Below are 140,329 nucleotides of genomic sequence, written 5' to 3' on the forward strand. Positions count from 1 at the left end.
TTGCAGGATGTGTGGAGAAATACTGGGTGAGGCTAAACTGTCTCATTGTCACATCAAAACAAACAAAAAAAAAGAATAAAAAAATCCCCCAAAATAAACATGCCTTTGCAAAAACAACATTCAAATCAATGAGGCAATAGACAAATTTATCAAACAATAAAGATTTAACCAAATACATTCTTGGCATCTTCCCTGCTCAGCTAACTTAGCAAACCTGCTGTTAATGAGAGGATCCTGACATGCCAGGTCAGATGATGCATTCAAGTGATTCAAAAGTGATTTACATTTTAATTTCTATTTATTATTGTCCCAAAGTAATTCTTACATTTTCTAATCAGAAAATGTGTTTTGTACAGAGCCCCTTAAGTGATAAGTGGGAGAAGAAATAAAAGATGGTGGAAAATAAATTGATAGTAAAAACATAGACAAGAAACATTTTTGTTGTCCCAAGAAAGTTTCTCAGGGGAACAATAAAGTTTGTCGTTCTCCTGTTTAAGTTTTTTGGAGGAAAGACAAAGATTCTCTGAAGAAAATCTATTTTTCCCACCATCTAATTTTTTTCTTCCTTCTTTTTTTCTCTCCCCAATGGCCCTTTAGGGGCTCCACAGTCTTGCCAACAAGCTGAATAAAAAGATAAAAAGTATTTTTATTTCATTAGCTAAAATGTGCATCATTTGTCTTCAGCCTGGTGCCTTTTCCTTAAAATCTGGCCAGACTTCAATAGTGATGGCTAGTCTTCAATCCCCTGAAGAAAAAGTTTCAGAGGAAAAAAAGAGAATTTTTATAGTGCATAGACAGTTTTGCTTGCTTTCACTGCCAACACTGCAAGGTCAAAGTATTAAATAATCATAAGAAGCCCACAGAACATATTTATGAATGCACATTTACACCTATTAGTAATGTTGATAGGCTAATTTAGACTTAATAGACTGTTTTACTGAAAATGCCTCTTTTGATAGTAAAAGTTTATGATCCCTGGTACAATCTGTAAGGGATATTTTTGAGCATTATAAGCATACTGTTACAGCACGTACGTCACGCTGGTTTCTGAAATTCCTCCTCATCATTAATTTTGCTTCAGCAAAATGTGACTGCTCAAACTCACGCATAGCTGTCTGACAGCATATTTTGCAGCTGTGAAACAAAAGATGCTAATCTTCTTATTCTAGCCTTCCAAAATAACACATTTTGCAGGCGTTGAGAGAGTACGATGTTCAGGTATCCCCTGGGTATCTGTACTACACACTCACACTCAGAGGTTTCTTTCTGTTGAGTGTGTCTCTCTTACAAGCTGCTTTAACACCACCATGATGAGTGAGTTTGATTAAATGTTTAAAACAGTTTCTCCATCCTTTCCTTGCCTGGTCATGGCAGCATGACTGGCAGAGTTTCAGCCCCAAAATTGAAGTGTGCAAAGAATTACAGAGAGCGGCGATGTCATCCTGGCTGACTTCACAGATTTAAGCAGTTACCCGGGGAATGGTGCCAAACAAAGCAGCTCTAAGTCATGCTGTGGTGACAAGCGTAATCAAATCACATTTCTGAGTCTTCAAAATAAAAGAAACAGTAACAGCACTCAGTAATCTTTCCCACTTTATCTTTGGTGAATATTCCAACTTTAGTGTCTCGACAAATAAATCATACAAATTTGTGGCATTTTTTTTCTTTGCCCTTTTTATTTTAAAAAGCCATTAATTGATAGCCACATCCAGTTTATAATTGTGATTTTGCTTTATTGCCACATTGTGCCAGAAACTGTGATTACAGCCAAAGTTTGATATTATTTATTTAGCGTACATAATTAGTGTATATTCGTAGCGTAATTCTTGAGTTATGGCCAAACATGTTTTGTGAGTCAACAATGACCTTGACCTTGTCCACCAAATTAGAAATAGTTCATTGTTTAGTCGAAAGGGACATTTGTGCCAAATTTAAAGAAATTCCCTCAAGCTGTTCTTGTGATATTGCTTGCACAAGAATGAGACAAATGCAAAGTAACTGTGACCTTGACCCATGACAAAATTTTAACAGTTAATCCTTGAGTCCAAGTGAATGTTTGTGCTAAATTTGAAGAAATTCACTCAAGCTGCTCTTGAGATATCACGACTACAAGAATGGGTAGACGGAAGGACAGACAACCCGAAAACATAATGCTTCCTTCCTCGGCTATCCCTGGCATTAAGGCTTAAAAAATGGACTGGTGATGCTTACCGGCTCCCCATCTTGCAGTCCATTATGGCAGGTGTGTTGAAATGGGTCAGCAAGTTATCCATCATGTTGTAATCTTGCTCGTTCCGCTGCACCACGCCGTGGTAGGCTGGAACAAAGGGCCTCAGAGAGTCCTCCATCAGCCTGAGGTAGCATTGTTGCTCTCTCACAAAACTCTGTGCCGTAATCCCCGACATGAAAGCTCCCTGAGGACATGCGGGGAAAAGAAGAAAAACCATGTTTGTTGCATTAGCTTACTTACATTGTGGATTCATGAGAATGAGATGTATGTAAGGTCATGGTGACCTTGACCTTTAACCACCCAAATATAATCAGTTTTTTGCTGAGTCAAAGGAAACATTTGTGCCTACTTTATAAAAAGCGGGTTTTTTTTAAGATTTTTGAGAGCGTTTGCGAGAATATGACAGACCAGGTCACAGTTACCTTGACCTTTGACCTATGACCACCAAATCTATTCCGTTAACTCTTGAGTCAAAGTGAGCATTTGTGCCGAATTTGAAGAAATTCCCTCCAGGCTCTCTTGAATTTTTGCACTCCAGAGAATGGGATGGATGGACGGACAGATGGACAGACGGATGGATGGACAGACAACTGGAAAACATGACAATTCAGCCCATGGCTATTTAATCTATTATATAACCAGGTTGGTCCCATTGAGATTAAGAATCTCTTTTTCCAGGGAGACCTGGCCAAGACAGTCAGCAATGAAAACACAAAGTTGCAGACAAAGACACAAAAGGAGACAAAATACAATTCACAAGCACTAAAATAATAATTAAAAGAGAACTAACTATCAGTCAAAAGGGAATTCTCCTGGGGTCATTTGTACAACCAGGCAGGCTAAAGACAACGACATTCTATACTAATATCATTTTCAAAAATCAATGGTAAAATACTGCACAGAATGTCCAGACACTATAAGCATTGCAGACAATTCAGATAGAAAACAGTCCAACATGACTCATAATTAAAGAATTAATGCAGCTCTGATTGCTGTTTTTAACTGGTGGATGATCAGTCATGATTCCCTGCAGAGGCACAGTACATACTGTCACCCTTAATATGTAACAGTGAATAATTAAAGGGATCATCTGTGTGCATATTGAAAATAAACCCTTTTCCCCCCGTGTCTTTGCTCTCCACCGTCAGTTACCACACTGTGAGCTAAATGGCTGACAGTCCTGTAATCCACAGCAGAGGCAGCCTATAATCCCACCGATCAAAGGTTGAGATTACCAAACATGTGGGAGGGGCAGAGCTGCAGATAGGAGGACGGTGAGAGAGGGTGAGCACAAACATGACAGTGGAGATGCAAGCTGAGCAGGGATTGGTGCACACAAATAGCCAGCCAATCACAGCGGAGACTGGGAAAATAACAAGGGGAGAGCTGGTGAAAGAGGGAAGAGCTATGAAAAAGCGAGAAAGAGGCTGAAATCACAGCAGCACAGACGAGAGACCAAAACAAGAAGGAGAGGAAGGATGAGCGGAGGAGAGAGCGCTGATCAGTGAGGTCTCCAGAGAGGAGAGGAAGGAGATGAGCAGAGAGAGGGGGGTGAGCAGCAGCCAGCACTGAGAACATCCATCAACTCGGGCAGCCATGCTCTGAGCCCTGGAGTAGCAGGGCTACGCAGACACTGCACAGGCCCAGCATCAGGCCCAGCTCAGCCCTCCGTCCCAGCCACAAACACAGAGGCAGGGATAAAAGAAGAATCCCCTCACATCAACTGTGCAGCAGAGCCATGAGGACCGCCAGGAAGGGCAGCGTGGAGATGCCTGCGTTTATGCGGCAGCTGGTGAAAGAGACAGAGAAGAGGGTCAGCTCTTTCTTCAAAGGGGGTCGTGGAGGAGCAGCAGAGGGAGAGCAGCCAGGGGATGGGGAGAAAGAGGAGGTAATCCCCAGCCCCTACCTGGACCGGCCGGTTCTGGACAAGCTGACAGAGGAGGGCTGTGCTCGCTGGGGCCTCACTTACGCCCTGGGAAGCATGCAGGGCTGGAGGGCCAACATGGAGGACTTCCACAACTGCGTGCCACAGCTGGGGGGAGAGCTGGCTGACTGGAGCTTCTTCGCTGTGTTTGATGGTCATGCAGGGAGCATGGTGGCACAGTACTGCTCACAGCATCTTCTGGGTCAGATGCTTGCCACAGGTGAAGGACACGCAACTGAAAATGCATGAATGAAAATAAAAGATTCAGTCAGCGGTGTGGAGTGTTGTTATCGTTCACTGTAATGATGCTCAGCTAAGATATTCTGATCTTTTCCTTGAGAAAAGGCTAAATTCTTTCTCTCCATTATTATGTCTCATTGAATTTTGCAAAAAATTGACCTATTCTATGCAAGTATGATTTTTTATAGGATGCTGGATTTAGAAAATAAAGTATTTCAGCATTGTGTCTGTTTGTGCACGCAGGTGGGATGGGACCAGAGGACGATCCTGAAAGAGTAAAGGGAGCCATCATCGAGGGCTTCCTGCAAACAGACAAGCACCTGCATACCGTGGCACGTCGAGAAGGCTGGGAAAGAGGTGGCACCACTGTGGTAGCCACTCTCATCTCACCGTATTACATCTACTTTGCCAACTGCGGTGACTCGAGGGCCATGCTGTGTCGGTCCGGCCAGGTTTGCTTCTCCACTGAGGATCACAAACCTTACAACCCTCTGGAGAAAGAGCGTATTGAGAGCGCAGGCGGCTCGGTGTCCATCCAACGGATCAACGGCTCCCTGGCAGTGTCCCGTGCTCTGGGGGACTTCAGCTACAAGGGGGCAGAGAACCGGACGCCCAGCCAGCAGATGGTGTCACCCGAGCCGGAGGTTTGTGTGGTGGAGCGCTCACCAAGTGATGAGTTCCTGGTGCTCGCCTGCGACGGTGTGTGGGACACCATCAGCAACGAGGAGCTGTGTGCGTTCATCCACAACCGGCTGCGTGTCTGCACTGACCTAAGAGATGTCTGCACCCAAGTCATTGACCTCTGTCTCTATAAGGTCAGAACCTGCTGCTCATATATGTCCTCTTTGTCCCTTTTATGCATTTCTACATTCCAGTAGTTTAACTGGCAAGTCCTTTTAGCTGATTATTACACAAAACACAATTTCAGTGTAAAACTGTGTTACATAATTTTTAATGGGCAGAGGATTTTATATAATAACATAATCCCCTAAACTGTGACTAAGTTGAATTGGTTTGGCTGGATGAAAGGTACCAGAGAAAGAAAAGAGGGAAGAAAAGAGCTCAGCTTTGTGAGGTTAACTAGGGGACACTTTCTATTCAATTAACAGTACACACATCAAACCAATCAGATTTAAATGTTAATAGGACTTTCACTCAGGCTTTTGAAAAGCACATTCCAGTCACAACATTTCTTATATCTAACTTTTCTATCCAACAGGTTTGATTAGACGAGTGGGACATATGGAACATTTTGAGGGTAATTAGTGTAAACTAAGACTGTGGAGTTCAACAGGGTAATGTGCTGGATCCTCTTACTTTTCTTGTGTATACAGTTTGTTTTCCAGTCAGCCAAAGAAAGTCAGTGCTACAATATTCATTTTCCTATTACAGGGTTCCCACTGTCATGAAAAACCTGGAAAAGTCATGGAATTTCCCAATTACACTTTCCAGCCCTGGAAAAGTAATGGAATGAGCAAAAATCATTGAAAGTTTTGGAAAAGTCATGCAGTTTTGTAGTGTGCAATGATACTGTTGGAGTCATCTTCTATGTAGTAACCATCCACGTAATGTAACATGATATGAATGTATTTTCTGGAGCTGACAATGCCTGACAACGTAGCTCTAATATGCCAACGTTTGGTAAACCATCATATACGTTTCTTCATTTTTTCCCCGCAATCTGTCTCTCCTTTCATGTATGTCCACCAGCTGAAATTATATTTGATTAGAGTTTGAATCTGATTGAAAAACACCGGGCAAGTGGGGCAAGACAAAGAAAAATATTTACTATGAGTCCTTGAAAGTCATGGAAAGGTATTGAAATGCTGTCCATGAAAATGTGTGGGAACCCTGCTTTTAGCTCTGTTTGGCTTACAATTCCTGAGAAAAACATCTGGCTCTTTAGCAGCGTAATTACTTCTTTCCAGTAGCCAGGTGCTAACTTCTAGCTATTTGTCAGCCATTTGGTGCTGGGCAGGTAACATCTAAAAATTACACTAATGAGAGTGGTGACAATGAACCAAACGGTAAAGCTGTGTGCTCAATGTAACTAAAATGCTCTATATACTCCCCCCAGCAAACCTGTTTTAAAATTGTTATTGTATATCACATTACAAGTAAACAGACAGTTTTCTAAATTCTGTAGATCCTAATTCTAGATGCTGAAATTATGCTGAAAATCGCACAAAAAAAAAAAAAGATCTGCAAATTCCGTTTGGGTCTGACACACAGAAAAGGATAACTGTTATGTTAAAGTTAAAGCAAAAAAAAAAAGACATAATCAGATTCCAGATGCATTTTGTAAAATGGGGATATTTGGTAGAATTGCATTTTTAAATAAAATACATTTTAAAATAAAGAACTATATAGCCTATTAGCATGCACATGCACACACATTACAACACCCCGCGAGTCTCACATAACACCACTCTGTTCTGGAGTTAACAGTGGCCAATTCATTATCATGGCCTCTAGTAACAAAATCCTTCTGCTGGGTGGAAATTTCAGCATTATTTTGTATAGAGAGCGGAAGAGGGAAACATCACAGTGCAGTGCAAATTATGCCCTCTGGCTGTGAAAATGCTGCCATCATCCAAGGACTCAGCATCTAATTCAAAGAAACTATTATCTCAATACATTTCAAAGTAACTCTCCCAGTCCTCTGTATACTGTAGATGAGGTAAACTGAAGGTCTAAAAGTGAACCAAAGAACAGCGCCCTTGGCTGTGATAGCACACATTCAGACTAAAAAAGCAGGCCTGACTCCTGCTAGCTCTTTGGTTCCGTCTCATTTACACTGAGGCTGCTGTTCGTGGTTCTGTATAATAGTGTGACAGACCACCTTAAAATAGACTGTAGGGGTGTTAGAGCAGGTTAGCTGGGGATTATTCTGGTTTCCTGCGAGGGCTCATTTCAGCCACTCTGGAGATGATTCAAGGTTGATGTTAAAGAACATAGGATTGCTCATCATACCCTCCTCATGCATAAAGAATCATTTTAGGCCAATGAAGGAGAATAATAATTCCACTGCAAGTCAGCTCCATTCATATCATAGATACTAGATCTAAGGGTGTTTAATGAAGGAAGGTTTTCACTATACAGTAATCTGTAGAATAAGAGAATTAGCTTCACCAGAATACTGAAAGTTTTCTGCAGAACAGCTTTTCTAGCAATAAATTGTACCCATAATTTAATTAATGCATGGATGCCCTTGCTAAACAAATCCCCCTATATAAAACCTAGGTTCACAGAACCTAAAGGCATCCATGCCACACTCTGTTTGGCTGTCATGTCCATCATGTCAGCGTGTTATGTAACGAGGCTTCATGCACAATGACCTCAAAATGTCACAGCTTCTTCCACACTCCATTTACATTTTCCCGCTCCACCGCATCTGTGAGGTGACTTTGAGGTGAAAATGATCTATCTCTAAAATTGTTCACACAGGATGTAATAACATTTCATATGTTGACATTTGTAAGGTCGACCATCACTACTCACCTCTGCTCCGCTCCACAGGGCAGCCTGGACAACATCAGCATCATCCTGCTGTGCTTCCCTGGAGCCCCCCAGCTGTCTGCTGAGGCACTGCACCAGGAGGCCGAGCTGGAGGACCTGCTGGAGTCCAAAGTAGCAGGTGTGTGGGTAATAATGACACACAGGGCACTCTAAATGCCTTGTATTTATCATGGTTTAATGTCCTAATACTTTTCTGATTTCTTTTAGGTTTTTTTTTAGTTGCATGATGCTAAGATGAAACTCTTCTGTACTTATACTGGTTTATGAGGACAAACAGCCTTGGGGGGATTGCACACCTCTAACAGCTGTAATATTAGCACTTTAAGACCTCGTTTTTATTATGGCTTTAATGTCCTGACACTTCTGATTTTCTGAAGTTTACGGTTTTCAGTAACAGCAAATTAAGATTTAACTCTTTGTACTTGTCCTGGTTTATGATGACAGACAGCTTTATGGGGACAGCATGCCTCTACCATTTCCTCTGCTGCAAATGAATGCCTTTCTTTTGTCAGTTCTTAAATTTGAATGTCAAGTATAAGGCTTTAATAAGCTATGTTTTTTTTTTTGCTGTCAGCCAATTCCTTTAAAAGATCCAAATCAAAAAGTGAATTGAACCCACTTACATTAACAAGTTTTGTCTGTGTAGCCAAAGCTGGATATAGATTATTCCAGACATACTCTGCCATATAGGCTCTGCTGCACTGGGTGACATTTGCCTTCACTGCCATGAGCACGGGCACTGTTACTCAATCTCACATACAGTATATCATCATGATGTGGCAAATACTCAGTAGGACATCAAATGAGTATTAATTAACAATTTTACTATTTAAATCTGTTTCAGTAACACTTGCTAAAAACTAAAGTGCCTTCTCCTTTGGCAGATAACCTACACTGTGAAACCTGACAAGTTGATTTTACTTGATTTTTTTAAAATTAGAAAACCAATTAACTTAAAAAAAAAAACTAAATATATAACTATTAATCTTAATTGATATTTACTTTATATCCAAGTGTTGAGTTCACTTACAAATTTGTTAAATTTACTTAATATTGTGTTGTTGCAACTCAAAAATGACAAGTTACCATCTTCAGTAAGTCACTATATCTGTATTCTGCTGGTTGCAAACTAGTCAGTCATATCTGTATTTTCTTAAACATGTTCACAAAACAGAACTAGCAGTTCTAGCACTCCTGACTTAATCACTGACAAAATCCTCTTTGTCTAGATCAAGGCAAGTCAGACTAACTTGGTTTAGTAAATACAGCTCTTTTTTAAAAAATTAAGGTATCAATTAGATATACAATAAACACATTAAGCTTTGTAGTTGTATTCACCTTCCCTTTACAAGGCAATCGGTTTCAAATATTATTTTGAGTAAGATCAACTTCTACGACTTGACACTGTAGCTTTTTTTATAATGCATTGCTGGTTTTGGCTTTTAATGTTTGACAGTCTGACATTTTAATTAAAAGTATAGTTTATGCTTTAATCTGCATGTAAGAATTACCAGTACCTTTCCAAATGTGCTAATACATGCATTTTTCTGTTTTTGTTTTAATATCTGACAGAGATTTACGAAGAGCTATGTGCCAGAGGGGAGGAACCTGACCTGCTGTCTGTCCTCACGGTCCTCGCATCCACGGTCATCCCAGGATTACCACCAGGTGGAGGCATACAGAGCAAGTAAGACACTCAAAATGAGTTACATATGTGTGTTTGTGCAAGTAACCCAAATTGGAAAATGACACCATGTTACTTCTGTGTATTGCAGAAGGAACTGCATTATTTCTGCTTACTATCAACAAAGAGAGACACACAAGCCCACTCTACCAAACGTGAGTACAAACTACACATTTGTCTAATTCGAATCATTAGAAGACGTGTTATATCCTCCACCAAGCAAAGTGTATTCATCATTATTGTCTGTATTACCTGTGTGTCCAGGGCATGGGAGGGTCCTGAGAAGCCTGGCTGGATTTTGTCTGCAAGGATCCGTGGAGGGACTGTAATAAATGTCAATATTAAAATTGTTTTCTTCATGTGTGCACTTTGACAAAAAGGGAGATGAACAGACAGTGTTGTTTGTTTACATCATACTAGCAAGCAGCATCTCGTCTAAACAAATACAATGCAAAAATAGGTCTACTAAAGCCTGATACATTTTATATTTATACAAGAAGGACATTTTGTAAAACTTACTCAGAGACACTGATCCAGCAACAAACCTCTGCCTCATATTCAGTGAACAGAAAATACAGATGATCATTTCAAATGTCAGTCTGTTAAACTGAATAACAACCAGCTGTGAAATTGTACATTTTCACTGGATAAAATAAGAAACATAAGTATGTAGAGTTGTATTTTAAAGATGTTTTAAGAGCAGATATAATAATTTTTAAGTTTGCCTTTCCTCACGAGAAAGGAAAAATGTGTTTGTGTTAGCCAAAAGCTAGCATGCTGCTAGCATATACCTGTTTGTTTCTACAAGGAGTGCTAACAGTGCTAGCGGATGGGCAGCTGTTGGGAATGCACAAATTTAGCTTTTTTCCCTAGTGGTCGAACAAGACAGGCAAATAAATGAACACTAATTAAAAGTTTAATTCTATTAATTAAACAGACACAAAGAAAAAATACATTTCACACATTACCAAAACTCTTTTTGAAGAGGTGTTTACATCTACAAGTTTTTGTTTACTTTAAACATGTAGAATAAGATTCACTTGGCTGGAGTGATATTATGTGTTATTAGGCAAAATTATTATTTTTGGCCAAATGCCCTAAAATTGTTTTTTACTGACCAATTAAAAATAGATAAATACATGAATAAATTCTACAGTAATAATACATAATAATAATAATAAAAACATTTTTCTTAACACTTTCTTCAATATAGTGTATGTGAAATGTGTTTTTTCCATACGTTTGATGATATGTACAGTGCTGCCTTATTTACCTTTTATATAGTTGATAAAACAAACAGCATCAGAACGGGTCAGCTTCAGGATGGGTCATTTTACCTGCATCATATACTGCATTGTTATATTATTACAGTAAGCAAATTCCTGTGTGTAGACATTACATGTTATGAGTCCTAATTATTTTAAACCTAAATAAAAAATTGTTTAATTGATGACTTGCATTTTTTCTTTTTTTACCAGGGGTGTAGAAATAAATCCTGGGCCCTATGCAGAGTTAGCCTCTGTGGGCCCCCTGCCCTTCCTCTCTTGTTCCATGTCTCTGTAACACATCTTTCACATTTTTTTGAAACTCAGTTTGTTTTTTTCCTTTCTTTTTATTGCCTTTTCTTTCTTTTGAAACCCTGGTTTCCCTAAAGATAGAATTGTATTTGTTGGTGCTCCAGCTGCATTAGCAGTCACTCATTCGGGTCTAGCTGTATTTAGAGACAAACTGTAGTGCAGGAGCAGACTAAATCATAAATCATTACCCTTAAAGGGTTCTAGGGACCTAAAATAGCTTCCACTATTTTGTATTCAAAGGTCACTCTTTTCACTGATTTATTCAGCCACTTTTAATTAGGTATGGCACTAATTGCCTAGGCATATAAAAAAAAGAAATGGAACACAAAACCAAATTTGTGATTCCATTATTTTCAATGCCCCCGACTTCCCATTGGGCCCTTGGTAATCACTCCAAACCCCCTCCACACCACACCGCACTATGAAACCCCTGTTTTTTTACCCACAAGATTTTACTAAGACACTATTTTTTTCAAGCTTGGCCAATAGTGGAAAACTGACGATTTTGTCTCTTAGAAGGAAGCTTTTTTCCTCGCCTGTGCATGATACACATCGACACATAAGGGAATAACATGGGTTTTCTTGCATAGTAAAGGATCTCCTCCAGCTAGCCGAGGAGCCTGAATCTTGCTCTCCGCTCTGTTGATGTGATCCTGCGACTATCTGTGCAGCTCTTACTGACATAAGGACGTCCTCTACAGGCCACGTTTGATTAGATGTGCTCCACTGAAAACCCTAAATCTCAGCGCTCTGTCGTGATTACTGTGAATATCAATGACATGCATTGATGAAACAAGATGGGCGACTTGTGAGCAATCAACAAATTAAAACGTCTCGTTCTCTGTGCTTGTGAGCTCCTGAAGTGCGTTTGAGAAGCTCTGTTTAAATACAAATCACAATTGCTCGTTTTCTAAGAGGAGATATTGTGTTTGCATGTTCACTAACACTAACTACCACCTCACATACAACCGCATTTATTGAGGAGCTCAGGGGACATGTGCGGCACTCTTAAATCAGCAGTCCCCTTTAAGTGGTCCTTCACTGCTTCTTTCATCTGATTGCTTTTGAATGAGCCAATCACTTCAGGACATCAGACCCCTCTTCACAGTGATGCTGGATTCTTTAAATTTTACTCATCTTTTGGCTCTCTTCCTCAACACAGAACAAAATGTAATCAATTATTTGATGTGCAGAATCCATGCTGGAGGTCTGCTATTATCTGCATAGACTCACTGAAAAAGCTCAGAGAGGCGCTGAACAGATGCTAATTAGAGGGAAATGATCCTCAAAATTTGTCATGCTGAGAGGATAAATTATTGACTTTTTCTAAATCACTGTAAGGATTTGGGCTCAAATAGAGAGAATGCACACAAAAATGACATCACAGTGGTGCTACCTATCCACACTGGTTTCCTGTAGGCGATTATTCATGATGGCCAAGGCCCCAACACCACCAGAGAATCCATTCTGATGGTAGCTCTGCCGCGGGCCCTGATGAGCTGTTTCGCTCAGCTGCTTCTGCAGCAATGCCAGAGATACTTTATTGGACACCATGAACTCATTGACAGAGATCATCTCTCCTGACAGACGGCGGCCCACACGCACCCCATCAGCCACTGCACCTGCATCCGTCTCACTGTCACACACTGTCTCCATGGAGCCGTCCCTGTAGCGGTGTTTTCCTGCAGGGCAGTGGGATGAAATGGGCTGCACGGTGTTGCGTTTTAAGCGTTTTTGTCTGAGGTGTGCAGGCGGACGCAGGCGGTTGCGATTTTTTTTCTGGAGGCAGGGGCAGCACAGCCACCGGCAGCCAGGTCTAGAGCAGGAGCAGGGCTGACGGTGCCCCGAACAGACGAGTTTACCCACGATCCATGTCAGAGTTTGCTTGATGATAATCGAAATGACATTGAAGAGTGAGTAAATACAACACACCCCCATTAAGATGAAAAGGCAGTTCCCAAGCCGGTACGCCTCCTGAGACTCGTAGTGCTGTCTCTGACTGCTCACCAGGTCCCCGAAGCCGATGGTGCTGAAGGCCACAAAACAGAAGTAGAGGGAGTCCACGTAGCTCCAGTTCTCCATGGAGCTGTACAGGGTGGAGGCGCTGCAGGCGATCACAACCGACGCCACACCCAGGATCAGCATCACGTAATAGACTGATGGTTTCCAGCCTTCAAGGCTGTCCTCCTCACCGGACGACTCCTCCCTGCTCGACACCACCCCGACTCCAGCACACCTCAGCCGACGCTCATGACACCAGCGCATGATGTAAGCTAACATGGTGATGATCCTCTCCAGGAAGAGGTTAAAGAAGAGGATGGTGGCCGCACAGCCGATGAGTCCGTAGAAAATAAGGAATATTTTTCCAGCTATGGTCGCTGGTGTGGTCATGCCAAAACCTGGAGACACAGAAAATGAAAGGTTAAAAGGTCAAAGTTGATGAACAATTTTGGAATTGGTATTGCATAAAGATACTTTAAAAACTTTTGCATTAGCATTTTCAGAAAGCAAAAAAGCTTCATGGCTTACCAATAGTGGACACGACTGTGCCGACAAAGTAGAACGCTCCAGAAAAGTCCCAGCGGGGCCTCAGCGCGTCTACTCTGATCCCTGCTCCATTTGCCTCCTCGTACTGACGCAGCAGAGTGTGCAGGGCACCCAGGTTGACCCTGTACCTTTGGGTGAAGTTGTCAAGCTGCTGTTTCCAGAGGCGACGGGCACGCAGCTCAAAGGGGTATTCCAGGGCTGAGAAGATGGCGGCCCCGCACAACAGGTAGAGCAGGATGAGCCCGGCCAGCAGGCAGAAACGGGCGTTGTCTTCATTCATGGGCGCCCTGGGGCAGCAGCAGCAGCTGCCGGCAGCTCTCCTCTGAGCCATGAGAGCAGCAGCAGCAGCACCACAGACACACCAACATGCACCGCCTCGGCCAGTGCTGCCAGTCACACACTCACAGCATCACCCGCCACACAACATGCATGCACTGGCTATATAGAGCCAAACACAGCAGAACATTAGGCTGTAAAACTGCACTCTTTGGGGAGGTTACTCTGCTGCTTTAATCATTTAGGAGCAAATGTATGCATTTGAAGAGAATATAGCCTGTAAGAAAACAAAAAAAGACATATATATTAGTAGTAACTGCCATGTAAATATTTAATTGTTTCACAGCAGTATGTTTTTTGCCCCCTTTATTAACACAAAATTATTTTAACTTCAAATATCTGACTGAAAACATGCCACATTATGGTTAAATATGTATTTAAGAAAAACTTAAATTCATGAAGAAATTTTAGTCAGTGCTAGTTTATGATTTGTAATCCTCTAATTAACTTAGTCGTTAAAGTTTAAAGTAGAAAAAATACACGCAGTACCTGGTCTTGTTGACAGTAGCGTCCGTTCCCCGAGCGCTGCCGCTCTGCTGTGCTCGTTCCATGGATCTGCTGAACAATGACCACCGAGAGGGAGCCTCGTTTTTTTTTTTTGTTTTTTTTTTTTGCAAACTGAGAGGCTGTCTGATGTTTCATCTGTCACACACTGACATCATCATCCCCTGCCCACCCCCTCCATCTTTGAGCACACCCTGATGGGTGAAGCAGTCATCTCTAAACACTATTCCTCTTTTTCAAGCCTTCAGTACACCTCAATATAAATCAAAGAGCAACAAGTGACCAAAGATTTGCTCGATATAATTGGTCATTTATCACTCAGTTGCATTTATCCACAGAGGACCTGGGCTCTGATTGAAGCAGCATTAATCTTAATTTTACTCTGCTACTGAAACTAATGTTTAACAGTGGCCTAAACATTAAAGATGTGCCATGTATTAATCTAATTGAGTAAAATCTAAGAGCATGGCTTTCCCCCTTTACCACTACAGAGGCACCCTTTTGCAAGGCACTTAACTCTACGCCGCTCCGGTGGGATTTGCTCAGTAGCCGGCACATCAGACTGAGGTTGTACTGTGCAGCTTCCAGCTCCTGTCAGAGGGCTTTTTGTTGTTGCTGCAGACTGTGTGGGAGGATTTGTCGAGGATGACTTTCAGTTTCTCTGTCTGTTCATCCCTTTAATCTCGTCTGGTGCTGCAGGTAAGGGCAGGGGTTCCCTCCGCCTGCCGTCTGATGGCTGAATGACAGAAGCAGGCAGGTGTGGAAGACAGAGAGCACATCTGCCTTCATCTCACCAGTCAGTCAGCCCTGCATCAGGTGTTGAACTTTAGAGTTTGAATAATATTACGATCTTTGTAGGATGATACTGCGTATCTATCACTTTTACATGATATTTTTGTAACTGAAGGAGTACATCAGTAAGTGCTAATATCTGTTAAATCTCTTGTGGAATAATTCAGTTACAGTGATAAATTTGATTAGATTTAATAACTAAACACAAAGAAAACATATAAAGCAGGATTTAAGCATAACATTGGCACAAAAATAATAATGTAATATACATTTCCCTTCTGCCTTTCAAGTACTCCTAACAAATCTTAATGTGCAGTTAATTAAAATATATACAGGCCTTCAGTATTACTTTACTCATTGGTTTATGTGTGTTACAGTGCAGTTAATACCTCAACTGTCTCAATCTGCAATTTGTTAAACTGATTGTTTTGTCTGATCGGTTGTATAAAGGCGGAAATTATAATCAAATATCTTAAAGTTTTCAATTATGCAAAACTGTAAAAACATCAAATGTCATCAATCTTCAGCCTCGGGAGGACAAAAACAGCTGTCACTACAACAAATAACCAGTACTGAGAGAAAAAGATGCAAATTTCAACCAGAGAGTTCCTGTCAAGCTGTTAGTTGCAGAAAGGATAAATAAAGAGCATTCATTCAAATTTGGAAATATAAAATTTAAAAAATCTGAAAATTTGGCTAACAGTCTAAAATGGTATACAACTCTCACTGGTCTTTAAATGGATACAAGTACAAATGATAAATGTTGTTTTGCAATATTACTTATTATTCTGATAAACAATACATCAAAATGGATTGACATAGGTAATATTAAATAATACATTAAGATAATAATACAACATAACTACTGCCTGAAAACTGCATTTCAGACAAAAAAATATGCCTTTATGTTGATCATTGTTCTAACTAACAATAAATACCAGACCAGAATGTTTTTTCAGGCAGAAGTTATTATGTTGTATTATTTTTTTATGTAGTATCTATTATTACTGATTTTGTTATATTCAGTCATTTATCTTTTTTGTTTCTTGTGGTATTATTTTGCACATGTGTATTTATTTATTTTATCTATTTATTTATTGAGTCATTCCTATATTTATTTGTAATAGAGCTGCTCGATTGTGGCAAAAATAATAATCACAATTGTTTTGATTGATAAATCACAATTATTTAACAGGATTATTCACTGGCCTTTAGAACATCATGCAGTTATTGAACATTAACTGAAAAACAATGAAAGCTTCGTGGTGCAGTCACGACTGGGTAACACATTGCACATTACTGTAGTTTGTTCATATTTACATTATAATAAAACCTAACCCAACTAACATAATTCAACAATATAACAGTTACTGTATCAATAACAGCAAAATAAGTGTGAATTGGGATCAATGATTGTTTCACTAACTCAGGAGAGACTCACCAGACAGACATTTCCTCATTATCTGTTTAGAAGCAGCTGGGAGCGTCACTACAATAGGAAAAGCGTGTCCACCTTAACAGTCCACCTTAAGGAAGCCTGATTAGTTTCCAGTGGGAAGCTAACTTAGTTGATCTTTCAGAGTTGTTCTTTCAGAGCATTTATTCTCTCACCAACAGCCTCAACTGTTCACACATCACACAGCCGCGTTTCACGCCACACGTCTGCTGCTCTCGCCGCAACGGCAGTGTGCTGTGGCTGTTTTTAGCCCGTGCTGAAACTTCTAGTTGGACTTAGGAGCACGAGGAAAGGGTGCGCTTCGTTTAAAAAATAAAATACGGGAAAAATCGAAAAATCTGAAAATCGAGGAAAGCCAAAATCGTAATCGAAATGAAAATCAAAATGAAATTAATCGTCCAGCCATAATTTGTAATTGTATTTATTTAATATGTTATATATCACAGACTGTCTGACTTGATGAATGAATGCGATTCACTGGAACAGAGCTTTTATTTTGAAGTCAGCTTTTGCACGCTCTTGCAGCAATGCAGGTAATAAATGTACAAGCGACTGAACAAGGTGGTGTCTGATTGACCGTCTTTTTCGGAGTGGAGGCTGGCTTGACTGCAGTTAAAGGACAAACACTTATATTTCAGCTCATTCAGTCACAAACTGCAGCCAAAACAAGCGCGTCCGGATGTGCGCATCACTGTTAAGTGTCCTCTCCATCTCCTCTATAATGTTGTTCTCCAAATGCCGCGCATTTGTCTTCAAATTGATGAAGATGTTTTATTAATTTGCTTCTGTTTTGTCAAATTGCATGAGTTTTCTTAAGCTGCAGCATATTAGCCCCTGTTGGCCACCATTTATCATGAATTTTGGGTCAAACCTGTCCAACAGTTTAGAGATATTTTAGCAGTGCAGCCAGCATGGCTAAACATTTCCCAGTCTTTTTAGTTCCTTATAATTAAAAGTACACAGACAAGACAGAGAGTAATATAAAATTTAATGTAAAAATTAAACCATTAACCCCATAAATCACCATCACCACTAATCTTGCTGGATCACAAGGAACACCCTGCCTATTATCCTACCTTTTTTTGGTCTCAATTATTAACGTTTTGTGTAATTTAACTTTACAAAATTGAAACATAACTTGACATCGATTATAACTGAATTCCCAAAGTAAAGTCTTGTCTTAAAGGTGGAATATAATCTTTACTCCTACATGAAAATGGTTAAATTATTTCACAATCTAATGTAAAAAAAAATAATAATGACAATAATGACAACACATTAATTTAAGAAACACAGGAAATAAGTCCACTTTTATATTTTAGCACCTTTTTAATGACACAGTGTGACATTTAAACTGCTGATCATCTCCAGCCAGAAGGGGCGGCCTCATCTTTGGCTTATAATTGCTTGTGCTGTGTTTCCTGAAATAATGAGCGGGTCATCGGTAGGATCGGACCTCTCATGCGGAGGCTGGAAACTTTACTCTGTCTCTTACAGAGGATGCTCATTGTTAGTGGCAGTGCGGTGCGGGTGAGTTGAGGCCAAGCTTTTTACGCGGCTCAGATTGCGATAACCTTTTGATCAAAGTTGTAGGCCTAATTTACAGGAAAAAAAGTAGTCTGGAAGTAAGTACTCGATAACACATTTTGCGTAATGTGTTTTGACTGTAATCATTCCCATCCCCATTTGCTTTACCCTCATACTGTATTTTCAATTCTGAAAACTCAACCATTTCAGTCCATTGGCAGTCACTCACCTATGAGGGGTGACGAAAGGATTGAGAGTAAATTTCCACACCTGTAGAGTGGCGTTCAGGTCAGCGGCAGCATGCTGGCAAGTATATCAATGAGGTTGTCCAAACCCCACAGGTAGCCATCTTCTCGATTGCCCTCTACCCAGGGAGTGCGGTGGTCCAAGGTGAGGTGAGCCGGCAACGCAGCTGTCTTTGCGAAGTCAATCATCCAGACTCCTGTTCTGCCTGTCCAGTCATGTAGAAACAGTAAGGAGCTGCCCACCACCTGCAGGGATACAGCTGTTAGGAAAAAGTCCCACCACTGGACACATTTGTAACATATCAGCCTAACCCCGTGTACCCACCAAACGCGATGAAAAATGATCGCGCCTCAAGATTACATACAAAGTCAATGCAAAGACGCGATTTGAAGCGTCATTTTGCCGGGCGACGCGATTGCGCGGCACATTGGACGCGAAATTCGCGTCGCGTCCAACGCCTCGCGTCCAACGCTCGAGTTGAAATAATTGAACTTTTGCGGCAAGACGCGCCGCGACAGCCTATCAGCGTTGAGATCGTCATCGACGTGCTGATGTATGGACGTCCTGGTGTTCCCTCGCAAAATCTAATCATACCGCCAGAAACAATGGAGGAGCAGCTTATCATCGCTGTCACCGCTCACCCAGAGCTGTACGACAGTTCCTGTCCCTTGTACAGGGACAGGAACAAGAAAGACCAGGCCGCCTCCGTAGGGTAGCATGCACCCAGAACCGACGTCGGCGCCTAGCCCGCAGACGACGCTGGGAACTTCTCCAGAGCAGGTACAGTGCAGCGATCGTGGTTATCTCAGGCATGGTCAACGAGAGAATGAAATGGCGGAAGAAATGTTGTTGTTTGGGCGGGCTCGACGGGCGGCGCGATTTCGTCGCGTGTCGAGTCCCATTTTGGGGGTTTTGTACGAGCGTCAAAACTGGAGCGTCCGGCGCGACGCGATTTCATTTGAGGCGTTTGGTGGGTACACGGGGTAAGGCGGCCTACACAAGCCAGCACACAACTGGCACTATGGACTCCCAGCATAGCTCTTTTTTAGGACAAGCTTAGCGATTCTTGGCTGTGCTAAACAATACCACATCTTACCTCATGTGTTCTGAAGAAGTCTGACTCCTCCAAAACCTGCCGCAGTTGTTTCAGCCGTCTCAGATAGCCCCACTGAAGGGAAAAATACAAGACTTATGACAAGACAGAAAAGGGGGAGCAGACAAATGCAAAAGCAAATGAAAATCACAGAGGGTCAAACTCACCACGATGTGTGTATTGGACTCGACAAAGTTGTCCAGTGCTTCCATTACTTGCTCCCTGCTTTTGGTCCTTTTGAAGTTTGTGTGACATTCTTCATTTGACTTCTGCACAGGAAACGTACAGGTTACAGCATCATAATGCAAAATGCAGAGATTGTCAGTCTAACAGCATTTATTCTCCACATATCAAGGTTGGGGCTGCAACTAACAATTATTTTTATTATACAGGGTTCCCGCACATTTTTATGGACAAAATTTCTAAACTTGTCCATGACATTTCAAGGACCCTTAAAAACATATCTTTTTGTTTTGTTCCACTTGCCCAGCGTTTTTCTATTTGATTCAAACTCTATTCAAGCATAATTTCAGGTAGCTGGCAGGGCGCCCTGCAGCTCAGTGAGCGGAGCAAGCGCTCCATGTCATAAGGCAATGTCCTTGCCGCACAGCAGCAGTTTTGCTTCCTGCTTGCGGCCCTTTGCTGCATGTCATCCCTCTCTTTCCCTTTCATGCTTACATTCTGTCCTGTCAAATAAAGGCAAAAAAGCCAAATAAAAAAATCTTTCAATTTTTTTAAATAGCTGGCATACATGAAGAGAGAGATGGAACGGATAAAAAGAGAAACAATTGTGATGTTAAACAAAACATCCCAAGTCACATTTGAGTTATGTTAAGTCGACAGCTACAGAAAAAACAATTGCATGTTATATTACATGGAGGTTTATCCATGAAAGATCACTGCGACAATTTCCTTAAACACAACAAACTTTCCATTACTCTTCCAAAATTTTCAGTGGTCACTAATTCAATGACTTTTCCTTTTTACATGACTGTGGGAACTGACTGTAATTTAACATGCCAGTCATTTTCATGATTGTTTAGTCTATAAATATAAAAAAAACTGTAAAATGTTCATCGCAATGTCCAACAGCCCAAAGTGTCATCTTCAAATTGCTTCTTTTTTCTAACCAGCAGCCCAGAACCCTTCATTTACTGTTAGAATTTTGCATGCTTTTGCTTGAAACATGAGTGGAATGATGAACTGATTATCAAATTAGTTGAATGAATTTCTAAATGGTTAATCACCTAATCAATGCAACTGTAATCATCATGAATCCATGACCTGACACGACCATCTCTGACGAAAACTTGGAGCTTACCTGGAATCCTTCGATACGGAAGCCCAGAGTTGTCGTGGAGCTCAGCGTCTCCCTCCACTGCATGTACCTGGTTTTCAGCACCGCCCGCTGGGCTCGTTCCTGGACTGTTGGGGCCTCTGGGTCCACAGCCACCATCTTCTCATACATGTCGTTACGAGGCTGGGGCCGCTCTCTGGCCACCTGCAGCTCCTCCTCGAGGTATGTGCTGTGAAGGACAGTGCTTCACCGTTAGTGTGACTGGAGTATGTTAATTCATTCATTGTATCAAAGGCTACAGACGTAGCAAAATGTACAAACCGTCCCACCGACCAAAAAAAAGTATTAACTAACGGTGAAAGGGTCTGACCAACTGTTCCCCCTTCCGTTGCTGACTTATGACATTGAGTTATGGCCAAAATTATGTTTTATGAGGTCACCATGACCTTGATCTTTGAACTTCAACCACCAGCTTCTAATCAGTTTATTATTTTGTCCAGGTGGATGTTTGTGCCAAATTTGAAGACAGTCCCTTCAGGGTATTCTTGAGATAATGCTTGCACAAGAATGAGACAAATGCAAGGTCACCATGACCTTGACATTTGATCCCCAAAATCTAAGCCTTTTTCTTTTTCTAATTCCCTTTAGGTTTTCTTGAGATATTTGATTCACAAGAATGAGACAGACAAGATCACAGTGACCTTGACCTTTGATCTATGACCACCAAAATCCAAACAGTTCATCCCTAAGTCTAAGTTGTTGTTTGTGCTAAATTTGAAAACATTCATTCAAGGCACTCTTGAAATATCACGTTCACAAGAATGGGTGGACGGAAGGACAAAAAACCGAAAGATGCTTACCGGCTCCCCATCTTGCAGTCCATTATGGCAGGTGTGTTGAAATGGGTCAGCAAGTTATCCATCATGTTGTAATCTTGCTCGTCCCGCTGCACCACGCCGTGGTAGGCTGGAACAAAGGGCCTCAGAGAGTCCTCCATCAGCCTGAGGTAGCATTGTTGCTCTCTCTCACAAAATCTCTTCAACAGTGTGCCGTAATCCCCGACATGAAAGCTCCCTGCGGACACACAAGGACAAGAAGAAAAATCATGTTGATTCTATTAGCCTACTCACATTGTGAATTTCTTTCCCCAAAAATTAGACCCCAAAGGAGCAAATGAAAGACTTTTTAAACCAGACAGACAAACCTGCATGTCCGACCACTTGCAGCCACTGTTGAGGTTTCTTGGGAGTCATGGGGAGAAGAGATGAAGCTCCACAGTTTTTGTGTTTCTTCCATGCGGAGTTCTGCATGGGAAAACCCAAAAGGTCTCAGTCAGTCATTCTTTAGCACACACACACCCTAGGTCACACTCCTCTGCTGCCTATGTTTTCTGCGTTTTAAGAGACAAGCAGCAGACTTCAGACTCAGTCACTCAACTTTTTGCCTCATGGGTGAACAACGTCTCCGTGGAAACAGCCCTTCGCCAAGACTGAGTGACGAGAGGACAGGGTCGGCTCTGATCTTGTGCAACAGTTTCATTAAACATTTACAGGAAGCACTTGTTTTCTACTGAAAACTGCTATTACACCTCAAACTGTGGAAGGCTGAACACACAGATGTTCAAAACGCCAACTTGGAAAGTTGGTTTCAAGTTTTGAAATCAGGTTAAAAATGTGTTGCAGACACAGCCATGATCAGTAATTTGAGGAAAATGTTACCACAATTTTGATATAATTCTGTTATGAACTGGCTGCAGCTTCTGTATTGTTCTTATTGATGATAATATCAATAGTACAAAGAGTATAAAGGTTATGGTTGTATTGACAGTGATGATATTGACATGTGAATGAACAATGAGTATTTAAACTATGAATTACATAATTAACTGGTGCATGGGTTTTAGAGGGGTTAATGCACATGAATTGTTCCTGACAGTGTGTCACCTGTTCATGAGAGTTTAGGGACTGCATTTTACTTGCGCTAGTCAAGATTAGACCTAAGTATAGTGGTTTTCAAGAGAGAGACCTAATACAATGTGGTCTAGATGTGAAAAAAATCTGTAAAATTTTCCTTTTTTGTATTTCACAAAAAGAAAAAAGGTTTGAGCATAGTGCTTTTTGATCTGGGTCTGATTGTATGAGGTCGACGTGAGAAAAGCTGTGAAATTTTCCTTTTTGTGTATTTTCACAAACAGAATAAAGGTTTTACAGATGATAAAGTGGGTTTCATACAGTCTGGGTTTTACATTAAATTGCTGACATGCTCTCACCACAGTAAGAGGTGCAAAGAGGTGCCTCTGGATCTGATACTTGCTCCCCGACAATTAATTTTCAGCATCATCTTGCAGATGTGTGAAGGTAGTGGCTGTCCGCTGCCTGCAGAGGGCAGCGGCGCGCCTGCCAGCCTGCAGACAGATACTATTGCCGCACGGTCGGAGCAGAGGAAGAAGCAGCAGAGCCACAGCAAAGTGAAGAAGAAGAATTTAACGGTTCCCGGTTGTTGAACCGCTCCCGTCTCCACGGTGGCGGTGGACTCCGGACTGTTTTGGACTGCATTGTCACATTACCACACATCAGGCGGCTAGCTGTTTCATGTGCCTCACCTAGCTAACGCACCGAGCGAGCTATGTGCTGACAACTTACCTCATAACGGATCGTTACTGCGAAAAAAGGTAACGTATTTTTGTATGGTGTTTAATCGTAAACTGAATAACATAAGTTCACATGAAGATAGCTCGGTTAGTTAGCTGCGAGTCAAGTTAACTAACTCTGACCCAACGCTAACGAACGATTATGTCCATGCTAGCTAACCTTAGCTAACGTTTGTCGGTAAATGTTACCAGAGCGAAGATTGACAGAGAAGTAAAACATAACATAGCGTTGGTTAACTGCATTTCAGAAGCGTAAAATAATCAGCATAGTAGAGCCGATCCTTAAACTTAACTCTTGCGAGCTAGCGTTTCTAATGTTTTCTGTGCATGTACAGTGAGAGAGGTTTACACAGATTTCATGTCACAGTCGCCTTCACTCTGCACGGGAGAAAGTGAAGTCGAGCGCGAAATCAACAGCATTGCACCACAATAAAAGATACCCGAAATAATAACTTACCTCGTAAAACATGACTTAAGACATTTCCTGAGTCCACGACATATGATCTGATACTACCAACCAGCCAGAACTTTTTCCAATAAAAATGATGACACCTTTTGAAATGGACTCGGTTGGCTCGCTACTGCCCCTCGTGGCGTGTGTGGATGAAGGCAGACTGTGTGATGTGAGCCAGGTGAAATAATAGGATGGAAATTCAGAATAATTAAAGAATATGTTTCATATAACTATGCTAATGTAAGCCGCGGTTCAGTAGTTCACCCCTGAGAAATTATATATCAAGCATAATTCAAGACAACAGACATCTGTCCTTCTCTACAGTCGCTAAACCTTATGTTTTTACAACTAGGTTGTTATGATTCTGAAATATTATCTATAGTGTCAAAATGAATGGAAATCTGCACAAATCTAAATGAAGTACAAGTATGACACACAAACAACTTTGTGAGTAGACAACAGGACATGCACATGATCCCCGATTTACTCATAATTTTGCTTTTGGGTTGTTTCTCTCAGGCTATGAACCCAATGGACATGTGAAATATTTGGAAATTTGGCATGTTATCATTTGATGACTGATTTTTACAGGTTACAGTTGTTAATTCAGATCTCCATTGTTAACCTCTTTAAACAACAAGGAATAAGGGCAGCAAAATGAATCGAAGCATTGAAAATGCAGTAAGGCCAAGTGCAATTGCCAAATCACAGGAGCTGCAATTTTTGATCAAGGTAATGTGACATAACATACCGTCATTAATGAAGCATTTCGGTGCTACAACGATGTTGCAGCCCTACAAATCATATACCAGAGAAAGAAAGAAAGAAAAGAAAAAAAGAAAAAAAAATCACATCTTTTTTTTTTTTAAGTGAAAATGAAATGCAAACATTACCTTTCTCACAACTCATCTGTCAAAATCATACGATTTTTGCTGCACATCGTGAGGCCCAATGACAAATCAGGGTTTAAGTTGTCTAAATGTGTATAGATGTTTGATATGATCCTAATAGCTTCATCTGGATCTGCTGGGAGAGAGATCTGAACATAAAATCCCCACAAACAGGACAAGTGTTGACTGTTAACATTAAGTCCTCCTGTTTTTTCCATACTTTGTAAAATGTTGAAAATTTGTTTTCCTGGTCAATTTACGGTTATGATCAGGCTTTAACATTTTTTTCCAGCTGTGTTTTGAAACAGTAGAGGAGTTAGATTATTCCAGTTGCTCCTAATTCATAAGACATATTTCTACCACACAGACCCAGAGCGATGGAGGAGGGCTCTGAGGTGATTGAGGATATTGTATTTCGAGGAGTGGAGTTTTCTGTGAAGATAGAGGTCGACAAGGGTTTGCTGATAGTGGAAATCTCAGACTCAATGACAGCGGATCAGTGGAGAGGGGACTTTAATCCTGCATGTAAGTAGCATGCATTCATTATGGATTAAATGTCATCACAGGCACCAATAGTCTAATAGTCTTTTTTTTTTTCCCAGACATTGAGGACCTCACCCGCAAAACCGGCAACTTCAAGCAGTTCCCTATTTTCTGCAGCATGTTGGAATCAGCAGTTAGAAAGGTGTGTCTGAAGGTGCATTGAGACAAAATGGGAAAAAAATGCAGAGGAGGCACAAACGCATACAAAGTCAATAGAAAGATGTGAGCAGACACGGATTTGCTCGAGGCTGTGTGAGCTGAGGCGAGACTCATTCATTCGAGTTCAATGTTTCCACTTGAGAGAAAAATGTACAGTTACACCGAGCTGTCTTATTGCCTCTCTGCTTTTCATTAATGTTAAGAGCAGGGCCAAATGGAGACGCCCTGGAGGAAAATATGAGAAACAATTGGAAATTTGGGTCCATTTAGAAATCGGCCTCAACTGGACACACACAGAGACTTGAGTGTGTCATTTCAACAAACATTAGCACTGTCTGTCAGGCCATTTGTAGCTAAAACAAAAGTAATACACAGACCCAAAAAAAGTCAAAACTGTGCAAAGAAAGTGAAACAGTTGTGTCTAAATACACAGTAATATCACATAAGATTCACAAAGAGGAAAAATACAAAATTATTTCTGTGTATTTAATTGTAAATAAGATGGTGAATCTCTCATTACAAATTACGAGTGGGGTTTTTTTTCTTGAAATACTACACTTTATTCTCATCGAATTACAACTTAATTCTTGTAATATTATGACTTTTTTCCTCAAAATTATTACTTTATTCTAGTTTTATTATGACTTTATTTTCAAAATACACATTGTTGTGTTCTTATTATTTTTTCAGTGTGGCCATAATCCTCTTTTGTAATTTCTAATGTTGTATAGTTAACTTGAGCTTTTTCTGCAGATGAGTGATTCGGTTACACTGGACCTCTTGACCTACTCTGACCTGGAGCTGCTACGTAACAGAAAAGCTGGCGTGGTTAGTCGTCCTCGCGGCCATCAACAGTCATCTGCTCTCACTGCTAAAAGATATTTAATCCTCATCTACACTGTGGAGTTTGACAGGTTTGTGACTGTGGCAACATAAATAGTCACGTAATAAACATTCATTTGTTCGGGGATGCCCTCTTTGATTTAGTTTCTCAGTATTTCTGTGATAGTAATTCATGATTTGCTGGCTATGTTGTATTTGTAGGATACACTACCCCTTACCCCTGCCCTATGTGGGTAAGCCTGACCCGGCTGCCCTGCAGAAGGAAGTCAGAGCTCTGAGAGCTGAGCTCAGCACCGTCTCCGCTCATGGAATTAACAAATCTGCAGAACTAGAAATACAGCGGCTACGAGCAGAGTAGGTCTTATTTTATTCCCAGCACCACTGTGACCAGCACAAGAGGGGAGGGGGCGGGCGTTTTTCTGACGTCCTTTTACTGATTTCAAGGCTTGCTCGGGTGAAAGAAGAGAAGGAGGCCATGGCGAACGTTCTGGAGCGATTGCAGATCAGTGGAAGTGGTTCTGCGCCTGCAGGAGAGGACTGGAGGGTCAGAGATGTGGTGAGGACGCTGGAGGAACAGCTCGTCAAGGAGAGGGCCAAAAGTCAACGCTCAGCAAGCAAGAGATGCCAAGAGCAGCGACTCCTAACGGAGCAGGTGGACCTCTTTTGCTTCTTAAAGTAATCAGCTGAAAAAGGTTGACGGTGTCTCATTTGTAACTGAGCTGTTTTTTCTCGTCCTGGCTAGTTTGAGGAGCTGAGAGCATCAGAGTGTGCTCTCCGTCTTCGTGTCAAGAGTCTCACTAGTGAACTGGCACTACTACGGAGAGGGTTAGACAATCTAAGCATGTACTATATCTTTACTTTCTCTCTCTTTTATTCATTCACTTACAATATGGAATTTAAAAAAATGAAATAGGAATATTATTCACTTATTTAGCTTGCACACTGTGCGTCTGCAGCAGAGTGACTCCTGTGTCAGGTCGCATCAGCTCTCGAGTTGATGGGGAAATCTATCGCTCGCTCTCCCGGGAGAGGAGGTCGGGTTACGGGACAGTCAGGGCTCGCTCGGGATCCAGAGAACGAATGGAGAACAGAGGGCAAAGGTCGGAGGAGAGGGGAAGAAGAGCGGACTCCTCGGGTCCACGTGCTCACATACCCAGGCCATCACCTTCTCCCACTGGTACTGGCTCTGCTCGTGATGTTGCTGCACTTTGGCCTGTTATTGTCATGAGGATATGATGATCTAAATATTCCTACACACTATCTTACAGGGTCCCGGGTACAACGCTTTGACCCAACTGCTTACATCCAGGACCGACAGCGCAGACAGAAAGAGGCAGAGCTCAAAAAGTTGGTTATTTCTGCTTTTACAGCATCAATGTTTGATTTGCTCGGAACAATAATTTTAGCCCTGTTTTCTGTGTCAGACAGCGGAAGGTACGGAGGGACATGCTTACATCACCTATTGTCCCTGAGAGGGGGCGGTCACGTTCCAGAGAGGCCTATCCTCAGATAGCCAGGTCCAGCAGCAGAGGCAGGAGTTTATCAGTGGAGCGGAGAGGGAGCAGGAACTCCTCTGACAGCTCGTTAGTGGATATGGATGAAATGGCCAAAACTCTGTTCAGGTGACGAAATTACCTCCAGATAGGTTTTTGTAAAGTCTCTATTGTTTTAGCTCATTATTTTAATACGTTTTTTTGTTTGTTTGTTTGTTTACAGAGGAAGAAAACAGAATTACAATGGACCCAGTGTGTTAAGTGACAAGGTAATTAATTGGTTTTGTTTTGTTTTTGTTTGGCCACTCTTCAGGGTTATTCTGTGTTTTTCTTATTGTCCACAGATCCCATGAAAAGATTAAAACCTACAATGTGTCTGGCTGACTTTTAATACAGTTTGACTTCCCAACTCTGTCTGTGGCTCACAGCCTCAACCCCAATTCTTCCTTCAGAAGACATCTTCAAAACAAGTTGCAAATATGTCGTTTCTTTTTTTTTTAAAGGCTGCGTTATTCTCTAAAACAGGACCATTTTTAGCTTAACTTGTTCAAAAAGACACCTCCTAGAGCTTTTCTTGAAAAGAAAAATGTGTTCACTTTAATTCTGACAGGATTTGGCAAAAGTTAAATATACCAACTCATAAAATACATGCTTATTTTTGCACACTGTAATCTCTTACTATTTTTCCTTTGCACTGGCATTATTTTTTACCCTCGGGTTTTGCAAGGAGTCCCACCCTGATGTGCTGTGATTGGTCGTCTACACCAAGTGACCTGGTGACTCAGGGCTACAGCACATGCTGATAATCCGCTGATAGCATTTCTTAGAAATCGGTAACCCCAGATTTGCAACAACTCTTTAGATTTCATGTTTCAATTGATCATTTCAGAACAAATCACAATCTTTCCCAACCCCATGAGTGCTTTGTGTGTCTAAACATAACCAGACCTTAACCACAGTGTGTCACACCTTAAAACATCGAGACAAGAACATTTAAAAGCGGCTCACAAGAATTCCCAAATCTAGGGTTAACCCCCAAAAAAATTAACCAAGGGTTTCCAGACAAATTGATCTGGACAGAAATCAGCATATTATCGATTCCAATATTTCATTTAAAAGCCAGTATCTGCAAATAGCGATGATTTGCCAATATTATCGTGTATACCTTGTTTTTTTAAGCTTTTCATCAGAGTTGTGGACAGTTAAAAAAAACAATATTACTAGCCTTATCCTTAATGTGTGATCTGTTATCTGTTGTTAGTCTAGAGGAGGCCTTTTGACCAGGAAGCCATTATGCAGCACTCCAACACACAGAATGAAAGACAAAGGTAATTATTTTAACTCTTTCACATTTTTCCCGCAATATAATTATTTAAATTGTTAAAATGGTAACCAACACACACATCTCATTATCATTTTTATGTCATTATACCCAGAGAGCTCCATAGATACGGGGGCTGAGCTGTCGGAGATCGATGCCAGGCTGCTGGCACTTCAGGAGTACATGAGGGACCTGGATACAGGACACTAACAGTCGCTGCACAACCGGCTGCTCAGCCCACTCCATGTTACCTGAGGACTTTTCCCTCTGCACAGGCAGAGAAACACATCTAGCCTCAGACATGAGCGACGGGTTATCACTGTGTACGTGTTCATGTTAAAGCCTGCTACTAAGACTTGAGGAAACAACAGCCATCACTGTGAAGGACTACTTTTTGTGGACTGAAATTATTTTTCTAATGGACCGAGTTTTTATTTATGAACTTAAAAGATGACTGTGTCTGAGTGTACTGTTGTCTTTTCTTTTGTACATCTCACCACACCAACTAAATTAGTAACATGGACCTGAAATTTGGCACTACCTCAGTCCATAAATAACTTATTTTCATCCTTTACTCACCTGTTGATGTTTTCTTTCCATTTTTGTTTGGTTATCTGAGAGCACGGCATTGTGTTTGTTAGTTACGGAGTCGTCTCCCTGTCAGTGTGCACTATTTTAAACAAAAATGTCAATGCCTAAGTCTGCTTTTTCACTACCTACGTTGGGATGTGTGTTCTCTTTCCTGCTCGATTTTGAACTCAACGATACCCCGTGCATTTTAAGCATTATAGCCAAAACCACTATACAACCTTTTATAAGTTGATCTACATGGTGCAATAAAATGTAATTAAATTTTCAGTTTGAACCAAAATTAACCTAATTTTCCTTTAATGTGATATCCCAAATTCAAGCATAAAATATTAATCTTGTAAGACATTTGCACAAGGGAGTAATACTTCTCATCAAAGGTAAATTTGACAGACGAGGAATATTTGTATTTATGTGTACACAAACCCACACCACTAACATGGTGACTGTGCATGCAAGAATATTAATAACATATTTTTATAATGTAGTGAAACTGCCAAATTTTGTATTATCTGCTGTATGTTTATGTGCACAGACTGTTACTCTCATTTGTCCCCAGTCCAAAATCTTTTATACCATCTAAAATTTCATTTATAAGAAATGCATCCTGTGTGGTTTGTTGTTGTTTTTTTTTTTACATGCATTTTTGTGTACAGTTGTGTATGTGCTGCTTCCCTTTGCACTATTGTCAGGTGAAGTAGAGCCTGGAGGAGACCTTGAAGGGGTTACACCACTACAGCTGGCTTGCTTTCATTAATTAACAAAAAAAAACTTGTGGGCATGAAGCCTTCCTCTCAGGGGAACAACTCAGTGGCTGAACAGCTGCTCTCTTTCTACCAGGATAATCAGGAGGGAGACTATGTTGGTTGAACGCAGCACAAAAGTAGCTATGGTTACACGCACACCAATAATCCCCTATTATTTAGAATATGACAATATTCTGAATTTGCAGGTCATATAAAAGGCCTATTCAGTTTAAATATTTCGAATTAAGCCATTTTCCAAATTTAGCATTTTCCGAGTAAGACATGGAATATGCCGATATTATTCAAGATATAGGATTATTATTTGGGCATGTATACAGCCAATTCGGAATATGCATCTCAAATAAGGTTCTTAACACAGTTTGCGACACAAAGCCTGTTGTCTGTTTACAATTGCCTCTGAGTGTTGTCATGGATACACTGTACACAAACTAACTCGCCAACAGTTTGCAAAGCTGAGGGGTAAAGATGACTGCAAAAGAAAAAAGCACATTTCTGGTTGGAAGGAGAAACACACCTGCTTTTAAACTTCATGAAAGGCTTAGATATCAACAGGATTTTGGATATGCGAAAATAGTGCAGCGCCGACCAAAGAAGGTATTAGAAGGAATTAAAGAGGAGGCTGGGCTCACATGGTCCAACATATCTGAAAACTGAAAAAAATCTGTTTTGTTGCATAGAAACAAAATGACAAGCGGCTACAGCCGTTCTACTTCTCCATTTTTTGACATGGTAACTGACATTTTGGGGCAAGTTAATCGGAGTATGCACGGATGTGTGTAAACAGGAGTATTAGTGAAATACTCATTTTCATCAGCCATGTAAATAGCTTCGTAGGAATGTTGTCTTTTTTGGAATAAGAAAAAACAGACTATTTTATGCATGTAAATGTAGTCGCTGACACTGTAGGAAGCTACACATATTCACAATTAAGCTACATATTAAATAGACATAGGACACTGGACAATATTCTTTAGAAGAAAAGAAAATTATTTTCTCTCCCTAATGTTACAAATTCATTGTCCAGTGTAACCAGTATGTGTTACCACTAAATAAAGAGAGGGCATGTTACAGGTACATGTAAAGATTGGACCTGACAAATAAAACAGAAATAATGGGAGCCAAGAGGTTGAAGACCACACAGTACAGAACCACAGGACAAAAATATAGATATTATTTGCACTATAATGAATGCTTAGATGTCTATTGGACATTTGTGCAAAATAGGAATTGTTGCAAGGTCACAGTGACCTTGACCTTTGAACACCAATCAGCTCATTGTTGAGTCCAAGTGAATATTTGTGTCAAATTTGAAGAAATTCCCTAAAGTAGAGATATCTAAAGTAGAGATATCGCTTTCACAACAGTGAGACAAATGTAAGGTCAGGGTAACATTGACCTTTGACCACCAAAATGTAGTAGTTCATCCTTGAGTCTGCTCAAATGTTTGTGCCAAATCTGGTACAAAGGTTGGTAGGTATGTTCGGTGCCAAATGTGTGTGTGGAATTCAATCCTACCGCGCTTGATGTAGGTGGTCAGTTCACAGCCTCCTCATTTCGGTAGCAGGTTCTGGCTCTCGTGGGCTAACGGTTCTCTCTGACATCGACTCCACATCTCTGGATGTCCTCCAAACCCTTGGCTCGTCTTAGAGGGACTCAAAAAACACCATGATCAATAAATGAGGTCACATCATTACCTTTATGGTAATTTTATGAGCTACAGCTATAATACAGCTATCGAAATTAACTCAATGATCCAATTCACAGCTTCAGTTGTGCAACATTCGTTGTTCAAGTCCATTTAAAAAGCAAAATTTCACTCGTATCCAAACAAAATTACTAGCTTAGAGAGCTACCATTTGTAGTAGATACTCAATTGCAGTTAAGGTGCATAATATAAAACAAACAGCATTTTGTAAAGATTTTGTAAATTCCCTATAGGCAGCACACAAAAATGCTAATGGTAAAAATCAATAGGAAAGAACATCTGGACCAGCAGGTCTACTGCAGCAATTAACTCAAGAGCACATAAAAATGTACATGAAAACAAAAAACGACTGAATTCTCACCACACTAACATAACAAAGTATAATTCTTACTGGCAATATTTTTAAGATATTAATTCTCATGCTTTCCTTTCCTCAACAACACTAGCATAATCAACTGGGATTTTACTTGGCTCTAAATTAGCATTGAAGCTAACTGACATGAAACGCTAACATTTTTAGCATTTCTATATGGAGTATAACACAGCCAAAATTAGCATCATGGCTAGCAGCTGATTTAACTCACCTGTGGGCAGATTAGCAGCGAAAAAGGCGTCAGGCGTCGGTGCACACAGGCGGCCTACCTTCTTTTTTATCCACAGTGGCTTGTATTGTCAACATAAAACGCGAATAAACACATGGAAACACGACATTAACTTTAACGGAGTTTGCTATTGTTTTCAGCCGCGTCTTGTCACTTTATAAAGGTGTTTTTCGCCCAGGTTCAACCAAGCCTGATTCTCCGCCCTTTCACCTCAGTAATGTAACCTAACTGCTACATGGTGGGCGGGATGAACAGTCTCATTGGCCAACGAGGACGATACCAGATACCAATTGGTTGCTCCTCAAACTCAAGAATGCACAATCATTTTATATGAAATATTTAAACACTTAAATTAACTCTGTTGTTAATTACCTTATATATTTCAAGTATTTAATTAAGCACAGTTTTTTTTATCCAGGTCCAAGTTTTGGCTAAAATCTGTGCAAAACTGCACACACCAATGATTACTTTGTATACAGTCTGTTTTATTTATTTTATACTGATGGATTTTTACATATTGTGTTCTGAGTATTTCAATTTGTATTTATTTTATTTCATCGTTGCTTTGTTTACCTGCCAAGGGACAACAGATGCAAATCCGCTGCTGGCTATCTCTGGTGCAGTAAACATTTATTTGTGCGTTGTCTCTGTAAAAATTAAACAATTAAATAAATACTCGCATTACAATTGTTAAACTATTAAGGCTTTAATTATTAATCTATGAACTTTTTAATCCCCTTCTCTACTGTGGGCTACACCAGCACAATTCTTACAGGACTCCTTCACAATTTAGGAGACTTTTTATGCCTCTGCGCAGGTGATAGCAGTGGCTAAAGGCATTATGTTTTTGGGTTGTCGTGCATACACCACACTCTCATGAATGTGGTTTCTCAAGAACACCTTGAGGGAATTTTTTAAAATTTGGCACAAACGTCCACTTTGATTCAAATATAAACTGATTCGATTTTGGTGGTCAAAAGTAAAAGTCATATGACCTCACAAAAAATGTTTCGTCATAACTCAAGAATTCACTAATCTTGAAACTGTGCTGACTGTATAGCTCTTCTGTGCTGGCGGGGGGAAGATGTGTGTGAAGCATCTACGTTATCACAGACATGGATGTAAACTGTAAGAGCAACTTGACTGGCTGGCTGAGGCATACAACCGCTAGGTGGTAATTCTAGTTTTTGCTTGTAAAACAGTCAGATATTCTCACCTCTGTCATACTCTGTCATAATGTGAATTCTGTTGCTGTTTCACAAACACGGACAAGAAGTTAAAAATAAGGAACAATTTCTGTTATTTTGTCAATTTATTACAAAGTTATGACAACTGGTAACAAACGTAAAAAAAAAGTTAAACATATTTCATAATAAAATACATGAGGTTGAATAGTAAGGCATGTTCTCTAAGCCTGTGTGTAAACCAAAAAAGTAGTTTTGAAACGAAGTGGCTAAACAATCCTCCAGGTCTCGCAAACTATAAAAAAACATTTGTACAACTTAACTATCGTGTGTAAATTAAAGTGCTCAGAGTGTTCCAAACTGTCAGTGCGTTTGAACATTACTACGGTGATTTGAAATCGTAAGGTTAACATCTGACTATACTCCGCTGTCAAGTTGCTTTGATAATATGGGAGCTTAATACTTTTTTTTTTTTTTGTTGGTAAAACATACATTCATAGCACTGGTAGCACAGTGATGAAGAGGAAAGGCATCACCGTCTTTACCTGCTAAAATACGATTTTCTTGTTCAAGTCTGTCCAGTCCGGGTTACAGTGCTCACAGTCATCTGCATTGCTTGATTCCTTCTATTGTTCAGTATGGCCTGAATGCTGAGTGTGAGCTAAAGAGGGATGTGATTGAAATATGAGAATGCCTATTTATACATACAGTATATGTACATATATACAAGTAAAATTACTTACTTTTTGTTGCTGTGAAAGAATGTCTTGATAGAAAGCTTGTCTACGTTCTTGCTCCTTCTGGTCACACACTTTCCAGACCTCAGCTTTGCTCTTAAGCATGGCCTCAGTCAGGAGAGGATACTGTTGCCGCTGTAACATAAAAACATCAGTTACACAAAGAAGGTGCAAGGAACAAATGATCGCAGGGCTGATATGTGCGCCATTAGCATCCTATTTCATCTGCCAAGTAATGTGCTGTGTTGCATTTTATCAACAGGGATGAGCACTGAAATTCTCTAAGTATGATTAGGAATATAATTCATATTTAGAAAAACATAAGTTGTTGTCATTACTTCAAAAACGTACTATACCTTTTAATTCTTCATTTGCTGCACTATGAGACCTTAGTGTCACTCACCAATTGTAACATGTAGTCCTCGACAGTATAAGACACAATCCCCTGTGTTGACATGAAAGCAGCCGCTACACTTGCTCTGCTCTTGTTCAGCATTGCCTGCAAAGACATGTTTTATGTTAGAGTTGTATAAAACACAAATATCATAAGCAGACAAATTATATTTTTGAGTACCACTAGCTGTCCATTGGTCTTGCTCTCCAAGGTGTCCTGGCTCGTGCTGGCTGGAAGTCTGGAAGACTGGAAGACACATTTGCATACAGTAAGCACACAGTTACAATATCAAACACTATGTGTAAAGTTTAGGACATGACATCTGACCAGACAGAGCCCTGCTCAGGATCATTTATGCTTTGCGGTGAGCAGCTCTTTACCTCGGCCTCGTATTCAGCCCAGGCATCTTTGCGTTCTGCCTCAGTGAGCTCCTCCTCTTGTTTATGGTCCAGCAGAGATTCATGCTCATGGAAAGACACTATGTGGTCTTTACAGGTTTGTAGTAGCTGTGCAAGGATACGATCCTGACAATCAAAGAGACAGAAAGTATTTAAATACTGCAAATTCATTGTGTAAGCCTTTATCAGACAGCTGTGTATATTTACATGGCATCAAATAAAATCACCTTTGGCACAACATTGGTGGTTCTTTTGCTTTTCTTAGAGTTTGGGTTGTCCAGCAGGTCTGGCTCAAATATGTAAAGTTCAGTCAGTTCAGAGAGGGTGAAGTGCCTTTCAATCTGCTGCTGATCCACCACTCGATAGGACAAAGACTGCTTGGTCACCTGGCGATCATAGATCTTTTCCTCCATGGTGCCCTGGAGATGAAAATTACAGTGATAATAAACAGAAGTGAAAGATTTATAGTTTCAATAAAAATACAGCAGCTCAAGGAGATCCATATCCATTAGGCTATTTTCTACTGCCTACAAAAAAACAAAACTATCCAGTATTCCTCAAGACAAAAGACAAAGACTGGGGGACAATCAGAAGCAAATTAACATAAACTGACTTAGCAAAATAAAACGTAATTGCTCCTCTGCCTCTAATCAATTCATCATTTTATGAAAGCTCAAATTTATCTAATTTAAGTTACATATGGTGCAGCTGAAGAAGCCTGGGATTTAGTCCCCAAAAAACACTAATGCTTCAATGATATTCTCTTCTACTCAGTGAATTTGGACACCAGATGACAGCTGTATTCATGACAAATTCCTACTTAATAAATAAGCAATTATTCCTGGCAGACAAACCACAATGCAAATCAGCTTACGTGACTTTGATTTGGAGTATGCATTATATACATCTAGTGTGCTCTTTTGTAGAGGGTTTGCACTTTTTTTGCATCGGTTATTTTTGTCAGAAACATCACTTTATTATTAGACTAAACACATTTCATCTTACATTAATTAAAACACTCAGGTTTTGGACATTAATAAAGACCAGTGAACGTACCTGAGCCAGGAGGCGGTACACAAACACTTGTTTGAGCTGACCGAAGCGGTACACCCTGTATATGCTCTGTATGTCATACGAGGGATTCCATGAGGCATCAAAGAGGACGACCCTGTTGGCAGCAACCAGGTTGATGCCAAGTGAGCCAGCTCTTGTTGAGATGAGAAACAATCTGCCGCTAAAATATAGATCGATAAAACACAATCAGAAGATACGCTTTGCACAACAACGTGATACATTCTGTCTTGATCTTATTCTAGTACAATCAAAATAGAAAGACTGAATAGCAGTGATATAATCTGTACCGAACATTGCAGGGATTATTGAACTCCTCTGCCCATTTTTTCCTTAACTGAGCACTGGTGGAACCATCGAGACGATAGTAATCTACGTTTTTAATCCAGCTGCCCGCTGTAACAACAATGATGTGACAAAATCAAAAGTTAAGAACATCAAGCAGGAAATTTCTTGAATGAAGTAGTAGTATTCTTTGCCAAAAACAGAATACCTTTGAATGATGATGGGTCTCTGGCCCGGTGTGAAGCCTTGAGGAAATCCTCAATCAGGTTTAATGAGATCAAAGACTGACTGAACACAAGCCTAAAAATACAAAAATAGATTTGGAGCAGTCATCATTTTACGGTTTTTGTTTTCGAATTTGCTGGATTAGAAAAGAAACATACACTTTGTCGTCTAGGTCTTCAGCCATTCTGAGAATCTCAAACAAGAGCACAATCTTCCCCGAGTGCTCCATGATTTCGGCATCTTCTTCAGATAGCAGATGCTTGAACCAGTTCTCATCCAGATTCTGAGGCTTGGAGTTGGTAGGTGCATTCTCTCCTATATGTAATATAACACAGGACAAACTGAATTACTGTGCAACAGCAGGATCGCAAAATAAGTGACAAACTTCAATACCTTCCACTGCTGGAGCCCCGCCGGAAACATCAATTCCCTCTGCACTGCTGTTGATGCACTTCCCACCTTCTCCCTTGTTCTGTCTCAGTCCACTACATTATAAAATGTATTTTAAACAATGTGTATTACATGTATATAAATGGAATATACGTCATAAAATGTGTGACCAAGAGGGGCTTCAGAAAGTACTTCTTTTTTCTTTCACATTTTGTTGTTCCAGTCTGAAATGTATCTATCTAGAATAGCAGGAATACATAATTTAACAAAATGAACATGGCTTTGAAAGGCAAATAGAAGTTAACAAAAGTTAACTTTGTGCACCAAAGATTTAATGAGAAACAAATGAGGTGATAATTTGTTAAAGCATAGAGTGATTATCAATCTATTAGGTCTTACCTCTCAGCCATAACGGCTTCTTTCTCTCTCAGCGGAGCTGCTGCTTTATTTTTATTCTTTTTTTCAAAATACAAAATAAAAAATCAGTCAAGAGTTCATTAATAAATTCATTAAATACTTAACATTAAATTAGAACGATAAGAACTAATCATGCATTCAAGGGGATTTTTTTAGACCTTGTTTTTATTGCTGATGTAGCTGAGCTGAAGGCACCAGGGATGAGTCCAAATTCGGCTGAGCACCTGAAAGTCCTTGAACACGTTTGCTCCAATCTTTGCTCTGTTGCTCACGGAGCCAATAACTGGAAGAACAAACATATATTTACTTCAAATGGTCGAACATCTATGAAACTCCAACTTTGAATGAAATCTGTAAATGCTTGTATGACTTTTACTTCCTTTTCTTATTGGTTGAAGATTCAGTGAGTTTAATGTAATTTAGATAATTTACAGAATGACTAAGTGACGCACGTCTGCCAGGTTCACTTAACTAAAATTCATCAGTGAGGCAATTACTGACAGTGTCCATAACATCTCACAACATATTTTTCTATGAGCAAACTTCAGAATTATAATTTTACACTGGAACACATCAACTAAAGGATAAACCAGAGAAATAAATAAATACTTTATCATGACAACATTCTGACCAATAAATGTGCAGATGTCATAGAACAAAAAAAAAACACAACCCTTAAACTTGAAGGGTAAATCACAGTAAACAGAAATCGGTGTGATTTCAATAATCCGTGTATGGTTCATTCTCCTTTTCATTCCGAACATTAAGATTCTTTAGTCGTGATTACTGAACATCCGAATTCTAAACAGCAGAAGTCCGAAGACAGTTTCTTACCAGTGATGTGGTCCAGGTAGTAGCGATACAAGCTATACTGATGTGGGGAAACTCTCACTGCCAGCACGTACTCGTGCTTGGGAGGCAGAAACTGAGTCAACTCTGAGTAATCTCTTCTCTGGGAAAAAGATGAACATAGTGTTGTGAGAGCGGGAAATATAATACTAAACTGTATGAGTACATACAGTATTATTTTGATTGGTTTTACCTGCACACATCCAGCCAACATGGCATGAAGTACATGCGCTCGCCTCTTCATGAGTCGAACATCTTTTGCTGTGGAGTCGGCACACTGGCCGTTCTGAATGGGGTTGATAAAGCGGTTTCGGAATTCACTTATTGAGCCCAGTAGATTCTTCTTGATGAAACTGACCATGCAGTGATCTGTGGGAAGAAAAATACACTGTATCAATATGTTAATGTGAGTTTCATCTGTCAAAACATCACGACTACACTTAGTTTCTTCACTTAAATCTAACAGTGAAGCACATTGTTTTTACAGTACTGCTGTTTGGGTCATCAGTAATTTTGCATTTCTGAAATATTTACAAATACTTGTGATATTTCAAGTACTCTTGTTGGTACTACAATATGCTTACAGTTATGTGTTTTCATTAGTTTTTATTTTGATTTTTGCGTTCAATTCAGTATAGTTTCAGGAAGTTCTGACATTCATTGCTCTAGTTTCGTTTTTATTGTTTAAAAATGTCTGTTAGTTTATTTCTTACTAATTTCAGTATTAGTTTCAGTTTTTTATAATAATATGAGGGGTACTTAACAGGGGCAAGATTTAAGAAGTTCAGAAAAGGTAATACACACAAACACGGCACTCTGTGAAAGCAGCTGACTCACAGTCACGTAGACACTGTATTCTCAAATAACATACACCACTGCCTCCTCATGCTTGTTGACAAAATTGACCTTATTTTGATTAGCTTTGTAAGTACCCTATATTGCCTAGTCTAGTTTTGTTTTTATTTCAGTTAACTAAAATATTTTTTCACACCTGGTTTTAGTGTAGTTTGAGTTAAATATAATAAAACTGTACAATAATAACAATAATAACAAAGTATACATACATGATTTTCCGCAATTAAACATTTACTGTATGTAAAATATCAGCAAAGGTAGAGATACGTTAACACATAATCAGGATCAGTGTGTTGTGAAAGATGACGGTGTCATTGCACATCATAGTACACGCTGTTTGAAATGAGGTGCCTTGAACAGTTCACACTTTTGTCATACATTCATCCAGTGATAGCAAAGCGAGAGCAGAACATTGCAATTCGCACAACTCAGTGCTAGGTCTGCAGGGCAGTATGATCTCATGGTGATACTTAATATGACAAAGTGATGCAGACTTACACTCAATCAGGTTGTTTTGTAGAGGCGTGCCGGTGAGCACCACTCTTCGTTGGGTCTTGATGGCATTCATACATTTGGAGATATTGGATGCTTCGTTGCGCAGGATGTGTCCCTCATCGCACACCACAAAGTCTGGACCTGGGAAAAAAAAACACAGGAGAGAAAACAGGAGGGAAACTTTTACGATTAGCAAAGTAATGACACATTAAACATTTTAATAATATCATGCCATTACAAAGTTACTTCACCTGGATCCACCAGTATGCTCTTCAGGGCTTTCTTGCTCTCCTCATCCTTGATTTTCTGGGCGAGTGACAGGATGCGGTACATCTCATACCCCATGATCATAACCCCTCCGTCTCTCTGCCACCTCTGCAGAGCCCTGAGTCGTTCTGAAGGATACTTTACTGTAGCCAGTTCTGTGACCTGTAACATATTTGTGTGTCTGAACAATTACTGCATATGTGTGATTGTACACAATCAGCAAAGCCTGAGACATAAAGCGTCTGAAGCTTAGTGTTGCCAGTTTATGATTTTACGTACTTTGACTTTATCCTTTCCCATGCTTTCTTGCCATATCTTGAACTCGTTGACCCAGTTGAGGATAGTGTTTAATGGACACACGACCAGGGCCGTCCTGAATTTTAGGTTCTCTGCCAGCAGCACCGTGTGGAGAAAAGTGACCACCTATAAAATAATCCAACAGACAATAGAGCATAGAGTAAGATGGGTGACCTCAAAAACAAACAAAACAAAGAACAAACAAAAACAAAAAAATAATCCTCATCAAGTTCAGGGGACACTGATATTTTGTTCAACAGGCAATATCTAAAAAGACTTTAATTTTTTTTGTGTATTAGTTTCAAAACAGACAAGAATACTGGAAGTGGATGTGTGTCACCTGCAGAGTCTTTCCCAGGCCCATGCAGTGTGCCAGTATGCAGCCTGATCCAGGAGAGGAGTTGGCCTTCTTCACAGACTCACAGCAACTGTCCCAAATGAACTGAACACCTTTGGATGATAAAGAGAACACAGTCAGCAGGTTTCACAAATATGGAAATCCACTGTGAAAAATATGCAGCTAAGATGTGTAAATTTGTACTGTGTTTGCTTTGAAGTTTTATTACAGGCATAAAAAACTCACTCGCATACCCAGAACAGATCAACAAGCGTGTCACAATTTTGTCACAGAATTCAGGCAGACGAGGTCACATGTTTGGATTGATTGTTAATAAATTCATCATTTCCAACTGTTATGGATATATTTGCACATTCTGACTCATTTGAAGTATTCAAACAGAGTATCTGAAGAAGTAAAACCCAAATGTGTTATAGCTGTTATTGCCGTCAACATGCCTGTACAGTGCATAACAGATGCTTCTTGGATCACACATTGGCTTTAACAATCATGTCAACAATGTTAGCAATACAAAATATGTTTTGTTTTGGGGTTTTTTTAAACCATGCTAAAAACGCCTATCCTTGATATAAAAGGTCAAAAGTACTGCTTGGCAAATTTTAGAAATTCTCGGTGGACGCAACCAAGATAGTTATGCATGCTATGATCCTATCCCATATGTCTTATTGCAGAGGTCAGCAACGAATCTCAGGTCAAGGACCCTGTAGCTGAAAGGAAGACAGAGCAGGGCCCCCGCTCCGTAAATTGTATGAAATTGCACTGCATTTTAACCCTACACAATAAAACAATCATTTTTGGTGTCTTTTGTTTCAGTGCTATTCTAATGTTTTAAAGGTTACTTTGACTCCTGACCCACCAACAGCTCTGTTTGGACACTGCACAACTTTGGAATAGCTGGATCATAATGCCCGCACAGTCTTGGTGTACGGCATGCTTAATTGCCAAGAGATGTATATTGAGACTCTGGAAATCTGACTCATCTCCGCAGATTGAAACCTGGTTGCAGGAGCTGATGGCTGTTCTACATGTACAGCTGCTGAGATACGAGTTATCTGGTAATTTCCAGAATTTCTCCAGCACCTGGAAGGCAGTGCTACAGTGCATAAAAGACCAATAGACCTATCCTCCAGGTGTCACTCACCCGTGTTCCTCACTCAAGACACCAGTGATGATGAGTAAAAAGTGTTGATACTGCTGCCCTAATGTCATGGGGATTTTTTTTGTTTGTTTTTTTTTAGGGATAGGAGAGATGGGTTCATAGTATTAATACAATGGCTGTTATTTATTTATTTGCCGTCTCTTACATTTTAATACTGTCCTTTTCTTCTAGATTTAAACCTGATTTATCCTGACATTTTCATTTTTTCATTGTTTCATTGTATACAAATGCTATAAATAAAGTGTTTAAAAAATAAAAATCAATAATTTGGTGATTCCCCTGCAGTACTCTGAGGAGCCCCTAGGGGTCCCAGACCCTCTGTTGAAGACCCAGGTCTTTTTTGTATTACATGTTGGGGGCAGGCTGGTGAAACTGCCCTGAAACCTCTTTTTTTGGGCTTCTATTGCCTTTGATTGACAGGACAGTGTAAGGGTGAAAGGGGGAGAGAGAGGCAGAAGCATGCAGCATAGGGCTGAGGCTGGCTTTGAACCTGCGGCCGCTGCGGCGAGGACGCATCCTCTGCACATGGAGCGCCACTCTATCCACTGAGCCACCAGGCTAGCCACGTTTAGTGAATACTATAAGATCTTCAAGAATATCCTCTATCCAAGACTGTTCAGCTCTGCACTCTCCCACCATGGTCGTCATCACTTTTTATCATTCATTTTTGAAAAGCATGCATTTGTGATGTGCTATTTTGTAAAGCCTAGTGTTGCACATCTGATGTGTTTTCTTGTGAAGCTTTGCATTGTGTCTGTACTCTGTCCTGTTTGCTATCATGCTCCTTCTGTTTTAAACTGCCTGGAGACTGCAGATGAAAATTAGCTTGAAGCTACAATCTGATGAGGTGCATTAAATGGTGAAATGTATATATTAAACTGTACATGGTTCCCCTTAAATACATTAAATAAATAAATTATAGCAAAGCAATGTCCCCCTCAGTGTGAGTGAAAAAAGAGCACAAACTTACCGTCCACCTGGTGAGGCTTCAGTCTCATCACCAAGTCCCTCTGCACCTGAACAAGAGGCTCCTTGGTCTCCTCATCCTGATCCAGGACCAGCTTGGTGGTGACAGGACACCTCACTTGAGATAACTCATCTCCGATAACAATTATCTGGAAAACAATGATGCATAGTCAGCATTTTGTCTGTGTGCTTCTCCCTTTTGAAAACCTCCAAATAATAATACATCCTAAAAAAAAAAGTGCTACCGTCAGCAACAAAACTTTTGTACTGGGATTACTGTCCCTTTCCAACAGGGATCTAGCCTCTAATGAGCAAGTGCTGCTGCAGAAATGAGCTAAACTACTGTAAATGTTTATTGGTCCTGGACACACTGAGGTTTAATGATCTGTTTTTATGCAGTACCTCTCTCCTGTCCTCCATCTGTTGTTCTCGATCTGCCAAACGTTTGCATCTCTCCTCCTCCTCTCTGAGGGCTTCCTGGGTCTCAGCACGGAGATTCTCATCTTCAATGATTTTGCGGATCTTTTTGCGTCCTTTGGGGGTGCCCATAATGTCGCCATCTGTGTCCTCTTTATCACTCTGCTCAAATACAGAGACGTCCAACAAGCGATATGACCGTGAGACACCAGAGTCAACTGATACGGATAAGAATAACAAAGCACTCAGTTATAGCTTCAGCTGCCACCTTTTCACTGTTGGAGTCAGACAACCAAATGCAGGGGACTTGTTTCTTCAGTTCATAACTACGGCGTTTCTCCTTAACTTTACGGGACCTGAAAATAGAAGACAATCAGAAATAAAATTAAATAAGTACACAGTAGACAAAATTAAACATTCAGTGTAAAACTGTGTTCCAAAGCAAGCCTGGTTTTGTAAATTATTCTTGATCTGTGCTTGATTAATTCTGCTTTTTCTTAATCACTCCTTGACTGTTAACACTTAACCCCTAGGGGATCTACATAGTTACTGCAGGGGGTTGCCAAATGATTGATCATTTTAAAAAGTTTTTTTTTTCTTTTCAAAAATTAAAATATGTCTTAAAACACAAATTAAGATGATCCCAATATACTTTGCCTTTTGCAAAAACGTATCTTTGTGACAACTGAGCTTCCAGTTTGAAAGTCAGTGCTCAACCATAATTCAAATCTGAATGAGATTTTTTATTTTTCCTAAAAAATGTACATCAAATAAAATGAATTCAATTAATTTATAATTGCTTTAATGGTCCTCCTCGTTGTGTGCCAAGCTCTAAATAGGCTACTACCAAGCTACTTCATTAACTTCCTATTTGCCTTCAAGAGCACTGCGATCATCTGCTGCTGGTTTACTGGAGGTTTCTGCTAACAGACGTGAGAAAATCTGAGGTGCAGCCTTTGTCAATTACGCCTCACAGCTTTGCAACACATTTCCAACAGATATCAGGGAAACCAGTTCACTTAACATTTTTAAGGTAAAGCTAAAACCTTATCTTTTCACTTCGGTCATTAACTACCTGAAACTTTCCTGATACAGGCCCGAAATTATTTTTTTTCCACACTTCACTCTGCTGCAGTTCTTCTAAAATGGTGTATTTTATTTGATTTTATCATTGACTTTTGCTGATATTAAGTTGTGAAGCCTTTGATGTGTTCTATTTATATTTTTAATTGTATTTAAATGTCTTTTTGTTGGACAGTTTCATGCCAATTCTTTTCTTACGTGAAGTACTTAGTGCATATGTCCTCACTGACCATATAAAAAGGTACTATATAAATCACATTAATATAAGGTTCTATGATATACAAATGTTGTTGTGTTGAAAGGTATTTGATTGTATTGATGTAAATTTTCCACGGGTTTCAAAGTGTTGGGTGCACGACCTATAATGAGTACAAGTTTGTCTTGTTATTGTTGCTATTAGTGCGACCTGGATTTAATGTACCTTTTGAGTCCATCTTCACCAGCATCATCCTCTGACTCACTCAGCTCCTCGCTCATCCCAACATCCTCTGGTCCTGTCTCGTTTCCATCATCAGCATCACTTTCACCCTCCGCTTTAAAGAAATCAAAATGAGAGGTTAGGGCAGTCAGGACTTCCTGTTTCACAGCTAAGTTATCAATGTTCAAAGTGTCCTTACAACTCAGCTGTCTGCTGCTGGTTCTTCGCTTTCTCGCCTGCTGTCCTACTTCACTCTCTGCTGCTGCCTTGTCACTCGATGCTCCCTCATCTACAGATAGCTTGTGGCGGAGAAGATGGTGCCCAGAGTTGGGCCCATCAGCCATGGTGTCGGAGGATTCTGAGTCCAAGTCTTCCCCTGCAGCAGCAGAGACATGTTCCATCATCTTTTCCCTCTTTTATAACCCACAGAGGACACCTTGTCAAGTACAGATTTTGCCAAATCATTGGGACTAAAACTGGAAAAGAATCCTTGTGCTTATAAAATAAGATGCACAAGCAGAAAGCCAAAAGTACTTACCATTTTCATCCGTTTCATTATCATCATTGCCTTGTTTGACCATGTCATCTTCCTCCAACTCAGAATCATCCTCCTGCGTCTCCTCATCCGAAGAGATATCATCGCCCGAGGAGTAGTTGGCTTTGATTTGGGCCAATAGCATTTTCTTAGCGATTCTTTCAAAAGTAGACAAAGAGGGAAAAGGTACCTGAAGTTCATTTCATGATCAGTAACATTGTCTTTAGCTGGATAATTTTATACTTTAGGACAAATTAACAATTAAGTGTACTGACAGTTGGACTCACATATTTAACAAAAAATAAGAGAAAATTATAATAGATCTCATCAGATATCTTTAGTGGGTCACCTTTGTTCAACCCACATTATTGGTCAATGACAAAGTCTTTTCCTAATATGCAAATATAATAAAATATCTGCTAGTAAAGTCAAAGACCAAATAAAGTGTACAACCACAAAACTGGAAGATACACATGTAAAATAATAGCAGAAAAAAAGAAAAATGATACAGAGACATTTTCAAGAGTAAGAATTTATTACAAGTATTTTTCACAGAGAAAACAGAAAGACATATCCGTTTATTCTCCTTTAGGGAAAGAGTGGATACTAATTTATTTCCTATGTCGTTTGCTCTAGGCAAACATTTGTCTTTTTTTCTTTCTTTTTTTTTTTAAATGTGAAAATAAAAATTACATTAATCTCTAATTCATCCAATCATGACAGCTGGGCAGTTACACTGCTACAGGCGTTCTGAACACAAACTGAGAGCTGACTGGAAGGAGTCATGCTCCTCTGGTACTAGCAGCCAATTACTCGTGTCAAAGATGGAGAAAAACATGTGGGACACAAAAACACCAATTTACTAACAAGGTTTGTAGATAAATTAAAAATTACAACTGTTTTTTAGCCCCTTTATACTCCAGTGGAACATAAAGTCCTAAAAAATAAGGAAATAATGCACAGAATCGGATACAGTTCATAATTAACACGTTTTTAAAAATGTAAAAAGTTTATGGTTTTAATACCATATTGTGTTTACACTCTTTAACCCCCTCTACATAAAGCTGTGTTCAACATGCATTTCCCAACATGGGACTGACATGTTATTACACATGATAACCAAGGGTCAAACAGCTGACATGGATTGGGCTCAAGTTCATCTATTTTCTGGTTAATTGTCAACCAAGCAACTCGCCATTGCACAGGTCCGATCCTGATCTCAATGTGTTGTTGTCGTCAATGCAGGTCATTTGATAACTGCCACTTTCTCTAACATTAAAGCCAACGTCCAATGAGATTTTGTCGTAAAAGAGGTATTACAGCATGGCAATGCCAGACGACAGCAGCAGGAAAAGGACACTAAGCCTTGGAAATCATTTGACATATTTCAACTTGGAAAAAGGGACGAACAGAAAAACACTGGAGACAACTGACATACTACCACACATGTTAATGGCATGCTGTGTGGATTTCAATTAAATAACACAGTACTTTTCAAGTTTCAACCCACTAACTACAAACACTGTAGATTTTACATTTCTGCTGACCATTTTCTCTAAAGATAAAGTTGTGCTATCACTACAGCTGAAAACAGACTTTTAAAAAAAAAACGGTTGATGCCGGAGGCTACAATATCCCAGATTTAAGTGATTGTTGCCTAACAGCACTGCTTTCACTGCTGTGCTGTCAGGAAATCCAACCTGGAAAAAAACATGAGAAACAAACATGGATGTCATTAAAGGCACAATGTGAATTTGGTCGCTTCTTGCATTTATACTGGTTGTTGTTTCACAGCCCACTCTCAATTCCCAGATATACAGCGTTCCCATTAACATCTGAAAGCACTGACCTGGAAGGCTTTTAACTCAAATTATTTATCTGTATTACTTCAGAAAAACGCGACAGTTGCTTCACCTGTAAAACAGGGTTTACGTCTTAGCGAGATTAAATAAAATGCGAACAAGTAAGTAAAAATTAATCGGTTTTAACAGCTACACTATGCTTTAGAAAATGGTCAGCAGTAATGTATACTCTGTGTATAGAAAGTGGGGTAAAACACACAAAAATACTGGGTACTATTTCCATGAACACTTTTGACAGTAATGTCTGTAAATTATTTTTCATAACCAGGGCATTGTCTCTGGAAAAAGTTTTTCTAAACGTCATTCCTCAGTGCTTGGAGCGTGGATGCACTCAAAGAACCGGACACAGTGTGCTATGACGATGCCCATTCTTCGCAATTAGAGCTGCTTACTGGGCACATTTCTCTCTCTCTCTCTCTCTCTCTCTCTCTCTCTCTCTCTCTCTCTCTCTCTCTCTCTCTCTCTCTCTCTCTCTCTCACACACACACACACACACACGCACACACACACACACACACACACACACACACACACACACACACACACACACACACACACACACACACACACACACACAACTGAGCCTTTCCCTGGCTGAGCTGGCCAACTGCCCACACAATGGCAGAAAAAAGATTGTTTTTTAAATGACATTTATGGCACAAATGGCCAAAGTGTAATAGGAAAAGTAATTTCTGAATGCATGTGACAGTAGATTTTCATCACCGTTTCACAATTGTATCATTCGTAACATCATGCATAGGGAAGTCTTTCTAGGTCAGAGGGGGTCACATGACCTCCAATTTTGAAGCCAAAATCTCTGCACAAACCCCACACTGTTCAGAGCTTTGCCTCGAGCAGCAACAACAAAATTTCATTCATCTCCATCGCACTGGGATGTCAGAATCTCAGACGGATACCTCAAGAATCTGTGTAAAAGCAGCATTGTTAGAGTGATAGTAACAAAATGAGTCTCTGAAGTCTAAATCTAAGTAGAAAAGTTTGGGGTTTTTTTGGGGTAGGGGACATAGATAGAAATCTCAGCCCTCTAAATCAATACTATAGCATATTCAATATATGCAAAACTACAAGTTCCCTTGGTCAAACGGCACATTGACCGGGTGCATCTGTATTTCAAATGTTATAACACAAAACGATACATAACCTTTGTGTAAAGGGAACATTAGCAGCAATATGATGATACCAACAAATAACACTGACTGACAGGAAGGCTGAGAGGCTACAACCACCACAGCCAAGGTATTTACAACAGAACTAATACGATCTGGACTTAATGCGTCAGATGCATGCATGTTTACATGCTTTGACGCAATTCAATGGTACAAAAGAGCACTCAAGGCATCCTCTGAGTCTCAATCTGCTAATTAAGTTTGCTCTGAACTAAAATGATTAGGTGTGAGTGTCTGTGGCCCAGCAGGATGTTATTTGTAGTTTATGGAACCACAGGATAAACGTTTTGGAAAAGGAGATACTATGGACTCCAGAGCAAGCAGCCTGCATGTGAACTAGGTTGAAAAGAATAAGAGACTACATATAAGAAGAGTATTTTGTCATAATAAGGTGAATTATTCTTTATGGTAACGAAGTGTGAATACCAGAGCCTTGATAACGACACTTTAAATATACCACTACAACGCACCATTTGATAATCAGATAAGGAATATCACTTGAAATGAAACAGCAATTGTATCTACTGCAGTTGGCTGTTAATGTTGTCATGTGCCATGATTTGCATATTATAAAACTCAACATCAGTGAAACTTTTTGAAAAAAAATGTTTATGTTGTTTTGGGTGAGGCTTTGAGTATTTATTAGCAGAAACAATTTCTAGGCTTCCAAATGTATGTAAGTTGGGCAGTGAGAGCAGCCCTATGACAACTCCTGAGATTTACACATGTTCATCATACCATCACGGAAGTATCTTTCAAAACAATTTAATTTAAAGTCTGAAATAATGCATCAATACTGGCATCAAACACAAGCCAAACACGCATTCAGCAGTGAAACTCAAGTCATGTGCGGTAGAATTGCTAAATACTGTATATTTTGTAGGGCTGAATTGACAAGGGAGCAGGAAGTCAATTTTACTTGTGTCTTTAAAAAGCACTTAAAAGCTGAATAAAAGAAAGCTTAATTACATTTACAGAGCCAGTACATCATATTGGACATCTTAACAAACAACACTTTTCCCATCGTATCATAAATAGAACGAAATGAAATCGCCACACCATAAATGGGGCCCATGAAGGGTTAATCTTAGAACAGAATGTCAAAACGATGGTTTTCAAGGTGAAGCATAAATGTTTTATACATGCTTACATCTTTTGGCTAATTGAAAAAAATATATTTTTGAACTTTAAATATGCACAGATAAACTCTGGCAGAATTTTTTAAAACTTTACACTTCACCTGTAAATAGCAATATTGCGTTTGCTTAAGTTAACAGTTCTGCTCGATGGAGGACAACAGCTCTTTGTGTATTCATAATAATGGAAGAGTAGACCGAAGTTCAAAACTTGCTATGTTCAAATACTGTCAGTGAAAACAAGTTGAGCTGTGAGGCAAATAAGTTTCATTCATTGTTCAATTGTATACTCCGATCTCATCAAGTGTAAAGTGGGTCAACTATAACGTTTTCCCTTTTGTATCGGCATAGAACACCAAGGAAATAAAACAAGTTTGGATTAATATTATATATTAATAATAACTAATAATAAAAATGTAGGTAAAATGTATCTCTAACATTTACATGTATACTGGGTTGCACACTAAATAAAACAGACAAGCAAAGTATGTTGCTTATCACTCACAAGTTTGTTCTCGGCAGGTTCAGTCTCAGTGTATCATAATGTGGTCCATGTGCTTCACAGTGTCGTTCTAAAATGTGTATTTGATTGCTGGAGTTCTGCTGCAGCTACGTTTAGGTCTTGTTTGTAAAGACTGCAACCTCGTCTTAATGACATGGGTGTTCCTAGATTTTGCAATTTTGAGTTTGCGGTTTGAAGGCGCAGGCTTTCTTCCACGCCTAGAGTGTTTTAGAAACTCTACTTCCGGGCTTTTTGAACCATACCTATTTTCTGGATCATCGTCGTCGTCTGCTGCCCACGAGGGCCCAGATTGCTCCTCATCTCCTACAAAAACAAAAAACAATAGAAACATTAAATCACTGTGTTGTTTTAACAGATAAAAAGCATCCATCATCCAAGAACGGGGGAACCGTAAGATGCATTATATTGATATGCCAAGAGACATTTTGACTTGCCATAGCAAAAAAAGCACAGGTCAAACTACTGACACAACAACGACCCCATGACAGAAATTATTCTATACAATGATGAACCCATCCAAACAATTGTGCACCTTTTTACATCATGTGTAAAGGGCTTTGCACAAAATCCCAAATAGCCAGGACCTAAAGAACCATGAGGAACTGTGTGCATGTTGTATGTATTATTAAGATTCAGATACAATCGCATGTCTGCTTATAAGTTGATTTTCATTTTGATTAGACAACATGCAACTAGCTCTCATAAGCGCAGGCTATTGGTTAATAATAGCATGAAAAAATACAAAAATACAATTCTGCTCCTCTGCTAATTGCTAATCACTAATAGAGAATCTTCTACATCTGTCTGTCTGAGTGTCATTTCCTGTGTGTATGTGTGTTGGATCGTCTAACAGTGATATTAGGCTATTACCAAAATAATACAGAATATAAAATAAACCAGACAGCTAACTGTCGCAGCAGATGGGTGCTGCAGCTATCATTTTGGGTGGCAGAGAAACCAATTAAGCAGCCGCTAAGCTCTGTGGCAGGGTGCTTCTGCCTACTGTCTAAAAGTTGAACTCTGCAACTCCATGAACCTTTGTTGCCAGCCTTCAAGCTGCAGGGCTAGCCTTCAGGCTTCAGGGTGCTTTGGCGTACTTTCACCTCTTGTCTGAACTTGGCGCTCTCAAACAAATGTGCTCTGAGGTACCAAAATTTGGCATTTTGGCCAGTACCCTTGAAAGTACCGAGTTTAGTACCTAACCGTAGCTACCATTAACCATTTAGCTTTCCACGGGCAATCTGGCAAACTATCAATCTACTTCTAAAAATCACTTACAAGAATTACTGTGCATGTAGATATAATAATATTATTAATAATAATCAATGTTTCCCACGGAATTTCAATCTCTGACAATGGGGGTGGTAATAACTGAACGGGTCAGAGCTCATCAAATTGAAGGACGATAGGAGCAACTGTTGCAAAGTGAGTGAAAGTAAACTTTCAGGCTCATCACAATGAATGGTTAAATTTGACTTTCACTGCACCCAGTGTTCTGCTGCTCTGTCTATGACAACAGTCTACTCTGCACTCTGACAGCATGATGCAGTGCATAACCGAACAGAATATATATTATTCCAATAGCACTCCTAATGTGCAGTCCAGCTACGAAAACAGAAAATAGATTCTTGGTGGCAAATGTTTGAATTATGGCGGCTTGTCACAAATGAACGCGAGGGAAACCCTGATAAATGTAAGACTCACCCGACGATTGGTGGAATGCTGCTGCCCCCAGTAAGGCCACATCTTCAGTGATTGGCTTCATCTTCTGATCACTTCCTTCACTCCCGGAGTCGACATCATCATCGTCATCTTCACTTGATGAGGATGATGATTCCATTTCTTTCTGACGAGTTTTAGCCTTGGACTTTCCGGCCTGCATCCGACTTTGCTGTCCAGCCACACCTTCATCCTCTCTTTTGACGAGGTGTGACTTCCCTATCCCTATGAGAGCACTCAAGTGTTGTATTTTCTTCTGTGAGTCATCTTGGTCATCACTAGAGGAATCTGTCCCACTTTGCCTTCGAGATTTTACTCTTCTGCTACTTGAGTCAGACTCGGGGGAACTTTCCATAATTTTGCGTTTGCGGCGCATCTTCTCCGGTGAGATCGGGGTGTTTTTAGTGAGCCAAAAGAGACATTTCTTGGCCACCTTGGTTGATGCTTTTCCACTATTCTCATCACTCTGGTGTTCGTCAGAGCTATGTGTCATAGCAGCTCGCTCAAGCAGAGCTACAGGGACTTCATCTGAGTCTGAGTCGTCTCTTGCTCTGCTCTGCTCTTCAGTGTTTTTGGCTAGCACTGTGCTGGAGGTTTCTTCAGGGTCAGAGTCACTCTCACTGTCCGCCGCTGAGAGAGACGTTTTGCCCTTGACGTCACTTTGTCGACGCAACGGTGTTGTCTTCACGCGAGGAGATCGTCTATTGCCTTGTTCCTCGTCTAGGTGTAGAGATGCACCAGAGCTGTCATTGCTCGTCTTGCTGTCAGCTGCAGCACCTACAACACTTGTCTCTTCATCATCTGACACATCCTTCTCCTTTGACATCTTATTGTCCATCTGTCTGTCCTCCTCCATCTTCGAGACATCAGGGGATTGCTCCTGCTCCATTGGTACATGTGTAAGTTTTACTACTAGTTTTTTAGTCATGTTGACCGAGCTTTCAGAGGGCTTCAGGCCAATCTTTTGTGCCCTTTGTCTGGCTTCATGTGAAACTGAACCCATGTCTTCCCCAGGACAAGCATGTGCAATTCTCCCATCTATGACACCCTTGGAGTCAGAATCATAACCTTCCAAATGCTCAGCTGCCAATTTCTGCAAGTCCCTCAAGCATGTTTCATCAGTGATATCCGGCTCTATGTCTGCTTCTGTTACAGGTTGTGCATCAAAATCATCACTAAAGAACTTTTCCCAACAGCTCATGACATCCAAGTCACTGAATTCCTCCTTAAGGCTATCCTCGAGTGCTGCAAGGGATTTTCGTAAACCTTTAACTACTGACAAAAAAGAGTTCAGGTATAGTTTGCGAGCAGCTGGTGTTTGTTTGTTCGCCGTCACAGTATGAATGAAATTGACAAATGTTCGGTTCAAGATGTTTGTTGAGTCCACTAAATGTTTGGCCTTTTTGGTAACATCCTTGGAAATCTGTAGTGTGTTGTAGTTGAACACCACATTACCATCCATGCCAGTGTGATCCCATTTATCCAAAGGAAGTGTTTGTTGTAAATGTGGCATCATGTTGTAAAGTTCAGATTTCTCCGGCTCAATTCGGTTCCTCTTGCGCTGGTGATACCATAGATTCTCCATGTTCTCCAAGACACTGTCACAGGCCATCACCAGGTCAAAAAGGGGCTCCGGGCTACACACATAGCAGTACCATTTGCTTTCCAGGATGCCAGACAGCTCCTTCCTTCCCAAATTTCTCAGAATACACTTCTTGCAGAAGGCATTACTGCAGTAGTCACAACAGATCAAGTTGCCTCCTTCAGCACACCATCTGCATAAGTATGACATTAGAAATACAGTTGATAGAAGAGTGCAAAGGAAGTTAAGGAAAATGTTAATATTTTAGTTAAAATACCAAAGAGCAGCAACTCCTACCTGCATTGCTCATCCATCCCATCTCCGTCCTTACTGATGTCATCACTTAAGTAGTACTTGTAGCAAGACTGAAAAAGATAAACATTTCATTAAAGTGCAACAGTGTGGCCAAAAAAATATATTAGAAACATGCAAGTATTTTTTTCATAAACCATAAAAAATGTATCCCAAATTCTATAATAAATGTCATAAATGTGTTTACTCCTATGTATATTCTTGCAAACCATTATTTAATTTTTGCAATGGCTCTTTTTTTCCTGACAAAAATGACCTAAAATCCTGACCAAAATTTAAAAAAAAGACTATAACGATTTTGAGGAAGCAACGAAGACTTCAAGAGAATTTAAATTCTTGTCGAAAGAAACACTACAATGACACACTCGCAAATTGATGAATTAATTGCTTAAATTACTGAATTACTATGATCATTTCAAAAGAATTTAGACATATAAAATTCTTAACTTGATTTCATTTACACCATCTAATACAGGCTGTATTACTGGGGAGAACAAGGCTATAGTGCCAGTACAGCTGAAGACAGAAAACAGTATTGTTAGGTTTCAGTCATCACTCATGCGTTTTTTGTTCAGGGTTTTTTTTGTATGATTTAACTGTTGTCTCAGATTTGTGTAAACAGAATCCAGCTAGTCTGCACTTTAACCCATAGTTCATATCAGCATTTGTCAACATGAAACACACCCATAAAAAGCAAACAGAACTAAGAAACTCATTAAAGGCATGAAGCTCTAAAAATGTCTCGTCGGCATAACTGCCACTTTGATTATGATTTTTATTTCAAGTAAACTCCATCCCCTTTTTTATTGGGTAACGGTATACAAGTAGGTAGGTTTTCCAGGGTCTCTGACTTTTGAAAAGATGTACATACTGACAACAATGACTTAAAGGCAAACAAAAATGTGTTTTTTTTCTGACATGCTGTATAATAAGCAGACTCACCTTGCAGATAAGTACTTTCAGAGCTGGGTGTCGATAGAAAGAATCTCTCTGGAAGTGGTTAACTTGTCGACCACAGGCGGTGCAACTGACAATTCCCATGTGTTCAACTCCTATGAAAGCACACCACCGTCATTAGCAACAAAATGGTTATAATAACGTCTTGATGGGATCATGAGACACGTGTGAGAATGCCCTGTTTGATTTTTAGGTGAATCCACCACATTCTCAGGCTAAGATGTCAATGATCAAGACCACTGGTTCGTAAGACTAAGCGATATGTCTTTGAAATAATATCACAATGGGGCGTTGGCGGGTCAGTGGATAGAGCGGGTGCCCTATGTAAAGGGGCCGAGTCCTCGCTGCAGCAATCGCGGGTTCGACTCTGGCCTCGGCCCTTTGCTGCATGTCGTCCCCTCTCTCTCTCACCTTTCACACATAAACTCTGTCCAATCAAATAAAGGCGAAAAAAGCCCAAAAAATATCTTTTTAAAAAAATAAAAATACATACACACACACACACACAAACATATATACACACACACACATATATACACATACACACACACACATATACATATATATATATATATGTACACATCACAATATTTTTAGGCTATTTCACAAGATATATATCCTGATACTTTTAAATCACCTATAAACGAATGTTAAAACTAAAATACAACATTATTCAATTATTAAGTAGCTACCGCCATGAAATAAAGTTAAATTAACTCCTGTTATTTTTTATTTTAATAAAATACTTTCATAATGTAAATAAAGTGAAGTATAAAGTTAAATAAAACACAGCTAAAATAAAGTTCAATAAAGTACTGTTTAAATAAATCAAAGCGGAACTAATGGTGCTTTTATTTTTGAGGCCCAGAAGTGTTGATGTTTTTGCTGTGGACTTGAAGCCTCCGTCAACAGTTGGATGTTAGTGTTAGCAGAAATTTAAACTGTAACTGAGCGGATGAAGCAAATGCAGCAGCTTTTTTTCCACAACAAGACAAGGATCACGCTGCAATTAAAGACAACGTTAAGTGAATTTTCAGCTTGCTTTGACCACTGGAGAGGCTGTCTCAGTCCGTGTGTCCTTTGTCTACATGCAATCAAGGGTTGAGTACCCCAACAAGTGCCTTCTTTGTGTTTCATTTGAAGAAATAGCTCCCGAGTATTCATGCAGTGATGTGCCGTGTTAAGACAATATCAACTAGTAGTGACCGACCTCCACGTCTTCTTGTAAAGTCTTTCCGCAGCACGCCTGATTTCCGGCTGCGAAACTCAGGACCCCTGAAGTCATCTCTTCCGTTATCAGCAGGTTCAGGCCTCACCAGCACAGTGCCTGAGTAAACAAAACAAACCACCAGTAAATCAAATATATTCCTTCATTATTGAATAAGTAATTATAACCAAAAGCTGGGGACAGACCTAAAGACTTCTCACACCCTACCAACAGGAAAAGACAAAATACCACATATACAATAATGATTCCTGTCAACCTTAATATATGCTTTTTCTCTTGTAGTCAGCAAGACTTAAAACAGATGTAGTAACTTAGAAACTCTGCAAAGACAATGGACAAAACTCTTGGCAACTGGTAGATGTATTGTGTTATAGCACAAGGCAGCCCTCAAAATTTCAAAGACCAATTCTTATCCAAGACTGCACCAAAACACAACAGACACCAGTCAAAATATCAACATTATTTGCACTGCAATTTGCACAGAAACGGTTATCAGGCAGAGTAAATAAGGAACTATAATAAGAAAACTTTAAGACCTACCTTTTGGCAATCTATTGATATCAGGGTGACCATTTGTGTTGACCGGTAAATCCAAGTCCTCGGTTGCATCTGAGTCCCCGGATTCGTCCAGTCCAGAGTGCTTTATGACAACAGCTGGTTTTCTGTAATATCAGTAAAACAGAAAAAACGTAAGTCCCAGAGCTAAGCAACGTCTCCCACAGGTTGGCAGCCTAATTGGACAGTGAAAAAGGAGGCAGGGGGTTACCAACACTTTGTATCAACAAAGTGTAAGCAAATAGCAAAACAAATTATCATTATCCTTTCATCTTTTTATTTTGTTAAAAGTATTGTACCATTATTTGTTTCTGTTACTCATACTATCATTTCACATTTTGACTTGGTTTGAGCACACGGTGTGCCTCAAAATTGCAATACATTGCATTCACTTTAGTTAAACACTAAGTATTTTCACAGTATGCTGCATTAAATATTTGGGTATTAAATCTTAACTGTTTCATACCATACTATATGTAAACTTGCGTATTATGAACAAAATGCCAACTCACCTCCTTGAGTATCTGCTATCCACTCCTGCCTACAAAGCAAAACATTTTGTTGCTTTAGTTGTCACGGTAGAAATCAATGTCAATTTTGGTTCTTAAACCATCTACGTTAAGTCCCAAAGGGGGATGCGCTGTTTAAGCAAACAATTTCATTTTTGGAGAATTTGAGTCTCGTGAATAGAGCATTAGGATACAACAATATCATTTTCCTAAAATACTGAAAGAATCAGACACTGGAGATTACAACACTGCTGTCATGGAGATTTAACAATTTATCGATTTAACAAGATTTTACAATTTTTTTAAGTAATGGATTTTCTTTATTTACATGGGTCACAGTTTCAGGTCAGAAAATTCTGAAAAGTCACATCCCCGTTTACTGTATTAAAATTAAGTCAACTGAAAAGAATGTTATTCACTGGTTGGCAAGTTAGCCACCATGTTATTTATACATCGTGCTTTAATGTTTTTTTAAAAGTGCTGTTACTAAATATTAAATGTGATGGTAATGAAAAAAGCAAGGATAAAAAAATAATTAACAATAATAATAATAAACCTTTCATGTGACACTGTTACACATTTCTGAATGTGACCAAATTTTGTGTTGGATCCAGTTAAACCATTACTGGCACCATAGGTATTCAATGTACAAAACTTACTGACATATATGACAAAACACTAAGAATGTTCAGTTACCTCTGTCACAGTTTGGCATGTTGAGTTTCCCACAGGACACCTCCTGTTAATCATACCTGTAAACATAAGATCTGTTAAAAAAAAAAGGCCTAAAAAACATGTAAAATATAATGAGAGTGTTTCCATAACTCATGATTAGCTTAATCAAAAGCCGTACCATCAGCATCATCTGGTTCGTCATTGCTGTCCTCAACAGTAGAATGAGCCAAGTACTCGTGTAATTTGCTGACTAACTCATTCAGCTTGCTGGGAGTGGTTCTACAGTCGAGAAAAAAATAACATAAGTATACAGCTTATGGTAAACTTGACAGAAGTGGCTCACTTGTGGAGCAACTTATTGGTTAAAAGCCTAATTATTAGGCTTTGTTAGCATTAGTAATAAGAAGTGACTTTAGTGGAATCAACTGTTTAACATCCAATATACTGTTAAACATCCTCTAAAATCCCATTCAACATGTACATGTCAACGTTCACGGTCCAATACAGCTGTGGACAACTCTTCAGAAAGACTGATGAATGAAACCTGACATGACTGTCTCATTTGAAAGGCTCCTCAAAAAGCAGCCAAGCAATGAAGCTTTTGACCCACTTTGCAGAACACAACCTAAACTCTTAGGAACTCAGTATCCCAGTTTATTTTGCATGTGAGATAATCCAGCATGTGCTGCAGTGAAACATCACAACTCATGAAATACGTTACATATCATAAAACTGTTTAAATTATAGAAAAGAGCAACAAGAACTATTCTTAAAGAAAACATACTAACTGACTGTTTGTTACAAGAAAGTCAAAACGGCTGTTGAAGCACTTGATTTAGTTGAGTTATAGACAGTATTCACTTTGTACAGGGCAAAAAGCAGGGTATTAACAGATTATTTAAAAAAAGTTGTTTGTTTTTAGTTCATGGGATAAGGACCATGGATAGCAAGCTAATTTAATTTCAGCATCAGCATACTCAGATTACCTTTAAGCAGATGTGTACCTCAGTGGTTGTTGAACTGTGCGATTCTTCACAGCATAATTTAAACCAGTTTGAATAAATGTTTTCAAGTTCAGGAAAATGCATAAAGAAAGAATAACTAGTCCTTCACATTAGTATTGAAATGAAATTGTCAGATAATCTGTCTCTTTGATTGATTGTAAATGATTTTGTATATTTATTGATTTTTCTTTTTGTTTTGATTGAGCATAACTTTTTTGTCTGATCCATTACAATTGGCAAAATTGGTTTTCAGTTATAGTGCATTTCATTGTTTTTGCGGGCACTCCACTAGTGATAGACTTTTGAAATAACTAACTCATAAATTAAGAAAAAAAAACTGAATGCTCCATGGTTGTTTTTGTTGTTGTTTTGTTTGTTTTTGTCTGTAAAGCCGGAAAATCTCAGTTAAGGAAAATGACCAATGTAGCTTTTCTGGACCCTCAAAAAATCCACTTATGACGCAATTTATATTCAGCAACACCACAAACTACAGCCTGGAATATGAGCAAAAAATTAAACATTATAATCATAAATAAATATTATAATATTAAGGCAGAACGTATGGTGTGCTGTATTAACCTGCAATCGTTATAGCTTACTTTAGGTCTACACAACAGACAACTGTTTAAGGTCATCATAAGCTAAGTGAGGTTAATTACAGCTCATGATGAGTCGCGTTAACGATAACGTTTTCTTTAATGTAGCGATAGTTACGAAAAACGGCTAACGTTGTCATTAGGCTAACGCTATCTCTAAGACGTCAATAAAACATATTTCACGAGTTCAAGTGCCCTTACATGATGTGTTAGCCACGTTAGTATAATGTTACATTCATTTCTGATCTACATTTTAAATTGGCAGCCAAATTAGTTTGATTTACCGTTATTTCTCCCTCTGATTAGCTGTTAGCTGCTTTAGCTAACGTTAACTACTTGCAGAGCTAGCTTGCCAATATATTCTCTAGTAAACAACCGCGTATCTGTCCGCAGTTTTTACCTCAGCGTTGCTGCAGACATGTCGCGGAGGAGGTGAACAACCGAAGTCGTTCAGCTCTTTATCCTTCCATGATACCAATTTATTCTGGGTAAAAAATATGCCGCTCAATTTGCTTTCACTATCCCATAGCTAGCAAAGCAAAACGAGGCAAAATAGATGGCAGCCAGAGAAAGCTTCTGTTCTCTTCTTTGCGTGTTTTTGACGCACTTGACCTACAATGTTAATCTACCGCTCATTACCGCCACCTGCTGCCCTGGGGTGGGCATCTGCTATTACATGTGTTTATGTTGTTTCTTACATGAAAACAGCTGTCTTGCTCATATGCTCCATTGTAGTATTGCTTACAGTTTCATTACTGTTAGTGAGCTTTCACTCAGACCTAAATGCATCCAAAAAGTTATCAATGTAAGATCAAAACTATCAGTGTTTCTGTCCCCCTCCCAGAAAGGTAATAAAAACAGTAAAAGTAGTGCAAAATTACATGTTAAATTAAATCAGTGCAGTTTAGGGATCAGTTAATTTATAAGGATGAAGGTCCAAGAGTCAAGGGTTAGAGTGTTTTTATAAGTCTTTAAAGATCAGTTAAATTCTTGCGTAATTGTCTATTCTTTAGTATTTAGTATAATTTCTTGCATACCCTTTTCCCTCAAATTGGCTCTTGTCATTTTACATTCAAATTTCAAGCAACATATTTCACTGATTGCTTCTGTCATTGTGAACACTCACCCTCATCCCACATTTTTTTTTAAAAATCCTTTTTCCCTTTGATACAGCACAAGCAGAAGCCCGCATACACATAGCATAAATCCCTACTCAATTTGCTGCTGCAGTGCAAGGGTGACATAAACTTGCACGTGCACAATGTAAAAATGAGAAAAAAAAAAACTTGATTTATTTTTACTGCTTCCACCCATTACATAATCAACATGGTTGACATCCCCACTGTGTATACCACCATGTTTTGTGTGCTCTGATCTCTACTTTCTTTCCTGGAACTGTCACTGTAAATCCTGTAAGTCATTAGTGACTGAGTCAGACAGGAGTACATCACATGTACTATTTATTTTTTCTACCATTTTGACAATGACCATTAAAAAAATGAATAAACCTTTCAGGTAAACTTTTCTTGATGTTGCATCATATTATTATTTTCACGAAGGCACCTTTAGTTTGTTAAGTTTCTCAAACTGCCATCATATGCCCACTCCTCCACCTCATCAACGACTTCTGCCAAAAGCATGCTTTATATTTCCTCTTATTTTTTAACAGGCCTGCATCAGCAACAAACACTAACCCCTTTGTAGATTACACTGCAAAGAAACATCACTGATGGATGTCTGGATATTAATAATTTATTACCACACTATCCCCCAGCCACTACACTAATTTCAAATGCAAACTGACTTCAGTCTCCTCATATTCTGACTTTATTGGCTCCAGGGCCAGCCTTTAGCTTTTTCTGCATGGGTCAGTTCTTCATCTTCATCTGATGACATCTAGATGACTTTTGCACATCATCCAGATAGCATCAGTTAAAACTGAAGGGCCTTAATTACATTTAAGTAATTAATACCCAGAATTATCCTTTAAAGTCAACATAAGTCGACATTAATTGGATAAATAAAGGTCAGATATTTATTAGATATGAACAGAATTCATTTTAAACTAAAGAAACAGACATACTGCACTACATTCATCTGTTTATCTCTTAATAAACTTCGTTCTGAATGCAGTTTTCCTAGTTTTTTCACAGATTCACCTATTAAATGTAAAAGTCCAAAGTATGTCTTTTTAATTTTATCAACATAAAACTCGTCTGCTTCACCTATGTGTGTGTGTGTGTGTGTGTGTGTGAGTGTGTGTGTCGTGGGGTGGGGGCGTGCATATATTAAAAGGGAGGTGTCTCGTGCGCCCCCACTAAAATCTACATCTATGCTTATCATATTCATATGAATTTTCATATGTTGCACCTGGTTGCAACATACATCGCATCTTGTCTTATTTAAAAAAACAAAAAAAAACAATTCAATAATAACAATAATTCATACATATACATAAAATTGTACAGATATTTATATACATAGGTTACATATTGAATAAGCCTGTACACATATAAACACAGGACATGTACAAGAAATCCCATATAATATGCAACACAGTACAAATCCATGAATATTTTTAAATTAATATGTAAGGCTTTTTTTCTCTCAATTTTAGGTCTTTTTTTTTTTTATTTGGGATTTTAAATGGCACAGATAACACTCCACAGACCGGACATCAGCGTCTGGTGGTGACGTCGCCGACAGGGCGGGGCCAACATTCCAACGGCTGTCTACTTTTGTCTCTACGTGGAGGAGGCAGGACTGCAAACTGGACGCTGTCTGGAATTTCAGGCGCACCGACAGTGAGTACCAATTTCCTGGCAACTTCTACACCATCAGCTACTTACAGCTAGAGTCTGTCTCAGTAAGTTTTTACTAAAAGACCGTCTTTGTCTTTATCTGTCCTTTCCGTGACAGCCGTTATCCTCTGTGTAGATGGGTAGATTTGGGAGACTAGACAGGGATAGTTTCCTCCCTGTAAAACTTGCGTGTGTTTCGCTAGCCGGCTAGCTTTTAGCTACACCTTCACTGTAGCCTATTCATCCTCGCGACGCTGGGTAGGTCCTAGAAATACTGAAATAAACTACCCCGTTTAATTTGTTACTAGATGACTTTTACTAGATTTCGTGATATCAGCACACCACTGAGGAGGAAGCCTGCACTAATTTTTAAAATATTCCTGGTACACAAGCTAAATAAAATAACCCATGCGTACACACACACACACACACACACACACACACACTTATGGTCTTTACACAAGGTGAGGGTGAGTGTGATAAATTTTTTTTTGCAGAAATGACAGACGTTTAATCTTATTGACACTTTTCATTATGTCGGCAAAATTCCACTCAATGTGTAACTTTTTGTTAAATAGATCTACCCCTCCCTTTCGGTGCCACAATTATTTGAAACATTTGCAAAGAGGATTTTCAGTCATTGGACTGATCCTCCAAAACACGTTTCATGTATATGATCTTTTCAAGTGGGTTTTAGAATATGTTTAATTTATTTAATTTAATTATGTTTAATTTAATATGTTTTTAAAGGTTAATGGATGTTTTAACACTGATATGAGACAGCCTGTTCAGTTACTCAGCGTTTTTTTTTTAATGCAAAACAGTGGTCTATGTAAAAGTTGTTTACTGCTCTGATTGATTTACCAGATTTTTCCTGTAGAGACATCTGGGGCCACAACACATGTACATCTGGGATCCCAATTGTGGATTACTTTAGGACAGTCTTGCACAACAAGACTTTACCACACAGTAGCCGAGAGACCCACATTTTAACTAGATAAATATTATGACTTGGTACAAGAAGCGTATTGGGAATACAGGCATACTAACAGTCCAGCATCACTGCTGCGATTCTCAACAGCATTGTTTGGTATTTTTTGTTGCCAATTATCACTTTAAGTCTTGTTTTACTTGTGCAGCAGCATACTTTGATAGAAATGGTGTAAAGGATGTTTAATTGTTAAAGGCAAAAGTATTAAATGAACATTCAGAACTCGTTGTTCAAGGTGCAAGCAGTGGGGGAAAAATGCTATTTGCATATCCTTTGATGGTAAAGAAAAGAAGCTGTAAATCATTTTAACTGCACCTGTCATTAGCCTGAGTGGTGTGGTCAAATTGCCCATGGATGTGTGCATGTGTGGTATGTGCACTATGCTTTACATAAGCTCAAATAAAATGTGAGTTTTCTTCATTCATGCTGCAGAACCACACCAGAGCTCCTACTGTTGGTGTTTTAAATGCAGACATGTCTGATGTTGTCTTGTAGAGACAAACCAGACTGTGAAGAGGGAGGAGGGAGGGTGCTTATGTTTTGTTTCCGCCCTTACTCACACCTGTGCCAGTGAACAGGTTGCCCCACTTTCTGCGCTGTCAGGATTTTTTTTAACAGGTGCCTGCACTTGTTTTTTTGTTTTGTTTTTTTTACACAGTGAAAGTGGTTGAGTTTGTTTACAGCTGTGCTTGGTTTACTTTTTAGGTTTTTCTTTTTTCGGCTTTATATTTTTTAACATATTAAAAAATTATGTTTGATGCACCTTTTTTAAAATTAATTTAAACTAGAAAGTACTCTCCGCCAAGCCTATGTAGAAATTTTTGAATAGAAAATGTTTAGTTTTGAATCTCAACCTGCATTAAGATACACAAAGTGATAGATAAATCCTGCGAGGAATGGGGCTCTGTACAAGGATAACTCATCCAAAAAAAGTATTGCATAAAGCAGTGGTTACCAAGTGGACAAGTTAGTGATTAGTTAAAGTTTTACACATTTTAAATTACCATATATTAAATGTCATTTTACAAACTTTACATAACACTTTAACTTAGAACACAAGGAAATAAAACATATTACAAGAATAAACAGAAACAGTACTTTAAAATTAAAGCTCTGTGCAGGAAATTCACTGTACTTCAAAATTAAGTGTGTTTTTTTTTTTTGTTTTTTTTTTACAAAATTGACACCTTCACTAGTCACTTGCAGGCATACAAGAATGGACCAGTGACCTACTTTTGGACTTAGGTCCAGCAGTTAAACACTGGCACAGACAACATATTTGAGTGGGACGTAAAATCCATTAAACTGACTGCTCTTTTTACTCTACTTTTACTACTACAACAAAAAAAATAATAGTGTAATGAGTCATTAAGCTCCACAGAGACACTCTGTCCATGTTCTCTGTTTGGGAGGTCAGGGGTCAGCTACATAGCAACAACCTCAGAGCAGGGAGGTATACAGTGTCATGCTCATGCACACACGTCATGCTTTTGTGATGAAAAGGGTGGTATTTTACAGTAATTGTGCCATGTGCTGTCTGATTATTAAAGGATAATGCTTTACAGTGCTTTTGTTGCATAATGGCAAACCCTCTTAGGTGTGGATAATTACCTGAAGCTGTAACTGCCTCACCCAACTGATTCAGCAGCTCCTCAGTAACCTGTCTAATGACATTCTTTAGTGATGGTTACTAGGGGTTCTTGTTTTTACGCCTTTTACCTGCCTCATCTTTTACTACAGCTCCATCCTTTGGGGAAATGTAGTGTACTTTACAGAGCAAGCTGTTAAGATAGCTTCTCATGGTTAGGGATGCTTGTCAAGGAACCATTTCAATTGAATTTTTCCATGATGATTCACCATATACCCTAGATTTGTATGCTGTTATAACACCCCTGAACCCAGCCCAAAGTGATATGCTTGCAGCTGCGCATGATGTAAGAGTTGTGTAAACTCAACACACAATATTTGTTGTCGTCGCCTCCGCCTTACCTGTCAGTAGGGCTGTGCTTATCCACACAGCCTAAACAGGAACTAAAGGGCTGGTGTCACAGACTATTTGGTGTTTATGAGTCAGTTTGACTCACATCTGCGGGTGATTGTGACTGAGTAAAAATGTCCTGTGTTCTTTGCAGACTACGTTGGGTGTGCGCATATGAACTTGACCACACTTGGGAAGGGTGCCCAATCTATTTGTGTGCCTCACATTTCCCATGTAACTGTGTGGATGAAGCACAGGCAGGGCGGGGTGTGTCGGCTCTACACATTTAACTCAGCCATCTGGGAACAGCCCAGCGCTTTCAATTCAATGCAAGATCCATCAAAGGCGATCGTAAATGGCGTCAATGTGCTGTTTTTGACTCGACATTTAAAGCTGGTGCTTGAGAAGAAATACTTATGTGTGCATGTGATATCTAGTTTCAAAACAGGAGCAAGAGAACCGAGATAGCTCTTAAATAAGTGGAGAAATGTCTTAAAGACTGCAAAATAAATCCAGTTGCTCCTGTTTTGCTACTGCTATCTACCATGTGACCTGGGTGACTGAAAATCTAAACAGATGTGTGGAGATTACTTGCATTTGTTGTCCCTTTGTTGGGGATTGTTTTTGAATCCCTCATAATTTCAGTTCAAATTGCAAAATCTTGTAATTCAGGAAATCTATTCCCAAATGAAATAGATGAGTCAATGGCAGCGTCATTCTGATGTACCAAAACTCTTTCACTGCAGCTAAGCCCTGACATTTCAATAAAGTGTTTGAACTCTATCAGGAGTATTGATATGCCTTTAGGCAAATACAAGCCATTCCATTTAGGGAGCTTGCTGACTGCATTTAGCTGAAGAGCGCAGGAATTTTCTCTTCTCCGAAGCACACAGTCCAGCTGTCAAAGACAGCAACTGTCTTCGGAGCCTGACGCTCTGAACTCATTTTCTTCTGTTACCCAGGATTTATTGCCGTGGTTTGTGACGGCGGTTACAAACCCGCTATTCTTCTGGACTATCAGTGATACGTCTAACATTTGTCCGCTGCCATCTGTGCCCTTGCTCCATGTACTTAACCCCTCTTCTGTTTCCACTCTCCCTCTGTCGAGGGTGTGACAAGGGCTGGCAAAGGAGGGAATGTTTGTCGGCCTGGGGCTGACTTCAGCAGCCACATTTCACATCCTTTTGGAGAAAAGTTAAATATAGCAACACTGGCATCGTCATTTTCCTAATCGTTTAGTCAGGAGTTTTGGGCTTGCCCTGATTTCGTGCTTTAGAAGAAAAACACCCCGTTCTCTGTGATTCGTGGTGTCATATTTAAAAGTATCTCTGTTAGTGCTGGTGCCGATCAAAGCGAAAAATCTAGCCTTGTTATTGTTGTTACCTAAAACCTTTTCTTTTTTTTTCTTTTTTTTTTATTGTATTGGGTGTTTTGTTTGTCTGTTTTCTTTTTTTTATTGTAAATAAATAACCATGATTCCATCTGAATAATTTTGTTGGGAAGCTTTTGGATTTTGTCGGACAAAGTGTTATTTCATCATTTTGTTTTGTTTGTAGGGATAGTGTTATGAGAACTGAGTCACATCTCAGAGACCACATGGCTACTGTTGAATCATCTTTCATGAATACTATTAATAGTTTCATTCATGAAAGAGGATGCACGGTTACTGGCCTTTTGTTCATTGTTCGTCTGCTTGAATGTGGGCTTGTGAGGCTGCTGTGGTCACAGAGAGACTCGATGGGCTGAAACCTCTCAAAGAAATTCACTCATACCAGCTTAATTTACCTTTAACTAATTATTACTAAAAATCAGGTGGGGATCATAATTCATTTGACTATTTCCTAATATGGTTTCACACGTGTAGCACTGTGGAAACCAGAAATGGCCTTGCCCAGGAGTTCTGACTAATACGCTGTGAACATCAACAATCTGTGCTTTAAATCAGGAAATGGGAACACTTTTCTGTCTGGAAAAATCTGTGATCCTTAGTCCACCGCAGCAGTATAAACCTCATCTTTGTTTTCTGAACACTCGTGTTCAAGAGGAATGCCATCGTACCAGTTTAGAGAGCGAGGCAGCACGCCCTGCTCACCTCTGTGTAAGTGAGGCTCGATCTACCCAGACCTCATGCATTCCTCCGCCACTACAGAACGGGAAGGAGGGACTCTGAGGAATTCCTCATTTTCAGTGACTTTCACATGGCTGCTTTGCCTCAGAGGAGTTCGGGAACACTGTGTTTTTAGTGGAGCAAAATAACAGATTGAGTCTAGCTTGCTTTAGTCTTGTTCTATGACTTGAGTCTTTATACACATTTAACTGATTCTCTCTGCAGGCTGAGGATACTTTCTCTGCTAAAATGTAAAATATAACCCAAACAGCTTCATAATAAAACATTATCATCGGCTTTACATTCAGGAGGAGCAGCCCGCTTCATCGCTTCTCATTACAGCTAGCTAAGTTTGCACGAAAGATTATTTTAACACTAAAATTCAATTATTAAATTTGATTTGTTAAGCCATTAAAAGGGCTAAAAAAAAAAAAAAAATTCTGGTTAAAGTGGATTTTGAGGATGTGTTGCAGAAAGCAGAATGGGTGCATTAGTCTCAGCTTCTCCGGCAGTTTTTTTTTTTTAACAGCGTGTGCTCATTGCTATACAATGGAACAGGAAATTACTCTGATTATGGGAGAGAGACATGCTTGGAAAAGGAAAAGAGTTAAAAAGAGAGAAACTAAAGAGAACATTAGATATGATCAGCCGGGGTGGAGATCAGCGGGAACAGTGAGCAGACGGATATAGGAGGTACTACATTAAGCTTTTTTAGACCTGACAGAAGATGGGGAGTGAATTTTGTTCTGTGCCTGGGGAGGAAAGGCCACTTCTCTGGCGGGGAGGAGGCAGAAACATTCGGAGCAGTCTGTGATCTGAGGAGCAGAACAGTGAGCGGTCTGGGTAGATTTCAGGGCCTGAAAGCAGGTTTATGGGAGGCTGATGAAGTTGGGGTTCTGTCCTGTCATTTCTAGACTCGGCTGATAACTCTGTGCTGTTTTCCTCTCCACAGTCCCACCTTTCTCTGACTGACCACCTCAGGTCAATCACAGAAACATGACTGGAAAGATAACAAAAGAGGAGACGGAGGAGATGAGAGAGATGTTTGGGAAAATTGGTGAGTAAAAGCGACGTTAACATGACAGTATTTCAGGGTTCTTGCGGATCCTTAGAAAGTCTTAAAAGGCATTGAATCTATCACTTTAAAAATAAGGCCTTAATCAGCATTAAAATGTCTGAAATCAGTTTCTCAGAAGTCTTAAAAATGCTTAGACATTGGAGATGGGACTTTTATTAATCTTTTTTTACTGACATTGCTTTCAAAAAGCTCAAAATAATAGGTAACTTCAAAATAATAATAATTTTCCAAATGTATCTTGCATTAACATTACCAAAGAGTCATGTTTTATGTTACAATAAATATTTTAGAAATAAAAAACAATTCCCGCTAACCTAATTAATGTCAGTACATGTTTTTTCCCTTCAGTATTGGCTTCTGTAAAATTAGTCTTAAATTTCATTCCAAGTAGGTTTAAAAAGTCTTAAATCCCACTTGCTTTAAACCATAGAAACCCCAGTATTTTTATTTCATTCATAATTCATTATTTTCATTATTGATATGTCAAAGGTGTTTTAGCCATAGATGTACCATATGTCCTGGTATCTAATAGTTCCTTTGCTTGTGTAGATCTGGACGGCGATGGATACATCTGTGATTTTGAACTCCACGAGCTCCTTAAAGACAGCGGCTATCCCAGACCTGGATACATGGTTCGAGAGATCATTCAGAAACTCGATCGCAACCAGGATGATAAGATAAGCTTCGATGAGTTTCTGTCGGTAAGTTAAAGGGAGCTTAGAACAGTTTGTACCATCAAGAAGTTTTCACCTTCTGTTCAGAGCTTTTTCTCACTCTGAGGCGGTCTTTGTTTCCTGTTCTGCCCTAAAAGCAACTCGCCCAGCTGGGTGGGGCTGCTACGCAAAGCAACTTTTAGCAGCTCCATGAACGATGAAGTTGAAAGGCCTCTCAAACCACACACACACACAACACACACACACACACACACACACACACACACACACACACACACACAGAGGGAATGTGGAAGTGAGGTCAGCAAAGTGGTGTGAGTTCCAGTATTTTGTTTCAGCAGTGATGAGGGAGCAGTCATTTAGAGAGAGCAGTCATTCATAGAAGCAGCTTCTGGTACAGAAGTGCAGCAGGATTCAAGATCAGGAGTGTTGACCAAAATGTTCTGTAGCTGTGTTTGTTTCTTACGCCTCGGCGCCGGCGGTAGTAGAGGCCTGGAGTATTCTATTTTTGGGTTGTTTGTCTCTTTACATACAGTATGTGCGTTCCTTTCTTGTGAACGCGATATCTTAAGAACACCTTGGGGGAATTTCTTCAAATTTCGCACAGATGTCCACTTGTAGTCAACAATGGACTGATTAGAATTTAGTGGTCAGTGGTCAAAGGTCAAGGTCACTGTGACCTCATTTGTCATATTCTTGTGAATGTGATGGCACAAACATCCAATTGGACTTATGCTTCAGCTCAAAACTTTTTCCTTTCCCACCACTATATTCTCACAAGTGCCAGATGGGTACAACTACACATGTGCAACTCTCAAGAGAGATGATAAGGAAAAAAGATGTTTTCACTTATTTTTGACCACCTGCTTCATTAAGCACGAGTTGCTAGATTTACTAGCCTAGACATGGCATTTTACTTGCCCTGGGTATCTGAGCAATCCTTATTGTCGAGCCCTGACGTCACCTTATTTATGATTTATGGTACAAGGATCACCTGATTAATCAGTTGTTTTTGTGATAATGCAAAAGAGGGATTTGACTGTTGCAATGTCTTATGTTGTGTTCATGTATCGGCAGGAAAGGGGGACATCTGGGACTTTCCAGTTAGCTAAACAGCATTGTGCCATTGTGTTAGAGAGGTGTGTGCTCCTCACAAGGCTTTGATAAAACCCCCGTTTACAAAATATCCTTATGAATGATAACAACGCAGATTAAATGCATGTGAAAATGAATATGAATATCCGCCTAACTGCCCATGGGTGTGAATGTGAAACTAAAGGAATAGCTTTTTGCTCATTTGTAGAATTAAATGGAAATTGTCTTATCATCTATGACTGTCATGTTGTGTTACCTGTTTTGCTTCAAGTGGTCAAAACATTCAAGCTTGTGCACTATGACCTGCTGCATATTTGTGGTAAAGAGTGCTGTGTTTACAGTCGAGCTGAATAGCTCTTTGTGGTCACACCACAGCCTTTGGGGCTGAGGTCACTGATGAAGCAGCAGCGATAACTTCACATTCAGGAAGTATCGCACATACTGTCACTATCAGAGAATACTTTCTGTCAGAGCTGCTTAGGACTCAAAGCACAGACCTCTCTATTATTTGATGTTGGGACAAGCCTGAGAGTGGTGTTAGTGTGGAGGATGATAACAGCCGTAGCCCTGGCGGTTTACTGTCACTGTTGATAATGACATACTGGCACTCACACACTCAACACTGTAATACTTAAATGTGTAGTGAACACATCAGTCACTTTTATGAACACATCAACCCGACTCTTTTGGATCTTTCATATTAAATGAACACTGCATAACTCAAATATGAGCCTCAGTGTTCGCCTTATCTTCTAAGCCAGGAGCTCCACAGAACAACAAGAGATGCAGTCACAAGAGGAAGATTGAGGCCTGCACACATAAGTATGGCTGCAACCGAAGAGTCAAAACTTTTAAAAATAAATGACAAATCATGAGCGATTTGTGGTAGCAAAAATGTGAAGGGTTTTACAAGTCCAATCACCAGAATCATAGTTTAATAACACAACATGTGATTGACCTGGTTGTGATTGACCTATGCTTTCAGTGGACACTTGATTACATTCATCTGTACAGTCTAATGCAATTTTATACAGATGTTTTGCCATTAAGTCCATTTTTTCTGATTTCTGTAATGTTTTAAGGTTGTGGGGATTTTTTTTGTTGACACTGCCATTAAGGTGTTTTTTTGTTTTTTTAAATTATATGTTTTAGCATTGAGGTCATAGTTAATGGTGGTGTTGGAACTGCATTATATATAGATGTATTTTCAGTTGTGACCCCTTCTGGTATATAAATAGGGAGGACGAAAAAGTAGAAACTGCTCCTAAAATAATGACCAGTGCGACACCACCAAACGAACTGAACTGAATTACATCAGATTGGAGAGGTGTACTTAATAAAGTGGCAACTGAGTTTATGTGTCAGAAAATGATTTAGTTAGTCCTGTAAAACATTTGGTGATCTTTTCCTTGTTAAAACTGATGTGACGCTGAAACAACAGAAATGCTGTAATTGAAAAGTCTGAACAACAGAAGACGATTTTGCCAGTGATTATGGGCCAATTGGTCAACCTCTACAACGCAATCTATTATCCACAAATCAAAATACACACAAACACGTCTTAATAATCCATAAATTTCAGCCTAAAACAATAACGCAGAGTTTCTGAGGCATAGTGGCAGTTGGTGTCTGAGTATTCTTTTGTCTCATTTTAGATCATCCACGAGCTGAAGAACAGTGAAGTAGCAAAAACTTTCCGCAAGGCCATCAACAGAAAAGAAGGCATCCTGGCTATTGGAGGGACATCGGAGCTGTCAAGTGAAGGCACACAACACTCATACTCTGGTAGGACACCTGTCCATCGTCCCCTTCGTCTCCTGTTACCACTCATGTTTGTCATAAACTGCTCACTTTCTATGCACTTCAGCAGCAGATGCTCCATTTACCAAAAAAGAAACCCATAATGGACAATATGACCCACTGAAATGACTCATAATGAGCAGCACTGCCACATTATATTGTTGGTGTTATGGCTTTTAACCGATACCTGTGTGTGTTTTGTTTCTTACAGAGGAGGAGCGATTTGCCTTTGTGAACTGGATCAACACTGCTCTGGAAAAAGACCGTGACTGCAAACACGTCCTGCCCATGGATCCCAACACAGAGTCTCTCTTCACGTCTGTCAAAGACGGTATCGTACTCTGGTGAGTTTTTCTGTTTTCACCTCAAGCCAGCAACACAACTCCCTCCTCCCTCACCCCGATAATTAAATGTCAGATACCTGCATCTCACTGCACTTAATGTTGTGATCACATGCTGACTGAAGAAAAGACAAATGTGAGGCTGTACTGGGATATCAGTCAACTCTAACAACTTCTTGCTTTGCTTTGCCAAGAAGATAGTGATACTACTAAAAATACTACTACTTTGATTAAAAAGCTCTGCAGTTGTATATCACTTGAAACAAAAAGTTTAGTTTTTAAAAAAAAGTAAAATTAAGAAAAAAAAATCAGGGTGTCTGCAGGTCATCTTCAAAATCCAAAAAATGAATTAAAATTGAAAATGTTAATAATTTTAGTCTTTAAAAGTCATTAAATAGTATCATATTTAAATTTGTGAGGTCTCAATTGCCACAGAAAGTTTTATCTAATTTAATCAATTCATCTTTTAATTACTTTTTGTCAAAACGAGTCAAGCTTAAACTATTAGTCTTTTCACTTTATACTTGCACTCACCTGTTGGCAAAATGCAGATTGATCTAACTCACTCTAATAACCACATTCTCTACATAAAAAAATCTACCTCTGCACAGGACCACATATATAATACTCACCATGATATATAACTTTAATGCTTGAATAAGAACAAGAGGGTTTGTCCTGTCTTAAATTTGGTTAAAAATGATCTTGAAAAGGTCTTAAAAAGCATTAAATTGAAGTTTTTGATACCTGTAGACACCCTTAAAATGAAAGTAACTCAATCAAATTTGCAAACACTGCTGTATTTTGAACAAAGTGCAGATTTTTAGCTGCCAAACACTGTTAGAGTTTTGATTAATATAAGAGAAACTGCAGAGCTGCAAAGTTGCTTGGCATGGTAAACTGCTTGGCCATTAGGACGAATTTTGGACACCAAGTTGCTTAATGCCACTTTTTGAAAGAATGCATCTTTTGCAAGCAATTAACATTTTTTTTTTTTTTTACAAGGAAACTGCATCAAATGTCTGATGAAATTTCACATCTGGTTTTGTACACAGCAAAATGATTAACCTGTCAGTGCCAGACACTATCGATGAGAGGGTCATAAATACGACGAAGCTGACAACGTTTACGATGCAGGTCAGGTGAATTTACTGTCAGGGCTGCTCTTTCTCTTGCTTATTATTGGGGTTTTCCAACAACTGATGTGTTTGTACCTTGCAGGAGAATCTGAACTTGGCCCTTAACTCAGCTTCTGCTATTGGCTGCCATGTGGTGAACATCGGTGCTTTAGACTTAAAAGAGGGAAAGCCCCATCTGGTGCTTGGTCTGCTGTGGCAGATCATCAAGATCGGTCTTTTTGCTGACATTGAGCTCAGCAGAAATGAAGGTACTGGGCATAGTTGATTGGACCGTTACATAACATGCATTAAGCTTGGTCTATTGTCAAGTATCCTAACTGATGATTAACACCCCGCCACAGCACTGGCAGCATTGCTGAGAGACGGGGAAACCCTGGAGGACCTGATGAAGCTGTCTCCAGAAGAACTGCTGTTGCGCTGGGCAAACTTTCATCTGGAAAATGCTGGCTGGCAGAAGATCAACAACTTTAGCGGTGACATCAAGGTGGGCCCACTCACTGACATTAAACCCAGCAGGTGGATATAAAGTCTAGCAGTAAAGAGAAACCACTAAAACATTTTAGAGATATAGTAAGGATCAAAAGTTTCGGTTCTAAGGTTCTTTGGGTATGTGATGTTTGTACCCCTTTCATTTTCCATGTTCTTCTGTAGCTACTAAGTCCACCAACACTGTTATCTATCAGCACACTAGGCCAGGCACTGTTTGTGTTTGCACAACTGCTTCCACCGCTCCTAAAATGGAACTGAACATTTTGTGTCCCTTTCTGGGGAACACTGGCAAATGTGTATGTAAGCACTGGACATATTATGTGCACATTTTGGGTTTAAAGTGGTAAAAAGTGGATTGGGGGTTTATTGTTTGCAACATGGCAGTTACTAAGGATCTTCAGATAAAAGTGAAAGTATGTCAGATGCACAGTATTTGTTGGTTGTGAAATGACATTACACTGTTGGGCGGTGCCGCGCCACGTTGAAAAACAACCAAGCAGGTATATGACAAGCTACTGCACCTGTCTGATTATTATGTTTTTGGGTTGTCTGCCCATCTTGTTCTCATGATTGCGAAATCTCAAGAACACCTTGAAGGAAAAAAATCAACTTGGAACTCCACAATGACCTCAGATTTTGGTGGTTAGAGGTGGTGCACAGTGAAAGCTGCTCAAAAGCAATAACAAGTTTATCGATACTCTATATAGTACAGTTACTATAATGAGACAAAAAGTAAAACTATGTTACAGGGTGGATTTTTATTTGTAGAAATCTAATTGTCTTTCTTTGTATTATTTTTCCAGGACTCAAGGGCCTATTTCCATCTCCTCAATCAAATCTCCCCAAAAGGCACAGAGGAAGATCAGCCACGCATAGACATTAGCATGGCAGGCTTCAATGTAAGCAGTCTAACAGTCAGCACTCACAGCTGAGTGTCTTCAGTACATGGTAACAGCTGTACTGTGTCTCTGATCGGAGCATGTGTCTGTGTGTTCAGGAGAAAGACGACTTGAAGAGGGCAGAGGCCATGCTGCAGCAGGCCGACAGGCTCGACTGTCGACAGTTTGTCACCCCAGCTGATGTCGTCAGCGGAAACCCAAAACTCAACCTTGCCTTTGTGGCTAATTTGTTCAACAAATATCCAGGACTGACCAAACCTGAGAATGAGGACATAGACTGGGGACTTCTTGAAGGTGAGGACGCGCAGAGATTGAATTCTTAACTTCTACTATTAGAGATTTTTAGTTTGTAGCAATAGTCGTAGCCAGAACACAATATCTCAAGAACGCCTTGAGGGAATTTCTTCAAATTTAGCACAAACATCCACTTGGACTTAAAGATCAACTGATGGATTTTGGTGGTCATAGGTCAAAGGTCAAGATCACTGTGACCTCATCTGTCTCATTCTTATGAACACAATATCTCAATAAGATGATAGAATTTCTGCAAATTTGACACAAACTTGGATTCAACAATGAACTGATAAGAATTTGATGGTCAAAGGTCAAGGTCATAGTGACCTTACATCCATCTCATTCTTGTGAATGCAATATCTGTAGAAGGCCTTGAGCGAGTTTCCACAAGTTCTGCAAGATCAAATGTCAAGGTCATTGTGACCTCAAAAAAACAGATTTTTGACCACAACTCAACAATAAATTATCTACTAAAGTTTCACACAAATGTGTAATAAGATGAAGTAATGACACTTTTTATATTGAAAAGGTCAGAGGTCATCTACACAGTGTCATAATGATTAGCAAAAAACCCTTTTCTGGCCATTACTCAATATCATATCTCAGGAAAAGAGAGGAAGACATACAACTGTGTGGCGATAATTCTAGTTTTCACAAATTTCCCAGTATCCAGGACCGCAACCATCGTGCAGGAGAATGTACTGTGAAAAAAATAAGGTTTAAATACCCAAATGACAGCCAGAAAGATTAACGCTACAGCCTCAGAAGAACGAGCTCTGAACAAACAGTTGCTTTTTGTTAGCTAACTAACTGGCCTACAGGCAACTCATTTCATTTTTAACAGTGTGACAACAAGCCACTCCTAACTTTGGCTCCTATTGGATACAGTATTTAGTATGCAGAACATACTGTATATTTTTTAACAAGTCAGTGATAGTTGGTTAGATACCAGATATTTGTCTTGTATAGGTAACAGAGTGGCAGAGGTTCTGATGACATGAACAACCTACATGTTTAGAACTATGCTAACTATTTATGAAACCTCTAGCTGCGCAACCTGAAAGCCAGCTAAATCCCATGATTCTTTGCCGTCTAGGTGAGACGCGGGAAGAGAGGACATTCAGAAACTGGATGAACTCTCTGGGAGTGAACCCACATGTCAATCATCTGTATGGGTACGTATCACAAACAAGATAAGTAGGACACAGTTTATCTCACTCTCATGTACACTTACATCTAAAAAGATTTCATAACTTATTAAATGTTACTGATTATCAAACACAATCTTGTCTTGCAGAGACCTACAGGATGCCATGGTTATCCTTCAACTCTATGAGAAGATTAAAGTGTATGTTGACTGGAGCAACAAGGTCAACAAGCCGCCTTACCCCAAGCATGGATCTATGATGAAAAAGGTAAATCCTTTAAATCTATGTTATGCAAAAAATAAACAAATAAATAAATAAACTGTTTTGACTCTCTTTTGACAACTGTTTTATTTGTGCCTCTAGCTGGAGAATTGTAACTATGCATTGGAACTGGGGAAAAACGACGCAAAGTTCTCCCTTGTTGGCATCGGCGGGGAGGACCTGTACAATGGCACATCTACCCTGACTTTGGCACTGGTGTGGCAGCTGATGAGAAAGTAAAACACAGCTTCATTATGATCACTCAAGAAAACATCTTATTTTGGTCCTTAAGAGTAAAAAACTCAAATACCCTGGTAGGGCTGGGTATTGATACTCAATAACTTTAAGGTATTGATCTGAATAACCCAGTACCAAGTAATATCGAAACTTCTGCATACCTGCATTTAATCCTATTAACGCTAGGGATCTGATTCTGGTGAGTCTTGACTCTCTGCCAAATCAGTAAACTTTCTCTTGCCATTTCCATAGTCGCTATCCTCCAAGCAAGTCTTCCTAGTTCGTAAAAGCTAATACAGCAGCAGCAGCAAGCATCCAAAATTGAGCCTTTTAAAAAGTCCCGAAACAACTCAACTCAACTTGTTAATAACCGTTAGGTAACATAGGGCTTTAATACATACAAAATCCCTCTGTCTTTGGACCCTTACTAGGGGCTGGTCCAAGGCAAGCCTGAGCCAGTCCTAACTGTACGCTACTCTTAAATGTAAAGATGATGTCAGCCCCTTGGATTGAAACTTAAAGATGGCTGAATAGCTGAAGGCTCTGGCGCCTCTTTCTACTATTGGAGACTCTAGAAACCAAAAGTAACCTTAAATTCTCGGAATGCAGTTTTCTGGTGAATATAGTGTTATGACCTATCTCAGATATGACAGAGCTTCACCATTTAGAGGTTTGTAAGTGAGGAGAAGGATTTTAAATTCAATTCTGGATTTTACAGTGAGCCAATGTGGAGAAGCTAAAACAGGACAAATATGACTTGTTTTCTCTGTTGCTGTTAGAACAAATGCTGCAACAATCTAGATCAGTTGGAGAGTCTTTAGAGACTTGTTGAAGCAAAATGATAATAAGGAATTAATTATCCAGCCTAGAAGTAACAAAGGATTGTACCATTTTTTCTGTTTTTATTACAAAATGGGATATGCCTTATTTTTGCTACATTAGTAAAAGAAGGCACTGATGCCAACAGTTAGCCCTGTCATTGGCAGTTCAGCTTGCTAAGATGCCACCAAAGCATTCAAAAGTGTGGCTATACTACAGTAGTTGGTCTGGAACCAGTAGATTCCAGATTAGTAGATTACTAGCAAGGAATTACTGAGATTTTGGGGTGTTAAACAAACAAATCAAGAGGATATTTGGGTACATGACCATGGACTGATCTTTGAATTAAAATAGTTGGATCCAAATAAGTATTTGTGTTTCAGTCAGTATCTGTGTGTGGCATTTCGAAACAATCACTATTGTCTCCATTGTCAGATTCATTGTGTTAACTCTGTATATTTACTGTAAACAGTTTTTAGGCAGTGGGATGTTGGTGACCTCTATTTCATGCCAGTGGTGTTGTTAATGTGTATGTTCCACCAGATTGAGACCACATTGCCATAAACTCAGTTGCCAGGATGTGTGTTGACATATTTAGTATTTCCACATACTTGTGTTTTGTTTGGGTTGTCTAAAAATCACAATACAGAAGGACCCCATGGTTCTGATACAAAACCAAAATGATTTATCATTCAAGTTTCTGCCCTGATGTTTTATCCCAAGTCTAAAATCGTTAAACTGCACTGTTCAGTTCATATCTAGAAGAAACATTACGCGTCTTATATCTTTCAGATATACATTGAATGTACTGGAGGAACTGGGTGATGGAGAGAAAGCGAATGATGACTTGATCATAAAGTGGGTGAACAAAACGTTGGCGGAAGCTGGAAAATCAACCAAGATTTCAAGCTTTAAGGTAAACCTGTTTTTCTCTTTCTTTTAGTACAATTCTGTGACAATAACTGTATGAGCAGAGTGCTTTCAGTTATTGTAATATGGACCTTTGACACAAGAGTTTAAGAGTTACCAAATAATCTAAGCTCCTGAATTTTCAACTGCATCTCACAATTTCAAAGTGAGAAACATAAGCATCTTTTAAATATTTGCTGCATCAAATGCTATGAACTAAATCGGGGAGTCTAAAGGAATACTGCACCCACAAAATGAACATATGTTTTTCAAATACTCAACGCCTGTTTCTTGAATTTTTTAAGAAAACTTTCCTGGCATGCCTCCAGTGTGAACAGAGAATCCAAAAGAGGCGAACATTCTTGATGAAATGATGTAAACAGGGACCACACTAAAAAAAACAGCAAAACTATACCGAAACATCTTGTGCAGTATAATCAAAGTCCGCTCAGTACTTCCCAAACACATGCAAAACATGACAGTGCAAAACAGTCTCATGAACAGCAAAGTAGTGTACCTGGAAACACATGTGAATTTGAACTCAGCTCAAGGAGAGTTGATACAAACGTGTGTGCCCAGACACAGTTCTTCATGCACTATTCATAAGCAGAAGTGTTGTTAAATTGTAAGTTTTAGATAAAATGCGTGTTTGGGAAGTACTGAGTATACAACTGGATAAATGAGACATGGATTATACCGTGTGAGTTGTGTGAGAATTTGTAAAATGACTTTTTGATATAGTTTTGTTGTTTAATGCAGACCTGATTTTCTATACATGAAGAATGTTTGCCTTTTTTGGATTCTTTGTTCACCATGGGGGTATGCAAGAAAAAAAAACGTTTTCTTAACAAATTCAAGGTAATGCAGTGAGTGATATACAAATGGTCATTTTGCAGGTGACATATTTTTTTAAATATAATTTCTATAAAGATAGTGTGATAAAAACCTGTCAGTCAGGTAAGCTTCTGTGGTATCGTCTTAGTCTGTGTGTTGTGTGGCCATCAGGACAAAGAGATCAGCAGCAGTGCTGCAGTACTGGATCTGATAGACGCCATCCAGCCCGGAAGCATCAATCATGATTTGGTCAAAACCGGCACTCTCTCTGAAGACGACAAGCTGGAGAACGCCAAGTAAGATTTTCTTCGACAGACGGAAAGAGAAGCAACCTTTTGCCATTATTTTGATAACTGTGTGAACCGTTTTTATATGAGTTGACCCCTTTGTCCTTAGATACGCCGTCTCTATGGCGAGGAAGATCGGCGCCCGCGTCTACGCTCTCCCAGAAGACCTTGTGGAGGTCAAGCCCAAAATGGTGATGACAGTTTTTGCCTGCTTGATGGGTCGGGGGATGAAGAGAGTCTAATAGACTGGCTGGGATCATTGTGACACTAAAACACACAAGCCATTAAGACTTTGAAGAGCTCCCCAAACTGAAGAAGGACTTTTTTTTTTTTTTTTGTATGAGAATAACATGCTGTCAAAATCAGAAATTCGCATGCATCCCTGCCCTTTTTTGAGGTGTTTACTGAAGAATGTGTTCTTATTGAAGGCGAATCAACAACACTAAAATTTCTAAAGAGATGGGTCTCGTGTTACAGAGGACAACTTGTTACTTTCGATATTCAGAACTCTTGATTAATGTACAAGAATGCTGTCTTTTAAAGTGAGCATTCATATTTCCAGCTGCAAGGTTGTTTACATATTTTTTACTCGGACTGATAAAGTAAATTATATCCTTGACTAAGCAACACATTCCTGAATACCACGCTTATAAATAAATGCTTGACAAGGCAAAGAAAAGAATAAAAGTTTGAGGATGTTCAGGTGGAGCACATTCAAAAACCACCCAAACATTTCCTCTCACTTAATGAAGTACAAGCATTTCTTAATAACTGGCACCATAAACTTCCACATATCTGTATACAGAAGCCATACGGTCAAATTGTAGTCGTGACCCCTGGCGTGCTGTCTGTATTCTCGTTCTCGTCATATGTTCGTTTCTTGGGATTATACTCGAGGTAAATGCTGTTATTTTGGGGCGTCTAGTCTGTGTTGTCTTGGACTTCTGTGTTTTTGGTCTGTTACGTCGGATAAGGAGTAGGTGGACTGGACTCTACTGGCTTCTGCTGTGCCTTCTACTTGTCTTAAAGACGACTTGTACTCACGCTTTCAGGTTTCCCCCTTTTTTTTCCTTTTGTATTCAACATTACCAAATATAAACCATAACTTCATTCCAGGTAGTTTTATGATATTCTATGACAATGGCCAAATTGTATTTGGTCTCATGTTCATGTCTACTCCAATTGCTTTACATGTAACAATAAATATGAATTTGAAAACTGCTCATGAGTTTTATCTTTTTTTTTTTCAAGCTGTTATGTAGAAATAGAGGTGTGCAAAAATGACTGTGCTAATCAGTCGTTATTCTGACTGAACAGTAATGGTGATCCAAATGTGTTTCACAGTACAAGTTCCTTTGACTTGACACATTTTCATGTTTTGAGTCATTAAAGGTTGGATACGTTTTTGCAAAATTTGGTGTCACTTTCTCATGGATGTATTATAGGAAGTCTGGATACAGACATGGAGGCGGGGCGCGTTCATTCTAACAGATGCTCATTGACGCTTGAAGCAAAAACAGCTCTTTTTTCTGGTTGTAGAATCTGTGTAAAATACCCAGCTCTATTGGCCTATGAGGCATGCGCACTAGAGACTTGGGCAGCCGAGTGTGGCCGAGTGTGCCCAAGCAGGTAACTTACAGCGGCGGAGCGACTGACTTTTGGTTTAATGCCTTGCTAGTTTGGATGGTGGTCTAAAAAAATTAATCTTGCGGCTCTTTTAGACTTCCCAAATGTTTTCAAACTGGATGGCTTCAATCTAGACAGTGAGATTTGTTTTCAGTGGGCAGTGGATGAAGATGGTGTAATTCCACTTTTGGCCACTAAGTAAAATTTGCATCAGAGCCTGGCGCACTTCCTAGGGGCTTGCAGATTCTCCATGACACTCCTTCAATGTGTCATGTATAAGTTCACATTATTAAAGTTATATCTCAGGAACGCCTAGAGGGAATTTATTCAAATTTAGTCCAAATGACCACTTGGACTCAGTGATGAACTGATTACATTTTGTTGGTCACTGATCAAAGGTCAAGGTCACTGTGACCTTTTTATCCATCTCATTCTCATGAAAGCAATATCTTCAGAAGGCCCTTTTAGCTATAACTAAGAACTAAGAATTCATATGCTAATTATGACAACATTTCATAAATGGGATAAAATGAACTGATAACCTTTTATATCCAAAAGGTCAAAGGTCAACTTCATTAAAACATCATGATGTACTGCAAGAACACTTTTCTTGCCATTTGTCAGCATCATAACTCAGGAACAGAAGAGAAGACATTTGGTCAGATACAGAATTGTTGATACTAATTTTGGGTGCCCAACTTGAAGCTGTGCTGATAATAGATACAGTAAAGATATGTGTGAAGTATCCATGTTTTCCACAGATATGGATGTAAACTGGAAGTGTAACTCTCTCTCATTTTTTCTTTTTACAGTGCCTTTAAAAAGTATTCCCCCATCCCCACCCAGACACCATACGTTTTTGTTTATTTGTTTGTTACAAAATTGAATCGAAGTAGATTTAATATGCCTTTTCTGATGAGGATTCATCAAAAAAGACGCTGTGAATTTGAGATTGAAAAAAATAGTATACATCCTAAACAATCTCATCATGATATCCACATTAACTGTTCTGAGTTTCTAAGTATAACTTTAAGTAAATCTAAATGTTTAGATTAAAATTAAGTGAACAGAATATATAATCTATATTCCCATTGGGCAAGCTCCATCTGCTGCTGGTTGTGATCTGTGTCCACATTTAAGACTCGTGGACCGAATGGAAGATGTCCTAACTTCTTCTTTAACACCATCTTATCATTCAAGCATTTACTTTATTTACTTTTTACTGCTGCCTGCTTCCCCTTTCTCTTATCATATCTGTCTGTTACTGCCGTCATGCTTTTATATTCTTCCCTCTTTTCATCGTAAAATACAGCACCTGCTGTAAATAGCACCTCATAAAAATATAACATTTATTGTTTGGGTTTCCTTTCCCTGCTGTTTTTTGATGCATGACTGTGAAGTCCCAGGAGGAAATACACAATAATGCATAATAATGAAAGATTTCTGTTGACACATTTGATCTGTTATCTGTCAGCGCTTGTCCCCTGTCAACAGGCAGGATTTTTCTTTACAGTCCATCAACGATCTTGCAGTGCAACAGGGGACAGTGGTGACAGATTGTAGTTTACTGTTCACTGGCCTGAATCTCAGTCCAATGTAAAGTCCTCTGGGCTCTGCTCCCTGATGGCCACCTCAGTAAGTCTCTGGGAACTGATTAAAGCAGAGACTGTCAGGGTCTGTCAGAGAGCTGGGTGATGAGGAGGCTGTCTCTTGAGGCCGTCATCATCTGGATTTTCACGCTCCATTTGCATCAGGGAGTGTGTCTGCTTAGTGTTGCAAGGGGAGCTTGGATTTATTATTAAAAAATGTAAAAAAAAAAAAAAAAAAAATAGAAAGAGCCATATCACAGAGCACCCGTGATCATTATAATGACAAAAATAGATTTTCAAACATTTCTTTCATAATTTTTTATTGTATTTATTTGATTTTATTTATAATTTTACTTTTTTGCATTTTTCTGTACTTATTGTTATTTATATTTTTATTTATTCCCATTTCTATTTTTTCCCTTAGTTCTTTGTTTGGAGTCATAATACAAGACAATAAAGTAAATTAACATGAACTGGAAATAATCAGGTGAAGTACAAGTACCTCAAATTGACTAAACTTGAGTAAATGTATTCAGTTAATTTCAAGTAAACAGTCTTACATTAAACATATATTGTACCTCCATACCAAATTGTACATCACTGTACTATTAATGAAGAATGTAAAATAAACTGTTAAGACATTTTATCAGAAAAGATTAAACCAAACCCTAAAATGAGATAACCTGTTACCCTGAATTATCTGCCTGCTCTGTGCAGTTTCTCATTATTCTCCAGTGTAAGAGACATGCAGAGGAAAAGCACTGCCAAGAGCTTTTCCCAAAAGACTCCTCACTCTAAAGCTGACATCTGGGCTCTCAACCATTCAAAGATTTCCCCGCCCTGGATCTCCCATCCTGCTGCTCTCCTGCATGTGCTCGGTCCATCTGAGGATCAGGTGGGATCACGTGCTCCTGAGGGGAAACACACTCCAAGAGGAAGGCTCGCAGAAAGTGTTGCAAGAACAGACTTGTGATTGTCTTTGAAGAAGCGTTGGATGCTGTTTGGTTTTTCCCCACATAACGTCCACTGTAGGCACTGAGGATGGACTGGCCTGGAGACAGCTGCTCTGGGTGTGTCTGTATGAAGTCATTATAAGGACTTTTTTGGAATTACTGAAGGAAACATAAGGTAAGGATAAAGATGTGTGTGTTTGAACTGATTTTTCCCCCCTATGATTTACTTTCTTTTCCTCTTTTTTTTTTTTTGAAAAACTGGCAAACAATTATTATACTGCTAGCAATCCACATTTGCTAAACGTTAGGCATTCTGTGGACAGCAAAGTAAGAATTTCATTGTACAGGGAAACATGTTTCCATACTGTGCATATGACAATAAACACTTTGAATCTTGAATCTTGTATTGTTTTAAGAAAACAATAACTTTTTTGTTGAGCAATGATGTTAACTTAATATTGTTTGAGTAAAAAAAAAACAACTACGTTGCACTGTGTTACCAGTAAAACAAGCAGCTAATATATATATGTATATATATATTTTATTTTTTCATTTTTTTTATGTATTCTTCTTTATATGCATTGGTAGGAAATGTGGTGTCAGTGTATTAAGTTAAAATATTAAAAAATGGAAATGGAAAAGAAAAAGAAAATAAATAAAAACAAGGCAAAGCTCTTTTTGACATGTCTCATAATCTAGTAGTTTTAAAAAATGTGTTTCTATGCAATATATATTGAATTACTAATAATTTCCTAAAAATAACAGTGTAATTTGGCTCAAATTATAAAGAAAATAGGAAATTCCCTGAAAGAATAGCTCAATTTAAACCCAAATAAGTCTTTATTCATTTTTGATTTATTAAAGTGAAGTGTATTCTCTCTATATGTTAAATTGTGTGCTACTTGTGGCATTAGCAATTGGTTGGAATTAATCCTATAGATGGTACCAGATGACAATGGTTTTCTAAGAAACTTTCTGTTAAATATTCGGACACATAAAATAAAGCATTACCAAAAAAAAAAGGAGTAAAACGTGGTTTGTCTGTTTGCAGTTAATTGACCACTTTTACAGCCCTATTAGTGAACCCATCAGCCCCCCGCAGGTATGACACATACATGACACTTTACTTTCACTCAGCACCCTGGTTTCCTAAGTGATGCTGCTCCTGAGGGAGAACGGCTGATTGGCTTGTGCAGCCTCAGAGCTTAAGGCCGACTGTGTGTGTGTTTTCGTTAATGATCCACCAATTAGTCACATAATGGTAACAGTCACCTAATCACCTCCTCGTGTCTACGCTACACGCGGCAAAAGCTGTCACTGCCCTCACATTTTTTGGGAGCGAGGATGCTGGTTTGTGGTTGGGGGTGAGTTTTAGGTAAACCACCACATTTAAACTGAACTCTAAGCAACGCAGAAACAGAATTCTGCAGTTTCTCTTGTAGCGGCTTTAGTAACCACAGCAACCGGCTGCTGTGTGACGGGCCAGGTGAGGGAGTGCAGCAGACAGTCCCAGTCGTCCCCCCGTCCCCTGACTATAATCTGTCATACGCACCATAAACAGACTCCCACAGACTCCCTGCAAACCATGAAAACTGTCTTCTGCTGCCACACTGCAGGACACATGCACAACACCGCCACTCACAGAAGAGGCTGTAACATGAGCATTTGACAACAGGTCTGAAGATGACGGGACAGGTGGCCGAGAGAGATCGGTCGCCACACAATCTGTCAGTGAAAACCACCTTGGAGGAGGAGATTGAGAGAGCCGAGAGTATTCTCAGCAGGTGAGGGCAACTATTAGATCATGCGTTACAATGCATTTGTCTCAGAGGTTTGTTTTCGAGAAGCAAAACATGCAAAAAAGTGAAAGTCCACGTGTGTGTTTTCAGGGTGCCATCTGTGTGTGATGACACATCCTCGGAGCTACAAAGAGTCGCTGCTCTCGACCCTCAAGGACGTAGTTCCAGAAATTCTTTTCAAAGGAACGGAGCCATCTCAAGGTAACAACCCAGCTGTTACACGTCAGCCTCCCTCAATAAGCTTTTAGAAAAGTGACTGATGAGAGAAGGTGAAACATTATTCTGCAGCTGTTTTATCATATTTTTTTCAGCAATGATTCTGTGGCTTTTTAAAAGCAACCCATGACTCAGGCAAAGTTTACAGGAAGTCTCTCTAAGGTCACACGCTGAGTAAAAGAGCACATGATGGATAAAGAAGTATTATATACAGTATGTATATATATACTTCTTTATCCATCATGTGCTCTTTTACTCAGCGTGTGATAATATTTTATGAAAACGAGGAAAAAAGAAATGAAAGTAGCTCTGCATTGTTGTGACTGTAAGTGTTGGAAAAGATTCTGTTTTTGTGAAGCTGTAGTTGTAAAAGTCACGAATAAAAAGAAAATTAGAAAAGAAAAGAAAGAAAAGTAATAATTAGCAATTAAATAGAATTCTAGAAATTTTAAGACTAATTTGTGGATTAAACAATCTGTAACTGTATTTATCACATCGCGGTTGTATGCCTTCACGCACCAGTCAACTCAACACAATTACAGTTTACATCCAAGTCTGTGAAAAAATGGGGGCTTCATGTACATCCCCCTCCCCCTCGGCAGCACAAACAACCTAAACAAAGAGCACAGCTTCACAGTGAACACCCAAGATTAGTGTCACCAATTCAGTATCTGAGCAAATGCCTCCCTTCTGTTTCTGAGATATGACGCTGAATAAAGGAAAGAACAGTGTTTTTGCAGAACATTATGATGTCTCAGTGAAGTTGACCTTTGACCTTTTGGATATAAAATGTCATCACTTCCTCATTTTATCATATTAGATATTTGTGCAAAATGTTGTAATAACTAGTGTATGAATTCTTGAGTTATGGCCAAAAACACGGTTTGTGAGGTCACAGTGACCAGTGATCAGTTCATTTTTGAGCCCAAGAGGATATTTGTGCCAAATTTGAAGAAATTCCTTCAAAGTGTCCCTGAGATATTATGTTCATGAGAATGGAACAGACGCAAGGTCACAGTGACCTCTGACCACCAAATCTGATCAGTTCATCATTGAATACAAGTGGACATTTGTGCCAAATTTAAATAAAAAATTCTTCAAGGTGTTGAGAGATTGAGTTCACAAGAATGAGACAGATGAGGTCACAGTGATTTTGACCTTTGACCTAGGGCCACCAAAATGTAATCAGCTCATCTTTGAAGCCAAGCAGACATTCATTTCAAATTTGAATAAAATCCCTCAAGGTGTTCTTGAGATATCATTTTAAAAAAAGAAAGAGACTGACAGAAAACCCAAAAAAAAAAATAATGCCTCTGGCCACAACTATAGCTGGCATGGAGGCATCAGCTGGAAATATTTTACAGTAAAGGCAGTAACTGTAACCAAAAACATATCCTGGATATAAGCTCTATTCTTTGAGGATTTATGGGGTTTTTTTCACGACAATTTAATTTGTTTTAATCTTACTTGTGAGATGTAATTTCATGGATTCTAACAACATAAATATGTTTTCAGTTGTTAGGCAACTCCTTGGTGATGTGTATATGTTGTGTCACTATCATGGAATTATTTTTATATATGCTGATGAAGTTATTCAAAATCTTAAAATATCGTGAATGTTTCTTCTGTGTGTGTGTCAGATTGGTGAGCCTGGTGGTGAGACTGAGGGAATGGGCACACAGAAGCCTGTTGGAGGAGGAGGAGCGGCCAGACTCCTTCCTGGAGCGCTTTCGTGGCCCTGAGCTGAGAACGGCCCCCAGCCGCATCAGCAACACGCAACCAGATGCCAATGGCAACAATGCCAAAGGGACCTTTAGGTATGCTTGCCTGCCGGTCACCCTAAACCATTACTATGCATGTTCATATACATTACATGCACTGAGTGACCAGAAGAACAGAAACACCAAAACACCAAATCCTAACTCAATCCAGTACAAAAGTTTGGTCACCATGCTGCCTTTGGAAAACATCGTTTTCGTCCAGACTTTACAAGGACTACCTCTTCTGTTAAAGGGTAACTTTAAAAGGGTTTCTACAGATTGAGGCAAGTGTGTGTGATTTAAGACTTTTTAAGACTTTTTTAATGCCACTTGGAATTAAATTTAAGACCAGTTTGACAGAAGTCAATATTGAAGTAAAAAAAAAAAAAAAAAAAAACTACTGATATTAATAAGTTATGGTTAGGGGGAAATGTATTTTATTTTTCAAATATCTATACATAAATCATGACTGTTCAGTAATGTTAATGATGATGTTAAATTATTATTATTTTGAATTTGCCCATTATTTTGAGCTTTTTGAAAACAATGTCAGAAAGAAAATCCAGAAAAATCCCATCTCCAATGTCTAAGCATTTTTAAGACTTTTGAAAGCCTGATTTACGACATTTGCAGATAAAGACCTTGTTTTTAGATCAATAGAGTCAATGCCTTTTAAGACTTTTTAAGGTTTTGCAGGAACTTTTTCTTTTGCCTAAGTGACAAAAAAAAGTGCTGAGAAAAAGCACTGTTGCCGGCAGCTGCACAACAGGCTGCCATGTAACCACCATTATACATTGTTGATTTACGTCCCCTCAAAGTGATCGTTTTAGCCACTGACAGGCTCAGATTGTTATTCTAGATGCCTGACAATAGTATAGAAAGGAATCCTACAGAGAACACCCTTTTTTGGTTTGTTTAACCAGAAACATCCCAGAAATCACAATTAGCAAACCCACCAGTACCCATTACAAAAACAAAACAGTAATTTTATCATTGTAAAACACACTTCATTTAAAGTCAACTGAAGAAAAATTATACTCACAAAAAGTCATGTTGGTTCGTCTCTTCATCTTTCCAAGAATCCCCGACTCTGGTTTGGTGAACTCTGGTTTGGGAGGGTTGATTAAGCCTCAAAGTGTCCATTAGGTCACAGACATGTCCTGTTAAAATAAAGGCTTAAGAAGATCAGCACTCAGACGTCATGATTCAACTTTGTGAGGGTTTTAAGGTTGTAGTTGAATTTTACATGATTGCAATATACTGTCAGTTGTTTCCAAATGTTTTGCCTTAATAGTCAGTTGTTAATAATAGCATTTATTGCAGAGCTTTTGTACTGCGTTGCTTTTTATCTTTCTTGCTTCTTCTGTTTTTCTATATATCTTTGCAGCACTACTGTATGCACTCACAACTCTTCAGAAATATAAGCAACAGTTGTGTCTAACTGATTATTTGCAATCTCTCAATGCTTTTAGGAAAAAGTGGGATTTGTTTGTGGTGTCCCCATCCGATAATGCCTACTACCGCTGGTTATTTGTTATCGCCACAGCGGTGCTCTACAACTGGTTCCTTGTTGTAGCAAGGTAATACCACCACAGTGGTTATCTGTTCTGCGACCTCCAGAAATAGGAAAATAGGTGTGCTGTCCACTACTTAGACCGGAGTGATAACTAATTTTTGTTGTTGTATTCACAGGGCATGCTTTGAAAAGTTACAGGTGGGCAATTACATCTGCTGGCTGGTGTTGGACTACCTCTCTGACGTTGTGTACATAATGGATACTTGTGTCCGACTTCGCACAGGTAACATATTTCAAAATGCAACTACTGGCATCAAAACATATTCTAAGTACATTAAAACCAGAAGGCTACACTTTAAATGCCCCATGTGTATATTTTTTAATGTGATCTTTCCAGTGGTGGAATGTAACTAAGTACATTTACTCAGGTTGTGTACTTAAGTAAGGTTTTGAGGTACGTTTCTTTTAATGAAACTTTATACTTCCACTCCACTACATCTCATAGGGAAATATTGTACTTTTTACTTTACTACATTTATCTGAAAGCTTGAGTTACCAGTTACTTAATAAATAAAGGTTTTTGCATTTAAAACTTACTTTTATTACTTCAAGTCCATGCTCCATACTTAATTACTTTCATTAAAGTAACACTTTAAATTATGCAGTATGAGTTATGAGTATGCAGAGTGGTATTAGTACTTTTATTTAGGTAAAGTATTTTCTCTGCCACTGGATCTTTCAAAGTCTATCATTTTTGTTTGTGGAAAAAATATGACAGTCTTTGTGGAAACTGGCATTGTTTATGTCACTTCATGGGAAACTGGCTAAAAGCTCTCAAGGCAAACTTCTCCAAACCCTTATAAAACATGAATAAACAACAACACCATGTAAAAGAAGTACAAACTTCAGCTCAATAATGACTGCAAAGGTGCACATACAAAACAGCTGATGGCTAATTAATAGCACTAGCTTAAGCACATTAACACTGTGTGAATTAGCCTAGCGGATAGCAGAGTTTAGCTTTACAACTGACACGTATTACTTATATTTTGTCGTACTCACCGCTGGTTTAAGTCACTGCATCTCCCGACAGGACAGCAACAAAACTTCAGACTGTGTGCACGTTTTTTCAGTCTGACATTACTGAAATAGAGCAGCTCGTGTTTCCGTGTTGCTAACAGAGGTTAGTTTAGTAAATTGCTGTCCAGGCAGGTACGTCGTCGTTAATCCCATGACGTCATTGTTTACGTACGAGATGCGCCCTGTATATTGACCCTAACTTTCCAAAATATTTCCACCCTGCTGAGTAAATGACATTATCCTCATCATATTCTTTCTCTTGGCTGGTTGACATTTTCTGCCTGTTTGATGTTAACAAACAATTTAAAAAAAATAAAATAATTTTTTTTTTAAAAATGTGGCATTCTAAAAATGATAATATGGATTGATGATTTTACTTAGCATAGATTAAATTGAAATTTATTTTGATCATGTAAAAAAAAGAAAGGAGAGAATGATAATGTGAACATATACAAACATACAGACATGTCAGAAAAGGATCAAATATCATTGTTGATAACTGAACTGATATATCAGTCCACATCAATGGATCATTTTAGCTCTACTGCTCATCTGAATGTGTGCTCTATTCTTCTTATCTCAGGGTTCCTGGAACAAGGTTTGCTGGTAAAGGACCATGCCAAGCTCAGAGACAGCTATGTACGAACATTGCAGTTCAAGCTGGATGTGGTATCCATCTTGCCCACTGACCTGGCGTATATCTCCACTGGCATCCACACGCCACAGCTCAGGTTTAACCGTCTGCTTCGCTTCCCGCGCATGTTTGAATTTTTTGACCGCACTGAGACACGCACCAACTACCCCAACATCTTTCGTATCGGCAACTTGGTGCTCTACATCCTGGTCATCATTCACTGGAATGCCTGCATCTACTATGCTATATCAAATTCTTTGGGATTTGGTTCGGACACTTGGGTGTTCCCAAATATCTCCAAACCCGAGTATTCCTCGCTGACTCGGAGTTACGTTTACTGTCTGTACTGGTCGACACTTACTCTCACCACTATTGGAGAGATGCCTGCACCTGTGCGAGATGAGGAGTACCTGTTTGTGGTCTTTGACTTCCTTGTTGGGGTGCTGATCTTTGCCACAATTGTGGGAAATGTTGGCTCCATGATCGCAAACATGAATGCAACCCGTGCCGAGTTCCAAGCCCGGATCGACGCCATCAAACACTACATGCACTTCCGAAAAGTCAGCAAAGAACTGGAGACACGTGTCATTAAATGGTTCGACTACCTCTGGACCAACAAGAAAGCAGTAGATGAGAAGGAGGTGCTAAAGAATTTGCCAAACAAACTGCGAGCTGAGATTGCTATCAATGTACACCTAGAGACCCTGAAGAAGGTACGCATTTTTCAAGACTGTGAGGCAGGCCTGCTGGTAGAGCTCGTGCTCAAACTACGCCCACAGGTCTTCAGTCCAGGGGACTACATCTGCAGGAAAGGGGACATCGGGAAGGAGATGTATATAATTAAAGAGGGGAAGCTGGCTGTAGTGGCTGATGACGGGATCACACAGTACGCTCTCCTCACTGCTGGCAGCTGCTTTGGGGAAATCAGCATCCTCAACATTAAAGGTAGTAAAATGGGAAATCGGCGGACAGCCAACATTCGCAGCTTGGGATACTCCGATCTCTTCTGCCTCTCAAAGGACGATCTAATGGAGGCAGTGACAGAGTATCCTGATGCTAAGACTGTGCTCGAGGAGAGGGGCCGGGAGATCCTGTTGAAGGAGGGTCTGCTGGATGAGAACGCAGAGAGCGGCGGGCTGCAGAAAGAGGACACAGAGGAGAAGGTGGAGAGGCTGGAGTCCTCTCTGGACACCCTTCAGACTCGCTTTGCCCGCCTGCTCAACGAATACAAACACACTCAGCTGCGGCTGAAGCAGCGCATCACTCTGCTGGAGCGGCAGCTGAATCAAACGGACTGCGGCGCAGATGCAAGCGATGACATGGGTGCAGATGCGGACGCGGTCAATGAGGCAGACCTCGGGCCTGTTGCCCATACAGATGAGTCTCCGCATCGGAGTAATGTGCAAGTGGAGGACAAAAGGAGCCCAACAAAACACTAACTGTCACACTAAGGACATTTTAGATTTTTACATCCATTATGAGAATATTTTATGAGTTTAGTTGAGTGTAAAGAAATGTGCATGTCAATAAACAAAAAGGAGAAAGTGGATAACACTGTTACACCCATGCAGTCTTTGAGTTCTTGTGTTTGCCAAATCCAATGAGTTGAATGTATGTTTGAATGGTGGTTTTAAAGTTACTTCCAGGTACTAATTCATGAAATAGAGAACACATTACAAGTAAGAACACAGTAAAAATTAATGGAGCTTAAACATCACTTTAGAATTCAGGATGAAAAGCACTAGAAATGACTGTTTGTTGTGGTGTTTGGGTCACTTGTAAACATCTTGTGTTCGGTTGCATCAGCAGAGGGATTCAGTTCTCCCGACATGTTGTATATTATGCTCTGGCCCTGCACACCTCGTCTCTTGCTGCTCCTCCTGGGGAAAAAGTCCAAGGAGAGACGGTAGGAGGTGATTTGCTGAGTTCACATACACAAACAATTATTTTCCAGTGTCCTTAGATCTGAATCAGGCATACTATAATAACCTTCTGACAATATCTTCCTTACTTTGGTAGTTGTGGGACATGTAAGAGGAGTTCTTGCACTGACAGTGATTTTGGCTCTGATGAACTGACTCACGCACATTTTTATTTGCTACAAAAGTGTAATATAAAAACAAAATGAGTAAGCCACTTTGTATGTTTGCATGTAGTTACTCCCACTTTTGTCATGCACACTCACTCTCTGCAGAGAGGGACTGGGGATTTTCCAGTTATTCAGCCATCTGCATTCCAGGATACAATTCAACCACATGAGCGATGTCGATAAGCGCAGCTGGAACAATGCTGCAGCAGAGCTGGCTGTGATAAAGGGGCAGGAGGTAATGAGTGCACGTACCCTGCAGCCCCTGAAGGAGTGGGTGTGATCAAGTACCGGGGACAAATCTCCAATTACCTACTGTAGGCCGGTCAAACAACATTCAGAAGGCTCTCTGTTGTATCACATTAGAAAGAAATGACAGATCTAGCTCTTGATAGGCTCAAATATGAAACCTCTGTTGCGAGCAGTACATGAAGATCTCAGTCTTGACCTAAATATAACCTTAATATGAGATTAAGATGAGATATGAATTTCTAAGTAAACATGAGCGACTTGCAAATCAAAAAAACATTTTTACATGAGATAAATTTGATTGAAAGTTTTTAATTATAACGAGTGTCAAGAATAACTCGACTGATATGTATTAGTGAAATATGTTTGAAGCAATGTTTATTTTTGTAAAAATCCTCCACTTTAAACCAAATTTGCCCCATTTTAAATAAAGATATATAGATGTCTTTTGACCAGCAAATCACCATAATTATTCTCAGCAGCATATGCTTTGTGGATTGGTTTGCATCAAAATTTAGTCTCAATTAATGCTTTAATATAAATAAAATGTATAAAAAATGTATTTATTGATATCAATCTACATCAAATTCAACTAAAAAACTAAATACTTTCCACCATTTTCAGCTGTGCATGTGCAACTGTCTGAGGAAATCCAGTCCTTTATGATTCAAATAAGAGCATAGCAGTGGGCTGAGTATTTCATGAGTAATCCAGTGATACATATTATCAGAATTTTAAACATTGGATTCAAAAAGAATTTGTATAATGTGGAAGCCAGATGTTTTATGTTTTAGACAAAGTGTTTGACAGCGGTCTGTCCCATCAGTTCAGTGGGATTTGATAAGCTGTGCTGAACACATTTTTTTCTGCCAGCATTACCATTAAAGATAAGTTGTATTGACAAAACACGACTCAAAGTCCAGTAACTAGCTTTTGTAAACTGTTTTCAACCAAATCGCAAAGTCTTCATCAGCAGAAATGGTTAGTGTTAGCAGTCAGTTTAAAGAGACAAGGGCTTTTTCATTATGGTGGCTCAGTCTTTTCTCATTTTAAATGTGGTGCAAGTTTTGCTTTTAATTAAACTACGACTATTACTCTCAACTTAAAGGCCTTGAAAATGTATTTTCTCAATTAGCTTCTTTCTGTAAGTAATGGATGAGTAATAGTTAACACACAATTTTCAAAAAACGGATAGAACTGTTTTTTCCCTTAAATATTGCTATTTTGCTATTGCTCTGTGCTCCTCTTGTTGCTTTAAATATTTTTTCTTAATAGGATCTGGCTTTGAAGAGAGCAATGTAACAGATTCAGTTCCTCATCAGGAAATTACTGACTGATATGGAAGTAAAGCAAGAAAAAAGTATTTTAAATATATAGTGTACACTTGAACTGGTATTGATTTTTTTGGGGGGTGGGACTTTTTTAGGTGACTTAAATATGTTTTGTTGCTGACCCCTTACATCTACTGTGTGTAATACACTGACTATGGATAAGAACCTCATACAACCCGACTTCAAAAGATCCGTAAACTCAGCTGTTTAGCATGTTAAGTTCTCTGAAATGAACTGATTGTGTTGTGCATGCTGCTCCATCTGCACATACACTGCTGTCAACTCCACTAAACTCACCAACAGGTGCACTGAACTGTTGCGTACCCCCTTCACCCACCCCACATCAAACTTTTGCCACCGGTATGTCATCTGCAAAGGACAACTGGTGCAGCGTGTCAAAAGGCCTCATGGTCACAGACACTGCAGTGAATAACAGGAATCAAGTGAGGGGCACTGTTAAAACATAACACAGAGAAGAAAAAAACACGACATATGATATTTTTCTGAATATAACTATATTGTTCGTACTTTCAAAGTGTAACAGCTTACAAACTGCATTTGAAAATCAAACAGAATCTGCTGCTAATCACTTGGAGATAACATCCCCCGATCACTGGGATTCACTGCATGGAGTGAATGAGTCTAATGTGTAAGACAAAGTGTGACAGCAAAGGTAGCCCCCCCCCCTTCATAGTAAACACAACTTTTCATTTTACTTCAATGTGTCGAGTTAGGGCAAATATTCCAACACAATGTATCGCTGTTCAAGATACTTACGATCACTGTAGAAATTAGACCAAAAGAAAATATGATTTCTCCAGTAATAACTGTGATTGAATGTGAAGATATAGAGGAAACAGTGCAGGGCTGCTCGTATGTATCGGAGCTGAAAGACCGCAACACGACGTCTGCAGTCTGTGGACTGATTGGCTGAGAGTGTCCACTGGGACAAATGCACCGGCTAGCGCATTCGCATGTGCAGGCTGTGCTTGGGTCCATCCACCCGCTCCAACTTCTCAAAGTGTTTCCTAGCATTACGGATATTGATGAGAGTGGCTGCAGATGCTGAAAAAAAATGCAGATATGGATCCTTATTGTATTGCTCTGGTATCATAACTGCACATTCTCTGTAGAGAAATGTTCATTGTCGCTACTTACGAATGGAGGGGTCCGACATGATGACCATGACATATGTGTTGGAGGTGAAGACGTCAATGAAGGCCGCAAAGTTGGAGTTCCTCACTTCCATGCTTTGGAAGGAGGCTGCAAGTTTACTGGAATAAAAAATAAACTTGAATTACAGCCTTGCGGGTGTATGCCTCTGCACATCAATCAGGTTGCAGTTACAGTTTAGGTCCATGTCTGTGAAAACATGGACGTTTCATGCACGTCTTCTCATCGGCTGAACAGAAGATTTATACAGTCAGCACACTTTCACGATGGACACCCAAGATTAGTCACCAGTTCTGTATCTGACCAAATATCTCCCCTTCTGTTTCTGAGATATGACATTGTGAAATGGCCAAAAAAGAGTTTTTACTAAACATTATGATGTCACAGTGAAGCTGACCCCTGACCTTTTGGATATATAATGTCACCACTTCATCATTTTACCCTATTAGATGTTTGTATGAAATTCTGTCATTATTAGCATATGAATTATTGAGATGGCCAAAAACATGTTCAGTGATGTCACAGTGACCTTGACCTTTGACCACCGAACTGAAATCAGGTCATTGTTGAGGCCAAGTGGACATTTGTGCCAAATTTTAAGAAATTTCCTCAATGTGTTCTTGACATATTGTGTTCAAAAGAATGAGACAGACAAGGTCACAGTGTCCTTGACCTTTGACCACGGAAATCTAATCAGTTAATCGTTGAGTCCAAGTGGACATTTGTGTCAAATTGAGGGAATTCCCTCAAGGCGTTCTTGAGATGTCCCGTTTACGAGAACAGAATGTACAGATGGTTTCAGCTCCCACCACAGTAAAAACCAAAAACAGTCGGCAGGAGATGTGTGGAGTGACGGTGAGGTTTCTGCAGAGTGAACTCACCTACAGCTGAGTTTGAACTGTTTGATAATGTTACTGATCTTCTCAAACCGGTGAGCATCGCGCTGCTCTTTGCACTGATAGTGTGAGATCACCTGTTTTTATTAAAAACAAAAACCACCATTAAAAAAAGACTTTGATTTCTAGATCCAGATTTTGAGACACTGTCGTGTCAGAGGAAGCAGCTGCTCTCACCAGGAAGGTGGCTCTCTCAAACAGAAGAACTTCATCTGCCTCTATGATCTGCGCAAAATTTCTCAGGTTCGTCTCCAGCTGCTGGACATTTGGGATGAGCTGGTAGACTATGCTCGACCAGGCCTGCAGAGACATTTGAAAATGTTTCTTCCAGTGTCATTTTTGTTACCTGATACGCGAGTATACAACCAGTCAAATTTCCCAACCTTATACAGGGTTTCGTCCCAGATTGATGTCCTGAAGCATGTGCAAGCCAGAGGTCTGGACAGTCTCTTAAGATCTTCTTCACGCTCCTTAAAGATCTGTGAAAACAGTGAGTATAGTCAGTCACATGGACACCATTCAGCAACTGGATTTTTAATACATTTACAAAAGTCATTATTTTCAATTGGTATTCTTATTCAGTGGACCCCACAAAAAAATGGCAAATAGTTTATTTTCATTATTGAAGTCACTACAGAAGTGAGCCCAATGTGAGTGAGAGTCATGAGATTGACTATTTTGATCACAGGTTTCACTTCCTCCGCGGTTATCTCCTCAAATATAATTCACAACTATAGAATTATGATCTTATTCATACAACAACCACAATCTTTTCAGATGGGATCTGTGGCCTAATCTGTCACAACTGAGGGATCTTTGACACTAAAGAAGGTCGAGAACCACTGGACTAACTGAACATGCTTATAAATAATAATATAATATATAATATAAAAAAAAGAATAAAAGATTAAAAATTAGCCGAAAAGTGTAACTTTCATCTGTCATTTCAACTAGATGTCACAATTTTGCAATGTTGATCAGAACAGATCAGATCTCTGTTTTAGTCTCTTTGGTGGCACCAAAGGTGACAAGCAGTAATTGCAGTGTGTTTGTTGGCTGATGAAAGCAGGCTGGTAAATTTATTTATATCAGATGGTTTTATTAGCCCTGCACCTGATAGGCTTACCACACACAGATGGGGTGTGTGTGTGTGTGTGTGTGTGTGTGTGTGTGTGTGTGTGTGTGTGTGTGTGAATAATTGGCTGATAAATAGTGACTTTACCGTCATTCAATGAAAATCTTCGAGACTATAATTTTAAAGCTCATCCGGAAATCCAATAGAATTCAAATTGTTCATTTATCCACCCATCAGTATTATTTACTTGTTAATTCAGAATAACAAGAACAGACTTTTTTTCCGTGGAAACTTTTCTCAGAATTCTGATATAATTCTCTTGTCAATTCAGAAAAACAAGTCAAATATATTTTTCCTAAAAGGGAATGCACTGTGCATGTTGCTGACGTAAGGGATCACGAGATGACCAAAGTGCACACATGTCCGCTTATTTGGTGAAATCTTTGCCGAGGTGAAAGGTTGTGGCAGCTATTGTTACAGCTTAAATAGTTTTGCATATGTAAATCATCATCACCATCATCATCATCATCATCATCTTATGCAGATGTACAAATGTGAGCATTGGTAATATGTGTAGAAGTTGATATTTTGAAAGTCCATAATATATGTACACTTTTTTGTTTGGGGTAGATCCCTTATATAATGTCTTAAATAAAATTGCTCAAGGTCACTTTATTCTCATGCTAGTAATGAATCTATATTAAGAGTGTTAGTTTCAGGTAAAATGACAACAAAGTTCTACCAAAAATAGCACCAAATGTGCCAAAGAAAGACAGCTGCAGTGATTCTGGTGACACTGTGAACATGGCTGTCAAAATGTCTGTGTGTTTATGTGCTGCTGTGTGAGACAGCAAAAACGTGCGCGTGAGAGAGGAAGGCCACTACAAATAACAGGAAAAAAAAATGTTCTGCTTACCAAATCTCTCTGGTCTTCCTGCACCAGATCCATTTTGTGGACGAGGCAGAACACTTTGGCGTCGGGGGAGTTCTGCAGGATGGCCTCCAGACAGGACTGGTAGTAGTGCATGTCTTTCTCCAGCTCGCGGCTCTCAACATCGAATACATAAATAAGCACCTCTACATTTCTGAAAATGTTGTCCCTCTGGCTGGTGAAGTAGTTCTCCATGAACGTGTCCTGTCTGAAGGGTGAAGGAAGTGTTTCACAGAGGGTTTCAGATTAGTAAGACTCTGAACTGTGGAAGTTGCTCCAAAGATTGTAAATAATGAACAAATGTTCTTTACCCTCCACAGTCCCACAGGTTTAGAACCAGATTGCCAAGAAACCGCACATGGGAGTGCTCCACATCAACTACATTTAACAAAGGATGAAAAATTGTTTTTTTAGGTGAAATTAAAGAAACACTCAGCAACAAAAATGTGTCCTCGCATAGCACCTTTCTGAAAAGAACTCTTACTTGTAGCTCCAAGGCGGCGTGTGTCTCGAGCTATGTAATTGGCAAAGATGATTGATCTCATACTGGTCTTTCCAGACCCACTTTTTCCCATCAGTAACACCTGAAAGCACAAAGGCAACAGATTCACTCATCACTGATGGAAAAATCTCATCTCCCCTCTACTCATAATATTGAGACTCCTAAGAAACAATATTACAAACACTTCATTAGAAGAAGTCCTCAATTTATACTTCTACTTTTGTTATAGTAAGTAAATATTAAGTAACGTCATGTGCCTCAAGTGACAAAGCCAGCGTACTCACTATGTGGGTTGGAAACACTAAATATTTTCTAACTTTTGTTGAGAATTCAACAGAGTGCCCCTCAGGTTTTATATTATGTGATTAAATGTGCGTTAACATGTAAGCACATTTCAATGTTATAGCTAATGGAGAGAGATTATTTTACATGTTTAATACACTGTTTGGTTCTGCAATCTTTAATAACGCTCTGTTAACTGATAATATATTTGGACATGAAATCACAAAATGACATTTATTTATTTTTTTAATGATTTTTCTTGATAAGTTGTAAATTGTATCTGACAATGTTCTGAAATGCTACTTCAAAGAACAAACACTGCCAGAAATATAAATTTGAAAGAGAAATATTAAAACTCCTTGATTTATCTGAATTTCATCTTACTTGCTAAAGAAGAAACTGACACTAAAACTTTTTAGAATCAGCCTTAAAAAGCCTACTGTGTAGAATAAGTTTGTGATTGTAGGGTCTAAATTCCTCCTTGGGTTGTTATATTGCCAAATCAATTCGAGAATAAAACTAATTTGATTGAGCAATCCTTTTGGCTTTTGATTTTTTTATTTTATTATTATTTTTTTTTATTATAGGACAAATGTAAAATACCAAATTTCCATTTTTATGCAACATTTGACAGGAACCTTTAGAAAACAGATAAAGGTCACTTCAAAGGTCTACACAATATGTAGGAACTCAAGTTTAGTGCCGCCTCAGTATTGGGCTTTAGTATATTTGAGATGCTACAAAGACTGACGATCCCCTGCTTCACCTTTTTCTTCATTGCTGTGCTTGACATCCCCCTCAGCAGACACGATGCAGAGTATTTCTCTGAGCTGCAAGTCAGATGACTTTTGTCAGTGTCTGCAGCAGCTCTCCTCTTCCTCTCTTCCTCTCCTTCAGCTGCACAACAAACACAAGTATTTCCACCTAGCAGTTAACATTAGCTCTCCTGAAACACAAAATCCGAGACTTAACTACCGAGGACACGTTTAAACGGTTTAAAGGCACACGGGTCAAACATGTGTCACCAGTAACTAACTTATTATACACAGAAGAATATATAAACAGTTTATTAACTTTATTAAAACTCCTTTCTCAGTTCCGGATAAAAAAAAACCTAAGCTAATGCTAACTTAGCTAACACGACAAACAGTCCAGATAAATGTCAGGTAGCTTAGCCGAGCTAAACGGCTAGCTAGCTAAGTTATAATTCAGTAATGTATCGTCTACTTACCCCGTCAGGGTCGAACGGTTACTAAACCGAGGCAATTTTAGACTATAGTTGTTATTTGTTTTTTTAAGAGCACAGTTGTGTACATTACTTGATAAAAGCAGGCAGTGAGTCAAGATCAGCTGCTTCCTGTTTACGACAAAGTCACATGACGCCATAAATGGCTGTATGCCCCGAGTTTTGTCTCACAGGCAGGTGGCATTAACGATACATCGATGCATTAACCACAAAGGCTCTCTGCCTACACCCAGGACCTATGCTCAGGAAACGACCTCAGATTACAAATGTACGTTTAGTTTAGGGCTGCAAATATTTCAAGTTTAAGCTTTGGACAGAAGATAGGGTTAGAGTGTTTTTGAAAAAGCTAAAAGAAAAACAAAGTTTCCTCCATACTTTTTTTTTCATAGTAATATGAAAAATAAAGATAACAGTAAAATTTCAAAAGGCCAACATTAAAAACGGCAAGTATACAGCGTTTGCTACTAACAACAGCAGGGCATCTATTTAAAAGAGACTACTGATGGCATTTAAACAGTATGAATTCTAAATCTTTGTAAATGTATTTTTTTTCTTATTTTATTTATTTTGTACAGTTCCATTTTCTTTACTTCAAGCAAGTAAATCTCACCTCTTAAACATATAATCCTTCTGTTTAAGCCATTGAAAACAATTTGTTGTTAATCAAAAAAAGGAAAACAAAAAATGACAATAAAATAGACAAACTCATTTTATTTAATTCAAGAATATGATATTCACTTGCTTGAATCGCATCATTTTTTTTTTTCACTCAAAAGCAGATTGTTTTTGAAAATAAAAAGAAAAAAATTATCCTGTGACTCAAAATGAAGTTGAATGTATACTGTTCCTATATTGTTTAATTTAGTTGGTGGCGGGATAATTCAGGACAACTTTATGTTGAATAACTCATTAACAAGTACACAATAATCAATATAAGTACTTAACGTCAACATGTTTTTCAACTTGGGTCTCTGACAAAGTTTAAAATGTGAAGTTTAATTAAAATCCTAAGGTAAAACTGTTTGTATGAATAGGTAAAAAAAAATGACTTTTTCTATATGCAGTTTAAATAAGACCCATCAGGTCAACATTTGCTGTTGAAAAGCAAACACTCACCCCCACAGAAAGCTAAAATCTAAAAAAAAAAAAATTATAATTACATAAATAATCATTGATCAAGCTGTGTGAGAATTCATATCTAGATTGACCAAACAAGAAAAGAAAAAACCAACAACAAACGACTCGTTATTAAAAGTATCATTATTACGTGTAAAGTCACACGAATGTTAATACACCACTATTACCATGGATGTATCGAGAAAGTCGGATGTTACGCGTGTATAACGTCATGATGCAGTTCCACACAGCAGCCAGAAGAGGGGAGTAAAGTGTCTTCTGCAGCTTACTGCACATGCGCATTAGTGTTTACGTGCTGGCACCCTTATTGTCCATAACGTACCCAGCTTTTTCGGTTCATGCGTGACACCATCACATAAACATACACACATTAATTGTGTGGCAACCAGTATGGCAACATCCAAGGCGCAAAACATAGATATATATGTTTATATTTCTAGTATATACTTTTATAAGTGAAATATATTATGAGCAGTTGTAGACAAACATTGCAAGATTTTGCATACATGTTTCATGTTTTCACAATTTTGCATTGTTTACTTGGGCTGTAATGCTAATGTGCTGTCCTTAACTAGGCTGATGAAATACTTCATATTCATGCACTTAATATTAGAACCACGGTACACTTCAGTTAACAGCTAAAATGACAACCTTCCAAAATGTCATTGACAACACTCTACACTAAAGATGGTTTGGTTACAGCAAAGTAAGATGTCTTGTTTTTAGCTGTTTTTTGTTTTGTTTTTTTTTTTCATTGAAATAGACTTTTTAGAGCCCACACTGATGGATTATTTTGGTCTCATCTGCATGCAGTGTTGCAGAAGATCTTGAAGTGTTTGAAAGGTTTGAAGTGAAGACTTCCTCTTGAATGATAACCAAGAGGGACACAGCGGTAACAGACAGAGGTCAAAGACAGAGAGCAGCTAATTTGGACCACTTGTCTCCTTTGGGTTGATGGCGAAATTAGAGAAGACGCTGGCAATGACATGGCCAGAAATAATACAATAAAGTGAGGAAAGCCACTTTATAGACACCTGATATACTTGATGTCATTTTCTATATGATTAGATTGCATGTTTATATTTTTGTCCTTTGTCTTGTTTATTTGCACCATATTTCTGACAAAATCTCTTATTGAATGCACTTTTAGTCTGAACCGTTATTGTGTTGGTTCTCTGAGCATATTTTCCCAAAATATTGGCACCTACATAATGTTGATGAATGAGACCATTTGTTTCCCATTCACCCCGAGAGCTGGAGGTGCCGATACTTCATCATAAAAACACACTGCAATTTCCACCAAGGATATACATTATGTCTTTGTAATTCACTTTTAAGATGGATATTTCACTACCGATGAAATAGAAATATATATGAAGCGAGTAAAATGAATTTCATTAAATTAATGAAAAGACACAAAGATAAAAGTATTATAAAATTTTATTGTGTACTTACAGAATGTAGTCTCCAAACAGTAACCCCTACCCAAATGATCAGTGAAAATACTGAAGATGACCAGACAAACACACAGGGCTAATCATGCCATATCTTCTTAAAATATTCCTCAGAAGTAAAATGCAACAAGTCTAAACAAGAAGTCAGTCAATAGTAGGTACGAGGGTCTTTCACACTGAAAACAAGAAGAGAAAATGCATACATGTTTTCTGCACACACAGGGGTAAGAACAAGAAATTGAATTTTATAGCCCAAAATCTTCAGCTTATTCCTCTTAACTTTATGACATCGGCCTGTAAATACAGAACAAAAAGTGCCACGCTCCATATTTGTAAGAAAATGTGAGAAATTCTTAAGTATACATGTGAAATAATCATGTTACATTAGACCTTCCATTCCGGTATATATGTATATTTAAGAAATATACATTTTCAATAACTAGAATTTCTGTTAGTTTACAGAATCCAAAAGTTATTATAACCACACAACCAATAAGGGCCACAACTGATGGGAAAAAAACCTCAATGATGCAGTAGCTCCTTGTCAGAGACACACCAGATGTAAAAAGGAGAAGCGACATGATGTAAATAAAAAGGTGTGTGGGAGTAATATTCAGGTAGTGTTCTGGAACTCTGCGTGACGGTGCCAGTCCACTGCAGTCGTCCTTCAAATTCCATCTCGGAGTTTGGCGAGCCTTTGCGACAGTTCGTCCTTTAGACGAGAGAGAGAGCAAACGACAGGCATTAGTGAGGGAGATGAAGGCAAAGAACCAGGGTTAAGCAGAGAATCTGTTCCCTTAGACTTTCTGTAAATGCTGCATTTTTTAAAGTCTTTGCCAATTACACAGTATCACTGGCAGAGAGTTGGACACTTCCTGTAATTTTTCACTCAGTTTATGTGGTTTAACTGCTACAAATAATCAACAAAAAAATTCTATGTAAGAAAATTTTCTTGAATAAAGATGCTGCGGATAACTCAAACTGGGACATATTAGCTGGAAAACACAAGGGGCCACAGCATACAACCTTGTAGAGTCCAAATTCACAGTAGATAACAATATCACAGAAAATAAACATTTTACATGTTTTTCTGAGCTTTTTTTCACCATTTTTCTTTTTTAAAACAGACGATAAAACAATGAATTGAATGTGTGACTATGAGTGGAATAAAGAAAGAAAATGTCTAATTAGAAGCTTACTGTAAATAAAAACACTCCTAGAGAGCCCACATTGATGTGAACAATGTTTTTTTTCCCTTAAGACAACAGAGGAGCACTGAGTTTATCATTTCTGTATATTTATAACACTCTATGATGGCACTAAGGGGTTAAAAACTGCTCTGAAGTTTAGGAGTGTCATTGACTACAAGAGCCATAAGCCATCGGGCCAATCGCTGGCTACTGATTGGCTCAGTAACCTCAGATGTGACGCAGAACTCGAGGCTGTGCAAAGGAGGCTGGGACATGGTATGATGCATGCTCAGTGTAAACTGAGCTGTGACGTTGGAGGATTACACCCCGCGCTGCTAAAAATAAAGGTATGATGTTCACTCAGGGGATTTTTTCACACATCCTCAGAGGCGCTCGGCCTGACAAAACTTTTGGGTACGCTCAAATTGATGATGGTCGATGTACAACAGAGTGTTTGCGTATAGAAAGCATTTGTTTATGGTCTTCTATAAAGCAACTTTTGGTCTATGATAGTTTGCCACAATTGATTTTGGCACTTCTTTGGCAGGACAAGTGAAAAACAGGCCCTCATTGGCTAACAGGCTTACGGAGCAGGCATAGAAGCTCTCATTAACTCAAGTGAGGCATCATTTCAAAGGTCAGGAGTTTGCCTCCATTTTGATAAGGAAGTCAGTATATTTACATGCAAGTGGAAGAAATTGTGGATAATATGTGGAGAAATATGAACATTTTAAACGATGCAATGGCAGTTCATTGATATCTATGGATGTAATTATGTGTTTGGATTAAATATTTTGCAGGATCTAGATCACCTGGACTTTTGGGAGTGTATGAGAACTGTATGAGCAGCATTTTCTTTTGTTGGCATAATATCCATCTTTGGATGAAAATAATGCTTCATAGATGAGTTCTAACTGTGATTTCTCTATGTTTTTTTGCCTGACAGAAGCATTTATTGAATTTGCTATGGTTGTTATGTCTTGAAATGGTCCGCATCCATCGAAATAAGAGGTGTAATCATCAAATAAAACCCTATGAGGACCAGTGGAAGGGCTGTCAGATAACTGTGCCAAATTTTTATCACCAAGTGTTCAGATCATGTACCTGTTCTGCAGAGGCCACGCTGGTACCCACTGATCCCGTCTGTCCCTGAGGGAGCTCCATGTTCAGGTCCAATCTAAACATAAAGCAACATTCAAACTTTATTTTTAGATTACAGACACTTTTCTCACATTATACCGAAAAATACTGTCAAAAACATTCTTTGTAATAAATGTTTATCACATTCTTTGAAATACCCACCATTTACCACTTACAACCTAGGCCTGTATTCTTAGGGTGTTTTCGCATTGAGCATGATTGTTTTGTAACATGCCCGAGCATAACTGCACACAATTTTCTCTTTTGATTTCCACAGTGCATTTATAGACCCATGCACCATTTTACAAAAGAATGTTGAGACAAAAAATGAAAAGGTTACCCTGCTTCATCTGCCATTTCATGCATCAGTGCCTCCACTTGGTTCTGAAAAACACACATTAGATTTAAAGCGAATGTGTTTGTCTTTTAAACACAACAAGTAAGAATTTGAGAGTAGAGCGGAGAAGTGTACCTGTGGTGTTGTGAGTGTCGTTGTGTTGCTCATGGTGTCCTCCATATGGGCTGTCTGAACATCCAGGGTTTCGAACTGGCGCTCAAATGTATCCATGAGTGCCGAAATCTAATAAAAAAAGACATTGTTTTATAACTCAGAGGAGTTTGTTTAAATGCGTTATGAGATTTACATTATTTTGCTAGACAGAAAGATGGAAAACAATTATATTTCCTGTGCATATGACACTCTACCTTTTCCAGATTCATGGTTTTGAGAGTTCTATCCATTCCTTTCACCACTCCAGACATAGATTTTGTGACCTGAGAAATAAAACACAATAAATAAAACGAAAATCAGCAAGTTGTCTTACGTCCAAAGCGACAATCTTCAGCCTGTTAGTGTTTTTAGGACTACAGCAGTTTGCACTGACGCAGCATTTAATGTACCTTGTTCATTGTAACTGCAGATTGGACCCTTGATGCTACAGCGTCTACCCGAGCACTCATCCTCAGGAAGTTCACAGACTGGTTTTTCTGCCTGATGGCGTTCTCTGCATGGATCTTTGCCACTTCCATATTCCCCTTCTGGATGGCCTGGAGACAACACAAAAAAAAAGTGGTTCAGTAAAATCTTCCAGAGCAGGCTTTCATAGTGTGCTATCTTAAAGAGTGGGTGGAGGAGAAAAAAAGCAACTTACTTTCTTAACTTTAGCCTTCTCTGATTTTTCCTCTTTGTCACATTTCTTGGCACTTCTTTCAAGTTCTTTGGCAGCGAACTTTAAATTGAAGAGCTGGTCTGTGATAATGACGTTAAAGAAAAAAAAAGTCCAAACAAACACAACAAAGCAACCTTTAATTACCCTCGATATTTGGAGGGGGTGGAGGAAACAGCAGTGGGAGGTCCTTACATGAAAGTTTTTAAACCACTTACTGGCCTGGCACAAACTTATCTCAGACATGCTTTTCAGATGTACATGTACCAAGCAGGCCTTTCAGATCCTCTGCAGCTGGCCTTCTGGTCATCTTACGGATTTCAACAAAAACGCATGGGGTATCAACGTTAAGCCATTGTGGTCTGTGTCACCATCTGAGAGACTCCACTTTTGTGGACATTTTTTAAAAGAAACCTTAAGACATATCTTTACAGCTTTATTTTATTGACTTCTATTTATTTTTAAACATTTTATGGTATATTTTTGTAATTTTTGGTTGTGCAAAATTGTATTTGTTGATGTCTTTTTTTATTGTTACTTTTTTTTGTCTTTGCTGTTTTAATCTAGCTCTGTGAAGCATTTTGGGCGCCATGATTGTATGAAAGGTTCCAATTTACAGTATATGAAGTTTGACTGGATACCTGCTGGAAATGCTTTTTGCAAAACTGCTTACATACTATGTTTTGCCTCTTTCTGGAAACAAAAAGGGAATCAGCAGCTTTTGCATGAAAATTAACCGAATTTAGCCAAACAAAAATGAAAAGGTGCTAAAAAATCAATTCTGATAATTCTAAAAATTATACATATATTAATTATAACTAACAAATTTGTGGCATTTTAGTTATTTATTTTTTGCAATTTGTTGCAGATTAGCTTTTTCTCACACGTTTTTGAAAGAATTCGCACACATTTGCTCAAAGTTTCAAAGGTTTAAATGTTTGGGACAGGCAAGAAAACTAATAACGATCCAGGTTTCAAAGGGTAAAATCAAAGCCAGTCATAAAAACATCATCTGGTAAAAACTGGACTATTTATTTAAATATTTGGAGTATTAACAAACACCATAAAAACACAGTTAAAGTGTAACCTGCCAAGTGTCGGTTGGTGGGTATTTCCAGCCATTAGCAATGTAGCTGCTGAGGCCTTCAGCCCGGCTCTGTCCGCTGTAACGACGCCCGCCATTGACCTGAAACTGTTCAGGTAATTTTATAGGATAGCACTTGTGTCTTAAGTGAATATCAAAAAAATCTTCGTAATGTTTCGTATGTCTGTCAGGCCAAATCTCACTAGTCTCGCTATGTTGTTGTTCTTTTTTTAAAGCTCTATTTTTGACGCTACACCACAGTCTTACGTCCCTTTCTCTCACCGCTGTTTTAAAAAAGGATACCTTCCATTTTCGGCATCTTGACTCGGCTCTTGGTGAATCCAACAACTAAACGAAAAAACACTTAAGAAAACTTGACAAAAAGTAGTCAAATAAAGCAAAAGCAGTCGGTGAAACTTCAGCCTTTTAGGGTTTCGGTGTTCTTCCGCACTTCCTGATGTCTTACCAAAATATGACCGACGTCAGCGTCACGTGGGGGCGGTATTCCGTCCGACGTCACAAGTGAGCTGCCTCCCTCCTTCTCAAAAACGTGAATGAAAAAGAAAAAAAACTAACCAGTTACACCAAAAAAACGACACTTTTAATGTTTTTATTCGGCTTTTTGCGCTGATATTGTTTGGCGAGTGAATATGGGGACATAAAAGTGGATGTGGCGTTGTACCGGCGGAGTAGTGGGCGGTGAAAGCGGTTGATTGATGATTAGATTTACGGTGTGGATCACGGCGGGGAGAGAGGATGACTCACCCCCGTCTGATGTGATGTTCACCCCGCAACAGCTCGGCAGTGCGGTGGCACGCAGGTAGTTCAGCCTGACACGTCGGTGTGCTCCACCAATAAAACTTTATCAAACTGTTAAGATGCGTTTGGATGGCCCCGAGGTTCGTTGTTAGTCTCAAACTTGAGTGGTTGTTACTTGCTAGACCGGAGCGTCGTGATTTACCGTAAATTTCGTGACGCCTGATTGCCATGGAAACAGTGCTCGTGCGCTGAGAAGAAACTGTCCGTGTTAACTTCAGCATCAACCTCTCCAAAGGATAAAACCTGTTGGATATCTCACTGTTTTTTCTTCTTTCTTTTCTTGTGTTGCTACTCTGGCTTTACTTTCCATTAAAATTTTGACCACAAATCAGGTGAGTTTTTTAAAATGATGTTATTGTGTCTCATCCCGGTAAAACGCAGATACTGATATTTTCCTCCAGTATATTGCCCCTGTTCATTTGCTTAGACTGTATGCCAACTTGTGACCTGCATCTGTGTCTTGTTTTGAGTATAAATGCATCAAAAATACAGATGCTGAGCTCGCTGTAGTTAGTTGATACATGCATTTTGAGTTTTAACATCAAACAACAAAACATGGCCTGTGCAAAATGTTCTTAGGAGTGTTTGAAAATGTCCACCAATATGTGTGCATCCAGATCACGACAATCTACAGGCGCAATAATATACTCTGTAATATGCTATATTGTAGTCAAAAGGCTTCAATATTATATGAATTTCACAACACCTCAAGTGGTGCGTTTTGCGTCGTTTTTTTTTTTTTTTTTTTTTGCGCACAGGGGAAATAATCCAGGAGAGCCAACGAGTGATGCTTCATTCAGGGGCTGTATGACTCATATAGTCTTATCTATAAAGAAGTGGCAGAGGAGCAGTCCTGCTGCAGGACCGAGCTGATGTAACCCCTGAGATTCACTAGAGGCTGCTGTGGGCCATGCTTCCCTGTGCCCCGAGTTATGCACTGCATTTACACCGATGACCGCCAAGTACTGACACAGGCTGAGGATGTGGTGGGCTGTTTGCACACTGTGCACTCAACAGATGATCAAGTGCTGTTTACAGTACATCCTCTGACCAGGACAGCTTGGAAACTGTAAAATCAATATGTTTTTGCTTTTTTTTCCCACTGACATAAAACATATATTTGAAAGTAGTCTATTTATATTAAGCTCTGACAATATAGTAATTTATTAAAAGAAACAGTTGTTCTTGTGTCTCTCTTTATACAAATTATATATTAAAAATTCAAAAATGACATTGGAATGATTACTAAAAAAAAAAACAAACAAACTATAAAATAATGTATTTTATATCATCTTATCATTTTAGGGGTATTTATTTGTATTCGGTGGCATCTAGGGGTGATGATTGCAGATCGCAGTCAGCTGAAACTTCTCCTGATCAGAATTTTTTGTCAGTGTTTATTGTTCAGGAGGTTTTTTCCAGGAGCCAAAATATCTGCAGAGAGCTCTTTAACTCCAAAACAAATGGACCCGGTGATTTATACCAGTAAAAACACTGCAAAAAGTAGTTTCATGTCACAAATCTGTGTTTCTCTTTAGCTGATTGACATGTAAAACTTGTAAAAACACAGAATAAGGAAATAAATGCTCAAGAAGTGGTGTTTTTCATATGCTTTTGTTGCTTAGGGGCTGCTAACTACAATGGCAGACACAAAAATGGGAATGGCCCTAACCTTAGCCTGAATTTAGTTTGTCTGCTCTGGGCTACTGTAGAAAAAATGGCGGTGCAGCGTGGTTATCTCTGTAGATGAGGACTTGCTCCCTATAGATATAAATGGCTCATTGCCACAGCCAATGGCACAAAATGACATAAGCTGAATTTTCTTACAGACAAAAATCTAGTGAAAAATGTAATATCCTCCTTTTTGGAAAATTAAAAATCAGTTCTGAAAATAGATAATGAAAAGCACTTTAGTATAAGGAATAGTGAGACCGTTCACCCTGAGTATTTTTAACTGACCTACGTTGCCATGGTGTGAGAGTATAAAGGTACTTCAAAGCATACCAGTATTAGGCAAAAAAATTGGCCCCAGTAGTGAGTGAGTCAGTGTACATTAACGAGGATGTACCCATTTCCCTCTTACAGATATAATGTTTTCACATTATAACAGCAGGAATAAGCACATTACAGTTGATTAGCAACATTATGGGGCATAATGCGCAACTAATGCATTATAAGCTCTATTTGGTATGACAAGCTTAGATCTAGCAGTCCTACTTCAGAGAGAGAGAGCTTATACACACAGGTACAATATAAATAGACAAGACCAGCCTGTTACTTATAGATCTATCAACAAGATTGTCCATTCAGCTGTCAGTCAGAGAATGACAGACAGGTGACTCACCTGTAACCAGTGGACAGACACATGATCATGGAGAAAACAGCTGGTGACGTGCATAATACTACTGGAATGTATGTGATCATAGTTCCTTTCAAAACTCACAATGCATATAGCTCCACACACCACACCTTAGAAATTGGCTGAAGCAAATATCTGTTATCATGACAATCGTGTGGTAGAATATTCTCTCATGATGTGTTTTAGAGATAAATGCGAGTGCACCTTTGTATTTGAATGTGCATCAGAAAATTTAAATAATTACAGTGCATCACAAGTAGTTCAACCACTAATGCCTATGACTTGCTGATTCCACTTAGTGGTAGCATCCAGGGGTGTAACACTAAATTCTGGGCCCTGTGCAAAAGCAGTCTCTGTGGGCCCCCCGCCCATCCTCTCTTGATCCATGTCTCTCAAACAGCTTTTTTTTAAAGAGTAGAATTAGTTTGCTTTCTTTCCTTGTAATTTCTCCATTTTCTTTTTCGGAACCTCAATTTCTTTTTCTTGGGGGAAAGACATATTAGTGTACATTGGTGCTCCAGCAGCATAAGCAGTGACTCACTCGGCTCTGGATTCGTTAAGAGACGAATCTAAGTGCAGGGGCAGACTACAACATTTGCACCTTGTGCAAGTGTGAGAGGGGCCTCAGAGAGCGTCCACTATTGTCCACACAAAATTTAGCCTTTCCAATATTAATTTAGGTATGGTAAAAAATTACATAGAAATAAAAAAAAAAATGCAAACAAAACCAAACTTTTCATTGCAGGCTTTTCAAGGACCCACCTCCCACTGGTATCTGGGTAATCAGTCCCGCTTTTTCCCTCACTACATTGCCCCTGATAGCATCACTCAGGCTCAGAGCACGCTTTGAGTATGTTACTGCCCTTTATCCCGAATGTTTCAGAAAATCCGAGCAATGGCTGTATTTCAAATCTAGCTGATAAACAGTGTCACATAGTGTAGCTTGTACTGCAATCAGAGAGAAATGAGAGTGAAAACATAACTGGCAAAAGCCCACAGGACAGTGGTTATATTTGTTTGACTGCATTTGTCCATTTAAGGATTCCAGGAGCAGAAGAAAACAAAAGAGCAAATGCCAGACCTGTGAAGAAGGCTTTGACTTCCAAGTTAACAAATGAGTGTGAAACATCTTACAGTATAGGGATGTAGACAAGGTGCAGGGATGATACAATCACTGTGTAGAGAACAGAAGTTTTGCTGTGCTATTTGAAAAGGGCATATTGTACAGAAGACAAATGGGCAAAGCTAGTGGATTATGTTATTCTCAGAAATGAAAAAACATGTTTTCTACTCTGTTGTGCTGCTTCAATCTTTCATTGGCCATTAATCCTCACATGAGCCACAACTTGATGCATATGTTGGACCTCTGTTTCACAGGTGAAGATGATGGAGCTTCAAACGGAGAGGAGGTTCCACAACTTGAGCCCTGAGCAAATCCAAGCCCTGGACAAGGTTTTGACTGAGGTAATCCCCATCCATGGGAGAGGAAATTTTCCCACGCTGCAGGTGAGAGCGAAAGACATCATACGTGTGGTGAAGGATCGGCTGGTCGAAAGAGACATCCAAGTGAAAGATATACGGCTTAATGGCGCGACTGCCAGCCATGTCCTGGTGAGGGATAATGGCCTGGGCTATAAAGACTTAGACATTATTTTCGGAGTGGAGCTGCCGAGGCAGGAGGACCTCCAGGTGATAAAGGAGGTGGTGCTGGGCAGCCTACGAGACCTCCTCCCCTGTGGAGTTAACAGACGTAAAATCACCTGCCTGACAATGAAGGAAGCCTATGTGCAAAAGATGGTGAAAGTTTTCAATGAGCACGACAGATGGAGCCTTATCTCACTTTCTAACAACAGAGCTAAAACAGTCGGACTCAGATTTGTCAGCTCCCTTCGAAGACAGTTCGAGTTCAGCGTGGACTCCTTCCAGATAATACTAGACCGTATGCTGGAGTCTTACTGGGAGACTGAAAGAAAACAAGGAGGAAAGTTGGCATTGAATGCAGGGAATTTGTCTAAAGGAGACAATGAGGATGACAAGAAAGAGAAAGAGAAAAGCATTCCTCTGAATGCTGAATCGGTAATCGAAAAATACCCAAGCGGAGAAAGTCCATGCCAGGGTGACACAGTTTCTGTGCTTGAGAAAGAGCTTCCACATGTGGAGACTGAGCATGTGGATGAAAAGCACGAGGCACAGGAGTTGTTAGGACCAGAGAGCATTATCTTACAGCCGGAGGAAGTGGATGACATAGAGGACGTTCATTCAGAGGAGGAGATTGTGTTTGAGCTATGTGAAGAAAACGCAGGAGAGAAAGGACAGTTTCACAGTGTTTATCCTTTAGTTTCTTCCCCTAAAACTTTATTAACCGATGTCAGGGATCCACAGACGACTCATGCATGTTTAAAGCCACAAAGTGACGAAGAGCTTTCTGCGTCACAAGCCTCCCAACCAGCAGAAAAGTTGGTTCCACAGGTGAAAGTCCATTGTGCAGAAATTCCTCAGTTCAAAGTAGACTCTGTAATCTGCAGGACTGGGAATACCTCGAACCTACAAGATCCACATCTTGAGTGTTCTTTTCCTCCTCCAGCTAAGAAAACTTGCAGCACATCACAAGACATTGTACCGGACTATTGCCCTTCACCAAAATTACAAAGGAAAATGTCGAGGAAGATGCTCAATAAGCCCGAGAAATGGTCTTTACTGACTGATTTGTCAGATCTGACTCAACAGCTGTTTCCACCCATAGAAATACCCAAAGCCCTTCAGCCAAAGCCTCCTTTAGTGGATGGTGCTCAAGCTCTTGGCTCAAATGTTCCAAGCTCGAGGCCAGAGACCTTAGAAACCCTTTCAGCTCCCACATGCAGTCCAGCTAATACACTTCAAGATGCTTCGACTGAAACTGCAGAACAAACTGTGAGGCCAAAACACTCGAAGAAGCCTCCTGATTCAGAGACTAAAAGCCAAACACTAGCTGTCAGTGCTCAGCCTCATATCAGTGACCAAGCACCTGAGCTGGTGGATGCTATCCCAAACAGGTGCGGGGCAAGCTCATGGGCCGGGGCCGTAGGTGGTCCCACCATCACTGTCGAAGCAGAGTGCATGTATGGAGACTTCGATCAGGCGATGGACCACCTCCGCAACCGCCTTATCGCCACCCACAACCCAGAGGAGATCCGAGGAGGTGGACTGCTAAAATACAGCGACCTTCTCGTGAGGAACTTCAGACCAGCCAGCGAGACAGAGATCAAGTCCTTGGAGCGATACATGTGCTCCCGCTTCTTCATCGACTTCCCTGACGTGAGCGAGCAGCAGCGGAAGATCGAGGCCTACCTGCAGTGCCATTTCATTGGCAACGAGGAGACAAGCAAGTACGACTACCTGATGACCCTGCGGCGGGTGATAGATGAGAGCACAGTGTGTTTGATGGGACATGAACGGAGACAAACACTAAATATGATCACTGTCCTTGCTCTGAGGGTGCTGGGCGAGCAGAACGCCATCCCCAACACGGCCAATGTCACCTGTTTCTATCAGCCCGCTCCGTACATGACAGAGCCAATTTACAACAGCTACTTCATCACCCAGGCCCAGCCCCCACTCGTCTACCACCCTTACCCGCTACACGTCCACATGCAGACTGGCCTGGTGTAGCTACAGTGACCCGCCCACAGAGAGGCATGTAGGCTGCTTTCAGCATGGCACTCTGCCAGCAGAGGCAAAAATGGAAGTTTTAACGACAACAGGCAACCACGGGCGCAGTGTTGTTTGATGCTTTGAAACCCCTCCTGCTTTTGACATGAAAGGTCAGAACTGAAAGGTGGCATGGACGCAATGAATGTCACCCTTTCAAGACGAAAACTTTTGGAGAGGACGGAAACTCTTAAGAGCCCACTTTTCAGAGAGCTGGTCGGGAGGATACATATAAATGGCGGGACTTTGTTTAAGGCTGGTCCAGCTCAGCTTTGGCGGGGCTCTATACTGGTCACTATCCCCTGTTGAGGAGAATGTTGTAAGTGACAACTCTCTTTGGCTTGAAGATACACTTCAACGTATAAAACATAATCTATGAAACAACTGTTGGCAGCAAAAATCTTGTTTGGTTAAAGTTTGAAATATGAAAAATCCGTAACGTTTCTGAGGGGTTAAAACCCCATATAGCTGTTTTGTGAATCATCAGTCTCTGTGGAGTAAATTTCAGCATGTGACTGTACTTCACTGTATAGAAATAGAACACCATTTACTGAGGGCATACATTAGACAAAATTTACTGTGGTATTTCCATGATAGTGTAAGTTCTATATTTGTGAATGTAAACACCTAATTTAGGTAGAAACAAAAGATCCAAGATTTGTTTTTTAGGGACCATATAAAAATTATTGGGGTGGTGAGGGGGGGTCTCAGCCCTCATGTTTCCCACCAGAGGGTTACTGAACCCTACAAAAAATATGTATGATAATCAATGGTGAGACAATATATTTTTGATCTTGTGCCATGAATTTGATGTTTGTAAATTTAAAAGATAACTTTTCGAGTCAAGAAAGTAGCAGTTTGTCGTAGGTCTTGTGTAGTACAATTAAGATTTGTGTGAACTCAACCCAGGAACTACATCTTTCGTCTCGCACTATATACGTCCCCTACATCAGCTAGCTGGTAACTAGCTAGGTAACTTAGCTATGTTTTACATAACCAAGTCTTTTTTGGTCTTTTTTATTGCTTTTTCTTTTTGAACTTATTTTTGACTTAGTGTTCCTAATTATGGATGCATTTTCACAGTCTGGTACATCAACGGTTTTATGATAAACTGTAACTTTCCTGACTTGCAAAATTATCTTTTAATTGTAGAAACACCATGTGTAATTCATTTCACAGTTTAAACAAAATTAAAAAATACTTTATAATTTTTTGGCTCAGAGAAATGAATGACATCACATAATAAGTGAAAATAGCAACGACTAAAGTACGCCCTCCCTCAAAATGACAAGAAAATGTTTTTTGGGGGGCTTGGGGTTTTCTTTGAATGTTAAAAGCTAATTTATGCAAATTCCCTAACTTCCCTAACTAAATATGACCCCCCCCCAATAATTTTCATACACCCCCCTAGTGTAATTATTCAAACCCCCTATCAGTGACAGATGTTATGGAGTGTTTAGTTTATTTATTTTGTATTGTAAACATTTTAGCATTGTGCTAGACAGTTATAAACCAGGAGTTGTGGCCTTATCACTTCTTTCTGTATTCTATCAAACACAGAAACACCACAAGGATGCACCCTCTGACAGCATTATGAGGAGAGCCTTGGCTGTCTTGTTTTTCTGCCGAAATCAAGAGAGCATGTTCACACGTGTGGCCACACGATGCCTCCATCAGGCTGAATAGACTTCCTGTGTGTATTATATGGTGACAGTTGTTTGTTGTAGTGGATGTAGTAAGTGTTGTGTCGGGGTTTTGCCTGCCGTTGTGTTACAAAAAATGTTTCTGCACATTTCAATTATTTAAGCAGTCTATGAATGCAGCCAGCAGTTATTGCACTGTCCCTGTGTGTTTGTTCATTGTGTCTGCATAGCTACAGTACATCTACTAAGTATTTAAAAATTTTTAAAAAAGCACAGGTTAGGATATGTGGGCTGCTCACACTAAATCTGAGACTGAAGCACAATGTAAATGCACATCGCTGTTGTTGAGTAATGAAGGTGTTTCTGACATGCTCGTGAATCTCCAACTAGATATTAAAGATGTCTTAAATACTGTGTGCGTAGTGCCCCATGTAGCTTGAAAGTGATGTGTCTATCTCGAGACTTTTGGGTATGTTGTGTATCATCACGGAAATGTTCCACCGGTAGAGAAATTCAAATATTCCTGTTATGATATATCTAGTTGCTCAGATTGTTGTGTTATTGTGGTAATAAATATAACACAACCGCTTTGTCTGGACTCTTCTATTGGTGGTCTGAGTTACACTGTCAGTTTTATTATGTAGTTGGATTTTACCATCATTTGTTCTGTCGGTTTCTTGGTGCCTTGGTAACATTATTGGCTTGCATAGTACTCAGAACTTTTTATAATTAGTCAGAAATACATACTTAAAGGAACAGTACACCCCCTCAAAAGTTAGTAAGAATGACAGTAGATGCCTGTTGATGTTGAAAGCATTCAGAGTTTTAGCTGGATGTGAGAAATATTTGCACTCTCACAGCTTCATTCATTGCAAAGCCCGCATGCTTTGTCAGCCTGTACGCCCACTTTCCTGCTGGTCCTCCTCAGCACTGACATACTATAAGAATATCCTTTTCTTCAGTTCGCCAAGGGCACTTAAAATATTGTATAAACTGAAAGACGTCCCGTTGACTCTTACCATTGCATGATAGCTAAATCCTAAATCCGAGTTTCACTTTTTTACATACAGCGACATTTGCACAAAATGCTGCATTATTTAGAGAGCTGTGGAGTCATGTAAAGGTTGATGGGGATGATTATGTTCCTGGAAGCTTTAAGAGACACTATTAGGGTATTTCACTGCTTGTACACAAGTATCTGATGAAAAACACCAGCTTTACTTGTTTTTGCTGCATTTATACAAATATATATATATATACTGACCATGTAATCCTAAACCTGATCCAATGGTTATCCTAACAAAATCCAGAACACAAATTTGCTCTTATAGCCTTAACCTGGCCCTGTTTCCTGCTTTAACCTAGAAACTGAGCATCTATCTCAGCTAGCAGGGAACGTTCCCACAACATTGGCTAATGTTACCTACAAGTTGCAATAATATTTGAAAAAAACAAAACCATTTTAATCTAATGTTCAAAGAATGTTTTAAGGCATAATGTTATAACTGCAACATTGCGAGGATATTTTGGTGATGTTGAGAGGTGACAGATCATATGTTCTTTTGTAAAACATTCCCACAATGTAACATGAGAACAAAGGACGAACATTTTCAAAGCGACATTCAGAACATATTGAGGCCTGAGATTACAGACCATTTTTTAAAAATGAAAATGTAATGTAATGCAATGTTCATTTTTTTTTACATTTCTTGACATTTACAGAGAATGTTAAAACAAAACTTGCCACTGAGAACATTACAAAATCATTGCATGGTTGCATTGTGCCATTCTCAGAACGTTTTTTAGATCCAAAAATTGCTAACTGGGATTCCAAATATTGTGAAAACTGTGCCCTTTTAATGTCACATTTTATTATCAGCACTGGAGAATCCTGATTCTCAGCACTTATTTAATACAATATATAATCAGAGGTTGGTTTTTATAATGGTTTCAGTGTAACAACACAGCTCATTTATACATCTGGTCATCTTTTCTTCTACATTGATTCTTAATGCCTGTATGTGCACATGTGATACACCTTTTGCCTCCTTAACACCCTTTAAAGTTACCTTTAGTTCTTTATGCATTGATGCATTTTAATTCCCATGATCCTCCGGCGTCTCTGCAGTTTCTAGGTGTGGCGGAGCATGGTGCGTCACAGCTCAACCTTGTTTGTTCCTCGTCTGAGTCACCCCAGCTTTCAGTGCTTTAATGCAGTTGCAAACGGTACAGTCAGGTTGACGACAGTGCCGGCATCCTGTATCTCTTGAATCTTTGCCTCCGGTGCATGTTTATGACCCAATGATCATAAAGACTGCATACGACTCAGTCTGCTCAACAGCTCTCGAAAGCATCTGTTTATCATGAAATCATCTAAGACCAAAAACAACTACACATCAGACCAAAATCAACACATTCACTTTAAGAGATATCCAATTTTTTTTTTTTATTAAAAAAGAGAACACGTACAATCGAAATGTTGTGTATAAAAGACAGTCACATAATCTTAATCCACCTACAGTAGAATGTTATCGCTGTATTTGTCATCGACTAATCTGACGCTTCCAGGCGACACTAAGAGCCATCTACCATATATGAAAATAAGATTCCAAAATATGAATCATAGTCTTCTCACACTCGAGCAGAGGCATTTCAAGACACCAGTTAATGCTGCAGCTTGGAGCACCTTAGATGCTGATTTGTGTGTTTTATCTCCCAAACTCTTCAGCCCCCAACCCCCCCCCCCCCCCCAAAAAAGAAAACAAAAACCCTCCGAGGCCTCTCTCTTATGTCAGCAACCCTAGGGAGGCAGAGCGATGAGGAGGTGTGTTCGGATCAGAGCACCCAGTGTAGAATTGATGATCTGATAGCCCAGCTTTCTCCTGAACCAACCAATGACTGCACAAGCTTTAAAGTAAACATGAGACAGGTGATGCATCCAATTAGACGTAATTCCACAAGAAACTGTTGACGCTGAGAGATCACTCACTAAGCAAAAAACTACACACAGTGATTCTGACACCAACATTACACCTGATTGTAGTATATCATGGGAAAAGCAATACGTGTAGACAATAGATGGTTGGAAACTTGGGGGGGAATCAATGGCACAATGTACAAACGAAGAGCTAATCCATGGTTGCTACTTTTGCTTTAGGACGATAAAAAAGCATGATTGAGATTGCCACTCAGATGAGACCTTCGGCTTCGTCATACACAGGTTGGAAGCAGTTTAATTACGTCCTGTTCCAACTTAAAAATACAAATAACTGAATGTGTGCTGACACAGTTTAAACATTCGTATACAAAATTCATTTCTCTTCCTCTAACATCTGTTACTCAGCTGCCACGTGGAGTAGATAAATGTGCAAATACTTCCTCTTCCTCGTCACTATTAACGTATAAAAAAGTTGAAAGGAACCTTATAATAAAAAAAATAAATATTTCTATGGAAGAGACAGGGACCCCTTTGCACATGCTTGGTGGAGGAAGTTTACCTGGTTAGACCTTTCTGATGACGTGAGCTCAAAATTCTGTTTCACTCAGAAAATCAGTACGATTGAGGCTGGCTGCAATACAGGCCATTAAGCCCACCCACACTATGGTAGTGAGAGGTACATGGGCTAAACTAAAAACCCAAAGTACACGTCAAATACATTTTTCCCAGAGATGGTTTCTATCATTAAAGGTAGTTCTCATCACCCTGATGTTTGTTTTTCTAATAGTTTGTTTTTAATGAGTTATTTAATTCTATAAAAAGGTGATTTTTACATGTTGGCTGATAGCTGTGTATGCCAATCTGAGTGCTCGCATTCAATAGCGCTGCTCGTCGATGTTCGGGCTGGTGTTTTGGCGGGAACTCCTCCACTGCTGAAATTTGTACCGCGCAGATTCTGGCTTCCAAAGATGTCGCCAGCACAAGATGGCAGGGGCCAATATCGAGGGTTTTTTGGCTTCACTTGAGCATAGCAGGGGCAGGTCTGGACGCAAGGTCCATCTTTATATGCAGCCTATGGTCACATACAAATGGTAGATCTCAGAAAATTGTATTTTTTAGATCGACTTACTAACGAAACAACATATTTGTGTAGTAGGATTGGGAGTGTTAGGATGGGCTGAGGGCATTTAGTGCACATTGAAAGTATTCAGGGAGGCAAAGAGTTCAGCCTGATACAGAGAGAGAAACAGAATGCTGCGCTCACGTCATCAGGATGGCCTCACCAGGCTAGGAGAAGGTGATGGAAGCAAACATAAATGGATGATCCATCAGGGAGTACAAAAACAAACAGGATGCAGTGGCTTTCTTACCCCAGGAAATCACTTTTTCCCTTCAAAAAAAAGAAGAAAAAAGCACCCAATTCTTACTAAATAACAAAATCGAAGAGCGGCAAAACAGTTAACACCACCAAAAGAGAAGCAGGGAAACATTTAACATTCACAGGCCAGAGACGTTAAGTTGACACGGAGCTGTAGGAGCTGGGATATTACTGTAGTACTATATTCTACTGAAGTCACTCTGATTCTTAAGTATTGCTAGCGCCCAAACTACACTTGTCTTGACCCGAGCCACACATAGAACTAAATCTGAATGAGCTCTGGAAACTAAGGCTTGTGGTTGTGAGGAAAAGACCAGGTACCAAAAGAGTTGACATCAGTAACCTTGAGTGATACTGCACACGGCGGTCATGACTGAACTAGTGACCAGTTTTGTTAAATTACTCGTTGAGAAAATAAAACATGAGCACCATTTTTTGGCATCTCCGCATCCTTCTTTGGTGACCAGGAGTAGGAAAAGTCGTGAGGGGAAGGAGAAGGAGGAAAGGTATAGTGTTTAGTACTGGATGTGGAACGCACAAGAGGAGGAGGAGTGCGGTGTGTTAAAGGCTCCTCCAGCGAGCAGTAAGGCCGAGGTGAGTTGGAGAGTGTCCGTGTTGAACAGTGGCTCTGTCGACCAGGGAAACAAACTCCTTGGCAACACATCATGAGCACCAGCTATCAGTTTGAGAGTCATAAGCAGTCTCAGATAAAAAGAAACATCATATATATATATATATATAATATATATTATATTATATATACACTTGTACAAAAATGAAAGAAAAAAAAATCCCTGAAGTATTAGTCACGTTTGAGTTTTTTTTAATTTGAGGTTTGAAAAGGGGGGGGCGACGTGTCAGTGACCCCAGCCCATGAGGTGGCTGACACGGGCTTTCTCAGTCATGCGGCGTACCCGTCCTGAGCGGGACCTGCCCAGGTTGAGAGGGTCCTCCTTCGACCCGTGGCCATCATCCTCCGAGTCGTCCCTGTACAGAACTGTCCTGCGGCCCTGGTTACGCGTGTTGACCCGCCGAGACTTGCACTGGGCGCCTCTCGGACTGCTAGTTGCTGCTGCAGGCCTTCTCTGCACCTCTTCAGAGTTGTCCTCGTCATCATCATCCTCCTCCTCAGGTTCCTCCTCCTCCTCGGGCTCCTCCTCTTCCTCCTCCTCCTCCTCCTCCTCCTCCCCTCCCTCATCCTCTTCTTGTTGTACATCCACCGGTTGCTGCTGGGTCTCCTCTTCCTCCTCCTCTTCTTCTTCTTCATCATCCTCCTCCTCTTCCTCTTCCTCCTCCTCTGCTACCGGCAGCTGCACTCGTGCTCTTTTAGGTCTCTGTGCTACTTCCTCGCTTCCTTTGTGTTTCCTTTTCCCTGAGGCCGCCACCTTGCCCTTAGCTGAGAGGCGTACTGATAGGCAGGGGGCTTTGCTGTAGTCGTGATCTCCCCCTTCCACGTACTTCTCCATCTCAGACTCAGAGCTGTTCTCGCTGTCCGACGATGATGAGGAAGAGGAGGATGATGAGCTGGAGGATGATTCCGAGGAGGAGCTGTTGGATCCGGACGCAGCCGCCTCCTCCTCCTCCTCCTCCTCATTGTCATCGTCAGACTGCGGCGCTTCTTGCCTGTGGTGCTGTCTGGAGCCGTTACTCAGATGCGGGTTACGCTGGTGCCCTGATGCAACACAAGAAGACGACAGTTCATTTCTGCACCATGACGCCTGGAACACACTGCCTACTTGAGCAGTGCATGAGTGTCACGGAACCTGTTGTTTTTTGTTTTTTTTTCAGCACCCGTGTTAACAAGTCAGAGCAGCTACACTCCCTGCGTGCTCAAGCGCTAGTTACCTAGTTGCCTGTCAGCCGCAGCACATCTGGAGAAGCGATGGCTCGCTGATTTTTTCGGCTTGTCAGCAGAAATAGATGGTAAAATTGGAGTTTTGATAATTATAGTGACTCTATACCACCTTTTATGACAGTTTTAATGTCTTAATCTGTCACAGAGATGAGGAAATACAAACATCTGTCTAACTCAACCTTTGCTGGTTCTGTTTCAAAATAAAAGCCCTCTGACAATGTCTCTGATGACAGAATCCTTTCAGTTGTTGACACAAGGCATTTTACGTGAAAAATCTGCAGGACCATGTTGTTGACAATGCAGGAGCTTGAACGACTGCATAAATGAGTGTAATTTGTGCTTATAAATGTAAAAATACAGAACTTGTGGCGGCAGGCAGCCATGCAGAAACGTCACAGCCGCAAAGATGCCAGTGTGGACACCGTGAGCGTGCAACACGCTGCAATTCAGTGAGGTTGCGGCACGCGCTGCTCATGCATGCAGTGTTCCAGGCATAACTTTTAGGCCGCTTTAAAATGAAAACACATTTTTGTCGTCATACCTGATTTTTTCACTGGAGTCGCCTGGCTGCGGGTCACCCGATGCGGCCCTTGGTTTCTGCTCTCGCTGCTCGTCCCTGAACTTGGGGAAGAAGGCTGCATGTCCTCCTCCTCCTCTGCTACACTGCTGCTTTTCTGAGCTAAAACATCAACAGATGGCTAATCAGAACTGTAACCAAATTACTTCTCACAGTACATCCGCAGCATAATGCATTGCATCTGATCTTCAGTAATAAGATAGTTAAAGGTCTTACACATGTAACTACTGTTTCCTACAGCATGCTGAATTTAAAGGTCAGTACTGTATCTATAAAAGAATTGTATTAAATTTTCTATAGTCAGATTTATATTAGGGAACACAACGGTGAAACACTGAATCATGACACATAATAAAATGCTTTGATAACAGCAGATACAAATCAGTCCTTCACGGCAGCAAATCCTGCGAGTTAATGACCACATTAATGCAATTACAGTTTTGGAAGAGTAATTTTTTTTTTTTTTACTTCCCCAACATTGCTTCCAACAGCAGTTAATAGCAAGATCCTGCACAGAACGAGGAACTGAAAAAACCTTAACTGGATCATTCAAATTATTTTAAAGTGGGTTTGTATGAGATACGTTTGTGTGATGCTGTCAGACAGTCCTCTCCGAAGGGGAACTGAAATCTAAGCTCTCTTTACAGCCGAACTCCTTTAACAAAACAAGTAATTTTACCTCGCAGAACACAGAAGCTGCTGGTCTATCACTGATAAGTCCAGTTAGTTTGTTTGTTGGGTTTGTTCGGATTCACCAAAGTCACACAACAACACAACTAACTAACTGATCAAAGCAGCAGTAGACCAGCAGCTCCTGTGTTCTGTGAGGTAAAATTACTGGTTTTGTCACTGGAGTCTGGTGGCTTTGAAGAGAACAATGCCACCATATGAATATGAATATTCATATAACGGCTTCAGTTTCCTGCAGAATTGTTTTTTCTTTTTCCAAATTATTTATTGGCTTTTTTGTTCATTTGGAATAAACAGAACAAACTAAAGCAGTGAAAATATTCTCAACATAACATGCACTTATAAAGTGACAAATTTTTTTTAAGGTGGCCAAAATGCATTTTTCTGCTGCCACCCTCCACAGCAGTACATTGCTTAGCATCAGTTGTGGTACTATGTCGGTTTCTCTTTACTTTGGATGTGCTACCTGCCATCTACTGTAGGTAAAACACCAACTATGGATAGGTACCTCATACAAGCCCACTTCAAAACATTCAAATCTTCCCTTTAAGCCACAATAGTGCGGTCCTACCCTGATGTGATCTCTGAGAACGATTCTTCGTTGAGGTCTGGGATTTTTTTGGCTTTGACATCTTCCCTGGCTTGTGCTTCCCTTTAGGGCTAGACATTTGAAAAAAACAGAAAAAAAGACATTTTAGACTTATTAACTACTATATATAATAGCAAAGTGCCTGCAACTTTCATGCTTAAATCCAATGCTTTACGATAGCTTTAGATCAGGACTTACTTTTCAGATTACACAACAACAAAAACTATATTTATAGTGTATCTAAAGCTGAATGTAAAGATTGAAACAGGCCGTGAGTTTAAAACTGCACGTCTGAGATAATTCAGGAGCTGCAGACACTGTGTGTACACTGGAATGAAAGAGATCATTTGATCATGAGGAGTGTCAAGTGACAGCTTTGTGAGTGAGACTCATCACCTGGGGGATGGACTATCAGGCGGGGAGCTTCCTCCGTTGTGCATTCTGTTCCTGTAACTGAGTCTCTGACGAGTCCGCCTCTCGTTCTGAATTGCAGACTTGTGGTCGGAGATAATGGAGATTATGTTTTTTTCAAAGAAGGCCGACAAGCTGAGGGTCATGGTGTAGATCTAGACATGAAACGACAAAGTCAGACTTAACCTACAAGACGACTACTTTGTCAGACTTTGCACAGATATTGTTGCAGTATGTTTTTAACCCCAGCGAGGCTACTGCACCTGTGATTTCTTGTTTGGTGTGTATGCTTTGGAGTTGCTAAAAATGAGCCGCACGTCTTTGGCAAACTCCATCGGGTTTTCGTAATTCCCTGCAACCAGCGTCTCTGACACTGTAGCCAGATCCATGGGAGTGTCAATGATGTCTCGATAGTCCTGAACAAACAAAGGTAGAGAGGAGAAATGTTGATGTACACAGAGGCTTCTGTTTTTACTTACATATACTTTGGTGTATATTTCTAAATACTATGTTAAGTTGTATAAAGTGTTTTCTGGTCTCACGATTCTTATAACTGCAAGTAACAGTTGCTCTAGATTATTTTACCGGATACTCAAAGAGGTCCACGGGCTGCCTGAACGGCTCTGAATCTGGTGAGGCCATCATTCGGCGCATCAGCTCTTTGCATTGACCTCGCCAGAATTTCACATCCAGGACCACACCACGCTTTTTGGGATTCTGGTCGGCTCCCTGGCAGCAAGAAAATGAAATTAAGTAAGACTGCAGCTGCTGCAGATGACTTTAAGTCAGTGACTGTCTTAGGTGGGATGTTGTGGGACACTGGACTCTGGTCCTTCTTACCCGATGTCCTGTAGATGTTCCTGGGGTATCAGAGTCCACATCCAGCTCCGCCTGCAGAGGAACACAAACAAAACCAAATGACTATTTGCAGCAAAAACATTCATCTTAAGAAAAGTCATCACAGCGTAAACAAAAACACTTCACGAAACCCAACTGTCTCACCTCAGCTTCTCCTCCACTGCTGACCTCAGACTTCAGTTTGTGATACAGATCCAAGATGTCTGTGCAGCTCTGGTCCCTGAAGGAGACAGAGGGCAAAGGTATCACCTGTGACTTAGTTTCCAGTTTTTGTCCTTGTTCCCAAAAAAGACAATATGCCTACTAAGCTGTTTACATGGCTAATAAAAACACACATTCCACTAACACTGATGAAGCCATGCATACGCCGATTAGAGCCTTCACACGTCCTTTACAAAGTCAAAATATGGAAAAGTGGAAGCGCTGTTTTTTCCAGTTTTCCTTCTTTCACTCCTTTGGCGTTGTGATATTTGTGTAAACCCAAAAATCTGTTGACATCCAAGACTTTCATAATGTTTAGAAATAGGTGTGACTTTCCTTCCAGTGAGAAACGTGAGCTTTATGGGGGCATACATCTCTACACCACTACCTTCCAAAACTGTTGGCAAGTTGGCTTGTGTACAAAGAATTTATGAATTTATGTACAGAGCCAACTCTAAACAGGAAAAAGGCCGTGTTTTGCAAACTTCAGTAAAAACCCCAATTTAGACACTAGTCCCAAAGTGCTGTATACATGTCCAAAAAGTGCTATTAAAACCTAAATAATATCCTACACGTCTCAAACAGAAAACGCAAAAATTCAAAATAGGGCCTATATCAGACATCTAAACAGAAAATGAAGTTAACATGAGCGACATCAGATTTGAAATATTGTCATATTTGAAATAGGAGTGAAATATTAGCATGTGTGTAAACGTACTCGCAGTTAAGCCTGTGTCAGCGAGGTGGCTAAACATGAACTGCGTGGAGTCTTACCCGATGTAGCGCAGGAGAACATCAGTCACCACCTTGGCAGTTGCTACAATGGGGCTCTGGGGTTCGTTAAAAGTGCGAGCATTGTGTTCAATGTAGCGCACCTCCCACATTAACGCAGAGATCCGCCTGCAGCAGAGGACATCCGCACATCAAGCTCAAACATCGACACTTCTGCATCCGGGCTTTGACTTTATGGCGAGGACTAAAAGTTTGAGAGTAAGTGTGCTCGTCACCTGTAGAAGCGGTTCTCCAGTCGTTTGCGGATGGTGCTGAGGTCAGTGGGGTAAGCCACCGCAGTGCAGTACAGAGGGTAGTCCTGCAGACTAACTGGAAACGCAAATGCCTTGGCTACATCTGTGGACAGACAGAAATGAGATCAAACACTGCAGAGACCACCTAGGTGAGAGTTTTCCCCGAAACAAACAGTGGCCTACCCAGTGTAAGAAGCTGATCGATGCCGTGGATGACTCTCTCGCAGTCTTCATCTCGTGTGTGAGCACCCCATTCTCCTTCCTGAGGTGTGTAAAGCAACGCCTTCAGCTCCTCCTCTGCCACCTCCACGCCGTCACCCACCTGTTCCGGCAACGCAGCTGATAGAGCCACAAAATGTCAGAAAATGTATTTAGTCGGTTTCTCAAAACTATGATGAATTACAAGATATTTATAAGCTACAAACCTGATTTATTAACTCTATTCTTCCAAAATAACCTTGGTAGCTAATGTTCATATTTTCTAAAGAAAAACATCTTAGTTTGATCTCAAGCCTGGATTGTAATAAAAACACAAACTTATCCATGTTTAAGACACAAAAAGGCTTTTTATTTCCTCCATTCTGCCGTTGAAATAAAAAGGGAGAATAAATCTGCACATGTTTTTATGTGATTGACAGCCTGTTACACTTAAAATATTAATGGACTACTTGGCTGCATAATCATATTGAAGGAAACAATACCACTTGAAAAGGAACAGCAAGTGGATTCAAATTAAAATCAAGTTCCTTTGATACCAACACTTCCCAAATGTTAACTGTTCAACAATATCTTACTTGGCCCTATAATAAAATGCTAAAATAATGAACCACACTGCCATCTTTATGGTAAGTAAAGTATAAACTGTTTCTCGCTTTAGCAATATGTGAAGTCCAGAGTGTTTAAGATCTACTGATTTTCACCTGCGGTGTGCAATTAATGTTTACACAAAAACATTTCATCACGTAATGATTTTGTAACCAATACAGGTATTTTCTGTTAAACAAGAAACAACACACAAACAACATTTAGAAATGAAATCAAACGTTGGTAAAGAAATGAGGCTATGCCAGTAACCAGGTATAAAATCACTAATCAGTAAGTGAAGTTTTGAAGATGACGGGGAAAAAAAATGCAATTTAAAAAAGATGTTAAAAATCCCTGAAATTCATGAAAAACCAAAGCTTTCCAGAAGAAACAAAATTATTTGATGAAAAAAATATTTGTGGTGTTTTGTGTTTTAATCACAGTATTTAAAATATATTTTTTTGTCTATTTATTTAATATATGTTTTGGAATTCTCATTTTCTTTTCTTTCATAGATATTGACTGGTCTATTGATAATGTTTGCAGTTTCTGGACACCTTCTCACATTTAGCTTCCAGCGATTTCTAGTGAGGCCATGAGAGTGAACAGGAGAGATGTAATTTTGTTTTTGTTTTGTTTTGGTACACAGCCTCATTCACAACCACTGCATTTTTGAAAGATGAGGCTTTTAAATGGACTTAAATGTTACTTGACAACAAATTCAATGACAGGAAATAGATTATGATTAAATGCCATTTTCATGACATTAATAAATTGATTATAACACATCTGAATAGAAAATCTATACATAACAGTATGTTTTATATATTCTTCTGCGGTTGTTATGGTGTACAATCATGTTTTAAACTTTGTTAAATCTTTTGCACATTTTATCTGCAATCTAACGAACCGTCACATTAAAAACTGCAGCAATAACAAGGTGGGATTCTCATATTAATAGTACTGACCTTCCTCAGGAATAGGCTCCATGTCCCAGGGACTCATTTTCTCCCGCTCACCATTATCCCACCTGAATAACAAGGGAAAAAAACATTATTAAGTTATGAAACCACACTGTGTGTGAGATCACAATCGCTTATTTGATGTAACTTTAATGAAACATGACATCGGGCCAGCACGGAAGAAAATGATATTGACAGAGAGCACCGCTGATATATTATGGTGGAGTAGAGCACTCCATCAGAGACACAGACGTACTTTACTGCGTAGCACTGGAACAGGCTGTCTGGATACTCTGGCTGCAGAGGCTCCTGGGCTTCCACAGAGCCGAACCACCAGGCGTCATCAATGATGCTGCGGAATCTCATACCTGAAGAGAGCCAAGTGAAGGCAAGTTAAAACAATAATGAAAGGCAGTAGAAAACAACAATGGACATGACACATAACTTCAAAATTCTCACCTGGCTGCCAGTTGTGTTCTTTAGCCTCGTTGTAAAACTGCTGCAGTACCAGAAAATCTATGACATCAGGCATGTCATGATACCTTAAGAGAGAGGGAGTGAAAAATTGAATTAAACGCACATGCTTCAATTACCTGTTATCATCTTGTACTGCACATACATTTTATAAATGCTTACTTTAACGAGAAAGACTCATTGGTCATCTTCCCTGAGACTGGGTCCAAGAAAGCCAGTTTTAGGCAGCATAGGGTGGGAGGTCCCACTTCATATTTAATCCCAACCACCTTCACAGATTCCTGGTCCTGAAGGGGGACAGGAGAAAACACAAAATAGGTAAGGCTCTGGATAAAGATGAAGAAAAGAACTTTTCACAAAGAAAAATGAGAATGTGTTAAAGCTATGCTGCACACTGGGGTATAAAAGGGCAGTAATGCGCACATCACGGAAATGCAAGGCTATTAATAAAAAAAAAAAATTATAATAAATTACATGGAAAATACATTGAAAAGTAGACAGAAAAACAGTTCATAGGGAAAGAAAAGAAAGTGAGAGGAAAAACAGATATGTGGAGGCCGATGTTGTGGTCTTGAAATCACTGTGTTTCTTTCCACATGTACTTTTTCTATGTAATTTATTTAATTGTTGAATGTCAATTGTTTTACCACCCTTAGTGGTTCAGATGGTTAACCAACCCTGCCACCATAGAGCTCGTCAGCCTGTTGGTGTGCGTTATGTTTAAATATAGCTGGTTTCATTTTTTTTAAACATCTGACCTAATCAAGATCCACGCAGGATCAAAACATCTTGTGTGGCATGGAGTAAGTCTGCAGGCGTTACTTTTTTCCTCATGCAAGCGGGGGTATACTCATGACACGTTTAATAGAATATGTGGTTATAGTTCATTTGAGAAAAAGTTATATAAGTGGTGATTAGTGCTGAATACAGATTCAAGACTCTTGCTGTTGTCCACGAGTTGTTTTTATTCACAACGACCCCAGTGACCTTTTCTTTTTTCTATACCATTCTGCAATGATTGTGCAAGAAGCCAAAAACAACAGCTGTGTGGCAGATGCTTCAAGCAGCAGACACAGTGCCAACTATCATGCCATGTTAAAACTCACTTCATCCGCCCATTCCAATGCTCACCTGACAAGACTGAAGGGCCATCCACACCATGAATGATGACTATACTGATGTGAGCATCCTCTCTCATGATAAAAAAAAAATTGTAACAAGTGTGCGCTCCAGCTGAGATGTATAATCTCAGTTTTGAGGGCTTTTATTATTTATCAAATCACTCTGAACATGATCGCAACTATGTCATTTGGCACTGCGGTTGTTGTTATAGTTGTGGTGTGGACTCTGCAGTTATCGCTCTTGGCATGGATTGCCCTTAAGAATCTGCAGTCATGCTAGCGGCTCAGTGATACTGTACTTACAGGCCCAGCTGTGCTTTCAACTAAATGCTAACATCAGCTAACATGCTAACAATGATAATGCTATCATGCTGATGTTTAGCGGGTAACATGTTTATGTTCATCACCTTGGTTTAGCATCAAAGCATGCTGACATATGATAATTAGCACTGAGCATAGCAGGCTGGTTGTAAAGTCATTACTTTTGCATTTGTTATTAAAGACAAAGTACTGGATATACTGAAATTTTGACCTGGTGGTGGCACTAGAACTCAGAGGATCACCAGAGTTACTACAATTCAGTTTGTTAAATGAATGACTGAATGGTACATGTATTTGAACAGCACTTTACCAGTTTGTAGCAGCAGATGTTTTGATTGTGGTAGGCTGACAAAACTCATAAAACTATGGAATCTGTCACCTTGTGAGGTGTTGCTTTCTATATCATTCGTACAACCCTATGGGAAAACGAGGGATATTGGAGGAGAGGCTGTATTTTGCAAGCTGAGTTTCACTTTCACAACAGCTTTTCAGTTGAATAATGCAGTTAAGCAGAAAGCTTGTGTTAGCTATAACAGGGTTTGTGTGTTTGATGAGCTGAGTCGACGGTGAGCAGGTACACCTGCACTGCAGGTGAGCGGATAAGGCAGGGCCCATGTGCATATTCATAGATCTGCACATGCTAAATGAGGCAAAGGTATCAAGTTACATCCAAGTCATTTTAAGGCAGCAAAGGTTGTATGTAAGGTAATACGTCATTTTGAATAACAGAGATGAGTCTTTAAGAGTTAAAGCAGAGGAACTTAAAATAAAACTGCGTCTCACCCTGAGGTCAAGTCTGTTCCACGGCTGTTTCTGAGGGTTGATGCTGTAGGCCTTGGCCCTGCGGACAGCCCGGACGTAGGCCTGATGGCCTTGTTTGAAGTAGATAAGCTGGAGGGGGACCAGAAAATCATGATTGAAAGCAAGTGATGTCAGAACTTTTTCTGCTGGGTATGAGCTTGGTGCTACTTACCTCATCTCCCATTTGTGGGACAAAAGGAGAGCGGTGTGGGATGGTCTCCATTATCCATGATGGTGGCAGCCATTCCTCTGCATCGAGTCCAGCCAGAGAGGATGTGGGTTTCTACGTGTATTTAATAAGAAAAAAGTGATTTCGAGACTACTGTGTGATCAAGACATGTTTTCACTGTGAGTAAAAGAGCTGTAGGTCATGTTAGAATACCTGTTTGGTTTCCTTGGGCTTCTTCCTTTTCTCACTGTCCCTTTTCTTGGCCTCCTTTGCCTTGCCATCACCCTCTTCCTCCTCAGAGCTGCTGTAACCTTGGGGCTGTACGGGCCTCCTGGTTGGTCGCTTCGGCGGCTGGAGGTTGATCCCGGCGTCAGCTGTCCAATCAGAATACTCACTGGAGGAGTCACTGCGAAAGAAAGAGGGGTGCTGTTAGTTGAGCAATTGTGACTTCATGTTAAAAACACTGCTCAGCCAGAGATATTCACCTGGAGCTGCTTTCACTCTGCCACTGAGTTTCACCATCAGAGGAGGCTTCGCTCTGCTCCGCTTGTGCTGCAGCCTGTCGACAAAAGACAGAAGGCACCTTCACTGTTATAAATGGTAGTTAACAGACAGCGCTTCACATCATGTTTGTGGAGTACAGAGATGGAGCGTACGTTTCCATCACTGTCAGACTCCATCTGGCTGTCGGAGTTACGTCGGTTGCTGGTATTTCGACTTCTGTTCCAAGAGCGGCGGACTTGAGCTGAGCGGGTCTGATAGGCATGGCGCTGCTGTTTTTTCTTGGTGGGCCGCAGGGAGCGCAGGCGAGAAGTCAGCGGATCGCTCTACAAAGTATGAAAGGAGGGTGGCAAATGAAGAGAGCAGGAATGAAATGGCACAGATAGTAGTTTTAAATGTGTGTAAACAACTGAAGTGAAGAGCAGTGAACCTTGGGTGCGCAGGTTACTGGTTTCTTCCTCCTCTCTGCATTGTATAGAGAACATTCCATGTCGCCTTTGGCTTGTCTGCACTCCTCCAAAACTCTGATTTTAAAAAAAAATGACATCATGAATTACTAAAGAATGTTTATTTGAAAATATCACCATCACCTGTCTGCTCTGTAATATCCTTTCACTTTATGAAATTCTCTTGTTTTGCCTCACCTGGATATCGCTTGTGGCACTTCATTGACCATAACTCTACGGCTCCAGGCCAGCAGGTCCCTCTCGGTGGCCACTTGACTTCGCAGAGCATTATGCTGCATCTGCCACACCCCGTCCACCTGCCCTGTTCTGCGTGGTTCAGCAGCCGGAGAGGAGGCCTCCACCGCTGCTTCCTCACCCACTAACAATAACGAGACATTTGTCACGACATTATGTTGGGAAATACAGACAAAAGAAAATAAGTTAACAACACTTACAGGTTCTGTTTGTATCTTTTTACATGTATTTATGATTTTGTTGTTTTGGTCAATGAGTGAACAGATGGTAACGTTACTTAAACTGAGACCTTCCCACACTTTCTCAGTTGCCTCTAACAGCCTGAGAACTGATTTCTACATGAAAGATGCAGGATGAGTCCACGGACGTCGGCCCGGAAACAGACCCTCACTTAGCACTGAGGGTTTGTACTGACTTAATCTGAGCTGCATTTCAGTATCCTGTCATGTTACCGTTTGGGAGATGTGTCACTAATAACAAGGATTTTCTGAAAGTTACCTTACAGAACCTTTAACAATTTAACATTAAGTATCCAAAACATATAGTATTGGATACAAGAGTAAACAATGTTGATGCTCACAGCTTTACAATAAATCTCAGACTTTTACAGGTACAATTTGAGGAAAATTGAACTAGCTAGATAAACCAACAGCTAAACACAAAATCGCTGTAAAATGTGTTGACATAATGTAAAGTAAAACTTACCCTCTGCCTCTGCAACCTGCTCGTCTGCGTTCTGACGCTGGTCCTGCTCATTCTGCAACTGTCGGATGAGATTGTCCAGTATGCTTTCTCTGTTTTCTGCCGTCTGCTGGCCAAGTACCTGCTCAACCAACTCTCCGTCACCTGAGCGGCAGAAAGGCAGATCATGGGTCAAACTGTCAGTTACATATAAGCTGTGCAAGCGTTCTGAATGGTGCGAGTAACAAGGGAGCAGGTTTTACTGTTAGCCATGTATCCTAGCTGGGGTATTAGCTGATCCTCCTTGCAGTTCTCTCTTCCTGGCACCAGGCGCTGGTAATGAGGAGGATGAGGGTTTCCATCGACATCCACCAGGAAGGGCGGAGGCATGAGGTGTGGGGCTTGCTGCGTCTGCTCGTCCAGCACGTAGTTATTAGAGTCACGAATAAGAGGTCGGTAGTCCGTGTGGAAGAACATCTGGTCGGGAATCTGGAGAAAATCAAGAGCATGTTTTTGTTGTTTTTAATCAAGTATAAAGAGCTGCTGCTTGCCTGTCCCACTCCAAAGGGCAAATTAGGACACAGTGTTATTTACAAGAGAGCTTTCTTTGTGGTTATTAGCAATCTTCCCTACAAAATATCAGACTCCAGATCCGTGGGGACCCCTTGGCTTAAATTCAGGTCTTATGATTAAAGAACAGTATGTGTAACCACAAGGTTCTAAATGCTGTTCCTCTAGTTTGAACTGTAAATATGTTTTAATCTGCAGTTATGTGCCGTTACCTTCTCGTACGGTCTGCTGCAGCCGAAGCCAAAGATGAGCAAATGGCCGTGTGAGTCAGTACAGGCGAAATGCTGCCCATCAGCTGAGAACTTGCAGTCATAAATAGCACCGTGGCCCTGCCCTTCAATCTGGAAAGAAACATTTCAATATGAAGTCAATGATCGTGTAAAGAAAACACAAATAGCAGCTGTTTTTCATCGTTCATCAGCTACCATGTTGAAGTAGTTGCGGATCTTGGCTCCTTTGGTCAGGTCCCACATGTAAATGTTGCCATCGTGGCCCGCAGATAGCATGATGCGGGAGTCAAATGGGTGAGCCTCCAGCACAAACACCTCGTCGTCATGACCCTTGAGAAGAGAAAGAACATACACTCAGGGCGATCAGTTGGTCAAAAACAGCTGTTTTGATACATTTTTGCTTGGAAAAAGCTTCAGCTCCTCACAGATAACACATGCAGCAGCTGTCCAGTGGTTGTGCTCCACACTTTGAGCAGGTAGTTTGATACTGCTGTGATGACGGTGCTGTCTGCACGGTCCCAGGCCACCATCGTCACCATCAGCTTGGTTTTATCATCCCCACTGGTGACAGCACTCCTGGAGAAAAAAAACCCCGTCACACATGAAACACTAAGCAGTTTACGAATATATCACGAAACTCTCACTGCTCACTCACTCTCTTACCCAGGCAGCCTGGCAGCAATGTCTAAAGTGACACTCTTCCATTCCTGTTGCTGGTAATGCCAGATTCTGGCTGTGCCATCACGACTGCCACTCACGAACCTCAGGCTGGAAACAAACACACGCTGAATTGTCAGAGGCCCGAAAACCACAAAAAAAGTTGAAAACTACGATTTAAGCAAACACACTCACCTGTCACTGTTATTGCTAAACTGGACGACTACAACTTTGTCCTAAAAACAGGAAAACAAACATGGTTGACTTACAGAGCCATTGGCTGTGTCTACAATCACATACTTCTGTACTTTTACTTCCTATTTTCAGTTTTAAAAAAGCGTGTTTACGCTTAGAAATATGGCAAAATGCAGTGCACTTTGAGGAGGGACCGTGGAAATATTGTTCAAATGTAAGTGAAGTTACGCATGTGTATTTCTCACTACCACTATACTATTGTTGGGCAGAAGCCATCTCTTTGTTTGTTGGGTAAATTCTGTAACAATTTAATACCACGAATGATAACACAAATGTTACGTTAGCTTGCTAACTAGCTAAAAGCGGCACATTTTATTAACAGGTGTTGACGTTAGATACATACAATCATATTTTGGCAAGTGACAATTGTTTGTCAAATGTTGATAATAATGCTTTCTAGGCCTAACCTGCCCTTATCTACCTCTGATTGGTTATTCCTCGTTGCCTGTGTTGGATGGATTGGTTAGATTTAGGCATGAGAGGTGAGATTGATTAAGGTAAGAATATCAAGGGGAGCCAATCAGAGGCAGAGTACGGGGTCTTGCCTTTGCTATCCGTGGAAATAAGGAAGATTTGTGTCCAGTTACAAATAGAGGAAGCTGTCCAACTGAGATTTCTGGTAATTGCTCAACAGCCATGTTTGATTAGCGAAAGCACTTCCCTGTCGAAATGTGTGCACTATGTTAAGTGCATGTGTGCGCGGTGTATTACATGTAAGTGCATCAAGTATCTGAATTGAGACACAGCACTTTATCAAATGATATGTATAGAACTGATAGAAGGAGGCAAGAATGATGCAGCTACTGCATTTTGTGTCTTACTGTGTGTGCGTCCATCTCAGAGACCTTCATGGGAGTTTCAGCACCAAGGTAGTAGACTCTGATCAAATGATCAGTGCCTCCGGTAGCCATGAACATGCCACCTATCAACAGTAAACACAGAATGAAATGAAGTAGCAAGGACACATCCAGTCAAGAACAATATCCAAACATCCAAAGCTTTTTGTTCACTATTTATATAAGTTAACTGTATCTGCCGCCAGCGGCTTAGGACAAGCATATCTGGAGAATAAAGTGTAATCGGGCACTCACCACTACTGAAGGAGGACGTAGAGACCTGAACTCCTGGACGCGACCGCTCAACAAACTTGACTGGTTGATCGCTGAGGAAAGAGGAGGAACACAAACACTAGTTTTTCCATGAAAAGTAGCAACTTTAGAAGAACTAAGAAATGGAGGAGCTAAAAAAGAAAGCTTCAAAAATGTTGCAAACACTTACTTGAATTTCATGCTGACCGAGTGCCACTTCCAGAAACACACCATGCCGTCTGCACCGGTGGAGGCCAGGTATCGTGTTGTTCCTTTGATAGCAGGACAAAACTAAGCAGAGAGCAAGTCGGTGTTGGTTAGTCATGGGTGAGAAAGGATAAATATTTTGTACAGTAGGAGAGTTGACATGGTGCAGAACAACATGCAGAAAATTGACAGTGCCTTGCAAAACTATTCACCCCACCTTGACGTTTTTCCTATTTTTTTGCATTAAAACCTGAAATTCATATTGATTTTAATTGGGGTTTTTTTTAATGGAGCCACACAAAATAGTCAAAATTGGTGAAGTGAAAAAAAAGAAAGTTGTACAAAATTCTGAAAAATTAGGTCATGAAAAATGTTGAGTGCATATGTATTCACGCCCTTTGCTATGACACCCCTAAGTAAGACCTGGAGCTACCTATCACCTTCAAAAGTCACACAATTTGTCAAATAAAGTCCACCTGTGTTTAACCTAAGTGTCACATGATCTTATATTGTATACATCTGTTCTGAAAGGAGACTGCAGCACCACTAGGCAAGGTTTTCCACCAAGTGAGTGGCACCATGACGACCAAAGAGCTCTCCAAACAGGTCAAAGACAAAGTTCTGAAGCAGTGCAAAATCTATTTCAATTCCAGGTTTTAATGCAATAAAGTAGTGAAAAGGCCAAGGTGAGTAAATACTTTTGCAAGGCACTGTAGGTGATATGGTTAATATAAGACTTTGGGAACTAAAGTGAACACTTGTATTATGGTGCATGATCTCAGGATTATCTTTTTTTTTTTTTTTAGGGAAACTGAGACAAAGCTTTGCATATTTGTTTAAAATGCATCAGTCTCACCTGTATGGATGTGATGGAGGCAGCGTGGGCCTGCAGGACAGTGATAGGTGCACAGGTACGCAGACACCACAGTCTGATGGTTTTGTCACAGCTAGCTGAGGCAATGAGCGTATTCTCGTGGTTGACTGCCATGTCACAGATCTCAGCTGAGTGGCCGCGGAGTGTTGCAAGGAGCCGGCCGTCATCTGTGGCCCAGATCTTCACCAGGCAGTCATCAGAACCCTGAAACACATAAAACATCAGCAACGTGTTTTAAACATCAGCAGGTTCTAGTTTAGCTGAGCCTGTTCTACACGGCAGTTCAGCTATTCAGATGCTAAATGACGCAGCAACAGCTCCCAGATGTCTTGCTTTCATTAACAAGTATTTAATGTTGTGTATTACTCATTAAATTAGACACGATCTGAATTTTTTCGTGGTTAGTTGGCTTATTTTGCCACCTGTCTGGCTATGAAAAACCCAATGAAGTGAAATGAAATGTGTTTCGACAGCAGATTCTGAACTAAGAGACTAAAAATTAATTTGTCACATGAATGCATCTGAAAACAAAACTTGCTCAATTTCAAACAGACAGAAACACAATTACTGAGACACTACAGACAAAGATTTGTTGCTTTAATCATCTGAATAAGAAATCATCCCTCACCGTAAATATCCGCCGGCCAGTGCGGTCAAAGGCTACACAGTAGACTGAGGAAAGGTGGCCGAGGATACGTTTGTGTATCTTCATGTGTTGGTAGGAGGAAGACGGCAGGGCCTGGCCGAAACGAGCCGTGCCTGTGGCCTGGCGAGCACCCATGATGGACACTTGTTGAGAAGACACACAGCAATGATTAGTGGATAAAACACAGTGATAAAGCAGACTTAACTGGCCTAGGAGCGTTTAGTCCTCTTTATGGGTTTAAATAATAATAAAAAGTTCCACACACCAACATTGGGAGGATGTCCATTGCTGACTGGAGGTTCTGGTGGACGTCCCCGGTGGAGTGCAGCGACAGCTGAGCCTCTGCATACTTTGTGGCTACAACCTGAATTACACAGGTAAATTTTTTTTTAATTATGTTAAGTGAATAAGTAGTGATTTGGAAACAGATAAACAAACCACACAGACACAATAAATCTCAAAACAGTATTGCTCTGTAGACTGTCTTTAAGCACAGAAGGGAATATCTGTGATGGTTGGGAGTGAAATGCTTACTTTTGGTGGTACGAAGCAGGGACTGTCTTCCAAGCCCCAGAAGTGTTTGGACTCCAGGAACACTAGGTGGGATTTCCTTCTCTATAAGTGGGCCTATCTGCTGACAAACCCGGAGCAGATAGTCTGCAGGAATGTGCTGGTTCAGAATCATCTGCAGGGATCACAAACAGATTTTACAAAGTAATACAGCAAAGACTTTAGTAGAATTTAAAAAACAAACACTAAAACACTGTCACCTCTGTTACAATATCTGAAAATGCCAGAACATAATTAAAAGGACATTTAACTCCAGCTTTTGAAATGGATTGAACAGGTGCCAGTGTTCAATAAAAGACAGCACCACATTTAAAAATGATTTCTTTAAACTAACTGTATATCAGCTGATTGTCATTTTGTTATGCAATGACACAACATTTTTTTTAAATTATTGTGACAATAAGTATGTTAAGTATTGTAACAATACATCTAAACACCAGCTAAAATTTTCTTAGTGTGAAAATTTAAATGTCAGCAGGCATCTAAACTAGTTTAAATTTTGTCTCTCTGTGCCTCTCCATATGTGAGACTGAAACACAACATTGTCTTTAAACTAGACAGTGTAATGAAAAAAAATATCTTTCTGTAATTAAAGTTAAAAAATCCTAAAAAAAAAAAATCAACAGATGTTCAGTCACACATATAACTCCCAACTTCATCAAAAGAGGAGGTAAGATAAGATAAACCTTTATTAATGCCCAGAAGAGAAAATTGTTTTTTTACAGCAGCACAACAACAGCAATAGTGCAGATTAATAGAGAAAGAAAATAATAGATAATATTAAATTAAAATAAGGATTAAAAAAAAAAGAAAAACAACTATACGAGAATACCATTATACGGCCAGCCCATGGCTTTATTGTGTAATTAAACCTCTACAAACTGATGTATGTGATAACTGTCTTCAGGTGAAACAGTTTCATGTGTATTTTAGGATTGTCCAATAAATCTTTCCATCTAACAGTATGGACATAAAAACTGCAAGGTAATGAGCCAGCAGTAGAGATTAATAGCTTTAGAGTGAGTAGGTGTAGGTTAATGGTGTGATGCTATGATAAAATAATGACACTGTCTTTGTGTTTGTCTGTATAAATAATGAAATGCACAGTAAATATTTTCTATATTATACAAAAATCAGAAACCATGATATGTTAACATACCATAGTGTAGTACAATAAATTCTATAATAATATTGGGGAATATGAGACATAATGTAAGGTTAAAGGTAGCAATAAAACATAATATGTAATACAGCTATAACATAGAAAAGAATACAGTATTAAATATATCAGGAAGCTTTAAAAAGGTACAGGATGAGTTTAAGTGATATAATACAGTAATTGTAGCAATATAAGATAACATGATTTTAGTATTACAATTAACAGAATATAAAAATTACTCGTATTTTTTGTTTTCTTTTCCTCGTCTTGTTTATACTCGCTTATCTGATATGCAGCTACTTGAAAAACAATCATGAGAGAGGGAGGGAGCAGGAAGATTAAAAAAAGGAGGGTCAGGGAAGCTCACAGCCAATCAAAACAGTCTCCTACGATTCCTCTGGTTCGCTCGCAAAGACAACTGTGATTGCATTGGCTCCGACAGAAGACTGACAGCTCTGTGGGTCTGTCTCAGCCAATCAGTACCCACCCCTGTCTCTACTCTCCTCCCACTAACCCACACAAAAGCAAAGCACATATATAGTTATTTACCAACGGGCCTGTACTAATATAAATGTTTAAA

The 140,329-nt window shown here is 39.7% G+C and overlaps 11 protein-coding genes across 15 annotated transcripts in view; 5 read left to right on the forward strand and 6 right to left on the reverse strand.

Moving 5' to 3' along the window:
• Window positions 1-3,621: 3,621 nt before the first annotated feature.
• ppm1nb (protein phosphatase, Mg2+/Mn2+ dependent, 1Nb (putative)) lies at window positions 3,622-10,298 on the forward strand. The gene is made up of 6 exons (XM_042499231.1): window positions 3,622-4,374; window positions 4,638-5,209; window positions 7,914-8,031; window positions 9,486-9,600; window positions 9,689-9,752; window positions 9,862-10,298. The coding sequence occupies exons 1-6, from the start codon at window positions 3,969-3,971 to the stop codon at window positions 9,877-9,879; spliced, it is 1,293 nt and encodes a 430-aa protein (XP_042355165.1). The 5' UTR covers window positions 3,622-3,968; the 3' UTR covers window positions 9,880-10,298.
• A 1,990-nt stretch (window positions 10,299-12,288) lies between these two features.
• Window positions 12,289-14,001, reverse strand: LOC121953070 (potassium channel subfamily K member 13). Its single transcript, XM_042500010.1, has 3 exons — window positions 13,704-14,001; window positions 13,029-13,573; window positions 12,289-12,953 (listed from the first exon to the last, which is right to left on the reverse strand). The coding sequence occupies exons 1-3, from the start codon at window positions 13,999-14,001 to the stop codon at window positions 12,567-12,569; spliced, it is 1,230 nt and encodes a 409-aa protein (XP_042355944.1). The 3' UTR covers window positions 12,289-12,566.
• A 3,779-nt stretch (window positions 14,002-17,780) lies between these two features.
• itpkca (inositol-trisphosphate 3-kinase Ca) lies at window positions 17,781-24,185 on the reverse strand. Its single transcript, XM_042499230.1, has 7 exons — window positions 24,080-24,185; window positions 22,177-22,276; window positions 21,833-22,046; window positions 20,997-21,201; window positions 19,843-19,944; window positions 19,679-19,750; window positions 17,781-18,827 (listed from the first exon to the last, which is right to left on the reverse strand). The coding sequence occupies exons 1-7, from the start codon at window positions 24,089-24,091 to the stop codon at window positions 18,621-18,623; spliced, it is 912 nt and encodes a 303-aa protein (XP_042355164.1). The 5' UTR covers window positions 24,092-24,185; the 3' UTR covers window positions 17,781-18,620.
• Window positions 23,424-30,519, forward strand: ccdc61 (coiled-coil domain containing 61). 3 transcript variants are annotated; one of them, XM_042499226.1, is made up of 13 exons: window positions 23,424-23,643; window positions 25,334-25,491; window positions 25,569-25,651; window positions 26,422-26,582; window positions 26,713-26,865; window positions 26,956-27,163; window positions 27,254-27,354; window positions 27,468-27,688; window positions 27,780-27,858; window positions 27,936-28,133; window positions 28,228-28,273; window positions 29,266-29,332; window positions 29,441-30,519. In XM_042499226.1, the coding sequence occupies exons 2-13, from the start codon at window positions 25,344-25,346 to the stop codon at window positions 29,533-29,535; spliced, it is 1,560 nt and encodes a 519-aa protein (XP_042355160.1). In that variant the 5' UTR covers window positions 23,424-23,643; window positions 25,334-25,343; the 3' UTR covers window positions 29,536-30,519. The 3 variants fall into 3 exon arrangements, with proteins under 3 accessions (XP_042355160.1, XP_042355163.1, XP_042355161.1); XM_042499229.1 differs by having other exon boundaries at window positions 27,254-27,336; window positions 27,471-27,688; XM_042499227.1 differs by having other exon boundaries at window positions 27,254-27,336; window positions 29,441-30,518.
• A 3,765-nt stretch (window positions 30,520-34,284) lies between these two features.
• LOC121952233 (transcriptional regulator ATRX-like) lies at window positions 34,285-60,180 on the reverse strand. Its single transcript, XM_042498777.1, has 35 exons — window positions 60,033-60,180; window positions 58,211-58,311; window positions 58,054-58,109; window positions 57,361-57,389; window positions 56,834-56,955; window positions 56,276-56,392; window positions 55,051-55,160; window positions 54,094-54,161; window positions 52,200-53,989; window positions 50,738-50,798; window positions 45,791-45,945; window positions 45,452-45,628; window positions 45,256-45,367; window positions 44,020-44,107; window positions 43,737-43,913; window positions 43,339-43,483; window positions 41,192-41,301; window positions 40,834-40,977; window positions 40,539-40,716; window positions 40,291-40,428; window positions 39,131-39,306; window positions 38,923-39,040; window positions 38,247-38,371; window positions 38,071-38,126; window positions 37,675-37,766; window positions 37,440-37,596; window positions 37,265-37,356; window positions 37,062-37,167; window positions 36,757-36,934; window positions 35,928-36,119; window positions 35,683-35,826; window positions 35,483-35,548; window positions 35,312-35,407; window positions 34,915-35,043; window positions 34,285-34,832 (listed from the first exon to the last, which is right to left on the reverse strand). Exons 1-35 carry the CDS (start codon window positions 60,050-60,052, stop codon window positions 34,740-34,742), a joined length of 5,718 nt encoding a protein of 1,905 aa, XP_042354711.1. The 5' UTR covers window positions 60,053-60,180; the 3' UTR covers window positions 34,285-34,739.
• A 2,156-nt stretch (window positions 60,181-62,336) lies between these two features.
• On the forward strand, window positions 62,337-81,034 carry pls3 (plastin 3 (T isoform)). 3 transcript variants are annotated; one of them, XM_042499037.1, is made up of 16 exons: window positions 62,337-62,436; window positions 68,462-68,566; window positions 69,137-69,288; window positions 72,012-72,141; window positions 72,368-72,500; window positions 73,553-73,634; window positions 73,719-73,884; window positions 73,978-74,120; window positions 74,929-75,024; window positions 75,123-75,318; window positions 76,415-76,493; window positions 76,616-76,733; window positions 76,830-76,963; window positions 78,576-78,699; window positions 79,698-79,822; window positions 79,923-81,034. In XM_042499037.1, the coding sequence occupies exons 2-16, from the start codon at window positions 68,506-68,508 to the stop codon at window positions 80,053-80,055; spliced, it is 1,872 nt and encodes a 623-aa protein (XP_042354971.1). In that variant the 5' UTR covers window positions 62,337-62,436; window positions 68,462-68,505; the 3' UTR covers window positions 80,056-81,034. The 3 variants fall into 3 exon arrangements, with proteins under 3 accessions (XP_042354971.1, XP_042354973.1, XP_042354974.1); XM_042499039.1 differs by having other exon boundaries at window positions 62,393-62,498; XM_042499040.1 differs by lacking the exon at window positions 62,337-62,436 and adding an exon at window positions 68,276-68,339.
• A 4,630-nt stretch (window positions 81,035-85,664) lies between these two features.
• On the forward strand, window positions 85,665-92,425 carry cnga2b (cyclic nucleotide gated channel subunit alpha 2b). The gene is made up of 6 exons (XM_042499834.1): window positions 85,665-85,765; window positions 85,871-85,981; window positions 87,637-87,813; window positions 89,229-89,336; window positions 89,449-89,555; window positions 90,936-92,425. Exons 1-6 carry the CDS (start codon window positions 85,665-85,667, stop codon window positions 92,423-92,425), a joined length of 2,094 nt encoding a protein of 697 aa, XP_042355768.1.
• A 2,723-nt stretch (window positions 92,426-95,148) lies between these two features.
• On the reverse strand, window positions 95,149-100,859 carry rraga (Ras-related GTP binding A). The gene is made up of 10 exons (XM_042499835.1): window positions 100,743-100,859; window positions 100,278-100,408; window positions 99,212-99,311; window positions 99,039-99,105; window positions 98,713-98,935; window positions 97,105-97,200; window positions 96,899-97,021; window positions 96,707-96,798; window positions 95,811-95,926; window positions 95,149-95,717 (listed from the first exon to the last, which is right to left on the reverse strand). Exons 2-10 carry the CDS (start codon window positions 100,302-100,304, stop codon window positions 95,614-95,616), a joined length of 948 nt encoding a protein of 315 aa, XP_042355769.1. The 5' UTR covers window positions 100,305-100,408; window positions 100,743-100,859; the 3' UTR covers window positions 95,149-95,613.
• Window positions 100,860-103,316: 2,457 nt separating this feature from the next.
• Window positions 103,317-108,404, reverse strand: chmp1b (chromatin modifying protein 1B). Its single transcript, XM_042498977.1, has 8 exons — window positions 108,232-108,404; window positions 106,830-106,927; window positions 106,579-106,725; window positions 106,384-106,452; window positions 106,151-106,258; window positions 106,019-106,062; window positions 105,643-105,715; window positions 103,317-104,060 (listed from the first exon to the last, which is right to left on the reverse strand). Exons 1-8 carry the CDS (start codon window positions 108,245-108,247, stop codon window positions 104,016-104,018), a joined length of 600 nt encoding a protein of 199 aa, XP_042354911.1. The 5' UTR covers window positions 108,248-108,404; the 3' UTR covers window positions 103,317-104,015.
• A 538-nt stretch (window positions 108,405-108,942) lies between these two features.
• Window positions 108,943-114,768, forward strand: LOC121952356 (terminal nucleotidyltransferase 5C-like). Its single transcript, XM_042498979.1, has 4 exons — window positions 108,943-109,079; window positions 112,484-113,072; window positions 113,942-113,966; window positions 114,151-114,768. Exons 2-4 carry the CDS (start codon window positions 112,490-112,492, stop codon window positions 114,752-114,754), a joined length of 1,212 nt encoding a protein of 403 aa, XP_042354913.1. The 5' UTR covers window positions 108,943-109,079; window positions 112,484-112,489; the 3' UTR covers window positions 114,755-114,768.
• A 6,760-nt stretch (window positions 114,769-121,528) lies between these two features.
• brwd3 (bromodomain and WD repeat domain containing 3) overlaps window positions 121,529-140,329 on the reverse strand; it is a 19,704-nt gene continuing 903 nt past the window's right edge. The window contains exons 5-40 of the mRNA XM_042498856.1: window positions 138,555-138,705; window positions 138,286-138,384; window positions 138,003-138,163; window positions 137,357-137,578; window positions 136,484-136,584; window positions 136,297-136,367; window positions 136,027-136,127; window positions 135,146-135,186; window positions 134,957-135,061; window positions 134,719-134,869; window positions 134,489-134,623; window positions 134,276-134,404; window positions 133,757-133,982; window positions 133,518-133,658; window positions 132,756-132,936; window positions 132,542-132,635; window positions 132,267-132,437; window positions 132,096-132,169; window positions 131,824-132,016; window positions 131,614-131,724; window positions 131,424-131,531; window positions 129,361-129,485; window positions 129,184-129,266; window positions 128,981-129,092; window positions 128,731-128,792; window positions 127,142-127,297; window positions 126,941-127,061; window positions 126,708-126,833; window positions 125,877-125,952; window positions 125,715-125,765; window positions 125,460-125,603; window positions 125,138-125,290; window positions 124,860-125,029; window positions 124,446-124,534; window positions 123,149-123,286; window positions 121,529-122,424 (exon numbers count right to left, since the gene is read on the reverse strand). Of these exons, the coding sequence (XP_042354790.1) occupies window positions 121,610-122,424; window positions 123,149-123,286; window positions 124,446-124,534; window positions 124,860-125,029; window positions 125,138-125,290; window positions 125,460-125,603; window positions 125,715-125,765; window positions 125,877-125,952; window positions 126,708-126,833; window positions 126,941-127,061; window positions 127,142-127,297; window positions 128,731-128,792; window positions 128,981-129,092; window positions 129,184-129,266; window positions 129,361-129,485; window positions 131,424-131,531; window positions 131,614-131,724; window positions 131,824-132,016; window positions 132,096-132,169; window positions 132,267-132,437; window positions 132,542-132,635; window positions 132,756-132,936; window positions 133,518-133,658; window positions 133,757-133,982; window positions 134,276-134,404; window positions 134,489-134,623; window positions 134,719-134,869; window positions 134,957-135,061; window positions 135,146-135,186; window positions 136,027-136,127; window positions 136,297-136,367; window positions 136,484-136,584; window positions 137,357-137,578; window positions 138,003-138,163; window positions 138,286-138,384; window positions 138,555-138,705 (5,187 nt within the window). The 3' untranslated portion in view covers window positions 121,529-121,609. The remainder of the gene's footprint in view (window positions 122,425-123,148; window positions 123,287-124,445; window positions 124,535-124,859; window positions 125,030-125,137; window positions 125,291-125,459; window positions 125,604-125,714; window positions 125,766-125,876; window positions 125,953-126,707; window positions 126,834-126,940; window positions 127,062-127,141; window positions 127,298-128,730; window positions 128,793-128,980; window positions 129,093-129,183; window positions 129,267-129,360; window positions 129,486-131,423; window positions 131,532-131,613; window positions 131,725-131,823; window positions 132,017-132,095; window positions 132,170-132,266; window positions 132,438-132,541; window positions 132,636-132,755; window positions 132,937-133,517; window positions 133,659-133,756; window positions 133,983-134,275; window positions 134,405-134,488; window positions 134,624-134,718; window positions 134,870-134,956; window positions 135,062-135,145; window positions 135,187-136,026; window positions 136,128-136,296; window positions 136,368-136,483; window positions 136,585-137,356; window positions 137,579-138,002; window positions 138,164-138,285; window positions 138,385-138,554; window positions 138,706-140,329) is intronic.

Source organism: Plectropomus leopardus, chromosome 13, assembly GCF_008729295.1.
Source record: "Plectropomus leopardus isolate mb chromosome 13, YSFRI_Pleo_2.0, whole genome shotgun sequence".
Lineage (NCBI taxonomy): Eukaryota > Metazoa > Chordata > Actinopteri > Perciformes > Serranidae > Plectropomus > Plectropomus leopardus.

What these genes read in the sequence shown, in the direction of transcription:
- chmp1b (XM_042498977.1), bottom strand. An exon ending in AGAAGGCTAAAGTTAAGAAA is followed by an intron (nt 106,726 to 106,829) that starts GTAAGTTGCTTT and finishes TGTTGTCTCCAG; the next exon opens with GCCATCCAGAAGGGGAATAT. An exon ending in CTGCAGTTACAATGAACAAG is followed by an intron (nt 106,453 to 106,578) that starts GTACATTAAATG and finishes TTTATTTCTCAG; the next exon opens with GTCACAAAATCTATGTCTGG.
- ppm1nb (XM_042499231.1), top strand. Translation starts at nt 3,969, where the DNA reads ATGAGGACCGCCAGGAAGGGCAGCGTGGAGATGCCTGCGTTTATGCGG. An exon ending in TTGACCTCTGTCTCTATAAG is followed by an intron (nt 5,210 to 7,913) that starts GTCAGAACCTGC and finishes TCCGCTCCACAG; the next exon opens with GGCAGCCTGGACAACATCAG. An exon ending in GGTGGAGGCATACAGAGCAA is followed by an intron (nt 9,601 to 9,688) that starts GTAAGACACTCA and finishes TGTGTATTGCAG; the next exon opens with AAGGAACTGCATTATTTCTG.
- ccdc61 (XM_042499226.1), top strand. Translation starts at nt 25,344, where the DNA reads ATGGAGGAGGGCTCTGAGGTGATTGAGGATATTGTATTTCGAGGAGTG. An exon ending in AGCGACTCCTAACGGAGCAG is followed by an intron (nt 27,164 to 27,253) that starts GTGGACCTCTTT and finishes CGTCCTGGCTAG; the next exon opens with TTTGAGGAGCTGAGAGCATC. An exon ending in GCCATCACCTTCTCCCACTG is followed by an intron (nt 27,689 to 27,779) that starts GTACTGGCTCTG and finishes ACTATCTTACAG; the next exon opens with GGTCCCGGGTACAACGCTTT.
- itpkca (XM_042499230.1), bottom strand. An exon ending in TCCGTATCGAAGGATTCCAG is followed by an intron (nt 19,945 to 20,996) that starts GTAAGCTCCAAG and finishes TTTCCTGTGCAG; the next exon opens with AAGTCAAATGAAGAATGTCA. An exon ending in ACTTCTTCAGAACACATGAG is followed by an intron (nt 18,828 to 19,678) that starts GTAAGATGTGGT and finishes GTATCCCTGCAG; the next exon opens with GTGGTGGGCAGCTCCTTACT.
- LOC121953070 (XM_042500010.1), bottom strand. Translation starts at nt 14,001, where the DNA reads ATGAATGAAGACAACGCCCGTTTCTGCCTGCTGGCCGGGCTCATCCTG. An exon ending in CACAGTCGTGTCCACTATTG is followed by an intron (nt 13,574 to 13,703) that starts GTAAGCCATGAA and finishes CTGTGTCTCCAG; the next exon opens with GTTTTGGCATGACCACACCA. An exon ending in CATGGATCGTGGGTAAACTC is followed by an intron (nt 12,954 to 13,028) that starts GTCTGTTCGGGG and finishes CCCTGCCTCCAG; the next exon opens with AAAAAAAATCGCAACCGCCT.
- cnga2b (XM_042499834.1), top strand. Translation starts at nt 85,665, where the DNA reads ATGACGGGACAGGTGGCCGAGAGAGATCGGTCGCCACACAATCTGTCA. An exon ending in AATGCCAAAGGGACCTTTAG is followed by an intron (nt 87,814 to 89,228) that starts GTATGCTTGCCT and finishes CAATGCTTTTAG; the next exon opens with GAAAAAGTGGGATTTGTTTG. An exon ending in TGGTTCCTTGTTGTAGCAAG is followed by an intron (nt 89,337 to 89,448) that starts GTAATACCACCA and finishes TTGTATTCACAG; the next exon opens with GGCATGCTTTGAAAAGTTAC.
- LOC121952356 (XM_042498979.1), top strand. Translation starts at nt 112,490, where the DNA reads ATGATGGAGCTTCAAACGGAGAGGAGGTTCCACAACTTGAGCCCTGAG. An exon ending in GGAGTCTTACTGGGAGACTG is followed by an intron (nt 113,073 to 113,941) that starts AAAGAAAACAAG and finishes CCAGAGACCTTA; the next exon opens with GAAACCCTTTCAGCTCCCAC. An exon ending in CCTTTCAGCTCCCACATGCA is followed by an intron (nt 113,967 to 114,150) that starts GTCCAGCTAATA and finishes GTGCGGGGCAAG; the next exon opens with CTCATGGGCCGGGGCCGTAG.
- rraga (XM_042499835.1), bottom strand. Translation starts at nt 100,304, where the DNA reads ATGTCAAGCACAGCAATGAAGAAAAAG. An exon ending in GCACAGCAATGAAGAAAAAG is followed by an intron (nt 99,312 to 100,277) that starts GTGAAGCAGGGG and finishes TTGTGCTTTCAG; the next exon opens with GTGTTACTGATGGGAAAAAG. An exon ending in CAGTTCAAACTCAGCTGTAG is followed by an intron (nt 95,927 to 96,706) that starts GTGAGTTCACTC and finishes TTTTTATTCCAG; the next exon opens with TAAACTTGCAGCCTCCTTCC.
- LOC121952233 (XM_042498777.1), bottom strand. Translation starts at nt 60,052, where the DNA reads ATGTCTGCAGCAACGCTGAG. An exon ending in GAAGCCGTTATGGCTGAGAG is followed by an intron (nt 37,767 to 38,070) that starts GTAAGACCTAAT and finishes TTTATAATGTAG; the next exon opens with TGGACTGAGACAGAACAAGG. An exon ending in AGGACTACATGTTACAATTG is followed by an intron (nt 35,044 to 35,311) that starts GTGAGTGACACT and finishes TTTATGTTACAG; the next exon opens with CGGCAACAGTATCCTCTCCT.
- pls3 (XM_042499037.1), top strand. Translation starts at nt 68,506, where the DNA reads ATGACTGGAAAGATAACAAAAGAGGAGACGGAGGAGATGAGAGAGATG. An exon ending in GCTTCGATGAGTTTCTGTCG is followed by an intron (nt 69,289 to 72,011) that starts GTAAGTTAAAGG and finishes GTCTCATTTTAG; the next exon opens with ATCATCCACGAGCTGAAGAA. An exon ending in ACTTTAGCGGTGACATCAAG is followed by an intron (nt 74,121 to 74,928) that starts GTGGGCCCACTC and finishes TTATTTTTCCAG; the next exon opens with GACTCAAGGGCCTATTTCCA.